This window comes from Hyaena hyaena, unplaced genomic scaffold (assembly GCF_003009895.1).
Source record: "Hyaena hyaena isolate Hyena2069 unplaced genomic scaffold, ASM300989v1 scaffold_180, whole genome shotgun sequence".
NCBI lineage: Eukaryota > Metazoa > Chordata > Mammalia > Carnivora > Hyaenidae > Hyaena > Hyaena hyaena.
In genome coordinates, this window is record NW_024080811.1 from 262,043 (window position 1) to 378,873 (window position 116,831).

At 40.5% G+C, this 116,831-nt stretch overlaps 2 protein-coding genes across 12 annotated transcripts; one reads left to right on the forward strand and one right to left on the reverse strand.

Moving 5' to 3' along the window:
• Positions 1 to 6,845: 6,845 nt before the first annotated feature.
• PIKFYVE (phosphoinositide kinase, FYVE-type zinc finger containing) lies at positions 6,846 to 87,417 on the reverse strand. Of its 11 annotated transcripts, none has more exons than XM_039240612.1 (43): positions 87,392 to 87,417; positions 83,495 to 83,675; positions 81,021 to 81,173; positions 80,726 to 80,761; positions 77,262 to 77,380; positions 76,393 to 76,564; positions 70,771 to 70,978; positions 68,321 to 68,410; positions 65,736 to 65,880; positions 63,716 to 63,873; positions 62,421 to 62,532; positions 61,348 to 61,495; positions 60,637 to 60,804; positions 54,851 to 54,910; positions 53,106 to 53,235; positions 52,516 to 52,696; positions 51,789 to 51,863; positions 49,736 to 49,843; positions 45,135 to 45,275; positions 44,390 to 44,516; positions 42,956 to 44,115; positions 39,927 to 40,027; positions 38,898 to 38,969; positions 37,992 to 38,163; positions 35,372 to 35,550; positions 33,142 to 33,255; positions 32,659 to 32,767; positions 32,395 to 32,549; positions 30,942 to 31,032; positions 27,185 to 27,245; positions 26,027 to 26,170; positions 24,900 to 25,020; positions 22,864 to 22,959; positions 20,691 to 20,774; positions 19,711 to 19,808; positions 17,269 to 17,433; positions 15,938 to 15,997; positions 15,123 to 15,299; positions 14,071 to 14,174; positions 13,179 to 13,307; positions 11,846 to 12,107; positions 11,368 to 11,442; positions 6,846 to 10,094 (listed from the first exon to the last, which is right to left on the reverse strand). In XM_039240612.1, the coding sequence occupies exons 2-43, from the start codon at positions 83,664 to 83,666 to the stop codon at positions 9,979 to 9,981; spliced, it is 6,348 nt and encodes a 2,115-aa protein (XP_039096543.1). In that variant the 5' UTR covers positions 83,667 to 83,675; positions 87,392 to 87,417; the 3' UTR covers positions 6,846 to 9,978. The 11 variants fall into 11 exon arrangements, with proteins under 11 accessions (XP_039096543.1, XP_039096546.1, XP_039096545.1 ...); XM_039240615.1 differs by lacking the exon at positions 87,392 to 87,417 and adding an exon at positions 87,254 to 87,369 and having other exon boundaries at positions 26,033 to 26,170; positions 65,742 to 65,880; XM_039240614.1 differs by lacking the exon at positions 87,392 to 87,417 and adding an exon at positions 87,254 to 87,369 and having other exon boundaries at positions 65,742 to 65,880.
• Positions 87,418 to 93,816: 6,399 nt separating this feature from the next.
• Positions 93,817 to 112,112, forward strand: IDH1 (isocitrate dehydrogenase (NADP(+)) 1). Its single transcript, XM_039240650.1, has 10 exons — positions 93,817 to 93,967; positions 95,017 to 95,082; positions 97,981 to 98,118; positions 100,672 to 100,963; positions 103,287 to 103,392; positions 104,580 to 104,757; positions 106,076 to 106,227; positions 108,146 to 108,286; positions 109,380 to 109,542; positions 111,169 to 112,112. Exons 3-10 carry the CDS (start codon positions 97,997 to 97,999, stop codon positions 111,257 to 111,259), a joined length of 1,245 nt encoding a protein of 414 aa, XP_039096581.1. The 5' UTR covers positions 93,817 to 93,967; positions 95,017 to 95,082; positions 97,981 to 97,996; the 3' UTR covers positions 111,260 to 112,112.
• The last annotated feature ends 4,719 nt before the right edge of the window (positions 112,113 to 116,831 follow it).

Genomic DNA, 116,831 nt, shown 5'->3' on the forward strand with positions numbered 1-116,831 from the left:
CCCCCATGGACTTCTGTTAAGTCTCTCAATATCCACATGACTGAAAACATTTGAGATAGGATCCTTGAGAGGCGAGGAACAAACTAGGTTGAGCCCAGTTTGTCCCAGATTACGCTCAAAATGCTTTAAGGTCAAAGCAGAGGGACGGGCAACTGAGGAGGATCCTCTTCTAGTCCTGGGGGAAGACCCAAGGCAGCTGAGTTCACGGGGCAGAGTACTGGAGAGGAGAGGGCCTCGCAGCAAGAGCTCCAGAGATCTGCAGACGATAGGTGCCCAGCACAGCACTGCTCTTACCTACATCTGCCCACAGCAAGATGGTGGGAAGAAGCCATCAGAAATGGAAGTGTATTCTCTTCTCACTTGCCTATATCCTTCTAAAGAACAGTTGGTCCTTTGAATTGTGGAAGGAAGTATTTTAATAGGATGATAGCAATAAAGGACAAAAAGATACATCCTCCCATTTAATTTCATTAAGATCACATCTCTAAAGTGAGGCTATTCCTATCTACAAAATCATCACTCATTTGTTTTGGATTTGTTGTTGGTTTTTTGCTTCAGAAAAAAAGTTACAAAGATAGTATAGACAGGCTCCATACACCCAGCTTCCCCTATTATTCATCTCTTACATTTAGTAAGGTGCAATTGTCACAATGAACCAAATACTAATACATTCGTATTAATTAAAGTTCATATTGTGAGATTTTCCTAATGTCCTTTTTCTGAGGGTCACTCGTTGTGCTTAATGACTCTATTTCTGTGGTGTATGGACAGCATATCTGTCAAATATGTGCTCTTTCAAATGAAAAGCTTTTAATGCCACCTTCATTCGAAAAAAAGAATTGTAATTCTGAGTAGAAAATATTAACTAGTTCTAACTTATACCTCCACCTGAAAAGCACATATTCTAAGATATAACAGACTCTCGTCAAAAAGTAGCTTGGAAGGCACTTAGGACTTGGGTAAAGATTTGGGGGACTTGGGTGTCCCTGTCCCAGGGGTTTACTATTGCTCTAAAGAGGTAATTCAGAAATCTTAGAACCAAGTACTTCAGAGCCCTCTACTGGCCTTTCCTCACCATTGCAACCTCAGTAGGGTTCATTCCTAACCCTAGGCAACTCCCTGAAAATACCTTCCTCCCTCAGCCATAAAAGCGGGGGCAGATTTTATGATACCTTGCTAAGAGCCACATAAGTGCAATCAATGTCTTAAAGGTGAGTATTTATAAAGTTAAAAGTTTCCTCAGCCCTGTTAAGCATATTCTGACAAACTTGAAAATTTTAAATGTAATAATCAGCAAACAATAACCAAACAGGGCCAATTTCTACACAGCTAACCCCACGGATGCATTAAAGGACATTTGTTACAGTAAACTCATCATCTTGTTTTCAGTTTTAAAAATCAGGAATAGAGGTTTTAAAAAAGGAAAAGAAACTTCTTTCAATAGGCCAAGACATTGGGGAAAATTCGTAGGGTAACAACGGGTAATTTAGTCACTGTCTCACTCCATGACATTCAATTTCAAAGCACTTCCTTTGGATACCTATCTTTTCTTTTGTTTTAGCCTAAGACATCAGAATACATGTTCTAGAATACAAGTTCTCTTTTGGGCACAAATTGCTAAGAAGATTGGAATCATACCAAGTATCCTTATCAACCACAACGGAATAAAACAACATCAACAGCAGTAGGAAAACTGAAATATTTGTAAATATGTGAAATTAAACAGCACGCACTTGAACAACCACAAGTTCAAGGAAGAAATCACAAGAGAGATTAGAAATATCTTGATGGGGCACCTGAGTGGCTTAGTCGGTTAAGCGTCCGACTTTGGCTCAGGTCATGATCTCACGGTTTCGTGGGTTCGAGCCCCACAGTGGGCTGACAGCTCAGAGGCTGGAGCCTGTTTCAGATTCTGTGTCTCCCTCTCTCTCTGCCCCTCCCCAGCTTGTGCTCTGTCTCTCTCTCTGTCTCAAAAATAAATGTTAAAAAAAATTTTTTTTAACTTTAAAAAAAAAAAGAAAATATCTTGAGACAAATCAACAGGCAGACACAACACACCAAAACTTATGTGATGTATTAAAAGCAGAACAAAGAGGGAAGTTCACAGGTATAAACACGTACATCGAAAAAGATTTCACATCAACAACATAGCTTTACATCTCAACGAACTAGAAAAAGAACAAACAACTAAACCCAAAGTTGGCAGATGGAAGGAAATAATCATAATTACAACAGAGATAAAGTAGGGAATAGATAAAACCCAACAGGGGCACCTGGGTGGCTCAGTCATTAAATGTCTGACTTCGGCTGGGGTCATGATCTCACAGTTTGTGAGTCTGAGTCCCACGTCAGGCTCGCTGTCTTCTGCTGACAGCGAGAACCTGGAGCCTGCTTTGAATTTTGTGTCTCCCTCTCTCTCAGCTCCTCCCCTGCTCTCTCTCTCTCTCTTAAAAATAAACATTTAAAACAAAATTTTTTTAAAGAAAAAAACCCAACAAAAGAGTTGGTTGGGTTTTTGGAAAGATCAATAAAATTGACAATCCCTTAGCTGAATTAAGAAAACAAGATAAAAGACTCAGATATTTAAAATCACAAATGAACAAGGGACATTACAACTAATGCCACAGAAATAAAAAGAATCATAAGAGAATACTATGAACAATTACAGGCCAAAAAATTGGATAATCTACAAGAAATGGTAATTTCCTAGAAATATATAAACTACCAAGACTGAATCAAAGCAAGAGAAAGTCTGAACAGACCTGTAACTAATAAAGAGATTGAATCAATAATCCAAAACCTCCCAGCAAAGAAAATCTAGGACCAGATGTCTTCACTGGTGAATTCTGCCAACGATTTAAAGAAGTTATGAATGCCAATCCTTCACAAACACTTCCTAAAAGTTGAAGAAGTAAAAATACTCCCAAACTGATTTCATAAGGCCAGCATTACGCTGATGTCAAAGCCTAAGAAAGACATTACAAGAAAAGAAAACTATAGGCTACTATCCTCGATGAATACAAATGCAAAAATCCACAACAAAATACTAGCAAACTGAATTTAACAGTACATTAAAAGGATCAGACACCAGGACCAAATGGAATTTACCCTCAGGAGACAAGGAGGCTTCAATTAATACAAAAATCAATCAATGTACTATACCACATTAACAGAATGAATAAAAACCACTTAGCCATTTCAATCGATGCAGAAAACGCATCTGACAAAAAAGCATCTGACTGAACACACTTTCATGATAAAAACACTCAATTAAAAACAGAGAACTACCTCAACATAATAAAGGTCATATATAAAGAGTCCACAGCTAGCAACTCAGAAAGCTTTTCCTCTAAGGTCAGAAACCAGGTAAGGACGCCTACACTCAGCATTTACAACCAAAATAGTATTAAAGCCCTGGCCAGAGCAATTAGGCAAGAAAGCAAAATAAAAGCCATGTTAATTAAAAAGGAGGAAATAAAAAGATCTATTTGCAAATGATATCATCTTACATGCAAAAAAAGACTTAAGAGTATACATACACACACACACAAAAAGTGTTAAAATGGTATCAGGAAAATTGCAGGATATGAAATCAACACACTAAAATCAGTTGTGCTTCTACTCACTAACAATGAACAACCTGAAAAGGCAATTAAGAAAACAAGTCCATTTATAACAACATCAAAAAGAATAAAATACTAAGAAAAAACCTAACCAAAAGGTGACAGACTTGTACTCTGAAAACTACAAAACACTGGTGAAAGAAATTAAAGGCAGCAAAAAAGTGGAAAGACACCCGATGCTCATAGGTTGGAAGATTTAATATAGTTATACGTCCAGGGGCACCTGAGTGGCTCGGTTGGTTAAGCACCCAATTCTTGATTTTGGCTCAGGTCATGAGCTCACGGTTCAGGAGATCAAGCTCTGCGTCGGGCTCTGTGCTCACAACCTGGAGTCTGCTTGGGATTCTCTCTCTCTCTCTCTGCCCTTCCCCACTTATTCCGCCTGTACCCTCTCTCTCTCAAAATAAATATTTTAAAAAAAAAGATGTCCATATTACTCAAAGTAATCTACATATTCAACACAATCCCTATTAAAATGACAATGGCATTTTTTTATGTAAAAATAGGAAAAATTCAACCTAATACACATGTGGAATCTCAAGGGACCTCAAATAGCCAGAACAATTTTGAAAAAGAAAAATCAAGTTGGAGATCTCACACTTCCTTACTTCAAAATATATTGCAAAGCCACATGAATCAAATAGTGTGGAACTGGCCTAGAGGCTGATACATAAATAAATGGGATACAATAAAGAGTTCAGAAATAAACCCTTGCTTATACAGCCAAGTGATCTTCGATAAGGGTGCCAAAATCACTTAATGGGGAAAAGACAATCCTTTGAACAAATGGTATTAGGAAACTGGATTTCCACACTCAAAAGAGAAGTTGAACCCTTATTTTACACCAAATAAAAAAGTTAGCTCAAAAGGGTTGATAAAGACCTAAACGTTAAGATCTAAAACCGTAAAACTAGAAGAAAACAGGGGGAAAGCTTCAAGACATAGAATTTGGCAAAGATTTATTGGTTATGACACCAAAATTACAAGCAAAAGGAGATAAATGGGACTATATCAAACTTCAAAACCTTTTGCACATCAAAGGACACAGTCAACAGAATGATATGGCAGCCTACGGGATGAGAGAAAATACTAACAAATCATATGTCTGATAAGGGGTTAACATCCACAACATGTAAGAACTCCTACAACCCAACAACAACAAAAATCAAGGAGCCCAATTTAAAAATGGCCCAAGGACTTGAATAGACATTTCTTCAAAGATAATGTACAAATGACCCACAAGTATATGAAAACATGCTCAACATTACTCATCACGAAAGGAATGCAAATCAAAACCACAATGAGGGGCACCTGGGTGGCTCAGTCGGTTAAGCGTCTGACTTCCTCAGGTCATGATCTCACAGTTCATGAATTCGAGTCCTGCACCAGGGCTCTACACTGACGGTACGGAGCCTGCCTGGGATTCTCTCTCTCTCTCCCTCTCTGCCCCTCCCCAACTCACAAGTGCACATACTCTCTCATTCGCTCTCTCTCTCAAAAATAAATAGAGTAAAAACAAACCAAAAAAACCCCTTAGAGGGGTACCTGAGTAACTCCATTGGTTAAGCATCCAAGTTCGGCTCAGGTCATGATCTCGCGGTTGGTGGCTTCGAGACCCCCATCGGGCTTTGTGCTGACAGCTCAGAGCCTGGAGCCTGCTTCAGATTCTGTGTTTCCCTCTCTCTCTGTCCCTCCCCTGCTCATGCTCTGTCTCTCAAAAATAATAAAAATAAACACTAAAAAAGAAAAAAACTTAGAAACCACAATGAGAATATTACATCACACTCTCTAGGATGGCTACCATCAAAATAAGTAACTGTTAGAAAGGATGTGAAGAAATTGGTACCCTTGTATAGAGTGGGTGGGATTGTAAAATAGTACAGCTGCTAGCGGAAACAGTGTGGAGGTTCCTCAAAACATTAAAAAAAAAAAAATAGAACTGCCGTGTGATCCAGCGATCCCACTTCTCCATTCTTCTCTAAAAGAAATTTTTAAAAGAATCTTGCATATACACTTGCATTTCCATGTTCACGGTAGCATTATTCATAGCAGCCAAGAGGCGGAAGCAATTCAAATGTCCGCTGATGATGAAAAAGAAAATGTGGCGCCTACATACAATGGAATGTCATTCAACCTGGAATAGCATTTAACTTAAAAGAGGGAGGAAACAGCATTTAACTTAAAAGAGGGAGGAAACGCTCCAACATGAACGAGAATCTTGAGGAGAGGACACAGCAACATAAGCCAGCCACAAACAGACAAATCCTGGCCAATTTCGCTTACAATAAAGAACCTGAAGTTGTCAGATTAATGGGAACAGAAAACAGAATGGTTATTAGAGACTAGGGTGAGGAGGAAGAGCTAGTAAATGGATATAGCTGCAGGTCTGCAAGATGAAAAAGTTCTGGGGGTGAGTATAGTTAACACCACTAAAGTATATACTTAAAAACGGTTAAGATGATAAATTCGGGATTATTTTCAGCACAATTTTTAAATGTAGTTTTAAAATCTTAGCCTTGTTAAGCACTGACCCAGGAATTGTACAAGAAATGACTTTCCAACACAAGACACTTTCAGGTCAGTGGTAACAGAGAACTGCCTGCACACCTACCTTTACCTGCAGGGCAGAGGCGGTGCCGCGATGTCACAGCAGCTGACCGGCCTGGCCGGCTCCGGTGTTCTCTGGTGTTCCAGGGGGAGCCCAGGCGCGGGGAAGGGGAGGGTCGCGGTGAAAGGGAGAGGTGCGGTGTTCCCTGTGGGGGTGGGGGGGAGCCCAGGCACCGTGAAGGGGAGAGGCGCATCCACAGCTACACGCTTGCAGCACAACGGATCCACTGCAGGGAGACTCTTCTGAACAAGTCTGCCAGCAACCAAGAGCTGAGAGAGCCTTCCAGAGAGAATCTGGCCCTCCCTGGCTTCCCTTAGTGTCCTGCCAGGAAAGCGGAAACACGTGGAGACCGGGAGTAGGACGGAAGAGGCGAGGCCATCGGTGGTAGAAGCAAACGCACAGATTTAAGACCCCTCCCCCCCCTTTCTGAGACTTAGAAGGAAGGGCTATTTACTAGTGAAAGACATAAATAAATTCTCCGGGGAGGGGGCGGGTAGATGATGAGGAAGAGAATGAACAGAAAGCAATGCTTTGAGGCCTGGGGCAAGGGAAGAGGCTTGGGCTCCAAACTCCATCTCCCCTTGTTCATTTCCTGAAGCCGATTCAAAACGAAATGAAGTTGATTCTCAGTTTATTGTTAAGTCTTCTTTATTTACAGTATAAGTGTCCAAAAGGTCAAGGCAGTTTTCTCTCTTAAATAACATGTCATATAAAACAGCTAGAACCAAAGTAGAGAAATATATACAATATAATACATTAAGTATTTTCAATATTGTTAATTGAATTTTTCATATTAAATTAAAAGGATATTATGATTTACAATGTCATTTCTCTAGTTAAAATTAAACCTGTCAAAAGACATAATGTACATTTTTTTACAAAACCAGCACAGCAGCATTAATAAAACTGCTCATGATTGTAATCTTTATTTTTCTATAATACACTGCACCCGTGTTACAAAAACAAACAAACAAAAAGGCATTGCACTAGATGGTCTGAATACTGCAGAAGTCAGTATGTTAACACTTGAGGACTAATGAATGGCCTGACTTGTTCCCCTCCAGGCTCATTCACAGGAGTTTCACTCCAGTAGCTAAGCAAACTTTCTACAGGTAGATTACTTTTCCTTGGCAGCTTTATACAAGCCTACTGCTAACAGGTAAAATGCCAAGGAAACACTGATGCCACCAAAACCAATACGACCCTATTTACAAGACCCCATAGAAGCCGAAGCTAGAAAACCACTCACGACTGGATCAAGGAAAGAATTATCAGCAGCATATTTTGTAGGAAAGTTCGAAGGTCTACAAATTTAAATTATTCAACAGACTACAAAAGGGCTTGCAATTGCTGATTCCCCTTATTTTTCTCAGGCTTAGGTAAGAAAAAAGGAAATCTTTTTTTATTGTTCCATAAAGTTTTGATGGCATCAACAACCTTCACATTTATAAGTAAGATTTTTATACAATGCAACACATTCACACAGTTATCTTGTGCTACTATCAGTCGTTCTCAGGGTTCATGTTTTAGTCTAAGGAAGAAAAGTATTCAGATTTCTTCCTCAGTCTTCACTTTTCAACATTAATATCCTCCAAGCCTCAAAAGGGAATTCAAGAGAGGCGAGCAGTCATTCAATGCTTACCACTGAAGAGCACGCGATTTGAAACACCTTATATATATACGGTAGTGGCCTCAAGAAAGCAGCAGGGGCTGAGGGCATATTGTTCTACCACTCACAACAAATTAATTTCCCTTTCATTAAGACAGTTTTAAAAGGACAGGTTACCCTTGCAAGGCAGCAAGCGTTGCTTCAAGATTATATTATCCTGGAATTTTTTCAGCCACAAAATTATCTAAGAGGCAGAGTGCTTTACAAAATAATTCTACAAGTCATGAGAAAGACAAACAAAAATCAACATGACACACTGCTGCAGGAGTTATTCCAGGGAGGATTCAAGCTGCACATACACAGAATGTTGAGACTAAAACTGAGAAACCACCTAATTACAGCAGAGGGAAGATACCTTCTGGTGAGTCCGGGACTGAAATGGACAAGAGAAACACTCCTAAGTATCCTGACAGAAAAAAAGGAACAGAGACAAAACGTGTTTACATTCAGAAAGAGAGGCACCATCCATTGTTCCTGGACTCACAAGAAGTTAAGAATGTTCCACCATCTCTCCTGTGAGTCAGTCCTTTCCTCTAAAACTAAAACCACCCCTGTTCTGTATGTTTTCAAAAGGCACACCCATGGGTTGTTGTTGTTGTTGTTGTTGTTTAAAGTGCTTATCATCAGTTCTAAGTCCTTGGGCAACTTGTTTCTACTTCAAAACAAACCGCATTTCCAATAAGCACCAAACACCAAACTAATGCTTTCCTTCTCTAAAGCAAATTTTCCAAAACGTTCCTATTTCACATACGTTTAAGTCTCTGTAACTGGAATGTACCCAGATTCCTTTTTCTTGTTTTGTGACAGTTACAACAGAAATGTGCTGTCACAGGAAAGCTGGAAAGGAAGAGAACTTTATATAAAACTTTATAAACCCCCAAAGTATCCTTATTAATAAGGGAAAGAAGCCACAAGGAAATATTTGGCATTCTGTTATTTGCTTAAAGACAGTTAGTTTAGTACTCTATCTGCTCATTTTTTAAACAAAAACTCTGCTAAACAAGTTCCTTACTGTAAATACTTTATCTCTTAACATTTCTCAATAATCAGAACTGGCCTAGAAACTGGCACAGAAAGTAAAGAAACAGGTGTGTCCACCCTAGAAACCTGTTAGTTTTATAGATGCCACTTAAACTATTTGCATTGAAAAAGACACTTTACCTTTACAAAAAACAAGCAAGTGTCTACGTCTACCTCTCACCCAATTTCTTGGATAAGGTCTAATTCATTTTTTACATTAAAAACATCCTTAGTAATCCTCCCTTTGGGAATTTAGTCACTACAGACTCATTTACTATCTCCCTGAAAGTGGAGGAAAACCTAGAAGATGAGCAGGTGCAGATAAGGGTACGTGAACATATTAACTGCAAAAAAGTTATAAACAAGTTTTTAAAAAAGCTCCAAAAGAAGGCTTCGACGTAATAACTACGGTCTCACCCAGAGAGAAGAGAGAACCGAAACGACATGGAGCACGCTCAAAACCAGAGCAAGATAAGAACACACAACAGGATTCCCAAGTTAAGTCAAACTCCTCAATAAAACAAGAACAGATTGTGTCAATCTGTTGGACTGGCCATTAATAGTATAATTTGGAATTTTTTTAAAGATTTCCGAAATTCTGATAATACATAACATAATACACAGTTACATAAGAAACACAAAACAAAGTCACCAGCTCTACAAATGCTTTCTAAGTAAAGAATGTGTCCAAAGTGGTGCCAGGAAAGTCACCATCTAGGAGATATTATTTTCTTAACAGCATTGTTAACAAGTCTGACAACACATTTTTTTACCTCGTCTCATCTCTGACCACACATTTGTCTTTAGCCCTTTGAAATGGGTCTATATTTTCACTTAAGTGGAAAAATGTTCATGGAACCTCCTGGCCTAAGGACGGCTAATTGGTAGGTATCAAAAGCAAAGTGCAAATCCATGGAGTTGGAACCCCTTAGTTACACAGAGCCCACACAACCACAGAACGGAAAGGCCTTGGCATACAGTGGTGAATAATGAAGAAATAAAACGTGTAGCTTATTTTTGGTCCTTTGTTCCAGGCCCCTTTACATTCACGGTCCATTTCAGCAGTTGAGACCTAAGCCTGTCCAGTGGTCTGGTACCATCAGAAAATACTTGTCCATTGCTTCGCAAAATCTAGTCCTGTACAGCTCTGGGGAGACCACAGTGGGCATTTTACCTAAGATTATGAAAGAGCACAGAGAAAAAGGTGTTACATAGTTGATCAGCAACTGATGTGAACAACGACGTTCTTTCATGAAACCTGCCATGAAGACACACACACCACAGCAGTCTCAGAAAGGAGAGAGGGGTGTTCACTGTGCCACATGACATGGGACAGGTCTTTCCTGCTAGGGGCTTCCATTTTTAAAAACTACCTCTTGCCTAGAGATGTATGAAAGCACAAATGGAGCTAGCAGTGCTCAGAGAACTTCGAAGATTCAAGCATTAATTAAAGACAGCCTCTTATTCAGAATCTCTGGCCTTTTTTGGGTAACTTCTCAACTTGAGAACCCCTGGCACGTTAACACAAATTTAAAGCCAATCATTTCCCCACCTATGTAATTCCTTTTATTATTTGATGATATGGGAAATGAGAAAATCAGAGATAACCACTTACTTTCTTAGAATTTAAGAAAGTAACCATTTTTTATCTTTAGGTTTATTTTTAAATTTTTTTTATTTTAGAGAAAGATTGAGCATGAGCAAGGAGAAGAGCAGGGGCGGGGTGGGGGGAGGGAGAGAGGGAGAGAGAGAGGGGTAGAGCGAGAGAACCTTAAAAAAGCTCCATGCTCAGCACAAAGCCTGACACAGAACTTAATCCCACAACCCTGGGATCATGGCCTGAGCTGAAATCAAGAGTCAGATAGATGCTTGAGGCGCCTGGGTGGCTCAGTCGGTTGAGCATCTGACTTTGGCTCAGGTCATGAGCTCATGGTTTGGCAGCTGAAGCCTCGTGTCAGGCTCTGTGCTGACAGCTCAGAGCCTGGGCTGCTTCCGATTCTGTGCTTCCCTCTCTCTCTGCCCTTCCCTGCTCGTGCTCTACCTCTCAAAAATAAATAAATGTTAGGGGCGCCTGGGTGGCTTAGTCGGTTAAGTGTCCGACTTTCGCTCAGGTCATGATCTCGCGGTTCGTGGGTTCGAGCCCCGCGTCGGGCTCTGTGCTGACTGCCAGCTCAGAGCCTGGAGCCTGTTTCAGTCTGTGACTCCCTCTCTCTCTGAACCTCCCCTGCTCACGCTGTCTCTCTCTCTCTCTCCTAGAAATAAATAAAAATATTTAAAAAATAAATAAATAAATAAATAAATAAATAAATGTTAGAAAATTAAAAAAAAAAAAAGTCAGAGGCTCAACTGAGCCATCCAGGTGCCCCAAAAAAGTATCTATTTTTTAAACGTTAACTGATAAGGAAGACAGAAGAATAGTTTAAAGACTAAACAAAACTTCTGCTCACCTTGTCCTCCTAAAATTCCTGTTGATTTCACAACCATTTCAAGCTTTTTGTCCCATGTAAACGTTCGAATATAATCTGTTACAGGAGGCAATATTGGCAGTAAAGTACGTTAGTAAGTATAAGAAAATAACAACAGTAATTACTATTACTTCTAACATGTTTACTCAGTGCTAATGATACTGCCAGGTGCTGTCCCCAAGGTCTGTCTCTGTATATTAATTCACTCAATCCTCATAACAACTTCAAAGGGCTTCATTTCAAAGTAACTTTTTCAATAGATTATTTTTGGTAAAGATAAGTGAAAATGAAACTGAGGACACAGAATAAAGGTAATTAGAATTTAAACGCTAGTGGTTTTGAATTTTCAAATGATAGTTTGTGAAAATGTCTAATAAGCTATTACTAGACTGGGCTGAGTATAATCTTCATATATACTCTGGCTTCAGTCATGAACCAGAAGGTATGCTTTCCGACTTACCTATAATTCCGACTACCAGCTCATTGCTAGTATCATCTCGTCCAACCAGCAGAGAGTAATCTATAATAAGGTGGCTAGAAAGGAAGTGGGAGTCACTGCGGATCGAGGCCCTCAGCACAGCTTTGGAATGAGAACGGATATACAGGGGGTTGTCTCGAACCATCTTTAAGAGATTTTCATCCAGCAGGACCACATCACAGCTCTCTTTCCCAGTATCAGTTTTTACATTCCTATTCCTAAGTGAACCCTTCAAATCAAAAACCTAGCAGAAAGAAAACTTTCTGTTATTTATGCATGAGTTGTGCAATTAATTAATTAAATTGGAAATGCAGAAAGATTCCTTATAGCCCATACCATTATATACACTGTTAAATTTAATTTTAAAACTTAATCATAACTTATGTAAGTCATTAAATGCATACATTATAATGGCTCAATACATAAAATAAGTGGTGATATGATTCATCATTGAAAATTAATACCTATGTAGTCAGTTACTCAAACACTTCAGAAACACACCAACCCACTTAATCAACTTTAAGAAACATTAACAACTCTAAAAATATATCATTGGATCATAAAGCAGTTAAAATACAGATGCAAACAGTCTTAGGAAACTTACAGCTTTGATACCAAAACCCCAGGCAATACTTACGGCAATGTAGAAGCAACTGCATGTCTCTAGAAATTTGGGGGCAGTTAAAGGCCACACTCACAGGTCAAGGGACTTACGTCCTAGATCAGTGCAACATGAAGTGTATTCTACAGACTAATGCTAGTCAATTGTCACTGGCTCATGACAACATAAGGAGCTAGTGCTAGAATGTAAAACTGCTGCACCATCAAGTACACTGTTAGTTCAGCACAGCAAGGCACTCTCAACGAAGAAAGCAGTACACTGAATTAAATTCTAGTACAAGCCCCTTACCTCACCACAGACTAGGAACAGTTCAAAAGGACCCATGTTCTTGAAAGGTACTATTCTAGACTCTAAAACAACCTGAGTTGTGGTAATATCTGTGTGACTGTCATAAACTTAATTTTTCTGAGTCTTAGTTTCATCTTTAAAACTGAGATCATAGAAACAAATCTGCCTTTTAATTCTACAATTCTGTGTTTCTAGGACATTGGAGAGGTTTAATTTTACGACCAGTCTACAATATTCCTGTTTATTCTTTCCTTCAGGGTTCAACAATTCCAAAGTTAAAATTGGCCTAGCAACAAAGGCTTCATACTATTAAACAAGATGTCATTCTCTAACTCATAAAATCAGGAACTAGAAGTACAAAAGCTTCCAGTAGCTAAATGGTTTGTCATCGTTCAATAACCTTACCTGTGCCATCTTTCTCCCATAGAAAAGATTTTCCATGACAAGGAGATCTAACTTCTTCTCAGTATTGTTCTGAGAATTCTTATAACCAATTCTGTAAACTCCAAGGATTTTGGCCAATGCAGTGGGCCTCTAATCAGAAAAAAAAAAAAAAAATGAAAGTAAACTCTTACCAAAAATGATTATTTGTAATGTAACACTCATATCTGTATTATCCATGTAATATCCAAACTAATGTTCTATTAATAGGACCAGAGGGCCTTGAAAGAAAGTTAAAACCCTTGGAACTCAGAAGCAAGTGAAAAGTAAAACATCAATGCCAATAAAAACATCAGATCTTTAACACCTGACCAAAAGATAAGGCTTTACAGTTTCTCAAAATCACAAATTTTATTATGACATATAATTTCCCCTAAAATATGCAATAAACCATAAATGAAAAACAATCTATGTGACTCTCTGATACACTTACTGGGAAGATCATGGCTAAATGTCAGGTGGGCAAACCTTGAGCCACTGGCTTCCTCTTTTTCTACCTATGGATCCAAACACTCATGTCTCAACAAATATTTCCAATTTCTGTCTTAACAAAACTACTAATTATAATATGCAGGTATTATCATTTAATCTTAATGATTCTACACACACACACTCTCTCTCTCTCTCTCTCTCTCTCTCTAAATGCAATCTGCTCCAGATCTTTTGGTTCCTGGCTGGCAAAGGTAGGAAAGAGAGTTTGAAATGACTACATTCTCTCACACTTCTATAACATAACAGAGATCCAGTCATGCCCTGTCCCTATCTTAGCATGGAAAAGACTGCCATTGGGACAAATTCTCAGGATGGGAAAAAGCCCATAAAACTCTAATTACAGACCAAGGTTTGGGATTTCTACCTTTTGTTGAACAGCGTTTGTAATATAATTGAAGTAGTGCGGTGCAAAGTCGAGGAAAGACTGGACTTCCAAACGAGGCATCTGCTTCAAAATGAATCTATCATCTAAAAAGCAGAAGCATCATATGTAGTTTATTCAGTCAAAGTATTTCCTGAGGTAATCTACAATAAATTGTTCCATAGACCCCAAATGATTTGTTTGCTTCATGGCTTTAAGGGATATTTTCTAATGTCAAGAGAAAATTTTAATCAGAATATAGTTCTCAACAGGGCTCCTGGGTGACTCAGTCGGTTAAGCATCCAACTTCAGCTCAGGTCATGATCTCACGATTTGTGAGTTTGAGCCTCACATCAGGCTCTCAGCTGTCAGCACAGAGCCTGCTTCAGGTCCTCTGTATCTCAGTCTCTCAAAAATAAAAATAAACATTAAAAAAAAAAAAAAAAGAATACAGTTCTCAAGTAATTGAGGGCTCCTTAAGTTCCTAAGGATTTACATAGTCAAGTAGCCTACTTTTGACAGAACCACACCTAAATTCATAACTAGATAGTCCACTTTTTAAAACTACTAAGTAAAATTTTATAAACTCCTTTGTTAACAGTGGAGTGTTATGAAAGCTTTTACCAAGGAACATCCCTCCTGCTGCATGTTCTCAAATAATTTTGCTTTTAGGGTATGGAGAATGGAGCTTAAAGTACAGACGGTCATCACCTTCTGCAAACCTCTGCAGGTTAAGAACTGGGCCTTCCTATTTTCAGGTTAAGTATTTGTATTTTTATCTTTCTCTCAACAGCTCTGAGGTACCCTTCTGACTCTTCTAGAAATTCTGTTACTATTACACTTGAAGACGTCAGGACCAGAGTTTAGTAAGGATCAGACAGACATTGTACACATGTACAGTCTTAAAACTGGTTATTGCAGCCTCTCAAACATCAAAACAGGAAACCTTGCTTGACAAATGGCAGTATCATACGACTTCAATTTAAGTGACTCATAAATTATCTGAAGGCAAAAGACAGCTACTACTCAGTCAGTGAAAGATGAAAAAGACTGACCTTCAGTGGCATAGAAGGCAGCTCCTGATTTGCCCCCACGGGCCTGCCAGGGTGACGAGTGGGAAAGAGAACGAATGAAATCTTCCTCACTGCTGCCCAGAATCACCTCACGCATCTTATGAAACTCTCCCGCATAGTACAGGCGACAGTAAAACTTGGCATTCGCATCAGAAAATTCTATAAACAGAAGGGGGGTAAGGGGCTTTTATGCACCAAAAACCTCTCTTCCTTCTTGCTCACTCCCCACCACCAACAAATGCGACCATTTAATTTTTTTCACGATAGCATTTCTCATGTTACATCTACATCCCTGTTTGTAACAGTTCTGTTAAAATGACCCTCAGGGAAGATTAAAAAGAACCTTCTGACCTTACATAAAAATCAAACATAAAATAAGACCCGTTTCTAATTTTATACGTTACTGTATTTTCATCATCATACTTTTTACATCTTAAATTTTACTACATATTCTGGATGATACATTATTGGCACCCCTCTCCCCTCACCCCCCCCCCCACACAATGCTAGATACCTGGTCACGGCTATAGCTCTAGAGTACACAATAATTACTTAAACATTGAAAATTAGATCATTACAAATTAAATTATAATTTAAACTAAATTTCTTTATAAACTAAATAATGTTGACTTTATAAACTAAATCTAGATTAAATAAAGCTCATGTCAGGAAAGAGACCTAACATTTACTCCAAGAAAACAGGATATTTATCTAGTATAAAACCAGAAGCCTTAAATAACAGTTTTCTCAATCACAGTCCCCGTCCCCACACCAACAGCATTTTATCTCATACTTACGAAGCTCCACATGAGGATTTATGAGTTGTTTCTTTTGTGTATCTCCTCCATCTACCTCATCTAAAAGGTTTGATATCGTTAGTAAAACCAAAGTTTTAAATGGGTTATCAGTTCATTTTGTCTTTTTTATCCCCTGACAGAATTATAAAAACTAACAAGTCCACCCCCTGTTATCCTGGCCAAGTCATTCTCAAGCAAGCATTCTGTGTACAATGAAGCTTGTGTAGACTATTACAAAAATACAGGTGCCTTTTGAAAGATTAATCTTCAGATGAAAAATAGAGAAATTTAGGTTGAAGAATAATTTTTCTTATATTTGATTCCTCTGAGGTCATACACTAACTCTGCTCTGACATCAAGTTTCCATTACGTATCAGTTATGACCGTTTTCTCCATGTGTGGAATAATGCTTCTCCAATAGCTTGAGATGCTTTCTTTGTCATATACTAAGATACATATACAATACACAAAATACACTAGTGTCTAGCTCAGAGGTAATTTTTACATTTGATTTGTGTGTCTAGATCCACTCTATTATAAATTTGGGACATACTTTAGTAGCTAGAAGAAATAATCCTCTATGTCTCACATTTCAAAATTATTTTTTTAAGCACCAATGTCTTCCAGGATTACAGCCCAAGAGAAGCCTAGAGAATACTAAACAGATATGTTAATTACTAACGCAAATTTACTATGCTATCTTGTAGACTACTAATTCATGACCTAACCCAAGGGTTGCCAAACTATTTCTGTAAAGGCCAGATGGTAAGTATTTTATTCAGTCACAACTGTTCAACTTGTCAATACAACATGAAAGCCAGACACTAAGTAAATGAATGGCTGTATTTATGTTCCAATACAAAAACAGGTGAGTGTAGTTTGCCTTTGCCTGGTCTAACCTCATATTCAAACATAATCAGGTAGCTATATTTTCAAACATCAAAATGAAGGCAGATATCAATGCCCTCAACCCTATAGAGACTGGAAAAGAAATGTGTAAGGGAGTAGTGGAGTGAAAACATTTGAATATATACTGTGAATTACATGTTTTACATGTTTAATGTCACTCAGTCCTCAGTAAGCCTCAGAAGACATTGCTTTTGCCACTTTACAGGTATGGAAACAAAGGACTTCTGATTCTACCACACGGTAACTGACAGCAGTAACATCTGCAGCCAGCTGGCCTCTACAAGCGCCATGCTTTTCCCACTCTGCCATGCTGAGGCATGAGAAGAGAGCTAACGTCTGAGTTTCAGCGTAAGAATCATCTACTTACGGCTGGAAAGAACACAAGCAGCTAAAGTAAGCTCATCTGGTTCCCTTTAACATACCTTGAGACTCGGTGCCTTGATTCTCCGTCCCCTCTTTGCCCGTCTGCCCAACCTGGTAGTAAGCACTATCTGCTCCACGTAAGGTCTCTCTCTTCTGGGAAGAGAGATCTGGGCTTTTCCCTGCTGTTCCTCGGAAGAAGGACAGCATTCCAGAAGTCTTTTTGGCTGAAAATAAAAGGTAACATATTAAATACAGGTCACTACAGGTGGAAAAAAAAAAAGATTTTCAACTCATTCCTTGTTAGCAGGAACCATTACACAAAGGTAATACACATTATTCTACATGCTCTATGGGGCTTAGGGGGGTGGTGGCAGTTAGTCAAGCACTTTTATTATCAGAAACATAAAAGAGCAATGCCAGGTAGCTATATATCAAAATCAGAAATTCTACAGAAAATCTCTTAAAAATATATTTATAAGGCAACAAAATTCAGGGCTAAATTCTTACATTATTTCAACAATTAAGTAAATACAAAACAATATTACAATTTACAAGAATTCAAAGTTAAAGGTAATAGCTCTGTATCATTTGTATTCTTACATTTTAACCCAGCAAAATACGGGGCGCCGGGGCGGCTCAGTTGGTTAAGCATCCGACTTGGGCTCAGGTCATGATCTCACAGTTCGTGGGTTCCGGCCCTGCATCGGGTTCTATGCTGACAGCTCAGAGCCTGGAGCCTGCTTCGGATTCTGTGTCTCCCTCTCTCTCTGACCCTCCCCTGTTCACGCTCTCTCTCTCTCTCTCTCTCTCAGAAATAAAACATTAAAAAAAATTTAACATTGGGGCGCCTGGGTGGCTTAGTCGGTTAAGCGTCCGACTTTCGCTTAGGTCATGATCTCGCGGTTCGTGGGTTCGAGCCCCGCGTCGGGCTCTGTGCTGACTGCCAGCTCAGAGCCTGGAGCCTATTTCAGTCTGTGACTCCCTCTCTCTCCGACCCTCCCCTGCTCACGCTGTCTCTCTCTCTCTCTCTCCTAGAAATAAATAAAACATTAAAAAAAAAAAAATTTAAAAAAAAAAAATTTAACATAGCAAAATGTAAGATTTTTTCAGCATTTCTCAGAAAATAGCATAAGACAGCCAAAAACATTACCAAAGCTTACATGCTTTTTTAAATGTTTATTTATTTACTTTGGGGGAGGGGGGAGGAGACAGGAAGAGAGAGAGGGAGAGAGAATCCCAAGCAGGATCTACACTATCAGCACAGATCCTGACACGGGGCTCAATCCCACCTACCGTGAGATCATGACCTGAGCCAAAATCAAGAGCTGGACACTCAACCAACTGAGCCACCCAGGAGCCCTAGCTCACTCTATAATTTTATTCCTTGTTTTGAGCTTAGTATATACATATACGTCATGTATGTATCCTCTATGAGCTTTGCATATATGATGCTAATCTTGTACAATTTACCATCTATAAAATCCACATAAAATGTCACTCATCAAGTGCTTATTAGTAAGGGTGGCAGACCCCATTATGGCCTCCCTAATATCCAAGCCCACCTTGTTCCTTGCCGAAAGAACTGCAATTCTGATGAGGGCAAGCAATGTGGAGAACCCCAGAAAGCAAATCACGATTTGTATAAGCAACTGGGACAGCACTACAATCTCAGTCTCCCTTCCAGGACGGGTGGTCACGAGCCTCTGCTGTAGTAAGACTGAAAGTGACGCCCCTGCATTCCTCACTACAGGAAACAGCCACGCTTACACCTACTTCCTTTCTTTCTGCCCCAAATGGAGACATGAACTGGAACATTTTGACCATGAGGAAAATTTAAGAGAATCATAAGGAAACGACCCCTCTACTGTCATGACGATGCTGACTAGCTGAACCAACGCCAGCAAATGCCTGCCTCCGGATGTTGCTTTTTTAGAAAAATAAAATGTTATTTGTTTAAGCCCCAAGAGTCACTTTAGTCTTCTGCTCTCTGTAGTGAACAGGTTCCTGACAAGGTCAAAGAGATCCATGCTCAAATCCCGGCCTCTGGCTACCTTTGCAATCCTGAGCAAATCACTTAGCTTTCTAAAACATGGGGATATATCCAATAAGTCTTAGTGCTTATTATGGGGATTAAAGGACATGACGCATGAAACGTTCTTTTCACAATGCCAACAATACTGTGAAAACTTTCTTCAGTTTCAAAAAACAAAAGTTTAAGTTTTTTAAGGTCACTCTTATCTTAGCTTGTATACTTTAAACTGAAAACTCCACAAAGGCAGATTCTGCGTCTTTTTGCAGAGACCTATGAGTTTCTAGAAGTTTCAAATCCAATAATAAGGTGAAGATCAAACAAAAGCAAAATATGTATAAAAGAGAGCACACAAAATGTATTAATGCATATCATACTGTAACGATCAGATGCAATAAATTCTTGCCAGATGGTATTTCTATTTATTGCTTTCTTCTCCAAACCATAACTACTGCTCTAGGTATACTCTTACTTGGCTGCGGTTCTGCTTCTGCTGTACGGTTCGTCTGTCCTCCACTGACCTCAGGTAATCTAATAGGGCTGCTGCTCTTTGGGCGGCTGTCCAAAGTGCTAGACAAACAAACAAGGAAAAGTTAGTTTCTACTATTCACACTGAAAATGATTCCTATGTTAATGGACTCCCCACCCAACCCCACCTAACCCCACCCACAGTATCCAAAATCCAATTCCTAAGTCATCTGAACATAGGTTACAACACAGAAGGAAAAGTCTTGAGATGCCTATGGCACTTTAGATCTTCTTCTTCAGCAAAATGTTGTAACTATGAAAGTGTACGGAAAACATCTGAAAACAGAGCCTTTTATAATACTTTCCCCAAGTCCATGAGAGCTGTGTTGGCCTCTATAGGTCAAACACTTACAGAAAATACCAATTTCGTAGTTTTCAGTCTAGTTACCATGATAATAAATAAATTAGATCAAATTTTGTCACATTCATGAAAGTCAAAAACTTATTTCAGTAAGAAAATAATGAGCCTACAACAATCTCTGTCTAAATGTCTAAAATACTGAACATACTAAAAGAACTGGTTAGAATTTTGTTTTATTTTTAAACTATTGGAATCTTTAATTACCATGGAAAATTTACAAATACTTTAAATTACAAAGTAAAGCATGGGGTTACTAATTTCACAAGTTACTATTATGTAAATAAAAACCATAAGAATTTAAAACACTGAAACTTTAAGTCTGCAATAGACGCTGGACTTCTATGGCAATGATCAGAAAACTGTATCCAAAGGCACCTGTGTAAGGCCTTCTGCTACACTTGAATTTTGTTCTGTCAATTGTTGGGCTAAAGTTTGAGTGCCACTGTCAGTATCCTAGCAACTTTCATATTAATAAGATACCATAATAAAATCAAAGTATGAGCGTTTAAAAAATGATGACATAGCCAAATTAAATAAATTCTACCCAGTCAATCACAGATCACCTATTTGTTGGAAGCCCTTCTTCGGCACTGTTCCGCTGAGTCGCTTTGGACAATTCCTCTAAGGCATTTCGGTATTCTTTACAACTTAGGGTAGAAATAAGTTGAAACATGTTAAACGTTAAGCTTCTCTTCAAAATAAATCATATACTTTAGAATAAGCTCTGCATTACAGGAATACAAGCTTGTTATGTGTCCATAATTAAACATGTGTGAGTCAACTAACAAAAGTTATCAAGTAGAAGCTTCATGAAGGTCACCTTCACAGATGATACTGCAAAATACACCCCAACACACCAACCAGTATCAATATCCTAAACAGTGATTGTGAAAGCCTTCATATTAATATTTAGATCAAATATCTTCAGGAATAGAACAGGTAGTTAAAGTATAAAACTTCAGACTTAAATATTACAGTGTGTAAAAGGTCATGAGAATGCTTTTCTACTTAAGGTACTGAACTTTAAGGAAAAAAACCTCCACTCTTAAGACTAGCAGTCTGGGAGTCCTGATTTAGACAGATGTCAGGGAACAAGATAAGCATGTATTATTTTTCCAAGACATTAGACAAAAGTGACTTCTACTAGAATACTCCATTCCTAACAGCACAAGAGGAATTTTTTATTTGCTGGCTTTCTTACTTTTCTATCTATTAATGTAGTAAGACTAAACAATGAAGTAAGAAGTAAATACTAACTTCATATAGATCTATCTTGTTTACTCTTATATATATAATACCTACTATACCACATCTTGTAGACATTCAAGTATCTGTTGAATAAGCAGCCTCCTTGTAATCAATATAAAGAGAAAATTTTAAATTTCAATGCCTTCCAACAGAAAAAAAGATTTTACTAGGGGCGCCTGGGTGGCTTAGTCGGTTAAGCGTCCGACTTTCGCTTAGGTCATGATCTCGCGGTTCATGTGTTCGAGCCCCGCGTCGGGCTCTGTGCTGACTGCCAGCTCAGAGCCTGGAGCCTGTTTCAGTCTGTGACTCCCTCTCTCTCTGACCCTCCCCTGCTCAAGCTGTCTCTCTCTCTCTCTCCTAGAAATAAATTTAAAAAACAAAAACAAAGCATTTAAAAAAAAAAAAAAAAAGATTTTACTAAACATCTTAGATTATACTAAACTAAGTTCTATCACTACCAAGATATTGTTGGTGCTGTCTTTTTAGGGGTGTCTGAGTGACTCAGTCGGTTAAGATTCCGACTTCAGCTCAGGTCATAATCTCACAGCTCTGTGCTGACAGCCCAGAGCCTGGAGCCTGCTTTGGATTCTTTCTCTCTCTCTCTCTCTTTCTCTCTCTCTCTCTCTCCTTCTCTATCTCCCCCCCTCCCTCTCTCCTTCCCTCTCTGAGATAGATAAACATTAACCAATTTATAAATAAATAAATAAATAGTGCTGTCTTTTTAGACATAAGATATAAATAAATTTATAGAAGGATGCTTGTTTAAAACACATGATAACTGGGGCACGTGGGTGGCTCGGTTAAGCATCCGACTTCAGCTTACATCATGATCTCACAGTTTGTGGGTTCGAGCCCCGCGTCGGTCTCTGTGCTGACTGCCAGCTCAGAGCCTGTAGCCTTGGTTTCAGATTCTGTATCTCCCTCTCTCTCTGACCCTCCCATGTTCATGCTCCCACCCTCTCTCTCTCTCTCTTTCTCAGAAATAAATAAAACATAAAATTTTTTTTAATTTAAAAAATAAATAATATAAAATAAAACACATAACTGTGGGAATGTACGTGGGTTAAGGCATAGGAGCATTAGCATAGAGCATTACTCTAGTAAGAAAATGAAATGCTACATGTGGCAAACAGGAAGGAAATGAAGAGCACAAAAAGGAACTCAGTTGATATAAGACGTTCTGTTATATGGATCAGTAAATGTAAGGAAGGGATACACAGTATAACCCAGAGAATGTTTAGAGGATATAAAGTAACCTGCCTACTCAATTAAGTAGAAGCTTGCTTAAGAAGCATCTTGTTATTATTGGGGTAAAGAATACATTTTCAGATACAAAGAGAACATGCTATCCTGCCCAAGTTATATATTTCTGCTTATATTTAATCATTCTGCCCTACTCTCTATAAAAGATCTCAACAATCAGGTGATTAGTAAATACACATAAAATATAAAGATCTAATCATAGGTGAAAAGTCCCAAGAATAATACCTGAGAGCAAAAGCAATGATGGAGCTCGGCTCCTTCTCACAAACCGCAATGGGTACCCGTTCGTGTTCATACATTAAGTAGTGTTTATCTGGATCACTGTTCAAAATTTTTAAATAAATAAGAACAAAATTAGCAGAAAATCATACGTAGGAACCACTAACACATTATAAGTAAATCTCAAGACAATTTTAAGTTAGCTAAATACGGCACAATTATAAGAATATAATTAAATAAGCCAAAACATATGTAGAATTTAAACCAAACAGCCAAGGAAAATGTTATTAACAGGAAATTTTTAAAGGTAATTGAAAATTGTCAGAATCAGTGTTCAAATCAGAGGGTTCCAGAATAGTTACTCCATAAAACACTTTCCACGTTTTCAAGAAGAAATAATGTAGCACAGTTTCTACAAGACTTTTCGTTCAGGTTTATAGTAGAACAAAATCTTTCACACTTCCGCTGTTCACTGTAAATACTTTTTGAGATGAACATGGCTCCAAGTCTAGTATTAGTCCAACAAGAAATAATATACCACAGCTGTTCTCCTATTTATCATATGGAAACTCAGTGGTGTGACTCCATTTTAACACAAATTTTAATCCCTTGACCTCCACCCTAGAGCCCCTGGGGAGGCATTCATTCATTTGTGCAACAGCTATTTGCTGTGCTAGAAATACAATATTAAGAAAAACTATTACTGAGGCGCCTGGGTGGCTCAGTTGGATAAGCGTCTGACTTCAATCAACTCTGGTCATAATCTCATGGTTCATGAGTTCGAGCCCCAAGTTAGGCTCTGTGCTGACAGCTCAGAGCCTGGAGCCTGCATCAGAATTTGTGACTCCCTCTCTCTCCACCCCTCTCGCACTCATGCTGTTTCTCTCTCTCTGACAAAGATAAATAAATGTTAAAAAAAAAAGGGGGGGGAACCCCACTATTACTAAGCATGTAACATGAGCAAGATGTGAATAATACAGTGGTACAAACCAGTAAGCATGATAGAGTTTACAGTACAGGGAGGTAAAGAATCAAATAATCCTGCCAATAAATACAATCACCGTCTGTGATAAGTGCCCCGAGGGAATCATGCGAGCATGTAACACAGAGACCTAATCTGGCCGGGGCAGAGAGCTAACGGGGAGAGTCTAAAGTTTTCCTGAAAAACAATTCACAGTAATGACTAAAGAAGAAAGTGAGCGCATGGGCAAAGGTCATAACAACACAAGAGACAATAACCCAGTTAAGAACCAAGACATTCAAGTCTGAAGCACAGAACACAGGGACCTTCTCAAACTATAGTGTAAATCTCTACTTGTCTCCTCCCTGAGACCGTGAGCTCCGAAGAGCAGCAATTTCCTTATTAATCTTGTTCTACATCCTGAGGCACTAGAGCTGGCACTCAGTACATTTCAACATAGACTGAATAAATCAATATGTGAGTCAGTTAAAAACAAAGGTCTTATGAACGGATGTCCACCTCTTAGACACACTTGCACCAGCCTACAGGAGCAGCATCTGATGGCTACACAGAGCAACCAGTGGAAAACAAACAATCTCTCCCAGCCAGCCTGTTTTCTTTCCTACTCAGTGAGCCCAGAACAAACAAGATCACATGAAAACTTGTACGGGTCATTGTAATGCATCACCAAGGACAGAAAAGCACCATGTCCCAGAAAGTTATTAGGTCAGTAATGTCATCTTTATACAACCAGCAATATGTTTTGATGATTGTGGGATCAACAGATGTAGCAGTATGTCTTTTATATATATATATATATATATATATATATATATATATATATATATATAAAAGCATTAGTTAATGCTTTTTTCATCCATTCATCTACTATATGATGATGGTTACGATATAATACTACCATAAATTACATCATACCGAAGATACTTCTTTTACTATCATGACGTATAATTTGAGAAGTACATACAATGTTAAATAAAGAATAAATATTTGGAGTGAGGCTTTTGAAATTAAGTGAAAACAAAACCACCCAACAACAGCCACTGACTTTTGTAATACTTACAAAGGAAATGGAATAGGGTTATAGCTATTTCCTGGAAGCAAATTTGCAAAGATGGCTTTCATGGTTGATTTTTCCTTCACCTGGCTGTCTGTGGATCCCAGCAAATGCCCATCAAACACATCTAGGATAAAAAATATTCTACTTATATGTTAATATTCAGGACAAGTAAAAAAAAAAAAAAGTATGAAGTATCAACATTATTTCTTGCCATGTTTGGAATACAGACATATATGCATACCATAATTACCAACTGTGGTACAAAATTTGTGATCTAGGAATAAGGACTCTTTTGGGATGAAAGAGGAAGCTATAGGGAAGCATACATAGTACTGAGTCCAAGGATCACACGGTTTTACATTTCACCCTCTCTGAAATGGGAGCCACCCATAACCGATGGTTTACCATTGAAGGAACCAGGCAGCAGTCATGATGCAATTCCTGAGTGAGCATGCGTGAGCATAGTCACAGCTCTTCTTGTTACATCAGAGTTTAATTGCAATTTAAAAGTTATTTTGGGGACTCTTGGGTGGCTTAGTCAGTTAATCGTCCTACTCTTGATTTCAGCTCAAGTCATTATCTCACGGTTCATGGGCTCAAGCCCCAAATTGGGCTGACAGCATGAAACCTGCTTGGGATTCTCTCCTCTCTCTCCCTCTGCTCCTCCCCCACTTGCACACGTGTGTTCTCTCTCTCCAAAAATAAATGAACCTTAAAAAAATTAAAACCTAAAAGCTATTTTTAAAGTTTACATTACTTAAGTAGTTACTGCTTGAACAGAAAACAAGGAAAGAGAACAGCGAGGCATAAGTTTGCCATTAGTGAAATAAACAGTTGGAGAAATGGCTGCAATTTCTCTTATTTTCTTACAAGGCCAAAACCATGTGCTTTATGGGACTCAAGAAAGTAATATGCCCAGAAAACAGATGAAACAGAATAATATTCTGTTCCTGAGATATTCCTATGTCAAGGAGCGCCAACCAAAGAAGTGATATGGTAAAAAAGCTCAAGCTAAAATAGCACTTCCAGGAAGGATAAAATGTACAAACTCTAAGAGGCAAGAAAGCATCTAAGAGGTGTCACAGCATTCACAGTGCTCTCTTTCAGAAGTACAGTCAAAGTGACTTCACCTGTACCTTCGGAACTGCTGGCTGTATCGAGCTCAGGGGGCGCCCCCCCCAGTTGCTCAGGCAGGGCCTCCGGGGGGGTAGGCAGCTGCAGGTGCGCGGAGCCCGCGGGGCTCTGGCTGCACAGCGAGGTCAGGAAGCGGTCCTCTAAAGAAAATCAAACTTCAATGAGTCATTCAAAAATGGGCCCATTTCTACCTATTAGGAATGTTTTTTAAATGCCAACTCATATTTCTCCTTCCTAAACCAAAGAATTTTAGCTTCCTAAAGATTATTTAGGCTATTTTAACACACATTTTAGAAATCGATACAGGGGCGCCTGGGTAGCTCAGGCATGATCCCGTGGGTCTGTGGGTTCAAGCCCCACATTGGGCTCTGTGCTGACAATGCAGAGCCTGTTTGGGATTCTCTCCCCCTTTCTCTGCCCATCCCCTGTTCATGCTGTCTTAAAATAAACTTTAAATAAATTTTTTAAAATAGAAATAGATACAAATATCCAAACAGGTTATAGGACTTCACCACAGTCAGCTTAGCGATAGCACTGTGACTGGCCACCCAAGTCTGATTCCCAATATTCTTTTCTACTAGACCATAACTGGCTACTGAAATACCAGCTCATTCAATTTAATAGGGAATAAAATCAGGACACCATTAGGAAAAAAATCACGTGCTCATTCTCAGGGGGAAAGTTTACTTCATCATAATAGAAAAATGTCAAGAATTTGTGAGCCCGTGTTCCACAAAAACAGTCTAAGTAAATGTCCCTACAAATTTTCCAGGATGGCACCAAGCTATTCAATGAAATACTGTGAAAGACAGCTTAGGTCTAGAAAAAGATTTTAGTGACATGAGCACATATATTACACTTTCTAGTATTTCTGCAGTGAAACCTGCTGACTTGGGAACAAGCAAAACAAAATTCAATTTCCTTCTTTTCTTTGCCCTTCCCCTAATAGACTGTGTTATTTCTACATCCTAGCTGATCTTCTTGCAATATAATATACTTCAGGATAAACTGACAGTGATACAATACAGGAAGGGTAAAAAATGTCTGTAACGACTGCATCAGAAAATCTTCTCAAAATTAGCCATGGAAACATCTTCTAGACTAAGAAATCTCTTTAAATCCAATGGCAAGTGATCACAGCCTCCAGGACCCACCTTTTTCTCCATTTTGAAGTCCTGGAGAAATAGTTCGTGGAGCTGCATCCATTGCACTTATCTGCAGAGAAGTAAACACCTTGTTCTTAAGGAAACATTAAAATCACATTTTTTAAATTTTCTAACCTGAAGCCTCTTTTTTGGTTAATTTTTTTTTTTAAGTTTCTTTATTTATTTCAAGAGAGAAATAGAGAGCACAGAGGAGGGGGCAGAGAGAGAGAGGAAGAGAACGCTAAGCATGTTCCATGCCATCAGCACAGAGCCCGACTCAGGGCTCAAACCCACAAGTCCTGAGATTGTCACCTGAGCCAAAACCAAGAGTCGGATCCTTACTTACAAGAGTCAGATGCTTAACCAACTGGGTCACCCAGGTACCCCTTACCTTATTAAGCCTCTTAAGAATTAAGACACACACACACACACACAAAGAATTAAGACGCTCAGCTTTTGTTTATGTGAGTTATAGCTTTTGATTTTTACCTTACTAGAAATTAAAAGTGGGACACCTGGGTGACTCAGTTGATTAAGCATCTAACTCTTGACTTCAGCTTTCAGCTCAGGTCATAATCTCACAGTTCGTGAGTTCAAGCCCCACATAAGGCTCTGTGCTGACAGTGAAATCTACATTGAATTCTCTCTCTCCCTCTCTCTCTACCCCCCTCTCTCTCTCAAAATAAATAAATAAATAAAACTTTTTTAAAAAATGAAAACTGAGAGTTTTAGAATATACATTAATTCATTTTAAAAATAATTAACCCCCACATGTTAATGTAAACATGTTTTTAATTTAAAAATATAAAATAAAAGCAAAAGTGGCATTGTTTTACACTTTCACAAACACTTCAATGTCTAGCAGACAGCTAAGTATATCTCTGTCTTCTGCACTTAATCTATTGAGCTATGTTACTATGACTGGACAATAAGAAAATCTAGGGGCATCTGGGTGGGTCAGTCGGTTAAGTGTCCGACTTTGGCTCAGGTCACGATCTCACGGTTCGTGGGTTCGAGCCCCGCGTTGGGCTCTGTGCTGACAGCTCGGAGCCTGGAGCCTGTTTCAGATTCTGTGTCTCCCTCTCTCTTTGACCCTCCCCTGCTCTCTCTCTCTCAGAAATAAATAAAACATTTAAAAAAAAAAAAATCTAGCCTCACACAGATATGTAATTGAAAAAGAGAAATCTTGCAGAGCCCTTGAAAGGAACTTACACCCCCAGGGGTCCTTTAGCTACACTTTGAGAACAGTGCTCTAAACAGTGGCTCACTTAATAGCATTAAAGAATCTAAGAACTACTTATGATTACCCATTAAACTTGGTAATCTTTTATTTTCCACTGGACTTATTCAAGTCCCATTATCCATAGGTAAGATATATTTAGAATCACTATAAACCCTGAGTACAATTTGATTACAAAGCCATTTCTTAGATGTCTATTTAGAACATTCTTAGATTTGCTCACCATTCCAGAGAGACCCCCGGCCACCCTATATAAAATAACCCACCACCATCCACTCCCTTAGCAATAACCCACCACCATCCACTCCCTTAGCAATACTCTCCTTCTCCCTTATTTTTTCCCAGGTTTTAAAAAAGCTTATTATCGTCAGGCAGAGAAGGACAAATATCCTATGTTTGCACGTATAGGAGGATTAGGAGGAACTTAACTGAGGAACAAGGGGGAGAAGAAGGGGAGAAATGGTGGGGGAAAGGGAGAGAGGCAAACCATGAGAGACTCTTGAATGCTGAGAAACAAACTGAGGACTGATGGATGTGGGGGGGAAGAGGGAGATGGGCATGGAGGAGGGCACTTGTGGGGATGAGCACTGGGTGTTATATGGAAACCAATTTGACAATAAACTATTTGTAAAAAAAAAATAATAAAAAAAATAATAAAACATAGTCACTTGCCAAAAAAAAAAAAAAAAAGCTTATTATCCACTGGTTTATTGTCAGTCTCCTCCACATTAGACAAGTGAATGTTCCACAAAGATAGCGACTATGACCTTTGTTCACGACTATGCCTTGAACCTAGAATAGTACCTAAAGTACTCAAAAACTAGTTATCAAATGAAAATACAGGCAGTGCTATAGATTTTCAAATCAACTTTCAAGTCTTCAAAAAGATGATCATTTGGGGGCACCTGGGTGGCTCAGTGGGTTGAATGTCCGACTTCGGCTCAGGTCATGATCTCACGGTTCATGGTTTCAACCCCCATGTCGGGCTCTGTGCTGACAGCTCAGAACCTGGAGCCTGCTTCGGATTCCGTGTCTCCCTCTCTCTCCCTGACCCTTCCCTGCTCACAATGTCTCTCTCAGAAATAAAACATTAAAAAAAAAATTTTTTTTTAAAGATGATCATCTGCTAAATAATTTTGTATTTTTAATTCTGCACATATTATAATTAAAAGTCTTACACCACTAGCTTTGCAGTTTCTTCTATGGGCAAATGGGAAGGCCATTAATAGTCTGTGTTAGCCATTACCAGCCCTAGATTACCTGGCAAGTACCAATGCACAAATCACCTTCGGTAACCCTTACTCTTACTTAACTTTAGGAAAAGTGATTCCTACAGTTATGAGACAAAAAGGGAGAATTCACTTATATATGTCTAAACAATAAAGATCTAAGGCACTTGAATTTATCATTCCATGAAAAATTCTCTATAGACATTACATACTTGTACAAAAAAAATCCTTTCAAACCCCTCTGACATTAATAATTTATCTGAAAGTATTGTTAGTATGATAAGCAGAACTCTAAGACGGCCCCCAAGAATCCTGCTCCCCTGGTATACACAGGCCCCATCCCCAGCTATTCAGTCAAACACTAATCTAAATACTGCTGTGAAGGGATTCTGCAGATGTATTCAAGGTCCCAAATCCATTAACCTTAAAATGAGGAGAGATTATCCAAGCAGTGATCTGATCACACAAGTCCTTTAAATCTGTGTCTAGAGGTCAGTGAAGAGGAGCTAAGAAATCTGAAGCATGAGAAGGATTCGATCCACTACTGTAAGCCCTGAAGATGAAAGGGGGCTCACGGCAAGGAATGCAGACAGCCTCTAGGAGTTGAGAATGGGCTCTGGTCAACTGCCAGCAACAAAAGTGGGACCTCAGTCCTAAAACCACTAGGAACTAAACTCTACCAACAGCCTGATGATCCTGGAAGATGACCCTGGCCTCAGGTAAGATAACGGCCCGGCCCAAATCTTGTCTGGAGCTATGGGAGACTGAGCAGAGATCCCACACCGTGCCAGACTCCTGAGCCCTGTAAAGATGAACTTGTGCTTTAGGCCACAAAGTCTGTGGTCATTTGTTATGGAATAAGAGAAAACTAATAGACTTAGAAAAGCCAATTAAATCAATGTGCAGAAGTAACCCTCAAGGAAAACTTCTCACTTAAGCAGAGATAAAAAACACACAAAACTACATAGTAAAATAAAGTAGGGCTCCCTTATCCACTCTGAACACCCAAACTTCTCCCTTAGAGACCTGCTGTAACCATGATGCTCTCCCCAGTGATGCCCACAGACAGCAGCTTCTGATGAATGTTTGAAATGAACGAATGGGAACAATTTTATTTCGAGCAAGATAAAAAATTAACACAGGGCATGTCTCTCTAAAACCTCACAACTGCAAAATGGAAAACAACTTAGTATTACTAAATCTACGTATCAAATTACTACGTAGTAGTAACTGTGTCTTAACTGAAATGAACTATAGTATTTATATCAATGAAAGACCAAAGACTATATTTCATTACCTTACTCTCTTCCCCCTGTCTCAGTCTTCCAGGGCTTGGAGGAACTGAAGGTCGCTTTCTACCCTTTTCTTGCTGGAAAAGGTCCTGCAATCTATAATTAAAGGGGTTGGGGAGAAGAGAATAGTTTGTTTCTAGTATCCTGAATAACATTTACAAATTTTCTCTTTATTCATTGTGATATCACAACAATTAGATTTCCTGTTTTGATTGCAAAAGATATTAAAATTATATATAACTGAGTTATATATAACTTATTTTATTTCCAGTCAACTAATCAAGGGCTGTTAGTTATAAAAGAACCTAGGACTATAGTTATAAAAGAACAGCAAGTTATTATAAGAGACAGTATCATGTAACCCAAACACACTAGCTTGAGTGACCAACAGACCTGAGCTCAAAACCAGCTCTGATAATTAGTAACTACACAACTTGGGTAAATGCCATGGTTTGTTAGAGATACTGCTTCCTCCTACACTGTAGCCTTCGTAAGACCAAATAAAAGACTAAATGTCCACCTAGTGCCTTACTTATTGTTTAGCATAACGCAAGTGCTCAATAAAGAAATGCTATAATAATCTAACCCTACTTCTAAATAAGCATTAAAGGAAAATATTTCCCCAAATAAACATTTAAATAAAGGTCTAAATTATAACATACTTGAGGGAAGCCTGAGTGGCTCAGTCTTAGGTTAAGTGTCTGACTTCAGTTCAGGTCATGATCTCACAGTCCGTGGGTTTGAGCCCCGCATCAGGCTCTGTGCTGACAGCTCAGAGCCTGGAGCCTGCTTCAGATTCTGTATCTCCCCCTCTCTCTGCCCCTCCCCTCTTTGTGCTCTCTCTCTCAAAAATAAATAAATAAACAAACAAACATTAAGAAAATAATAACACACTTGAAAGTCCTGGCCTAAAAACCGATAATCACTCCACAGAACACTAATTCAGTTATATCACATGCAATAAGCACACACACTCTTCAGGATTTGAAACCGCACTGAAAGCTCTTCTCATCTTTGTTTTTTTTTTAATTTTTACAAAAGATCTAAAGATTAGCATACATATTTAAAATTTTTTTTAACATTTATTCATTTTTGAGAGACAGAGAGAGACAGAGCATGAGCAGAGGAGGGGCAGAGAGAAAGACAGAATCCAAAGCAGGCTCCAGGCTCCAAGCTGTCAGCACAGAACCTGACAAGAGCAGTTCTTGAACCCATGAACTGAGAGACCATAACCTGAGTCAAAGTCGGTCACTTAACCGGCTGAGTCACCTAGATGCCCCATGACTAGCATATATATTTTAAATAGTGAAGGGGGGGTGGTGGCAGAAAAATTAAAACTTCTACAACGTGAGAGCAAAATGTAACATCCATTATTAATAAAGTCCTTTACATTAAAAACATGATGGCAGAGCGAATCTTGTCCAAACACTAAAGAAGCCCCAGGCACCTAAGCCACACCTGTTGTTCCAAGCTTGTAGCACTTCACAGAGACTCTGCTTCTTGGCAATGAGGGACTCGAAGACAGACTGCAGCTGTTGGGGGGCGTCTGCCGAGGAGGACATGAGCCTGGCTTGCATCTTCTCCACCCAGTTCTTGAACTCACCTTCCTCCATCTACACGACAGAAACAATCCAGGCAGATATGAGACACACCCTGCCTGCCAAAGAAACTTCTGATAAGTTAACAGTTAACTTTTGAATTTCTGTCAGAGACATTAATTACCTCTTTTTGTGCAAAGATATCTTCCATTTTTTCCTCTCTTGTTTTGCTAAATGTATCGGTTTTCAAAGATGCAAGTCTTTCATCAACAGCAAGATACACCTGTGAAACTCTAATAAAAACATGATTGTTAAACACTTTAGAAAAGTTGGAATTAAATTTTCAAAACTCTCATCAAAAGAAAAATAACACACACAAAATTTTAACTGTATTTTACCTAATTAAGAATCATACACAATTTTGTAAAACAAAAAAGACCTAAAGGGATATACATCAAAATTTTAACAGCTGTTATGTCTATGACAGTTTGATTTCTTTTTTGTACTTTTATGCAGTCTTAACTTTTTTTGTAACAGGCATTTGCAACATATATTTAGAAAAATATTTATTTTCAAAAAAAGCTACATGAACAAACCTGACATTTTAAAATATTTAAGATTTTTTAAAAATCTTTAAAAAAAGATGATCAAAAAAACTAAAACTCACTTTTGAAAGAAGTCCTTTAGATCCTGAAGCAGGGACACTTTTAATGGGGCTTGACGTTTAATGAATATCTTGGGGAGTGGAACACATACTTCAAGGAGCCGAATGGCAGAATAACTGAGAGAAAAAATACAAGTAGTAGTAGAAAAGTAAAAAATACTGTAATATCTTGAGTAGAGGTAAGCATAAATCCCATGAGGCATAAAAAAAAGTTTCTGTAAAACAGCATTTTAAAACAATTAAAATACTGAAGACAACTTCAACCATTAGAAGTACCTCTCCAACTCTAGATGGGTTTTTGTCTTGTTTACTTCTTCACTGTACTGTGATGTTATCATTTATCGCCTGAGGCTACCTCATGTGCTTATTAAGTAACGGTGACTGAGATAAACCTTATGAATGAGAGGGACCCCTTTCTACAATTAGCTTAGAAGCAAGTCAGTGTCCCAGCTCCTGCGGATTCCTCACAAGTCTTTACTCTTATCAGTCCCTCGTGAGCCTTTCCACCCAAGAGTTTATGTTGTCCAATAAATGCTATAACCTACCTACACAGTAGGTTCATGGTTAAAGCTCTTGCTCCCAAAGGAAATAAGCTCTAATTATAAGTATTCCCTGAAAGCCTGTATTGGGTCAGATGTTATTTTAGGTACTGAGGGCACAGCAATAAACAAGAGTCAAAATTACTGCCCTCATGATTCAGAAATAAGAAAACTCGGGAATAAGCAACATAAATACTTAAAATATACACTATATCAAACAGTAAGTGCTACAGAGAAAACTAAAGCAAGACAGGGAAACGGAGTGCTGGGGTGAGGAAGCAGGGCAGGTACAATGTGAACAAAGCCCCAGGAAGCAAGGAAAAGCAGGCAGGTATCTGGGCAGTGGGCGTTCAGAGAGGGAAGGGCAATCACCAGGCTCCAGGCAGGATCCTCCCAGATACGACTGAGGCTGCAGTGAGGGGACAGGAGGAGGAGGTGAGAACAGAGGAGGTACCGAGCAGCCAGAGCATGAGCAGAGTAGGACTGGGCTCCGGCTTTCACTCTCACTGAAACAGACACCCAGTAAGGTCTACAGCAGAGAAGTGGCCTAAGCAGATATTCATTTAAGGAAATCACTCTGATTCTTGTTGAGATCGAACTGCAGGGGGCAAGGCCAGAGGGAAACTGGTTGAGGCCACTGCAATAATCCAGTGAAAGGCAACAGAGGCTCAGTCCAGAGTGGGAGTGGTGGAGATGGTAAGTGTTCAGTTTCCGGATATATCTAGAAGGCAGAGCCTGAAGGGTTTCTCAGATCACTTAGTATCACAATGTACCCATTCTTTGAACTAGTGATTTTAGCTCTGTCTGGAATATCCAATTAACCTTACGCTAGTTAATGTCTTAGCAAAAATCCTGACAATACTTAAAGCAGTGGTTCTGCTAGGAATTTACCCAAGGGATACAGGAGTGCTGATGCATAGGAGCACATGTACCCCAATGTTCATAGCAGCACTCTCAACAATAGCTAAAACATGGAAAGAGCCTAAGTGTCCATCAACAGATGAATGGATCAAGAAGATGTCGTTCATCTATACAATGGAATACTACATGGCAATGAGAAAGAATGAAATCTGGCCATTTGTAGCAATGTGGATGGAACTTGAGGGTGGTATGCTGAGCGAAGTCAGACAGAGAAAGACAGATACCATATGCTTCCACTTATAGGAGGACTAGGAAAAACTTAACAGAGGACCATGGGGGAGAAGAAGGGGAAAAATAGTTGGGGAGAGGGAGGGAGGCAAACCATGAGAGACTCTTGAATACTGAGAACAAACTGAGGGCTAATGGCGGGGGAGAGGAGAAGGGAGGTGGTGGGCATGGAGGAGGGCACTTGTTGGGATGAGCACTGGGTATCATATGGAATCTAACTTGATAATAAACCATGAAAGAAAAAAAATACTTAAAGCAGTGGTTAAGATGAACATGTACAGCAGCAAATCTACTAGTTCATATCACGACTTCATCCCTTGCTAGCTCTCTAAGTGACCTGTAAGCTCAAAAGTGAGGGAAATAATAATACCTATTTCTTAAAATAAGGATTAAATAAAATGACCACACTGAAAGCTCTTAGCAGAGGATGACCCTCTGCACTGGCAAGGGTGGGGGTGGGGGACAACACATACCACAAAGTAACTCAAGTTAGTGACAGAATCCTTCTAGGGACTAGGTGACTATGTATAAGGTCACTTTCTTACCTGAAAGATGCCACCATCTGATTATAGGAGAAATACTGGTGATAATCATGGTGGATGGAGTGACCACACGGCTCAGCATTGGCTCTGCGAGTGTACTGGTGCCCATAAAACCTAAGTTCAAGGTATTTTGCAAATGACATGGACCAGGACTCGTTGGAAAGAGCAACAACTGGCGTTACCTGAAATTCATATAAATCGCTTGTTATGTAAACACATACTGAGAATCTCTTTTTTAAAAAATAGTTTTTCCTTTCCAGTGCATATCTAATATATTCTGACTGCAGAAAACTGGAAAAGAAATGTTTACAAGTGGGGAGAGTTAGGGATACCTGGGGATGCTGTATCACTGATGACCCACCACTATCCATATACTGCTATTTTTACTTCCCATGAATGAGTACATATATTTATGTACATGATACACATACAGATATACATAAATGAATCCATAGACAGTACCCAGCCAGCATACTTGTAAATAAAAAGTCTTTCCTATAATTAGTTTCAAAACCTTGTATTATTTTTACTTAACAATGCATCATAAATACTTTCCCACATAAAATGTCTTATACAACTTGATTTTAATGGCCATAGAATATCCATTATATGGACACTTTAAACCCATCTCTATTGAGGTACATAATAAGACATTACAAGATTTTCTTTACTCTGATGATGCTCCAACGAACTATCTTGTATGACAGTTCGTGTGTAATATATACTTACAAATATCCATAATTATTTCCCTGGAATAAATTAAGAAAAGTGGGAACTGGTAGGTCAAATGGCATGAATATTTATGTGGTCTTGGAGACTTTTTGCCACACTGTCTTGTAAAACTGGTGTACCGGCTTACACAATCTCCCAACAGTGTCTGAGTGTACCAAGTTCCCCACATGTTTACCAATCTCAGGAATTATAAATCTCTGAAATGTGATTTCTTAAAAACAAAACAAAATAAAATTGCACTTCACTGGTTTTATTTACATTTCTCTGCTAACAAGTCAAATGTATGTGCATGCGTCTCCCCGCCATTTGTATGCAACTGGCCTTTTTTCATTATCATGCCTTACAGGAATTTAACATGAAGTATATTACTGTTTGGTCATATCATAACTTTTGTGACACATGGAGATTTTTCATTTTTGTGTAACAAAACTGTTTACCTTTTCCTTTCTAACATAACCCCAAAGGCAGAAGTTTCTGTTTTAAAAGAAACTATACACAAGAAAGCATGTAAGATATAAAAATATAATTTATCATTTAATTCACTGTTCAATCCATACAAGTTCACATATCCCACAGCAAAGTATCACCAGCTGGATACTAACAGGAACCATACTGATTCCTTTAAGACAAGTATAAAAGCTAAGACAGATCATTGCAAGAAATGATTTCATGGTTACATGTTTGTTACTGTAGAAGGAACAGACTTTGATTTTGCCTTCCTCACTATGGAGGCTGACATAGGTCACACTATTATTTTATCTATAATTCTCATATGTGCCTTCCAAAAGCACACTCCAAAAATAAGCCAATGAGGTTAAACTTGGCATATGCTTGCTGCAAATAATTTGGATGAAAAGTAAATACTGAAAGCATAATTGTCACCCATTATTTCCTCCAGAGTTAAATAACAAAAGAAGAAATAGAACACATGGTCCTTTTCTCAAAAATGGTCCTTTTACGGGGCACCTGGGTGGCTTAGTCGGTTAAGCGTCCGACTTTCGCTTAGGTCATGATCTCGCGGTTCGTGGGTTCGAGCCCCGCATCGGGCTCTGTGCTGACTGCCAGCTCAGAGCCTGGAGCCTGTTTCAGTCTGTGACTCCCTCTCTCTCTGACCCTCCCCTGCTCACGCGGTCTCTCTCTCTCTCCTAGAAATAAATAAAACATTAAATAAATAAATAAATAAAATGAAATATCCTGGAAGAACAGGTGTAGGGAAGAAGGGGAACACCTAACCTAGAACTTCATGAACTTCACACAGCAAAAACAAACTTAGGACCTGTGAAGGAAAGGGGCACATCTTTTANTCTGTGACTCCCTCTCTCTCTGACCCTCCCCTGCTCATGCTGTCTCTCTCTCTCTCTTAGAAATAAATAAAAAAATATTTAAAAAAAAAAAAAAAGGTCCTTTTCACATGGCACATGAAAACTAGTAGAGATCAATTTAAACATGGTCTCAGCTGATCTCTTAAAATAGAAATATTGGTATAGGCTTAAATAGACACAAACACCCTGGGGTACTGTAATTACTGTTACAAGCCTTTCTCCTCCCCCAGAGGACAGGAGTCATACCACGCCCTTACACAGTCCCTGGCACATAGAGGATGCTAAATAAGTGCCGAATTAATACGCATAATTGAGAACTATCAAAATATAATCTCCATAATTTTGCTGAACAAGGTATTTATATTTTATACTAATGACATAAATTCTAAAACGGAACCTTCAATAAACAAACATTAAATGGAATACACAGCACTGGAAATTAAAATAAATAAGAGCCCGATGACAAATAACAAATCCAAAGTAGTATAGACCACCCCCTCCAAAAAAAGTTATGCAAATAAAGCAATAAATAATGCTGTATGAAATTTATAGTAACAGGGCACGTTTACCTGTTTGCAGATTCTGCACCAGGAATAGGTAAGAATTGTATGTTGATATCCAGGTACTGGAGAGTCCAACTCCTTCAGGATTATCTGCACACAGCCTTGGCCATGGACAAAGCGCCGAATATGATGCACCATGGGGGTATCACAGAACATGCTAGGACACTGATAAGAAGGCCTTTGACAAAGAGAAAGTCCTCACATTAACCATGAAACCAAAGAGCAATGTAGAATGAACACTGGCTAATCAGGCCCTGTCTCCAGAAAGAGCAGTATCCCCTCTCGAGTCATGCTGCCCATGGATGATCTGCACAGGGACCACTCACACTGCCGGGTGGACCGTCTGCACCGGGGACCACTCACACTGCCGGGTGGACCGTCTGCGCCGGGGACCACTCACATCGCTCAGAGCCTGCAGCTGAGCCTCCTGTCTTCAGCTACAGCTCAGTGACAGTTTCTAGGCATTGAGCACCTTGTATTTGCTCAGTATTTTTAAAACATCAACTCATTTTTTTGCCTAGTTAAGTCCATGACACCCCTAGAGCTTGTTCTTCCCTGCAAAGAGGACTGGTAAAACTCCTCTGCTCTTTATCATGTAAGTGGCAGGTGACAGCACTAAGACTTAAACCCAGGTCTCGCTGTCCTCATGTTTCTCCTGCCTCTCATTTCAATCATTCTAAAGATAAACATCCTAAAATAAAGTCTTAGGAATGGCAGCGTAATCAAAGACTGAGGAATGAACTGGTAAGATATCCTGGGGTTGGATGTGAAACAAATTACTTCTCTGTAAGGTATACTGATGTGTGGTATCACAGTGAAGGCCACACAATACTCCAACTCATGTTCACGTTTTGGACTGAAATCCGGGACATCTGAAAAGCATACATGAAACATAAGGAAATTTGTTCTTACCTGAAACAGTATCTCTCTAAAAAGATTCCTAATGTCAGATCATTCTTTCCATAAAACTCCATTGTTACAATCCTAGAAGAAGACAACATTTCTTTGGAACGTATCGTAAGAATTGCCACACAGCAAAGATACTTCATGAGACTACAAACTGATTACTTGTTAGATGTGCCTAGAATGCAGTATTAGAGTAGGTAATATTCTGGTCTTCTAGAACAGGTTTGACCTCAGCTGATAAACTGGTTTGGACTAGCTCCTTATCCACCCCCAGTCCATTAGCATCTTATCAACCTGAATCAGGATGCAGAAACAGTAATATTAAATGAGTAAAACGGACATGAGCCAGGAAGAGACGAAAGTCTCCACAAAGCCCTTCTGCTCCATCCCCAGAAAACAGGACTCCTGCCTCTTGCTCTCTGGTCCTCACACCTTTACTGAGCAAGAAGGACAGCAGCTCAGACTCTTCCGGGAGAGCCAATCCCTGACGTTACGCCTAACTTCTGAATGCCCACAAATAAGAGACTTTGGTTACAGCCCTGTTGTAACCCAGACCTTATTCAAGCCTTGACCTAAGGAGTCCGTAAACCCCCGGAGAAAATTTCTGTGGGGTCCCCAGCCCCAAGTCAGTCTGCTAGTGCTGTACACTAGAGCTCTGGAAGGACCCTTCACCCCACTGGGGGACATGAGTGCTTCTGGCGACCAAAATTAAATGCAGAACACATTCTGTCACAGAAACGGTGCTCCACAAACATGCAGCTACGTTCCACAGCACTTTTAAAACTAAACTATGCAGTAACTAGCCTTTTGTGACTATCATATCATTTGAAACAAATAATTCATGACATTATAAAATGTTTTTCTATCAATCTACTCAGAATTCAGTTTTAAATTAAGTTTAAAAGTTCTATCAATTCCATATAACTAGCACCATGCTGTGTACCTAAAACCAGATCCTAATAGCTGATTTTTCTTTTGAAGTTGCTGGAATTCTGTTCTTAAATACAGCGCAATAGTGCAAGAGGCAAATCCTACCAGGGGCTGACACAGGCACTGGGGGCGTTGCTGGACTGGGCAGAAGAGCTGCTGAAGAGCACACACAGTCTCTGGTGGTTCGCAGGGTTCAGACAGTCCACCTGGAAGACAAGGACCGGGTGAGCACCCCCAAGTGGCTCCACACTCCAACCCCGAAGCGGGCTTCTAACATCCACCACATTCCTTTTTGGGCATCACTGGAAGGACTCCAGGGGACGCTGAAAACTACCAGAAACTAAATATAAGGAAGAAGAGCAGTTCATTTTTGAGACAAAATGATGCAAAAACCTTAAGTTAACTTTAAAATACAAACAGATGTCTAGCTTGTTTTCTTAAATACTCTTTATTATAAAAGTGCATTAAGTCATTTTGGAAGTAAACAGTCGACTAAATAGTCCATATGATACAGTGTGAACTGGGGCGGCGCAGTCAGTTGAACATCCAGCCCTTGATTTCATCTCAGGTCACGATCCCAGACTCACAAGAGCGGGCCTGGGGCAGGTCCGCACTGAAGCATGGAGACTGACTGGGACTCCCCCTTTCTCTCTCTCTCTCTCTCTCTCTCTCTCTCTCTCTCTCTGCCCCTGCTTGTGTGCAAGCACATGTATTCTCTCTCTTGCTCTCTCTTCTCAAAATAGATAAACATTAAAAAAAAAAGTCTGAACTGATGGCTGAGAAATCAAAATTCCCAGGTATTTACTTATACTCTATACCTGTTCTTGATCATTACAGAGGCAACATCTGCTCTCTGTTGAAAATCAAATAGTACAGAGGGAAGTGAAGAAATTCATGAAGTACCTATAGCCTCACCTCCTCTGAAGCCACCCACCTCCCAAAGTGATCACTTTGCCTATATGGTTAAAAACATGCACACTTTTTGCTAGCTCACACACATGTACACACAAAAACATCCACATACGAATGCACAGGTAATTTTGTTTTTATAAAAATGGGAGGACTCTACATAGAACACTTGCTTTTTAACACTTCAACACAGTAAACAATAGGTGTTGACAAGGATGTGGAAAAGGGAACCCTCTCACACTGCTCGTGGGAATACAAACTGGTGCAGCCACTCTAGTGTCTACAGTGCGGAGGTTTCTCAGAAAGTTAAAAACAGAACAACCCTATGACCCAGCAATTGCACTACTAGATAGTGTTACCCAAAAGATAACAAAAATACAGATTCAAAAGGGCATGTGCACCTCAGTGTTTAGAGCAGTGCTATTAACAACAGCCAAACTATGGAGAAAGCCCAAATGTCCATCAAATGACAAATGGATAAAGATATGGTGTGTATATATACACATGTGTGTGTATACATATATATACGTATTTATATATATTATATACATATTTATATATATTATATACATTTATATATATATATAAAACGGAATGTTAGTCAACCATCAAAAAGAATGAAATCTTGCCATTTACAACAACATGGAAGAGCCAGAGTGTATTATGCTAAGCAAAATGGGTCAGAGAAAGACAAAGACCATATGAGTTTACTCATATGTGGAATTTAAAAAAAAAAAAAAAAGATGAACACATGGGAAATGGGGGATGGGGGATAAAAAGAGTGAGGGAAATAAACCATAAGAGACTCCTAACAACAGAGAACAAAAACTAGGGTTTGATGGAGGGGAGGTGGGTAGGATGGGGTTAGATGGGCTAGATGGGTGATGGGTATTAAGGAGGGCACTTGTGATGAGCACTGGGTGTTATATGCGATTAATCACTAAATTCTCCTCCTGAAGCCAATATTACACTATATGTTAACCAACTAGAATTTAAATAAAAATGTGATAAATAAATATAAATTAAAATTAAAAAAAGATTGGGGTGCCTGGGTGGCTAAGTCGGTTAAGCATCCAACTTCAGCTTGGGTCATGATCTCACGGTTTGTGGGTTCGAGCCCCGCATCAGGCTGGGTGCTGACAGCTCAGAGCCTGGAGCCTGCTTCAGATTCTGTGTCTCCCTCTCTGTCTGACCCTCCCCTGCTCACATGTCTCTCTCTCAGAAATAAATAAAACATTAAAAAAAAAAAAAAATTTAAAAAAGATTGGAATCCTGGACCATAGGTGTGTATATGTGCGTCTGTGTATGAAAACTAAAACAGATCTCCCTATCATTTTCTATAAGTTTACATAAACACAAATTTGCATAAAATTTATTATAGGTATTTTTTCACACCATGTTAACCATGGCTCTTATCACTTTCCTTTTTTGCCAATCTCACAAACAATAGTGTACCAAACAGAAAATAATGCATCATTATTATTTAGCACCTCCCTAACTACCAGTGAAATTAGACATCTTTTTATTTATTCTATTAAACAATTTCATATCCTCATTTAGAGATGGGTGTTTTCATTAGCTTTACTACAACCACTATCAATAATATGTCCATAAGCAAATCTTAATTTCCCCTCAAATTCTGTTTAAAACGAATAAGGGCGCCATCATAGTTGAATAACGTAAAGTGTTTTATGCTAAATATATACATCTGACATTTTCTAAAAACACATCCATTTTCCACAGTAAGCTGCGGTCTGGCTCTCCCTCACAATCATGAAAAGGATCGTGGATACATCACACCACACCCACGTCCCCCAGCCACAAAGTCTCCATGGCTCCACCCTTCCCCCTACTGCAAAGCTCTTCCTACTTTATTGTGAACTCAGCATGAAACATTCAAAATTCAGTTTCATTATACTGTTTTTTTAAATGTTTATTTGATTAAGAGAGAAAGGGAGAGAGAGAGAACAAGCAGGGGAGGGGCAGAGAGAGTCAGATGCTCAACCAAGTGAGGCACCCAGGTGCCCTATCCTGCTTTATATATTTTAAAGTAATTCATGAGCCAACAGACTCGGGGGGGAAAAAAAAAACCTATAAGAAGAAATATTTAATAAATAAATCTGCAGGCAATGTGTCATACTTGTGGGGGTTTTTCCTAACCCTGCCACAGCAAGTTCTTCAGCACTTTCTAAACCCACACAAGCACCCAAAGCGGTCCGCCTCACCTTTGTCGACCACACTGCATCACTCGGAATCAACCCTTTCTCCTCGTCACCATCAGTTTTGCTTCCTGATCTGCCACTTGAAGTACCAGGTACATCCTTTGAATGAGCAAAAGGGTCTGCACTTTTCTGCTGAATTCTTCCTCCTCTGGCCCGATAATCAGCCAGCATCCTACCCAGGCTCTGGCTATCCCCAAGATGCTCAGCAATTCTGGTGCTCACTAGCTCATGCGAGGGCAACACTTGAATAGACTTGGCCTGAACACTTCCGTTCATGCCTTGCAGGCCAGAGAGATCCCTAAGCAGCTGCTTCTTCCGCCTGCTTTCCATTTCTTTGAACTCTTTATTGAGGAGAGGAGACCAGTAAACCTGCTCTGCGAAATAATCTCGGGTGGAGCACCTCATCCCTTTTTCAGTTAAAAGGAAGGGCTCCCGGAATGTGATTACTGGGGAGATACAGAGGATCACGTCTTTCAATTCCTGTTTAAAAGCCAAAGAATAAGTCTTTCGTTTATCTTCAGAAGACGTAACCTCCTCAGTAACATACAATCCAGTGTCATCCTGTAAAGGGTCTCTAAAGGCTCTCATCTGGCTTTTGGGGTCCCGTAGCTCATCTGTGTGCTGCAAAGCCTCCGGCTGCTCAATGGCCATGGCATCCTGCTGGTCGTCCACATGGAGCGGCAGCAATGATTCAGGGACCGATGGAAATAGAGCACAGGGGATCCCCGCCGGGCAAGCCGTCGGGGCATACTCTTGATGCTTCAGGGATGCCACATCCTGTGGAATGCTTTTATTTTCCTGGTCACCCTTCTCAAACGCAATCCTTGATTCCAGCAAACTGCTCTCATCAGAGGGCAGAAATTCCGGAGGAATGTCAGGCTCCCGGGGGAGGGGACTTCCGCTGAATGGCTCTTGTATGGTCCCTTCATCCTCCCGCCCCTCAATCAGAGAATGGAAGGAAGGGTTTTGTGTTAACGTAGGAGGCATAGCAAATTCATCCATGAGGAAGGAGATTTCCAGTTGAGAATGATAAGCTACACAGATCATAAATATTAGGATCTCCTTAACTCGAGCCAGCTCATAATCAGAGCCTCCTCTAAGCTTGATCGTACAGCCCAGGTGCTGTGGACAGCCTTCAAAAAACATCAGTGTTTTGGTTTGCTCTACAAATAAACATATAAAAAGTTTAAGAAGATGTAGTTGGTATTCCGTAAAGCCCAGACAGAATTAATTATTTTAACCTCTACAAGAGAAAAATTTTCAAGTTAGACCACAGTTGCCAATCCTGCTTTAACCACTGCTAATAGATTTTAGTATTGTAACTAAACATAATTAATGGATTAGAAATTAGGACAAAGTAAACATTGTAGTATGGATGAGTCTACTCATTTCTTCAATTCTCCAATCTCAGGTCCCTCTATGCTAAAGATCACTCACCATTAGGCAACTGAAATATCTGCATATAAAATTTGTGACAGGTGCCCAGGTGGGGTTTTGTAAGCAGCTGGTCCATCGACATTACTAAATCACCTTGGGTCATCCGACTGATTCGTTCTAAAACTTGCTAGAACACAGAAAAGCATTATATTACAAAATTAGAGAAGAATAAAATTCTTAGTAAATTTTATCTGGAAAATAGGAAAAATTTAGATATAAACCTCACAATTAGTTTCTTTAATTTTAATTATATAATAATTTTTTTGATTCTAGGTTAAAGTTGCTCAGTGATCAGTATGTTCCCCCGAAAATAAACCAGACTCATATAATAACAGTATCAAAAAGTATGTAAGCATCATGCCCTGGCCCAGGATACTGGGGGAAAGGAGGGAAATTTCCTAGAAGTCTCCTCTATTCTGAAGAGGAGATAACTTTTCGAGAGAGAGCATTTTTTACTTGTACAATGCCCCAAACACAAGAAAGGCTCAACAAATACTACTTATTACTAAGTATCTATTACACCTTTAGTCTTAACAACTATAACGAGTGCTATATAATTAATTACACTTTCTTCCAGTCTAAGATTCTCCAGTCTTAAATAATGAAGTGACTGTCATACTTACTGTCCTACTTTCAACATATATGGAAGAGTGAACAGATAATCAAAGGTCCCTGCAGATCAATATGATTCATATAAATTTAAAAACTGAGATTTTTTGAATGATAGAAAAATAAGAACACTCACTGATTTTACATTAATGACCAAAGTAATGCCATGTTCTAATAACATGTCTTGGGCAATCCGAGACACTGTTTTCTCAACTAAAACCAACGTGGGTCGAACATCAACTATTCGCTGAACATAATTCTTCAGGAATTCCCTTTCCTAAGGGAAAAACACATCAAAAATATTATACCTGGTACAATTCAAGACCTACAGATATTAAAATATCAGGAGAGTTTGACTAATTCTCTTCATCTACAAATAAGTCCATAAGCAAGTTACTTCAAACACAACCAAGAATGTTATTCATAATTCTGAACTGTTGGTTATGCTAATAAAAAAGAGTTTCAGGAGAAATCCCATTTTCTGACTCGCCAATTTTACTTTGAAGGATTTTCAGTTCTTAATAACTAATATCATGAAGGCCAAGAATCCAATTAGCTCACTCTCAGAGGTTCAAAAAAACAAATAAAACCTAACCTCCCAACTCCCCAATGAAAGCAATCTCTAATTCTTGAAATACAGATTCCCTGTACTACACTCTGAAATTAACCAGAGTAGCTCTTCTCTTCTTTGGGTATAGGAATAAATAATTCTCTAACAGATGCTACTTCAGCTTCTTCCTCATTTCAATCTCCCAGTAGATCATCTTCTACTGAGAACATACCACTTAATACAATTAATAATACCACTTAATACAATTTCTTTTTTTTTTGTTTGTTTGTTTTGTGTGTTTTTTATTTTTTTAAATTTATTATTATTATTATTATTATTTTTTTTACAAATAGTTTATTGTCAAGATGGTTTCCACGCTTAATATAATTTCTTGACGAAGGCTTATTTTCAAAGCAAATGAACTGCAAATAACGACCAGAGTTAAAACAATACAAATCACTGGATGTTTCATAAAATTTATGGGCTCCAGGCAGGAGACACCTGAATGTGTGTCCATGTCTGTCACTTCTGCTCCACATGCCCAAAGTGTGTTCTGAACCAAGTCTGTATTTATGATCAGTGCCACCAACAACGGATGGGCCTATTCCCTGTAATGGACCCACCGTTACGGAGTATATTTCTACCTTGCTCTGTTTACTGACAGAAATCGTACATTTTCAAAATCTCCTGTTATTAACGAAAGATTTTTTTTCCCTTGAAACATGTTAATTTCCTACTCTACTTACTAAATGGTCATTTAACGGCATTTTCAATGGTTTTATTTGTGCAGCTTCAAACGTATAACTAGAATAAGTTGATATTTTACATTTCTGGCCTTTGGCACAGGGATGGCAAATACATTTCCTCTCAGTCCCAACTACAATCAGCTATCATGACTGCACGTGAAGCACCATGTTAAAAGGAGGCCTGGGCCAGGCCCAGCAAGGACAGGATATGAGGAAGCGGGCCGTGAGCATGGAATGGAGCAGCAGCAGACCAACAGACCTAGTAGTGATGAGGGAAACAAAGGCAAAAGAAACATAACTTAAATTTCCTAACAGCTTACAGTTCACTGCTACCTGAAACATGCACACTCTGACCTTCCTCAAGGAACTCGGGGCTGCCTTAGTGCCTTAATGTTTATGTTTTATTAAGACTAAATGTAATCTTACCTTAACAGCAGCTAGTCCCTCAAGGTCCAGAAAGGCTTGCTTCCAAATTCCTTGAAGTCTTATGCTATCCCTAACCCTCATTAATTAAACGAGTATAGAATCAATAAGTCACTCCTCACTATTCCAGTGCAGCTCCTTCTTCTCAGTTACATTTCATTTGTTTCCCTCTTTCTCCCCATGCTGTAACAAAACCACCTCTTTGTACCAAAAATGTCTCAAGAATTCTTTCTTAGCCATTTGTTCTCAAACCCAAAACTTCCAAATTTCATGATTTCAAAAGCAGTGCCAGCTTTGTGAAGACACGGTAAAGCCACAGGGCAATCACCTGCCTGCCCTTTGTCACTCATCCTCCTTCTGATTATAGGCATGCCCTGTTTATTATGCTTTGCATTACTGTGCTTTGCAGGTATTTTTTTTTACAGATCAAAGGTCTGTGGCGACCCTGAGTCAAACAAGTCTATTGGCACCATCTTCCCAACAGGAGTTGCTCATTTCATATCTGTGTCACATTTTGGAAATTCTCACAGTATTTTCCACTTTTTCATTATTATATCTGTTATGGTATTCTGCAATCAGTGATTTTGAACAACTCACTGAAAAGCTCAGATGATGGTCGGCATTTTTTAGCAATAAAGTGTTTTTAATTCATATATACATTTTGTTAGCTATAATGCTACTTGCACACTTAATAGACTACAGTACAGTGCAAACATAACTTTTATATGCACTGGGAGACCAAACAAGTCACTTAAGTTGCTTTATTGCAATACTGGCTTTACTGCCATGGCCTGGGACCAAACTGGCAGTATCTCTGAGGGAAGCCTGTATCTACTAAAATGTCAGCTTCTTCTCTGCTTATTCCACATGGATTGGACCAAACAAAAAAGGAGGACAAAAAATAAGCTGATAATTTATACCAATTCAAACTAAAAACTTCTATAGGGCAGGTATTAGAGGTATGATAAACTATGTTTTAAAGCACAAACAAGATGTTTTAGTTATGTGAATTAATTCATGTCTCTTAAATACAAGTTTGCCCAGAGCAAACTTCTCGAACACAAAAAGACCTGAGTACGTTAACCTATTTGCAAGAGGGGAGTTAAAATAGAGTGGATAAATTTAAGTATATAGTTTCTGTAAATAATTACCTGTGGATTTCAGGTACCCAATCCATCAATTATAAGACCTATAATTTTATACATTTTAACAAATACAATCAGGATAAGCCTTACAGTCAATGCAGTTGTGATCTGATCCTATAAAAGTCTTTCATGGACCCTTTCGTAGTGATCAAGAAAATTCCCAGCATCAAAGAATCCGAGCTTCCACAATAATTGTGTTTCCCCTAATTCCTTATTTCAGGTCACCACTGAGAAGGCACAGAACATCAGACAGTAGGGATGGTATGATCTAGGCAGAACCCCTGATTTTCACATATACATAGCTGAATTCTAAAGAGGAAACAGCCCCATGTAACAGAGTTCATTAAGCAATAGAGGACAGTTCCATACACCACAACTCGGTTTCTTCTCTTGGTGCCTATGAACTCTGTACATAAGTGACTGCTCTTCCCACACTTGGAAACATGTGCCTGTCACCCATGAATTTTCAGGTAATGCTTTCCCTAAATGTTTCTGGAACTGAATGTGTTTCTACTATAGTATTATAGACACATTCCTGAAAACCTCCCATTCTGAAGAATTGTTAATTAAAAATTAATAGTGTTTACGATAGAAAAGGAGCTGGGGCAAAAAACTTTATAAACCGATGTAACTTCATATCCAGTGCACTAACAAAAATAATCAGTACCTTGAGAGAGAACGTGGACAGCCCCGATGGGCAGCTCAGCACAGCTGGAGGCTGCCTCAAGGAAAACTTAAAACGTACAAAAGCAACTGCAACGGTACAACCAGAAATGGAGCTCTGAGCGGGGGAGCCATTAAGAAATGTCCGGGGCTAGGGGAGCTTCCCTCCAGGGGGAGAGCCCTTCTAGCAGGAGAGCACTTTGAATTTCTTAAAATAGAGCCAAAAGGGTTCCTGCCTGGTAGAAGCTGAGCTGAGGCAGAGTCTTCTTTCCAGTTGAGGGTTATGAGGCTTATGATCCTACTGCAGCCATGCTGGGTCCCCTTAGTTAAGAAAAGTCACACAGAAACCAACACAACTTCCACCTGATGCTACTCCCCTTTACCAGGTAACTGGTGTTCCAGAAACAAGTGTTTAGTAGAACAGGCTATATGAAAAACCAGCTATTGCCCCTGGGAATCTCGTAAGTTAGAAAAATACTTTAAGTAAATCAATAACCCAAGTGGAAACAGAGGCTGGAGTTTAGATTTTCACTTTTCTCCCACATATTCCCAGAAAGCTGTAGGTTCCCCTTAACACTTTGAAACTCTAAAAATAAGGAGTGACAGGTGCCTCAGTGTCTCAGTTGGTTAAGTGTCTGACTCTTGATTTCAGCTCAAGTCATGATCTCATGTTCACTCATGAGATCATGCCTAGTGTGATCTCTCTCCTATCTCTCTGCCCCATCCCCTGCTTGCAAGTGCCCGTGCTCTCTCTCTCTCAAAATAAACATTTAAAAAAATAATAAATATAAATAAAAATAAAGAGTGACAGAGGTTTTGGTAAGCTTCCAAAGTAATACATAAAAATGTCTTTTATAACACTTTAATACGTTTTTTCAATTTTTTAAAAGTTTATTTATTTATGGGGGGGGAGGGAGCACAAGCGGGGAGGGACAGAGAGAATCGCAAGCAGGTTCCACACTGTCAGTGCACACTCATACAAGGGGTTTGAGCCCATGACCGTGAGATCATGACCCGAGGCAGGATCAAGAATCGGATGCTATCACCAACTGAGCCACCCAGGTGCCCCTATAATAAATTTTTTTGATGAAACAAATCCACTCAAGTTTCTTTGCCCATCCAATTTAATCAGCTGGATAAAATTCTAAGACTTTGCACACGCTACGGTGCACAAACGTCCCCCTGGATCATTGTTTCAGTAAGTTCTTACCTGAAGCACAATAGGATCAATGCAAGTAAATTTAGTTTCTTCTCTGTAGAGATACTCGATGGAACATTTCAACAGAAGAATTTTGGGATTTTTAATACAAGAATTCATCTACAAAACATGAAGTTTGTTAAAAGTTTTTAAAGTCTGTTTTATCCTGGCCCTCTTAATCATACCTCTACACTCATACTATTTGTAATTCCTCCTAAACAGATTATTTCCTTATATTTGTAATGAAATACTCTCATTTAGTTCTCTTGTGCAATTCTCTTATATATCTTTTCAAAACAAATAATTAGCTCAGAGCAATGCAGACTTCCTTAAATATTGGCTCCATACTCTCTTAAAAGGTTTTTGTTGTTTTGTGTTTTTTGTAAGTATTGCAAGAAAAGGTATCAAGCCCTGGGTATGGAGGAGAGGGGATTAAAGACAGGCTATTTTACAAACTCAAAGAGATCAGCGACTTTGAAAGCCTCATTTAACCTTTCTAAAATTCAAGGAAATGCTCCCTGAATAGATTCCAAACAACTATTAAATCGGCAAGCCAAAGTGGGTAAAAAGTTTAAAAAGGAAATCCTTAAAGCATATCCAGAAGGACAGACTCAAACAATACACCCTACCCATGTAACTACAGCCACAGGCATGGGAGCCCGGGCCCTGCAATGGAGAGGCAGATTGACCATGCCTATAGACTCCAAACTGGCAAATGATCTTCAAACAGTGACTCATCAGGTGGGGAACTACACTTAGGGATTTTTTACCAACTACAAATTAAAGACTATCCCTAAATATGGTCAATGGAGCAAGACGGTCATTCATGCATATGTTTCTACCACACCCACATACAATTCTCAATTCTGGAGATAAGCTCAACATACATAGCTTTTAATTCAACAAAGATAATTTCATTTGGCTTAAATTACTACTCTGATGGGTAATATGCCTGTTTTAATAAGCCTCTATGTACAAATGCTGACAATAGTTCAAATCCAAGTGTACTTTATCTATGGTCACAAACAATTTTCAGGGGGCTTAATGCCTTTACAAAAAATGAGTTAGTCTCTGCCTAGAAAAGAATGAAAATAGGACTGCAGTTCACTCATCTAGTTGCTCAGGCTAGAAATGTGCCCAAACTTTCACTGGAGCCAAATCAGCTTCCCCAGGGGTGGGGGGTCAGGCTATCTCTGTTTGCAGTAAGCTCCGGTAGTGATTCAGAAGCAAGCAAGTTTGAGAGCACTGCTAGACTGATGGCTTCTCAAAACATAAGGACAGTTGAATGACACTGAAAACATCTGGAAGGCCTACTTTAAAAGCAGCCCCACCTTTCCCATCCCCCCCTCACACTCCCTTAAACTGAATGAGAATTTCTAGGGGTTGCGCTTAGGAATCTGCATATTTAACTAGGTTCATAGATGACCCTGATGTCCTATGCACTTTGAGAATTAGTGGCCTTCAGAATATAGTTAAGACCTTTACTGGGATACAAAGTCCGTGCCTTCTTCCTCCAACCTCATTTCCTTTCTCATCCTGCACCTTAGGAACCTCGGAGATTCCTTAACATATCAGGTTATTTCACCCCGCTTCTCTGTGTTAGTGCTAGAATGGGGCCTCAGGCCTGAAGGCAGAGATAGAAGGTGAGAAAGATAACAGAATGCCAGTTATAATTCTGCAAATCAGCCCTAAAAGAGCAGTTTCAAAATCCTAGGCCTCAGGAAGGACTCCAGGCTATTAGAGAAACCCTGTCTCCCTAAGATGCGGCAGGGTCAATGGAGAAATGATACCAATATCCTATCATTCTGCTGGTCTGGAAGCCCGACTCCCCCTCCTCCTACCTTCGTTTTTCCAATGAGTTCCTATTATCCAAATCCTAATCAGAAGCAGCTCTAGGAGACCTAACCTGAAACTCCAAAATTTCACCCCTATAGCAGACACTGCTAAACTACTCCATGATAGCCATTCTCCTTCTCTTCTATGATTAGAAGTTAGTACTCCAACTTGCTGGCTTGATACACAATCATAGTTTGCTGACCTTCCCTGTTGGAAAAGATCACATTACCTTTTTATGTGCAATATTTTTGGTACAAACAAATCCATTGACAACCACAGAATCAAACTTCTTTCCACCTGGGATCTAAGGAAACAAGAAAACAAAACTCGATGATATATCCTTAGAATCCAGTCAGGTGGATGTCATTATTTAGTTCCATTTTTAATTTTAACTCCTACGTAATCAAATCAGAACAGAAAATTCCAGAATATAGCTCTTCCTTTCAACCAATAATTAATGGCATGTAGCATGACTGTCTATTTACCCATTTCCCACTCTCTACAGTATTAGCTGGTATTCTAAAATAACAACTTGACCAAACAAATTGGCAATTAAAACCATTACTAAGTCAAATGTCATAGGCAAAAAATACATACAAGACTCCATTACTATCTAAATAAAGCAATTACCCACTGCTTTTCCTCAGAACAGTGACAGTAACCTGTGGGAAGAGGTCTTCTCATAGATAACATGTCAAGAAAAAGGAAGCAAGAAAGGAAGAAATCATATTTGTTTGGTTTCCCAATTCACTCCATGCCCAGCTCACCCCTTCCATTCACCTCTCACTTCCTACGAGTGGTTTCCATGACCCTTAAATTAACTGCTAACAAACAGATCAGGCAGAAAAACCTTCCCCTCCTCACCAAGAACCCCTTTCAGATTACCATGAAGAGACAAACTACTACCAGGCCCACCCCATCAGCACCTAGCATTAGAAAAGCATTAGCGTGCTAACTTTTTTAATATGGACAAACTGACGGATATCCATGTCATCATCCCGGTTCTTGACATCGGGTCGGACTGTCTGAACAACCTGGCAGACCAGTGATACGATGATGTCCCTCCAAGATGGTGACAATGACTCATTATGAAGCAACTGTTGGAGTAGTGCCATCATGTGGTTATGATTAGCTGAACTACAAAAATGTCACAAGAAAGAAGTTGGCATAGTTAATACCGGCAGAGACATGAATTCCGAATCGACAGGGATTCTACAAAGAAATAAGCATATGAATGATGGCTTAAAGATCTCCTTGAGTCAATCTTATTTTATCTGCACCTTAATGATTTTGCACATGAATGAAATCTGTGAGTATTTCAATTAAGTTAACTCTTTTAATTCAATGAAATTTTAACACATAAATTACAGTGGGCACAGACAATCACAGTTGAGGACTCTTACAAGAAAGTTCATCAGAATAGGCTTTATTTCCTAAGTAACGTTAGTTTTTTGACTTTCTGAGGAAGAAAAACTATGCATATACCCACCAAGTCATTGAAAATTATAAAAATGGAAAATTAAAATCAAAAAGCTCACTGCCTTACAGCAACCTCTCCATGGCTTGTTTTTCTCCATTCTCCTCTCTCAGCAGCTCCAGGTTGTTATGATGCCAACCCAAAGGTGTGAAAGGCAGTTCTTTGGATTTTTCCTCAACTCGACGATTAAATAAGGATTCTAAGTATAAAAGAAGACACTGTGTTTCACTGTTGCATTTTATACCATACTTACAGATTTAGAAAGTGCCAATTTATCTTTTTAAATTTTTAAAGTCGGTCCATTCAAACTATTGGTATAAAAAGGCATGGACATGTGTCAATACACAAATAAAAAAATTAAGTCTGACTTAGATCATCAACTCAAAACAGCCAAAATCAGAGACAGAACACCGAAAAGCAAATTTACATAAATGGCAAGGCCTCTTAAGCCAAGAATTTTAAATATGTCTTCTGAGGAACAAATGAGACTTTTTATAGTCTTTTTATTTAGCTGGGGACGTTAAAAAAGAATGGGGCCAGCTCTCCTTATAAGAACACAAACTAAAAACTGCATTCAGCACAACTCTAAAGGCCGGCGGAACATGTGATGGTGTGGGGGCTGAACTTGAAAGAGAAAAGCTCAGCTCTGATATGTCTGAACCAGCACTTGACAGTGTAAGTCTATCCCGACAATTCTTAATAGTGTTTCTTTCTCAACATAAAAAACAAAGGCCTTTTTTTAACCAAACTTTTATAAGTCAGACCCAAAAATGAACTATATAGGAATAATAAAACATGATAACAATCTATGTAAAAATCTGTAAAATCTTTACATTTCTAAAAAGAATTAAAGTGGATCTAAACAAAAAATAGGTAATATTAAAAAGTTTTGCCAAAAAATGCTCACTATAGAAGTACTGAAAAATGTGACTGAATAAATGGAAAGAGGTGGGAAATGCTTACAAAAATTCTCTCATCCTTCCCCCCTCTTAAAGCAAACCGACAAACAAAAAAGCTTTCAACAGAGTAGTCCAGCACTAAAAGGAAAGAACGTGTCCACATGCGAGAAACAAAAACTGTGCATTTTAATTATGTAAACAGCGGGCCTATAAACTTCTGGTTGAACCAGGTGTTCAGAGGTGAGTATAGAAACCCTTCTAAATTTTGAAATGGGCCGCGAGTGGCCTCCGGTGCACCAGCTTGTCCCACCTTCTCTCTTTTATGTCAAGCCCTCCCATTTTCTGAGGTCTAAGCTGTGGAGTGGTAAGAACTAACGAAGCCTGTCAGCACTCCACAGTAAGCTAAGTGGGGAAGGTGTAAGAGAAGCCTGTACTCTTCTGTACGGCCTTTTGTCCCCGAGAAATGGACCAGCAGAATCAGTTCTGTATCTCCTGTGCCCACTTCTCTTCCCAGTTCCACAGGGCAGGCAGTGTGTTCAATTGGAGGAGATCTCTTTGGGGGCTTTCTGACAGGTTTGAGAATCCTTGATGATATGTATATCAATACTTAATACTATATTCATGATTTGGAAAGCAGAAGCTATGTATAACTTTAAAAGAAAAAAATTCAAATTCTATTTAAAAGCTTTTAAACAATTACCCTTCAGATCAGCTATTCTGTCTCAAACCAAGTCCAAGTTTATATTCTTCATTCCCAACCGTTTCAGAGTCACCATACGTATTAAAAACTGTGTTCCCATCATACTAAAACAATCACATTTATTTTCGGTACCTACTCTGTGCCAATCAGTGTGCTGGGCCCTAAGCACATCCTCACAAACAAGACAATAACAAACAAGCTTTCGGTAAAATTACCTTTGATGAAGGCGTCACTTATTGAGAGTTGCTGTCCTCCGTTGTCAGATATCAAATACTCTGCATACCGGGGAGAGAGCAGAGAGAGGAGGAAGAAAAGCAGACTTATGACTGTAACACGCCAGCCTAATTATACAGAGAACACACCTACACACGAACTACTACTCCTACTAAACCCAACACTGCCCAGCTCAAGAGAGCTTTAGGCTAAAAAAGCATCTTCAGACTTCTTCCACACGCTTCATACTAAACTTCACAGACGTGAATAACTCAACAGAACCCTGAAGCAGTAAAGTCAGATACCCTTTAACTGATTGCTTTTCCCTTATCAAAGCTGAACCAGTTTATGAAATTTGAGATCTTCAGGAATTTACGCATGACAGGCCAAAAAAGTGACACCATTTTTCTCATGAACAGCTGTATTTCACAAATAATGACTCTGTAGTCACACAAAGTAGTTCAGTGGTAGAGAAGCCACCTGAAAAAACATATAAGGTGTTTTGTTTTGTTTTTAATTTCAGACTACAAGCTACAAAGCAAATTAATACACAAGTGACACTGGAATAGAGACAACTCATCGGGATTTCTAGGAGTTTCGGAATTAAGAGTTTCAGTTTTTCAAAATTCTAACCAAACTCTGCCAAATAGTTGCCAGAAGATAAGTGAACACATGCTGTGTTCTTTTACAACTTTCAGAATATTAAATACTTCCCTTACAAGTGAAACTTATTCTTTACTTCCCCTGGAACTTTTCTAGGTTCTTTCTACTATGCAAACTAAACCACAACCTATTTTAAGCCTTTTAAAATAAAGATTCTCCACAAAACTCTTTCCAAATAGATTTCACTTATAACAAAAAACCTTCAGAAGTCACTACGTTTATAAGTCAGTGTTGATCATCTTCTGAACAAGAAAGCGGAGAAAAAGTTTTATGTAGAAAATTCATGTGTACCAAGCCAAATACAATCAATCAAGTATGTGGACAAATAAAAATAGATGTTATACTTTATTTCTACAGCCCCTGCACAGAAATGAATAATGCCAACCTGTCTGCTCAACTCATGTACTGGCTTTGCAAGCTTTACTTTTCATACTAAAGATTGAATACATGTATATATTTCCAACCCCCCAGGAGAGATCATTTCCAAACATTCAGAAAATCCTGTATACCCTTCACCCAGATTCATCATTTGTCAACTTACCACATCTGATTTCTTCCTACATATATGTGTATGCTCTTCCCCAACCATTTGAAACTACACACATCATGACACTGGACCGCTAATACTTCAGCATGCATCTCTTAAAAATAAGGGCATTCTCGGGGGAGCCTGGGTGGCTCGGTTGAGCATCTGACTTCAGCTCAGATCGTGATCTTACGGTTCATGGGTTCACACTGGGCTTTGAGCTAATAGTATGATGAAGTCTGCTTCGGATTCTGTCTCCTCTCTCTCTGCCCCTCCCCTGCTCGCTCTCCCTCTCTCCTTCTCAAAAAATAAACACTAAAAAATTTTTTAAATAAGGACATTCTTCTCTACAGCCACAATGCCATTTACATAGTCAAGAAAACTGACAATGTCTTAATATCATCAAGTTAGTGTGCACTTATTCTTTCCATATTTTAATGATTTGTGAATCTGGAAAACACTAAAAGTACTGACCAAAAAAAAAAAAAAAAGCTTGTTGAGCAAGAACTGAATACAGATAGACAGCCCAGCCCTATAGCATAACCTATGAGCATCCCTTTCCTGTTGATATCAGGATACTCTCCCAGTATCTGGCACAACCATTAAAGTACAAATCAATGTGTTATATTAATAGTGACACCACTAGGTTCCTATATTTACCAAACCACTAATCTCTTTCTGTGTGTTTTTTGCATACAGACTCATAGAGACTTGGGTCTGTACTTTTAACAGATAAATATGACTACCGTCTATAACTACCTCTTTAACATACTTCAAGTGCAAAACTAACCTCAAGTTATTGAGATCATTAAATGTCTTATTAACATCAAAGACAACAGGATCTACCACAGTCTCCAGAGCTAACAATCTCCTACTACTGTAAAAGAAGGAATTGGGGTTGTTTTGAAAAGACTTACTGTAATAAATCAACACTGGTGCCCACTCACCACTAATCCTCTTTCTAAATACAACAGTACATTCTTTTCATTAAATTTTTCTACAATTTTGCCAACTTCCGATGTCAAAACAAGAACCGACCTTTTCAAAAGTTTATTGCCTCTCTGGCTACAATCATCCAACCCTCTCTCCTTTTCTCCACAATTCTAAGATAACAAACTCTGGCCCCCCATGATCACAGCTCTAAATTACCTTAATAGCTTTTGACCGAACCTGACAAAAGACTTGAAAATAACCAGGCATTCTTGGGGTGCCTGGGTGGCTCAGTCAGTTCAGCTCAGGTCATGATCTCACAGTTCGTGGGATGGAGTCCCATGATGGTTCCGGGACTCTCTCACTCTCTGCCTCTCCCTTGCTCATGCTTGCTCCCTCTATCTCAAAGTAAATAAACTTTAAATACAATTTTTTAAAAACCAGGCATTCCCTATCATCTCATTATCTTGGACTTCACTTTCCTTTTAACCATGTTAGTTCTTTCCTGATAAGATCTCAGTGGGGGCAAGAGGAAAAAGCTTAAATTAATATTATATAATTTTGTCATATCATTGGCCTAATTTTCCTTTCTTTACACCATAATTAAAAAAAATCTCTTCTCAGGGGCACCTGGGTGGCTCAGTCAGTTGAGCATCCAACTTCAGCTTAGGTCATGATCTCACTCTATCAGTTTGAGCCCCACATCCAACTCTCTGCTGTCAGCTCACTTTGGATCCTCTGTCCCCCTTGCTCTCTGCCCCTCCCCCACTCTCTCTCACACGTGTGCTCTCTCAAAAATAAAAAATAAGCATTAAAAAAATATATTTTCTGAGATATTCTTGGCATTTGGTCCACCCATCAGTGCCATTTGGACTTCTATCATCCTGTCTTTTTTTTTTTTTTTTTTAAGTGCTAGCCCCTCCTTTCAGATTCATCCTCAAAAAAAGGTTTTTTCTCTCACAACTTTTATAGACCATCTTTTTAAAAGGTTGAGAGCAGAGAGGTTGCAGAAGATTCATGGTGCTTTTTTCAACTGCAGATGCTTCCCCTTTAAATTTCCTTTGGGATACAACTGGAGGATGAACTGTAAAAGTATCACTTTCAAAGCTTCCTACTTCATTCCTCTCCCAACATTATGAAGTCAGGCGTCCTAAAGCAAACTGTCTAACTACTCAGCAGTCCACCTTTTGCTATAATGAAACCTATGATGACAGGTCACTTTCTTCATGGTTTTCATAATTTAACTTTCTAAGACGTGAAATCAACATCAAGTAAAAAATGAATTTCACATTCTACTTTCAGCAAAACAAAATTGCATTGCCAACACACCCGTCCAGAGAATAGCTATCCTTCACAACACATGCCACCTCTGACTCACATCCGTCATTTTCATTACAAAGCATCACCCAGCTGTGCTCCAGGGGACCAGACTACAGTTCATGTCACCTGAGTGTCGACTGTCGTGTCTAGTGCACTGTCCTTTCCTATTTGCCCAAATGTTCTCCACTGTTTTTACCATTTTTGATGATTCCCATAAAGACATGGATCTTACTCATATACAATGCTAGTCAAGTCTCCTCTTTTACCGCATCCTCTCTAAACTTCTATTTTTGAATAAGATACACATTTTTATTAGTATAATTTTTTGTTGTTCTGTTTCAAGTTTTTATTTAAATTCTAGTTAACTAGCTACCCTAGTTTCAGGGGTAGAATTTAGTGACCCATCACTTACATACAAAACCGAATACTCATCCCAACAAGTGCCCTACTTAACGCCCATCACCCTGCAGCCCACCCCCTACCCACTGGCCTCCACCAACCCTCAGCTTGTTCTCTATTGTTAAGAATCTCTTTTGGCTTGCTTCCCTCCTTTTCCCCTACTACTATAACTCTCAAAAGCTATTTTACCACACCTTGAGGATAATGGTTAATATTGATAACCATGCGGGGCACATGGGAAGCTCATTCAGTTAAGCGTTCAACTCTTGATATCAGCTTAGGTCATTATCTCAGTGAGGTCAAGCCCCACGTTAGGCTCTGCACTGACAGCATGGAGCCTGCTTGCACTCTCTCTCTTTCTCTCTAACTAAGTAAACAAACTTAAAAAAAGATATTGACAATCATGAGAAATTTGTTGTAGAAATGGGAGTTTGTTTCCAATTATTTGACCATAGATGTTTAGGTTCAAAAGTTTCTCTTTTCTGACCATATTTTTACACTCAAAATAAGAAGTAGCAAGGAATTGAAAAGCATTTCCAATCTAAGGAAACAATTCAACTTCAGAGAGCTAAATGTTAAAAATCCAAACTCCAGATGAAATCATGGAATAAAGCGTTTCTTCTTTATAATAATGATTTAGTTACTACAACATAATACAATCTCACAATTATATACTTACATATTTTTTACTTTTACCTAATTTATTTACTTGTACATAGTGCCTGTTTAGGGCTAAAATTTAATTTGGCTTTAAAAAAATTTTTTTAATGTTTATTTATTTGTGAGAGAGAGAGGGACAGAGCATGAGCGGGGAAGGGGCAGAGAGAGCCGGAGATGCAGAATCCAAAGCAGGCTCCAGGCTCTGAGCTGTCAGCACAGAGCCCAATGTGGGGCTCGAACCAAGGAACTGCAAGATCATGACCTGAGTTGAGGTCAGATGCTTAACTGACTGAGCCACTCGGGTGCCTCAAATTTGGCTTTTAATTATATCCAAAAGAGCAAACATCAACTTTAAAAAAGCATTTCATTTCTTAGGTACTGGTACTAATGGATTTTAGCAATGATTTATCTTACTTTTCCTTTTATACCAAATGTCTTTTGGATATGCCCATTAATATTTTTGAGTCAGTAGAATAAATCCTCAAACAAGACAACTAAAAATAATGCAATCATTTCGTTCACTCAGAGAAGAAAACCTTTTTATAAATATGGCATATACATCACAAGCATTTTGTTTTGAGGTGGACACAAGAATGATATTTTATTTACTAACGAAGGAAAATAATAATAACCACGATATAAGGTGGCCTTGAAGTACACGTGAGAGTATGATCAACACAATCCTTCCCTGCAAACAAATATCTGTGAGAAGCTTCATCACAGTTAGAAACCATGGAAAAAATACAACGATATCAGGAAAGAAATTTGAATCTTCGGTCTGTTCTTTCCGTAATAAGCGTTTTAAAATCCAGTAGGAAGATGTTTCAGAATGTGTGAAAGATTTCCCCCCAATATAGTTCAAGTACCTGAAAAGGTTTAGTGAAATGCTACGTTACTGGTTAATAGCATAAGCAAATAGGCTTTAATACGTTAAATGAGGAAAGAGAAATGAATAGAGCAGAACGTCCATGTTATAAATGCCAAGAAATGCCACCTTGGAAGTTGCACATTATGCCAAAGGGAAGAGCAGTCAGATGTAGTTCCTTTAAGAGACTACAAGCTTTCAACTGTGTGTGGTGGTACTGAGGGAGAAAAGGAGAAATAAAAGGAACCAATCAAAAAAAAGTGTGGGGAGAGGGTGTGGGGAAAATGAGAAAGGGTGGAACAAAACCCACACCAAGTCCCCTCCGCCGTGTGGGACCGACGAGGCCAGAAGGACAGGCTGGCGTGAGATCCTACGGCCCCGCTCTCCAGCCTGTGCTTGGATTCCGGACGGTGACCACCTCCTACCTTTTTGGTCGGCAGGGTGAGGGGGCACATGTGGGTACTTGGAGGGCTTCTTGATATGGAAGTTCACGTTGTCCAGCTCCACGTTCAGGCTGATGGAAGCGGCTGAGTCACTGTCCACTGTGGACTGGAAGCTGCTGACTGATGTGCGCTTGCTAGGACTGGCAGAAGCTTTTAGTGTCGGGGGGAGGGAAAAGAAATATAGGGAGAGGAGGGGAGTAAAAACGGGTTTCATCAGGGTATTGGAGGAAAGGAGAAAAATGTTTTTTTAATATACAAGCCCAATGTGCAATACCAAAATGGATACAGTATTTTCACGTACTTCTGGGTAGCCTTAATAAAATTTGAACACATTAAATATAAAATGAGTTTTTTAATGGAGAAATATATTGGAGGTTCTGCAGAGAGAAAGTCTGATATCATAGTGAAGAGGTGAGAAAGTGGTCTGCTGCGGTATTATTAGCTCAGAGTTATTTTTAAGCTGCTGCAAACTAGAGACTATGGCAAAATCTGAAAACGCCAGTAGCCTAACAAGTTGGTTTCTTAAGAAAATACTGTATCTAGAACAAGGATTGCGATCAGATGTTTATGTTTAGTTGGAGCCAAAAAAACTTAAAGTAGGATTGTTTCAACTAAACAGACAAGACATTCGCTTTATCATACACAAGCAGTAATGAGTCACAGAAATTAAAATGTTAGAAAGTTTAAACTCACTAGTCAAATTATCGTCACCTTCTTCAGCTATCTGTTCTGTGTCACTGTCATCAAACTTTATGTCTTTAAACCACGATGGCTCAGAGTGTCCTTCCACAGAATTCACGGAGTCACTGTCTGGAGAAGGGGTCTCGGAAAATTCCGTGCTCTGGGAAGATCAAGACAAGAGCCAAGTAATTCCCCTTCAATGGCAACACTGCGAGACTGTCACACTACAAATAAACACTAGCCCGATACTTCTACAAAGCTAACCGCTGAATAAATTTACATAAAATTAAGCTAATAGAAACTAAGTTGCAAACCAACATTATGCTGACAATTCCACTCCTAAAATTAAAATTCTCATTAATCAGTAGATTTAGGCAGCACATTATGAGCAGAACATAACATACAGACTTTACAGTGTTTCATTTCATCCTTTTAAGTCCTGAGAGTGAACATGGCTTAGAATTTATTCGAATCCTGTGCCGACCCTAGGACACATTCTAGAAAGCAACTGTTAAATTTAAACAAATAACATCATACCATTGTCTTTTCTAAACTTTGAGTTTCCAATTTTAGTTCACAAAGGTACTACTAAACATGATATTCGACAAATTAACAGAAACCAACAGTGAAAGCTTATCTTTAAGAAGTTAAAAGATCAATTTTAAATAATCTCCACCTCCCTAATCAAAATAAAAAGATATAGACACATCCACCATTTTACCATTGCTACACAATATAGCTAATGTGTCGAAATCTACCGCATTGGTGATACTAAATTTTTTCAACCATTTAGTTATATATACTCTCTTTTAGTCCTAAAACCACAGACATCATAAAACCGAAATCCATTCAAGGCAAATGACAAGCAACTGTAATACAAGGCCAAGCTTAAGTAAGTAAAGCCATACCGACTGAAAAGTGTCTGATTCCAACTGGTTTTTCATACCACTACTACCAAGTAAACAACAGAGAAAACGTGTTAAGAAAATGTATCTCTGGGTATTTCAACTACTTTTTATTCCCAATGATGAATAAAGACTTCACAAGCGAGCTATCATCTGGTTGGCGGGGACATGGGAAACTACCTGCAATGGTCTGTACAGTGCATACTCGTCCCTGAAGAGCTGGTCATGATGACTGACACAGTCCAGCCACCGTCCATCGACCATGGCTTGTCCGATTGCTATAGCCTGTGCCCTGAATTAAGACCAACAAAAATAAAACTTTTAAAAATCAGACTAATTTCACAGGTACAAGATGAGACACAAACTGAATTTTTTTCCATTCTCATCAGTTGAAATTTCAAATGGTCCATGGATAGGTGAAGGGTAAAAGAAGCATGACCTGGAGCTAAATTAAAAGATTTTTGCAGGTACCAGAGTAAAGGAGAAACTGCTGGTAAGGCAGTCCTACCAAAAACTAATTTTAATTACAACAAACACGTCCCAAGTGCTCAGTGCATGCATACCTTCTTATTACTAGAGTAAAAACAAAGGGGAAAAAAAGAGAGAATAGGAAAATAGCATGGGTCCTGCCCTCAAGGAACTTACAGTCTTGGCAAGACTAGGATACCACATATTACAGATATATCTATGAAATATATACACACACATACATGAAATAGACACAACACATTGTATTTACATGGCATTTCACAATTTATGAAGCTCGTTAGCCCATATTATGAAATAATATCCTCAGGGCTTCTTCACAGAACCATATATTTTCCTCACATTGGAACTGAGAGGTCCAAGTCTCAAAGAGATTAAATAACCTGAGTAAAAGCACAAAACTAAAAGAAATATAGGCAAAACTGGAACCCAGAGTTCACTGCTAACCCTCTGACTCTCTTCCGACATACTTGTCTCTTCCCAGGAAAGGAGCAGCAGCTAATCTAATCATGTAGAATAGCTTAGGGATGTGATACCCTGAAAGGCAACAGGACTGTCTCTTTTTCACAAATGTTTATGAGGTGACCTAGGCCACTACAGGCATGACTTACAGGCTCCATTCCCAAGATAGGTTGCAATGTCCAGATTCAGGAACAGTAGCAGGAGAATCCACTGTGTTCTTAATATCTAGCTACATTCCCCAATCCTGCTTAATCAGAGAGCTCTGTGTTTTGGGAATTACTACACACTTCTGCTTTTAATAAATAAGATAAATTGTGACCCCATTTGGCTCCTTGCATCTGTTTGCTACTAGCTAAAAGCTGGAAGAGAGAAGGGGTGACTAATTAGCACCCTAAGCTCCAAATGCAGGAAACAAATAGCACCCTAATCACAAACCTTGCTCCCCTTACTTAATATCTCAATGCTATGGCCTCATTAAAAATAAATAAATAAATTATATCAAAAACTCTTTCTTAAGATCACATTACCTTGTAGCAATGTGCCCATTTCGGATTAACCAGTTGACTAATTCTTTTCCCACAATGCAGTTGGGATGCGTTCTCAGCCAGTACCGGTGATCCTGAAACTCCATTCCACTACTGTGATGGCAGATTTTCTTCCACAGATCCTTTAACTGAACACTGTCCTGAAATCACATTATCAGCAAATAATTACTCCTGAGAAGGATATGACACATCTTTTCAAATTCTCTCCTGTGATTTTTAGACTCATAAAAGGAAATTCAACTTAGATTTCTTTGTGCTCACGATTTAATAAAAATGACATGTGCATGGAAACAACTTGAACTCAGCTCATCTAATTTCAAACATACCATTTTCTCTTAAAAACCACCATCCCTAATAAATCTTTTCAGTCAATGGCACGTATGACCTATCTCCTAGTTATCTAAGTACAAAACAGCATATCGTCACTGGAAACAAGGCAAGGAAGAAGACACATCATCAGTCACACCACTCTGTTTCCTGTGGTGTGACAGTGTCACATCACTCTGCCAGCTTCTCACCATTCTCACCTATACCTAACTGCCTGCTGCACTTTCCTAAAGAAAGGCCTTCAATGCATTCCTCCCTGCTCAAAATCACTTCCAAAGTTGCTCAGCACCTACAGATTCAAACTAAACTTGTAAAGGTTGAATTCATTATGTTCTACTGGGTAGCCTCAAGTAACTTCCATTCTCACGGCCCATAGGTTCCAACTTAATCTCTCCCCCAACCTCTCTCAACTAATAAATTCTACTTTGGTCCATGGAAAATGTCATGGTTGTTTTCACCTCTATACTCTGTCACAGCTTTAAATAAGATTTGTTTTGGGGCACCTGGGTGGCTCAGTCAGTTGGGCATCTGACTTCGGCTCAGGTCATGATCTCACGGTTCGTGGGTTCCAGCCTCGCGTCGGGCTTTGTGCTGACAGCTGGCTCAGAGCCTGGAGACTGTTTCAGATTCTGTGTCTCCCTCTCTGTCTCTGACCCTCCCTTGCTCACGCTGTCTCTGTCTCTGTCTCTCTCTCTCTCAGAAATAAATAAAACATTTTAAAAAATAAATAAATAAATAGGATTTGTTTTCCTCACTGCCTACCCAAATCCATTCCATCCTTCAAGGTCCAGGTCAAGCCCTTCAGTGTACAGCCTTTTCTGACTCCCTCACTACTAGTGATCTTTCTATTTCTTATTATTAAAGTATTACTTGTTTTACTATTTAGGACCTGCCCATCAGCCTCATTTCTACGTTCTGAATTGTAAGCTTGAGAACCAAAGCCATTTTCATTTCTTTGACTCATTCCCAGTATTAAACACAGTTATCTTATACACAGATAAGTTCACTAAACAACTGATTATTATCTCACATAAACATACAGCAGTAAATGTACGCAAAGCATTTCACGTGTATACAAAGCATCTTCTAAAGTTTAAAACCAATCTGGGACCTAAACAAAAGTTGAGCTCCTATGACGTAGGCACCTGAATTCTGATCTTACCAGATGAATGGGGTAAAGCAAATATTAATGCAAATATACAAGCATGGAATGCCTGACCACTTTATTTCGTCTATTAACTTATATGCTGACTATTTGCAGGTTTCTTAGAAAGAAAACTCAGTGAGATAAACAATCTTTATGCTCAAACTAGCAACAGGTCAAAGATACTGGACCAGGGACGCCTGGGTGGCTTAGTCGGTTAAGCGTCCGACTTTCGCTTAGGTCATGATCTCGCGGTTCGTGGGTTCGAGCCCCGCGTCGGGCTCTGTGCTGACTGCCAGCTCAGAGCCTGGAGCCTGTTTCAGTCTGTGACTCCCTCNTCCGACTTTCGCTTAGGTCATGATCTCGCGGTTCGTGGGTTCGGGCCCCGCGTCAGGCTCTGTGCTGACTGCCAGCTCAGAGCCTGGAGCCTGTTTCAGTCTGTGACTCCCTCTCTCTCTGACCCTCCCCTGCTCACGCTGTCTCTCTCTCTCTCCTAGAAATAAAACATTTTAAAAAAAAAAGATACTGGACCAGTACCAGAAGAATTTTGCGTTCATCCTCAGTGGTCTCTGTCCTAATATACGTTCGGTTAGCCTGGGGACTGACAGATGTCTCATATGAAGACACCATGGGAGAACCAGATCGATCCAGTGACAGGTTAGTAATGCTGGCTGACCTGGAAATAAATACAAAAGGCGAAAACACAGTTGTAAATTCTTCATCAATAAATTAGTGAAAATTCTTTTTTTTTTTTTAAATAAATGCTTAGTTGCCAACATTAAGGGTACTTTTAAATGTACTTATGATGGCTATGTATGGTATTATCATTAGAAGCTGAGAGACAAGTTATCTAAAAATTCTCCCTACTGTGTCTCCAACTTCTATGTTAGTTTAAAACTATTTCAGAGTAAGTTCAAAGGAAAGTCACTATAGAAAGATTACAGGAGAGCAATGGCAAATGTAGTTCATATATTAGTAATATTTCAAAGGAAACAAATACAAATTCTAGTTAAAATGATGAAAATTCGTGAGTGGGTTTTTTGTTTTGTTTGCTTTTTGATTTTTAGCTGACATATAAAAGAATCACAGACTAAATGCAGAAATAATCTTGCAGATCAGAGATAGGAAACTATGGCCTACAGGCCAAATAGTTTTTGTATAGCTGATAAACTAAGAGTATTCTTAGATGAACATCTATAATGTTCTGATAAGAGAAATTACTATGAACCCCACTAAGCAAATGTTATCCCCCAAAAATAATTCCTTTCTTATTAGTAGACCTGCATTGTTATCTTCAATTATATTTTGAATTTGATCAATTAAAAAATGAGTGAAAATCTGTTTCCTCTTATTATATTATTATTTACATAATATACTTCATTTTGTCTCTTGGGAAAGTGACTTGTAAGTAGAATATCAATAGCATCAAGCAAGCTTTTATTTATTAAAAAACTATAGCTAGAAATTTAGCTAGCTTCTACTCAGAAAAATTGAAACAAAATTTTTAGCTTCTATGTAAAGGATAGAAAGGAAGGAGCATCTACAAGAAGTCAGGCACTATGTAACTCATTTAATCTGCACGACACACTATGAAGTAGGTACTACTAAATCCATTCTGCAGATCAAGAAATCAAGAACCAGAGATTAAGTGATTTATCTAAGGGAACTCAGCTAATAACAAGGCTGCCGTTCAAAACCGGTGTCAACTGAAAAACTGCTCTCCCCAGGACAAAGATAAAGACACTTTTAAAATAACTTAAGGGGTGGTGCACCTGGGTGGCTCAGGCGGTTAAGCCTCCCAGCTTTGGCTCAGGTCAAGCTCTCGTAATTCATGGATTGAGCTTCAGATCCTCTGTCTCCTCTGTCTACCCTTCCCCCGCTATGCTCTCTCTCTCCCTCTCTCAAAAACAAACAAACATTAAAAAAGATTTTTTTCCTCAGTTTTTTAAAACCTCAAACTCTCCAGTAGCTTCACATTTCACCCAGAGTAAATGACAAAGTCCTTACGCTTCACGGCAGAGACACTCTACTCCGGGTACACAGGGCCTTTTGTTACTCTTTGCCAGGTGTGCTCCTTCTGGGAATTTGCTGTTTCCGGTTTTCACGGTACATTCTTCTACAAAATGTGGACATGGCTCATTCCCTCACATCCTCAGGTTTTTGCTCAAATGTCACCTTCTCAGTGAGGTCTTCCCTGACCTCACTATTTAATATCCCAATCTCTACCCCTATGCCTTACTGCTTTTTTGTGCTTTCAGTTCTTGTCTGTTTGACTCTCTGCTGTATTGCACATACCTAGTTTGTAGGTAATTAATGATACTTGTTGAAAGAACAAATTAAAAGTACATTAAACCATGGTCATTCAGATGTCTAGTTCTCCAGGTTTATAACTACTTAGTCAACACTTACCCTTGTAAAAAAGAAAGCATTTTCAGTGAAGAGGTGTGAACATTAATAAGATCTAGTAAGATGAAAAATGAGGAGGAAGTGTGCAGGTATAGAATGACTACGGCAACTATTTAAGGACTTGGGCTAAGAAGAAAAGAAACAATTAAGAATATAGGTACTAGAGATGAACCATAAAGGAGAAATTTTTGTTTGTTTTTAAAAGGTGACCTGAGTTTGTTTAAATGCTAACAGTAAGAAGTCAGCAAACTGACTATTGATGTACAAACATCAATAGGATAATTAATAAACAATGAGCAGGGATGGGATCCAGAATACAAATGGAGAATTAGCTTGGTCAAGAGGTAGAAAAAAAAAAAAAGAGCTCTAAATGTAATCAAGTTGGTAAGTGGTTGTAAGAGTTAAGGAAGTGTCCATCTGTTCTCTCCTCTCTTCACTATATAATAGAAAATAAGGCCATCTGCTAAGCTAGAAGGAAGAGGATGCTGTGGATTCCAAGATCTGAAGCCAGCGGGAATACTAGAGAAGAGACACTGAAGAGAATGCAAGCCAGAGCTAACTAGCAAAAGGGAAAACAACAGTTTAATTCAGCTTTTAGAGCTAAGAAAGTATTACAATCGATCTCACCCGTTTTCATCTGTTTGTTCTCATGACTGTGAAAGAACGAAAAATTCAAACACACAATACAGAGCTTTCATTTGGCAGCTTACCTATTTCGAGCAGGAGATTTCCCAGCATCTTCTTGAACAGATACAAGCCTTGTTGAAAGAGGAGTATTTGAGGAGTCTGGATGAATCAAACTATCAAGAAAGTAGAAAAATATGGAGAGGATTTGGGACAGTAACAAGCAAATCCAACTTCAATGAAGTGCTTTAACGTTTATTTTTTTTTTTTAATATTTTTATTTATTTCTAGGAGAGAGAGAGACAGCGTGAGCAGGGGAGGGTCAGAGAGAGAGGGAGATACAGACTCTGAAATAGGCTCCAGGCTCTGAACTGGCAGTCAGCACAGAGCCCGACGCGGGGCTCGAACCCACGAACCGCAAGATCATGATCTAAGCGAAAGTCGGACGCTTAACCGACTAAGCCACCCAGGCGCCCCAATGCTTTAACATTTAAAAGCTAATTGTGTGATGCCTGGGTGGCTCAATAGGTTGGGCGTCCCACTTCGGCTCAGGTCATGATCTTGTGGTCCATGCATTGAGCCCCGCGTCAGACTCTGTGCTGACAGCTCAGAGCCTGGGCCTGCTTTGGATTCTGTCTGTCTGTCTGTCCGTCTCTCTCTCTCTCTCTCTCTCTCTCTCTCTCTCTCTCACTGCCCCTCCCCCACTCACGCTGTCTCCTTTTCTCTCAAAAATAAAGTTTTGAATAAAAGCTGATTGTTTTCCTCTGCAATGATGAGATTATGAGTCAGTTTTCTTTTCTTCTTTTAATTAAGATAGAAACTGTTTTTTACATTAAGTACATCAAATGCCAAAAGATTGGTAGTTTATTAAGCATATAGTACGCCCTTAAAATAATACATTGGTTGGATAGGCACTTCCAGCACTCCTTCATCCATCATATACACAAAACTGAAGTGACTTTGGGAGGAAATCCTGAATTCAAGTATTTTGAATTCAGTCACCATAACCCGCTGGAATAGCACTGCAGAACTGGACAAACCTAGGTCCAATTGCAGGCTCTCCATCTGACTAGCTGTATGACCTTGGGTCCATCACTCAATCTCTCTGACCCTCAGCTTCTACATCTGTCAAAAGGAGAAAGTAATGCCTATCTCAGAGATACGAAAACTAAAAGAGAATGAACTTCAAACAATTAGCACAGAACTAAAATTATTCTACCTTTGACATCAATCCTACATCTCTCAGGAAGCTTTCAAAATCTAGCTTACTAGATAATACTTGCCAATTCTGGGCTCACACAATAGGGCCAGGTACAACTAAAAGGCATTACTAGCTAAAGTAATCAAGAGCTGAGAATTCCTATACTTTTTAATTTATTTTATACCTTTTATTTCCTATACTTTTTCTATTAAATGTAGAATCAATCTTTAAAATTTATAAAATACATGTAACGTATAAAGAATCATGATGCCACAAATAACAACGCACCATTAGCACTGACTCTGAAATGCTTATATTTCCCCTACCCAATCCCTCTGGGCTCTCAAAGAAACTATGGTTTTAAATTTTGTATTTATCATTCTCTTCCTTTTCTTTAAGTTTACCTCGTTTGGATACCTAGACAGTGTGGTTTTGTATATTCCTGAACTTCATAAATAATCACTGTTAAATCCGGGCCCTTCTTTTCTACTACACATTAAGTCCCTGAGATTCACACATGTAGAATGTAGCTATAACGTAGTCATTCTTGACTTCTGTTTAACTTCTTTGGTTATATATTACCTTTGAGGGATGACTGATAAAATAACTTATAAATAAGAAAGAACCTAATTAAAACTCTAAGCTACTTGACATGGCCAGGTTTAGCGTTATACATAAGAATATGACTTAGCTAACAAAAAAAATCAGAAACTAATGAATCTAGGATTCATGGAAAAACATGAAATGTTCTTAAGGGAAGAAGAAAATCTAATTTAATTTACAAATATTATGAATAAAAATCTTAAGAGCATTCTCTTTCTCTAAGAAAGCTACATTAGAAATTAATCTCGGGGCACATCTGTCTGGGTGGTTGATTAAGCATCTGATTTCTGATCTCAGCTCAGGTCATGATCTCACAGTTCGGGACAATGCAGAGCCTACTTGGGAGTCTCTCTCTCTCTCCCCCTCTCAAAATAAATAAACAAACCTAAAAAAAAAAAAAAAGAAATTATTAATCCCAATAACTTCTGTTGCCTATTCAAGAAATATTAGCAAGATCATATATACGCCATACACTATTCTCAGTGCCAGCAGATAGAAGAGTGAGCAAGAATGATATAAAGTCTCTCCTCTGGCAGAGCTTACGTTCTAATTAGGCAGTATCATCACTATCCATAAACATTCCATGATCCTTCTGAAGAAAGCCAAAGAAAAAGGTGTAGGAATTTGTAGGAAACAATTCAAAGAAGATAAATATTAACTGAAGGCACTCATAGGTCACAAGACCATCTGTAGCTCTCAAATATAAATAAAATTATAGTTAAGTGATGGTACCTTTGCCAGGCAAAATCATCCTCTAAAAATATGTTGCGGCTGGCTTTTCTACTTCCAACAGGCGTTCGAGGTTCACTTGGATCAAGTACAGACACAGAAGAAGCTGAATCTGAAAGAGCATTCAAGTCTTCCCCAATGGAATTACTGTCTGTGGAATGAGCATAACTTAAGGCTATTTTTCTACAGTATGTGCAAGCTCGGAGGTCCCCTACGAGGGAAAACAAAACAAGAAAATTAACTTAAAAGATAACAACAACAGGTACTTAACAGAAGACATTAAATTCTTGGGTTAACAGTTACAAGTGACAGGAAAACACCTTCAAGTAAAGACTATCAAAAAAGAGGTTTTAAACGATGCTCAGCATCCCTCCTCATCAGGGAAATACAAATCAAAACCACACTGAGATACCACCTCACGCCAGTCAGAGTGGCTAAAATGAGCAAATCAGAGAACTCTAGATGCTGGCGAGGATGTGGAGAAACGGGCACCCTCCTACACTGTTGGTGGGAATGTAAACTGGTACAGCCCCTCTGGAAAACAGTGTGGAGGTTCCTCAGGAAACTAACAATAGAACTCCCCTATGACCCAGCAATAGCACTGCTAGGAATTTACCCAAGGGATACAGAAATGCTGAGGCATAGGAGCACATGTACCCCAATGTTCATAGCAGCACTCTCCACAATAGCTAAAACATGGAAAGAGCCTAAGTGTCCATCAACAGATGAATGGATCAAGAAGATGTGGTTTATCTATACCATGGAATACTACATGGCAATGAGAAACAATGAAATCTGGCCATGTGTAGCAACATGGATGGACCTTGAGGGTGTTATGCTGAGCGAAATAAGTCAGGCAGAGAAGGACAAATATCATATGTTTGCACGTATAGGAGGATTAGGAGGAACTTGACGGAGGAACAAGGGGGAGAAGAAGGGCGGAAATGGTGGGGGAAAGGGAGAGAGGCAAACCATGAGAGACTCTTGAATGCTGACAAAAACTGAGGACTGACGGATGTGGGGGGGGGGATGGGCATGGAGGAGGACACTTGTGGGGATGAGCACTGAGTGTTATGTGGAAACTAATTTGACAATAAACTATTTGTAAAAAGAAATAAAATAAAATAAAATAAAATAAAAAGATGGTACAAAAAAATAAATAAAATAAAATAAAATAAAAGAGTATTTTTCAAAAAAATAAAAATAAAAGTTATTTTCCAAGATTCTAAAAGCGAAGTAAGGGGCAGTAGGTTCAAGGAAAAAAATTTTTCAAATAGAGTAAATAAACCAATACAAATGGAAACAACAGATTTTCCCTGGGCAAGAAAGGAGGAAAACGTTACAATGGTCTCCATTGTGAAGTCCTAAGAGTGGCCTCCACAAGAGGGCACCATTTTAAAAACAAACATAGAAAATGGGCTTACAAGCAGTATGGAATACATAGGGGAAACTATTACAGAAATTCTTATAGAGAATGTAGGATGGAAATGAAATATTCTTCAGAGGACAAATAACAAGGTTATTTAGTACTCTCATACACTGTAAGTTTTTTTAGAACACAGCCCTGCCCAAATAATTTTAAGTTTTCATTTCTACCCTATTTTTCTGTAACAATTATTCATATGATTCTGTAACAGTTTAGTGTACTAAGAAAAAGTCAGATAACTAAACTTCACAAATAACATGTTATTGAACAATTCTACCTAATTTTTTTTTATAGGAAACTGAAGTGGAAAACTAAAGTGAAAAAAAATTTTCTTAAAAGCAATTATACTGTTTTTACCATAATTACTACCAAGTATAATGAATGGCATTTTAGAGGCGCCTGGGTGGTTCAGTCCATTAAGCGGCCGACTTCAGCTCAGGTCATGATCTCATGGTTTGTGAGTTTGAGCCCCGCATCAGGCTCTGTGCTGACAGCTCGGAGCCTGGAGCCTGCTTCAAATTCTGTGTCTCCCCTCCCTGTCCCCTCCCCTGCACGTGAGTGTGCTCGCTCGCTCTCTCTCTCTCTCTCTCAAAAATAAACATTAATAAATGGTATTTATATTTTTTTCAAGACTACAACTATGTAATGCTTAGTTTTGTTAAGTTATGCATATATTTTAAGCAAAATTAAATACCACTTATTGTATTAAAACTAAAGAAAAATATATCCACTGCAATCAGGACTCAAAAAAGTGACCTCCAGTCTGGGATAAATGAGAGTGTGAGGACATACCACCATCAGCTGACCAAAGTAGAAATGCAGTAAGGAAGTGAAATCACATCCTTGCAGAAAGGTCTTTAAGTTCCCACAACAAGGGCTGGTTTGTTTCTTACTCTAAGGAGAGTTCCCTTAACCAGTCAGCTATCAGAATAAAAATGATCAGACCAACACAGCCAAGCCTGAACATGAAAGTTTTCATTGCCTAAAGAATCTTTATCAGCAAGTGCCCATGAACACATGCCTGCGGTATATGATGGGATACCAAGATGGATGAGACACAGCTCTGCCGCCAAAGAACTCAGTCCACTGAGGTGAAAGACACACATACAATGAAAAAGTTACATGACAGATACAGACATATTACTGCTACTACCACCAATAACTGCTTGATATGCATTCATCCCTTCCCATGTGCCATTCATTCTTCTAGGTACTTTACGTTTATTCACAACTACAACATACAATTGCGTCCAGCATGTATTATCTCATTTGCAATGGGTTAATTTTATGTGTCAACTTGGAGAGTTGTTTGGTCAAAGAGTAGTCTAGCTGTTGCTGTTAAGGGTTTTTTTAGATATGATTAACAGACACAATCTGTTGACATTAAGAAGATTACCCTCTATAAAGTGGGTAGGCCTCCTATCTTAGAAGACTTTTGTCAAATCAGCAGGTATAATGAGACAGGCTGGTTGCTCTTAACTGTACTAGACAAAGTGGGGAGATGGGTAAGGAAGAAGGATCATCTCAAGAATTCAAATTTCCAGGTCAAGAACCGTACAAATTACCTGGAAGTTCCTATGTCTTCCCTGAAAGAAATCATTACCTCCTATAGCAACAGAGTTGAAAATCAAACTAAGAGTTTCATCCTGCAAGTGGCTAAATTACAACACACACCAAATTATTAATCTTGTAGTATGACTGCTATTAAAATAAGGGCACTGATTAGGAAGGAATGGAATCCTGTAAGGTAGAATGGGGATATACAGAAAGATCCTGAGGACGCTGCGGACACTAAACCCCAAAATTCTTCTTTCAGAAGTCTCCTTTCTTAGCCTTTACACTCTGTCAGAGATTAACCCTGCTTTGCCTGAGAAATCCAAAATGGACTGAGTTTGCTACCTTACCAGACACTGCTTGCTCTCCTCAGGACCCATTCCCACTATCCACTTTGCTTCTAGAGTTATAACAAGACTCAAGTCCCCACAAGCCCTAAAATGTAAGGCATAGTGTGACCCATGAGAAGGTGCACTACATTCTGAAAGAACTATATGATTTTTCTAACTTACAGAGACCAAAACCCAGGGAACAGGTGTGGGAACAGGTATCAAAGATACAGAATAGTGGAAAGAACATCTACTAGGACCGAGCTGATTTTGATACGAGCCCACTAAGCAAAGATTCTGGATTGAATATCATAGCTAGAGGGGAAAAAAAAAAAAAGGGGGGGGGAGACTCTAACAGTCTGGTTGATTGGTTGGCTGGCTGAAACATGGACCAAAAGTGGCCTATACTAAAGGAAGCTGAAAGGCCACAACTCCCCTGGTATATGATGAAGGAAGGGATCCAAAGAAATAGGAAGATGATAATGTTTAGAGAGGATTTGCCAAGTAAGACCTGCTCACTCACCCAGGAGGATCTGGAGCATATGCCTTTCATGACCATGAGAAATAAATTTGTGAGGGGGGGGGGGGCCAGCATCTCTGCAGAGCTCTGTGGTTGCTCTTCTCTGTGGGTCAGAAATTGCAGTGGTAAAACTGCTGCCACTGAATTGGAAAACCTGGATGCAATGGAACCCATTAGATCCCAGGGGGGTGGGGGCCAAGTGTTGGCACTCAATTGCCAATGACAAGGTGGGCATGGATACTATAATAGACTGTAGAGTCAAAGCAGCAATCAGAATAGTCTGACTTGTAATGACCTATGGCATTGACCACGGTGTTCCTAGAAGTGAATTCAATGGGCAGTCCACTAAATTCTTACTTGATTCGTAGAAGAACTCTAGATCAAGTGGACAATAGTCTAACTTGAATTAAAAAGTCATGGCCCCTCAATTCTCAGACTTGAGTCATTTATAGACCTGGAATTCCATGAATGAAGCAGGAAACCTGGGTCCCCTTGAAGAAGAACCCTGCTCCACCACCAAAAACATATGCGGCCTTCCCCAAAGGGGCCTACAGCCTTTTACCAGGGTACTGTGCACTGAGAAAAAAGTAACAGTCAAACTTTGGGGGAGTTACTGGACTTTGGCTCTGAGGTGACAATGATTCCAAGAGACCCAAAATTTTATTGTACTCTGCCAGTCAGAGTAGGGGCTTACAGAGGTCAGCGGATCAATAGAATTTTAGCTCAAATCCCTCTTATCGTGGGTTCAGTGGTTATTCTCCCTCTTATAGTGGGTTATTCTGTGGTTATTTCTCAGTTCTAAAATACCTAATTGGAACAAACATACTCAGCAAATGACAGAATCTCTACGTTAGTTCTCTGACTCACGGAGTAAGAGCCACTAGGTAGTTCTGGCCTCCAGAACTGTGAGAAAATAAATTTCTGTTGTTGTAAGCTCCTCAGTTTGTAGTATTTTGTTATGGCAGCCCTGGGAAACTGACATACCGACCATATTAACAAGACGGGATTTTATCTTAAGGGAAATGGTCATTCTGAAAGGTTTTAGGCAGAGGAATAACCTGACATGATCAAATTAGCATTTAACAAAGGATGACCAGAGTGTGGAAAAGGAATTAGACAAAGCAAAAAACTAAAGGTAAAAAAAAAAAAAATCTTTTAAAGGCTACAGGCATAATCCTGGATGAAAGATAACTGAATTCTGAACTCTGCAGCAGTCCAGTGAGGGGGAAAAAAATATGAGTAAGGGTAAGAGGAAGACCGGCATGTTAACAAAAATAATTTGAGAGATGCTAAGAGTGTTTCTCTTTTTGGGAACTTCTGCCCACCTTCTACTCCCAAATCACTGTATAAATCCACATATCATTATTTTTTTCTGCTTCAGAAAATAATTTAAAATTCCCATATTGCTAAAATTTATGAGAAAACATGAATAAGATGCAATTGTCTACAACACAGTGTCATATATATAACTCAGGGAAGATCTGCATTTTGCAAAATGAAAACTCTCATAGTAATATACATTAGTGATCTTCCCTAACCACCTTGTTTAATAAATATTAACACTCCTGTGGTTCTCTGCACTACCTTTTACCCTAGTTATTTATGAGCATGTCCATCTACTTTATCATTCGACTACGTACAGCCCTTTACAACAAAGCTGCATCTCCCTCACTTGTGTCCCCCATGTCTCACACATGAAGTCCCAAATAAAAACTGGCTTCACATTGGTCCTGTATTTTAAGTGCTTATAGTTATGAACTTTGAAAACTGTAAAACTTTCAATAAAATGCATTTACCTGTATAGCCCATAAATTTTCCAGGGATTTCTTGATTACAGCAACGACTGCAAAAAATCTGCCCACACAGGCGGCAATGGTGTCTGCGCCTAAAGGTCGTAAATTTCTCACTACAGTCATAGCACTCTTTACATTGGCTATCTGGCATCCAATACTGCTTCAGGTCGCTGTCCTACAACAAGAAATATATGTGAAATTGAAAATGTGAAAAGATGCAATGACAAATATAATGCTAGTCAATACCCTACAAGGTTTCTTTTGCAGAAATTGACAAACTATTTTGAGAATTCATGTGGGAATGGAAATGGCCAAAATGACCAAGGCAATCTTAAACAAGACCAAGTTGAAGAACTTACATTACCAGTCATCAAAATGTATTCTGAAACTACAATAATTTTAGACAGAAAATCAGTTTAAGGATAGGAGAAAACGGAGCTATAGAACAGAAAAGACAGCCCTGGGTCACCCACACATGTATGTAGACTCACAACAAGATTTATAATACAATCAGTGAAGAACAGCCTTTCCAAAACAAAATTGGTTCTGGGTCCATCTAGACATCCATGAGAAAAAAAATAAAGCTTGATCCCAAAACTTCACATGAATAATGAAGAAACTATGGAGGACTATTCACTGACCATGGGCTAAATAAATACCTCTTAAACAGAAAAGCACTACCTTAAAACAAAAAGCACTAAACATAAAGGAGAAAAAAAATTGTAAAATTAAGAATTTATATGCAAAAGTACATATTCATAGCCGAAGGAAGTACTAACTGAACATTCTTTCAAGCAGCATTATGCCATTTTTAGTGAGTATACATGAGGCCCGTAGAGGTATTTGATAAGTCATCTCCTCAAGTACTTTACCTGGCTTTTCCCTTCCATGATTTCCTTGAGGCGTTTTAATACTGTGCTGAGGCTTCGAAGCTGAACAGCTGTACGAGGGTCATGACCTCCAAAGGCAGGCTCTGCTTTCCTTCTTGTGTCTGAGTCAGATTTACCACAAAAAACAAACAAACAAAAAAAAACACCACCACCAACCTTGTTATTAGTCCTTACTATCTATGCAAAAACAGGGCATATATGAAGGTATATATGTGATGTACAATGCCTTTTACTATTAACATAAATTCATGTCCTCCCAGCCAGCGATATGGATTGAGAGTTAAAACTAGGTGGCTCAGTCGGTTAGGCGTCAGACTTTGGTCTCAAAGTTAGTGAGTTTGAGCCCCATGTCAGGCTGCTGACAGCCTAGAGCCTAGAGCCTGCTTCGGATTCTGTGTCTCTATCTCTCTCAAAAATAAACATTAAAAAAAAAAAAAAAAAAAAACTAGTCTTTATAAAGGGAAGAGGCTGTGGGAAGTGTTTCTTATTACCATGTAAAACACTGCTTCACAGGCCAGAAACCGCTGCCTAAGACAAGCACTGTCTCAGACCACTGATAGCTTTGAGGCCTCAGCCAGATGCACTGCTTAAATGGCCCCCAAATTCATTAATGATTTACTGGGCTCTTTGGTCCCAAGTCATAATCAATACCCGCTAGAAATTGAGCAGGAGAAAAGGCAATCCCCGTGAGTTAACCTAGCTCAGCCTCTAGAGTCAAACAGTAAGCAACAGTCCGGTTCAGTCTACATGCAAAGTACCTAAAGCCTCACTGAGCTGACGATCAGACTTTAATAACCCGGCCCCTAGAGACTCTGTGGGGGCTCAGAACATCCAGGGTGGTAATCTACCCACAAAGTCCCTTCACTAAGTCTCAGAGAATTAAAAATTCCAAAGAAGTGCTGGAACTCCAACCCCACCCTTCCCCACCACCTCCTCAGCCCTGCACCTCCGAACTGGAAGGGAGCGAAGGGAGCGCTTACACTTAAATAGCAATACTGAAGCCAGTCCCATCAACGGCAAAACAAACCCAAATTCAGTTCTGCGGCCAAAATGGGTGTGCCCACCAAAGCTGTCAGTTATTTCTTTACTTTAGAGCAAGATTACCACTGAAGCTCCCGCCTATTCCCGGCTCTGCCAGTTACAAAACCTAAGGTTGAAAGGGTGGCTTGACAGAAAGACTGAACATCTCTGTTGGTTTAAACTCGTTAACCTACAGCAGATCACAGGAGAGAAAACACACCACCTTAAATCTTCTCAAACTCACTTATTTGCTAGATCTGCCTTAAGGGTTCTTTGTTTGGGTTGAGTGGGACAGAAAGGATTACCAAGAAATGAGAGGTTGGCCTCTAAACTGACAACTTCCCAAGGCAACTGAATCACAGAATTGAGGACTGAAACTGCACCTGTTAGAAAACTTTCTTTCTACAAACAGTAATACCCTAATTTCAGCAGGTAATTCTGAGGTGTTGAGACTAAAATAAAATGTGCAAGTATTAGAATGTCTGAATTTTTAAATATCACAATATAATATAAAGCAACTCTCCATAATTTGAGTTGAAAAAAGAGGCAGATGAAGCTGTTAGAATTCCAACAGCTGTGCTCCCAGGCAGGGACAACAAGTAATAGTGCAGTCCCTTCTAGCAGCACAGGAGTAGAACAGAGTACTAACTGCATCATTCACTGGAAAAGGAAGAGCAAGACCGTTCCTGGAACCAAGAGAATCACAGATCTCCGGGAGGAAATCTGGTCTAGCACTCTGCCCTAAATAACCTTAGTTGTTTCTCTTGTAAAATGGACATTACATAATTAAATGACTTTTCTAAAGTCACAGAGCTAGTAAACTGTGGAATTACAGCCTTTTATTAGAAAAAGGAACTTGAGGGGCACCTGGGTGGCTCAGTCGGTTGAGTGTCCGGCTTCGGCTCAGGTCATGATCTCACAGTTCGTGGGTTCGAGCCCCATGTAGAGCTCTGTGCTGACAGCTCAGAGCCTGGGGCCTGTCTTTGGATTCTGTGTCTCCCTCTCTCTCTGACCCTCCCCTGCTCACACTGTCTGTCTCTCTCTCTCTCTCTCAAAATAAATAAAAACATTTTTAAAAATTAAAAAAAAAAAGAAACAAAAAGGAACTTGAGGAGCACCTGGGTGGCTCAGTGGGTGAGGCATCCGACTTTGGCTCACGTCATGATCTCTTGGTTCGTTGAGTTCAAGCCCCACGTGCGGTTCTCTGCTGTCAGTGCAGAGCCCTGCTTCAGATTCTCTGGCCCTCTCTCTGCCCCTCCCCCACTCATGCACATAAGTGCATGCACGCACGTGCACTCTCTCTCCCTCTCTCAAAACTAAACATTAAAAAAAAAAATGAACTTGATTGGTCAAACAGTCTCAGGCTTCTGAACCTTAAATGCCTCTAGCAACTAAGGTAGAACCAAAGAATCAAACAGACTTGATAAAAGAAAGTAAGGAGTCGTGGGGATTGCAGCAAACTAGACTTTACAAGCTCCACCTTGTGATATTTAAATTCAAGTTTATCAAAACACTACGGCAAGGTGTGGTCGGGTGTCAGTTTGTAACCCTTAAAAGATGAGATTCTAGTCCAACTCCTCAATTTGACAAATAAAGAAATTCTATGCTTAATTCAGCATAGAATTTAGTCAGACCCCTCCACAAAAACAGCAGTGTTGCCAGAGGTCAAGTTCAAAAGCAAAGGAGCTTACTGAGCTTCAAGACTAAAGTGGGGATGGCCTCTTCCTTCCATCCATTCTCAGTAGAAGAAGAGCTCCTTTCTCTCTCCCCCACTTCCCACCTTCTGATTCTTCCTTCCAAATGGCTGAGGTAACCCAGGCTGAGGCTCACTGCCCCGGGAGTCTTGCAGCGCTGACACAGCCCGCCCGCTTCCGTCCTCAGGAGGTTGCGAACCGAGTCTCAACCAGCTAGATCTCTCTCATCAACCACCATTACCTGTGCCTGCCTATTTTTCACTCAAGGATCTCCTGGGGAAGACTGGCCAGACAAGACAGGATCTGGTGTTCAGGGACACTGGACTTCCAGTGCTACCCCCTCCTCCTCTGTTATGTCACCTCTCTCTGCCTTTCTCCTATCACCTTGAGCTGGCCAAGCCACTGTGCTGAGTTTAATAATCTAACAGAAATAAAACACAGAACAACTGACTTTGTCTTCTCTCATTCAGACACCGATGCCCAGCCTACACTCATCAGAAAAGCGTGAAAATGAAGGAGGTGACTACAGTGGACCAGGACACAGAACAGACAAGCAAGAGCTCAGCGTATCCAGCCACAATGACAGCCTGCATCCCAACAAGGACAGAAGGACAAGAGCAAGGGGCAGCCCACATGGCGCTGAGAGAGTTCCGCAGCCAGAGGCATGCATACCACGTCACACTAGCCATCCCAGGAACAGATGCAGAAGTAATTCACAAAGTTGAAACTAACCTGTGTTCTCCTGGGGATGCTGCAAACTGTTCTCTTCTGAAACCCAAGCAAGTCATTAATAAAAACATAGTCAAGAGATCTGCGCTTGACCGAACTTAAAATTTAACAAAATGCTTAAGAATTTTTTTTAGGTATCAACAAATTCTTTCACTATCTAGGTAACAGTTTCATAAATCCTGAAGAGCACCTGACTATTCCAAACAGCAGAAAAGTTAAGTCACGAAATAGCCTGGGAAACACGATGACTGGAAAACTCTAACACACAGAGAGGAGTGACAGAAGAACACGGTCTCACCTAATACCGCTGAAGATCGCCGCTGGAGTTCCTCATGAAGCTGTTTTTTATAAGGTATAGGTGACCTCACAGACTGCGTTCTTGAAGGGAGCTGAGGGCTGGTCCAACTGCCACTTAGAGAGGGCTGCTCCCCCTGGCCCCCTTCTGCTCGCTCTGTAGCAAAAGAAAGCTTGGCATTATTTGCAAAACTAAGACTCAGAGTTCGGCAAAGAGAAGGAATAGATAAAACTGTCCCAAAAACTAATGTATATATGTAATGCATGCATAACTAAAAATGAGTTAAAAAAAAAAAAAAAAAGAAATTCAAAGAAAATGGCAAAATTACGGGCCAATATTTCTTCCTTGGCATGTGATCTTCGGTTTGTTTTACTTTTCATTAGAAATACCTGGAGCATATTAAAGGAAACAGAAAGTAAGCTTCACATGAAGGCAGAGATTTTATTTTTTATCTGTTTTGTTTATGGGATAGATCCCATGCACTATTAACAGAGCGTGATCCTGGATAATAGGTACTCAATAAACATCTGCTGAATAAATAAAATTATTGTCTTATGATGACTAAATATAATGTGGTATCCCACATGAGATCCTAGAACAGGAAAAGGAGTTTACATAGAAACTGAAGAATGAATAAAACACATATTTTAGTTTGTAACACTGTATCAATAGCGGTTCATTAATTGTAATAAGTGCACTATACTACTGTAAGATGTTACTAATAGGGAAAACTGGGTGGGGGAGTATATGAGAATCCTGTATCCTGTATGATCGTCCCAATTTTTCTGTAAATCTAAAAGTAAACAATAAAATTCTTCTAAAAATTCATTACCTTAAAAATGGACTAACAGGAAGAGATTTCATAGAGCTTTAAATTGACTACTAATAAAAGTCAGTTAATACTGGGGATCCTGGGTTGGCTCAGTCAGTTTCGACTCTTGATCTCAGCTCAGGTCATGATCTCACCGTTCATGGGATCAAGTCCCCCATAGGGCTGTGTGCTGGCAGCGCTGAGCTGCTTGGGATTCTCTCTCTCCTTCTCTCTCTGCCCCTCTCCTGCACTCTCTCTCTCTCTCTCTCACTCAAAATAATAAATAACCTTAAAAAAAAAAAGTCAGTTAATACTACTAAAATTTCTCCAGAACTAATTAAGCTATTAACCCTCAAATTCCTTACAAGAGGGATTACTTTCTAATGCATTTCAAATAATACAGCGAAATATAAAGCAGAGAAAAGAGACCGTATATATATATATTTTTTTAAACAATTACTTATTTATTTTGAGAAACAGAGAGAGAAAGAACATGCCAGCAGGAGTGGAGCAGAGAGCGTGAGAATCCCAAGCCAGCTCCGTGCTGTCAGCACAGAGCCCAACACGGGGCTCCAACTATTGAACCGTGAGATCATGACCTACGCCGAAGTCAAGAGTCAGATGATTAACTGACTGAGCCACCCAGGCACCCATAGGCCATATTTTTCAAAAGTTTTCTTCCAGGTAAAAGATATATTACTTAAAAAGAATTCACTTAGAAAGTACTTTTTCACTTCCAGTTAGAGAATGAACAAGTCATGGAGATAAAGATACAGTCAATGGTACTGCAATAACGCTGTATGGTGACAGATGGCAGCTGCGTTTGTGGGGAGCACAGCATAATGTAGAGACTTGTCCAATCACTATGCTGGACACCTTAAACTAGTGTAACATTGGGTGTCAGCTATATGTCAGTTGAAAAAACAAAAATGAAAAAATAAAAATACAGAAGATCCCAATTAAGGGACATTCTGTGAAATATTTGGCTGTTCTCTACAAAAATGTCCATCTCACAAAAGACAGAGAACAGGAAACGAAAGACAGATGAAAACTACATGCGGTATGTGATGCTGGACCTGATCCTGGAATGGAAGTTTTCTTTTGAGGGCAACGCATTTGTTTGGAATTCGGACTGTTGATTAAAAAAAAGTACTGCATCGATGTTAAATTTCCTTAAATAAGTGAGTAAAAAGTAACTTTACATTTGCTATTACTACATTGACACCTCAATCTGACAGGTTTAAGTCAAGAGGCATGCTGACAGTTTCAATTTTGGAAAAATAGGAACCTTTCCTCCCAGGTGCTGATCTAGTTTTATGGCTTTAATTAAAATCTTTTGGCTATTAACCCCTATGAGAACAAAGTCCATTCTGTGAACTTAGGAAAGCTGAAACATATTACGAAAGGGGAACAAAGGCTAACTTCAAAGAGGGACCTCCTTTTAACATTATTTTTCAATTCAGATCTTCAGTTACCAATAACTAGTAAGATGGCAGGGAAAATTCCAGCTTTGTCCTCGTAAGCGGCAAACCCCAACGACCTATGATTAAAGCTATCTCCTTGTTGATCTTTCACATTCTTACAAAGACACAGCATGAAAAGCTGAACGAGAGAATTTCAGAAAATCAAAATTACAGGTTCTCTGATCCTTAAGAGCAAGACTTACCTTTGTTAAATCGAAAGAGATTTACAAAAGAACTATACGCTGATTTAAAAGGAGGTTCGTCCTGATCAGGAGTCAAAGGTTTAAAGTGTGTGAGATGAGAAGGACTAGTAGGAGATCGAGGCAAATCATTAGCGGACTCCAATGTCGGGGACGTCTTATCATCTGTGGCCATTTCATGAGTCTACAAAACAAAAGACAGGAGTCCTGAAGGAAGCCCAAGACTTGATTCCAAACAGCATCCCTAAATACCTGGACACCTGACTCTGAAAACTCAGATCTCCAAAACCAAAGAGGAAATAAATCTAGTTCAGCATACATTGCAAATTAAGGCTTAAAAACACTGCAGTCCAGATCATAAGGGTCTCACACGACTGAAACTATGATTACGCAGTCAATCTAATTTTCCACATTGTCGTTCAATCCACAGAAAATATAAAATGATTAATAGTGGAGGTAAGGTACAAATGTGAGCTGGGAAAAAGTAACAGCATTTTCACATAATTTGTATCTTTTCCATTTTAAGATTTTTTTTGGAAAAAGAGATCATAGCTTTTTCGAGTTATGGGGGAAACTGGTTTTACACAAGCATACTAACTCCTCAAAAAATTTTAATTTATTTCCCTTTTTCTTTTAAAAACATAAAACATAAATATTTCCAAGAAAAGAAAATGAAACAGTCATCCCTTAATGACACTTCTAGATAGCCTCAAAGATGACCTCGAGCTGTGCCTCATCCCCTCAAGAACTATTCAAATCAACACGCTGTTCCTATCATCTCTCCTTCTAGGCACATGAACTTGGTTTTTCTCCCTTTAAGCATAACTTCATATAGACATTAAAATGAAGATCTTAAAGGGCTTTTTTTTTTTAAATAACAAAAATGGTAATTCAACCAAAGTAATAAGCATAAGCACATCACCAGATGGAGGGTAGAGAAAAACACTGATCTATTTTCTGCTATATTAACCCTTCAAATTAATGAGAACCATGAACCTTACAGAACTACAGTCATTAAAGTACTATAGATGACTTTTGATTTTTGTCATCTACTCTGCATTTTACAAAGAGGACATCACACACTCCCATAAAATGCTTTTCAGTTTCAAAATTGTATTTACCATCTCATTTTAATTTTATAAAACTCCTGGAGAGCACACAGAGCTGGCCTTCTTACACTTTGCCTGTGAGGCAACCAATGCACACTGAACCTTAAATTACTTTCTTGAGGGTCACACAGCTATTCAGTCAGTGGTAGAAGTGTAATTAGGCCCCAAGTTTTATCCCAGAATTCCTCTCTAGATTGAAATTATTATTGTAGCTCTTCACAGACTTCCAATCCCAACCTATCTAAATGCCTGATTAATAATTTAATTGATTAATTAAAGCAGACATGAAACCATGGACTTGAACATGATTTGGCAATAAATGTTCATTGGTATGGCGACGGGGAGGGTGGGGGAGGAGTAAAGGAGAAAGGAAAAGAGGAAGGAGTGTTGAGGAAAAGGAGGAGGGAGAGAGATGGAAGAGAGAGAGGAAGGTGGGGGGAGAAGGGAGAGGATGGGAAGAGTGAGGGAGGCAGACGGAAAGGAAGAGAGGGAGGGAGAGAGAAGTTCTCTAATATCACCTTCTTTTGGGGAGAATAGTCAACAATCCTTCTAAGTTATCATGACGGGGCGCCTGGGTGGCTCAGTCGGTTAAGCATCCGACTTCGGCTCAGGTCATGATCTCACAGTTCGTGGGTTCAAGCCCCGTGTCAGGCTCTATGCTGAACACTCGCTCAGAGCCTGGAGCCTGCTTCGGATTCTGTTGTCTCCTTCTCTCTCTGCCCCAACCCCGCTCACACTCTGTCTCACTCTGTCTCTCAAAAATAAATAAATGTAAAAAAAATTACAATCCATATTTCAGCATAAAGGAATCAGAAGCAAGCTGCTAAATAAATTAGTGTCAACTCAAAAAGAGGGGGAAAGTGGGAGAAAAAAAGGAAGAAAAAAGAGTACTAAAGAGAAAGGATTATGTGATTGCAAACACCCCTCAGGCCTGGGAAAACAGTCCACATTCTACTCTGACATAAGTAACATCTGAGGCAGAGTCAGCAATCAGCATGAAGAATTTTAGCATTACTGCTGAGGGTCACCCATATGCAAAACTACTTAATAAACTTTGGAGATGTAAAGATAAAAATTACCAAGAAAACACTCAGCAAGTACAATCTCTGAAACATAAACACAATCACTTAGCTAACCTTAAAAAATTCATCATTACACCAGGATCTTGAAATAACTGCCTTACACCTCTTATTCTCTGGCAGCTTAATTACTGTCTATGACATAAAACTAGGATTCCTCACTAAGTGACAGGGAATTAGAACTATTAACCTGCCCTTTCAAATGCCAGCACTTTGCCTCTTATTTGAAAGCTATCCATATATACAGCCCCACCACACACTATCTCATTGAGTAAGCCAATATGAAGGCTAATCAGGTATTAAATGTAGAAAATAAGCCAGATTAGCCAATTTCGAAATTGTACAGCAGATGAGAAAACCCAAGTATCAGCTGAATAATTTCTGAATACAGGTTTTAAAAATACTCGAAACATATCCAATGCAGGCTAGCTGAATACTAGAGTTGTCAACAAAGATTCTGTTGTTCAATTTTTGACCAATGTGCCAACAGAAACCCTAAAGGAAGACCATAATGTGACCCACATTACTCTTCCCAGAAGCAGAAAATGGGCGCACACAGGAAAAGAAAAAGGGAAAATAGTTTTGCTCCACAGAACAACCTGCCCAATCTTTGTCAAAAGCCCAAACCCAATAAAACAAAAAACAAAACACAACAACAACAACCCACAGGTTATTTTTGGATCCTGACAGAGTGAGAGTTTTGAAGTGGCAGAAAAGGAGATTCAAATAAATTAAAAATAAGAGAGTGCAATACAGCAAGCCACTACCTCCATTGTCAGTGTGGTATTTGTCTTAAAAGAGGATGCACTGAATCAATAAATGATCATCTAACATATACCTACACACCTCAGATAAACTTAATTTGCTTTATACAGAATTCTAGCACTTCTCACATTTCTTGAATACCTTAAAAATAATAACCCCTCTATTGGACGTATCTTAACTCCCTAAAAACATCCATCGCATACTTCCTCACCCTCTTGCTGGAAACATTATAAGCAAAGGTAAAATAAATGGGAAATCAAGCCTCCTCCTGAAGAGACTTTGAAACACAGGTAGTAATGGGATGGACTCAAATAGCAGAAGAAAACATTTAAAGGGGTATGTTCATATTTGAAAAACCGACCATTGGTGTCGTCTTCTGTAGCTTAGGAACTTTCTTTTTCAGTCTACGGATGCACCTCTGACACAGACTAGGAGCCGATCCATCAGAGAGGGAAGAGGAACGGGACCGTGCACCTCCGAAACAAGCTGAGCGACATGGGACAAGAGACGGGCAAGGGAACTTGAGACGTTTCCAAGGAAACCTCTTCAAGAACAGCCGCACCCGGCTCCCTTCCCCGCTGGCCAGACCGGGGCAACCGGGGCATCGCGGAGCCGGGTTGCTGCGGGTATAGGTTCTCTGCCCTTCCTTGCCCAGCCTCGGCCACAGTCCGGCCTCCAGCCACGGTCGTGAAGCTCAGCTCTCGTCTTCACTCTAGCCTTCCCCTCCGCTCTGGCCCCGGAGCTCCCCAAACCGGCCTTCTTCCCCACTCTCAGCGCTTGCCGGCCGCGCGCCAGGCCCCCTCTCTTACCTGCGCCTCCCGCCCCGGTCCCGCCGGCCACCCTCCACCCCGGTCGCCGCTTCACCCCGTCCAAGAAGCCAGCTCCGGAGGGCAGCGACGGGGGTATTCGGGCCGCCGGCGGTTGCGGCAGGAAGCAAAGCCACTTACATGGTTGATGCGGCTTCCAGCTTCCCCCAAAGGCTCCGCCCTCTGTCCCTCCTCCTCTCCAATCCGCAATTCTCCCGGCCGCCGGCTCCGCCCCCTTCGTCCCGTCCGCGCCACGTTTGGATCAGACGCTCAGGCAAAATGAGTCGAGTTCGGATAGAGTCGTCCTCGACAGTTTGGCTGGTTCGGCCGCCTCAGCCTTCCCAGAGGAAGCCAGGGAGACTGCGCGCGTGAGCATCACGCGTGTCGGGTCACCGGACGGGTGCAGGCTGGGCCACCGCGGTTACCGTATGTGTTCGATGATATGGGCTCTCGTGCTATGTCACCGCGCTCATCGTTCCTGGGGACTGACATTCAGGAGAGCGAAGACTGTTGTCACACTTAGGTGACTAACCGCCCAGGTGACCTTAAGCAAATTACCAACTTCTTTAGGCCCCTGCCCTCTTAACTGTAAAATGGGGCTAATAACAATACCCACTTCACACACAGTTTTTGAAGATTAAGTAAAACATTGCACGTAAAGCATTTGGCACAGGGCCTTACGCAGAGTTAAGTGATGTGAGCTCTACTGCTAGTATTTTCATTCAAGTTGTGTGTTGCCAGGACTGGGTGCCAAGAAAATTACCAAGCTGGGTCTTGCTCAGCCTGGCTAGCATTAGTCCGTCTTTCTGTCCTGCTGTGGGCGTTGAGCCCTTAGCTGGAGAAACATGCTAAAACCCGCTGACTCCAACTGTGGGACTTGGCAGGGAGCTCAGAAAGGAAATGACCCCCAAAGTGAGATGCTGTTTTAATTAAATTCTTCAGGTCCTTTCCTCAAGACTTTTTTTTTTTAATTTTTAATGTTTTATTTGTTTCTGAGAGAGAGAGACAGTGTGAGCAGGGGAGGGTCAGAGAGAGAGGGAGGCAGAGAATCTGAAACAGGCTCCAGGCTCTGAGCTAGCTGTCAGCACAGAGCCCAACGCGGGGCTTGAACCCACGAACCGTGAGATGATGACCTGAGTCAAAGCCGGACGCTTACCCGACTGAGCCACCCAGGCACCCCCCTCAAGACTTTTGGCAAATCCCTACCCAGTGCTCCTCAAGTTGACCTCCTCAGTGGATGGACAATGGCATCAAAACATGAAGGCTGATACCACTACAGGGAAATCCCGATCCTGGGCCCCTAGGCAGTCATCCTAAGAGTGCCCCCTCTTCCCTCTGTCACTACTGTTCCACATCACACCACTCTCAGCACCCCCATTACCTTCACTATCAATCTCAGCAGAGAATCTCATCTACCTGAGTCAGAGTCAAAGGCAAAGGCTATTATGTATGACCTCTAACGCCCCACATATTTATGATTCTGAGTCTATTATTGTTAAGGTGGCACTATGCTTATATTCCCCTATTACGTATCAGTTCTATTTGTACTGAAAATAGCTTTTCCTTTCTCTTTTTTTATATTGATTCCTAATGCTCAATTCATTAAACAAGGAGGCCATTAGGCCATTAGACTTTTTTTTTTTTCTTTTAGAGAGAGAGAGCATGCCTATGTGTTGGGGAGGGACTGAGGAAGAGAGAGAGAGAGAATCCCAAGCAGGCCCCAGTGCAGAACCGAACTCAGGGCTCAACCCCAGGACCCTGGGATCATGAGTAGAAATCAAGAGTGGGATGTTCAACTGACCTCGAAGGCCCCAGAATGAGATGGTTCTAATGACTTAGTAGCCTATGTAAGCAAATCAAAACCTTAGCCTACAATGCCTCAAGGTTATGCATTTGAAACCTAAAACAACCAATCACCAACAGCCACCCAGGCTTTCCTAAATATGTAACAGCCTAAGATGTAGTCAAATAATTTTCTTGCTTTGCTTCTACCTCTTCTCTACAAGTCTTTCCCCTAGCTGTTGTCCATGGAGTGCTTCCAATCATTTCACATTTGGCAATGTCCATTTCCTGCTCAAATAAACTAAAATTTTTAATATGCCTCAGTTTATCTTTTAACAGTATTAGTACAGACTTGTGGTTTTTTTACAGTATGTTATAACTCATCACTGCCACCACTCTTTTGACAGTCAAGTTGTCCCTGATTTGCCCAATGAGAACTCCTTCGAGCAGCTCCTGTGTACGTATGACATGCCTTCATCACTTCCTTATTTTTTTACACAACAAAATATAGCAAACTCATCTTGAACTATCCTTGCTCTAGACCTAGAATCAGTTCTCTAAGGATCCCTGATTCCCTTTAGTAGGAACACAAAGACGTTTTTAAAAATCATGAAATTCAGGAGCACCTGGGTAGCTCACCGTTTGAGCTTCTGACTTCAGCTCAGGTCATAATCTTGCAGTTCATGAGTTTGAGACCTATGTCGGGCTCTGTGCTGACAGCTCAGAGCCTGGAGCCTGCTTCAGACTCTGTGTCCCCTTCTCTCTCTCTCTCTCCCTCCCTCTCTCTCTGCCCCTCCCCTGCTCGGTCACGCGCTCTCTCTCTCTCACTCAAAAATAAATAAACATTAAAAAATCGTGAAATTCAGTTCTGGCTAGGAACTAATGAAAAGGCACTCTCATATACTGCATGTGAAAACATAAATAGGTATATCCCTTCTAGAAAATGATTTGACAGATCTAACAAGTGCCTTTAAAATGTTCATACTCTTTGATCCAACAATTGCAATTCTATCAGTCGTGCCTAAGGAACTGATTCAAGTGCAAAGTATAGCTTAATATGTTTTTCAGTTATTCAAAACAGTAATATACAAAAAGGAAACAAATTTCCAATGAACACAAATAACATGAAAGTAATACAGTCAAATGATGGACAATTATGCAGTCATTAAAAATTATGCTAAGACTTTCTAGAGCATTCTTCATTTCATGATCAATCTTCTTGAAAAAGTTTTGTCTCCCTTTCCTCTGCTCCCATTCAAACTTCAATCCCCTATAGTATGGTTTCTATCAATCATTCTGATAGATTTATTCTTCTTAGTGCATTCAGGAGGTCCTCCTATTTGCCAAAATCATTTTCGGGCTTTGTCTTCCTTGCCTTCTCTGTAGTACCCCTCCTTTCTGGAAACTTTCCCTTTGGTTCCCACCAGTCTGGGCTGATTTTTCAACCACCTCCTAGATAATCCTTGCCATTGTCTTTTGGGGGCCACTTTTCCTCCACTTGGCTGTTAAAGATATTAAGTATTCCACAGAGACCTCGCTGAGGTAGACTTTCCTTCTTACTGTGTACTTTTAGTTTGTGACCTCATACACTCTATGGCTTCAACTATCAATAGATGCTTATTAGTTTGCTAGGGCTGCCATAACAAAATGCCACAGATTGGATGACTTAAACAAGAGAAATTTATTTCTCACAGTTCTGAAGGCTGGAAGTCCAAGATTAGGGTGCCTGCAGGGTTACTTTCTCCTGAGGCCTCTGTCCTTGGTTGCAAATAAATGGCCACCTTCTTGTAGCCTCTTGACATGTTCATCCTTCTGTGCATGCACATGTGTCCTAATTTCCTCTTCTTATAAAGACAGTAGTCCAGGGGTGCCTGGGTGGCTCAATTGGTTAAGCATCTGACTCTTTGATTTTGGCTCAGGTCATGATCTCATGGTTTGTGGGTTCAAGTCCCACACCGGGTTCCGTGCTGACAGTGCAGAGCCTGCTTGAGATTCTCTCTCTCTCTCAATCTCTCTCTCTATCCCCCCCCCCCTCAAAAATAAATAAACTTTAAAAACAGACACTGGTTAGATTGGATTAGGGTCCACCAATATAACTTCAATTAACCTTAATTACCTCTTTAAAGATCCTCTCTCCAAACACAGTCGCATTCTGAGGTACTAGGGACTAGAGCTACAATATATGAATTTGGGGGAAAGAAGGACACATACCTTAGCCCATAACAATGCTAAACAGTCTCAGATTTCTCTCTCTAGTCCAGATCCATCTCCTGAACTCCAGATGTGGCTAACTGCCTCCTTAGCATCTCTATCTCACTGTCCCACAGGCATCTCAAACTTAACAAATCTTAACTAATTACCTTGACCATCAGATCTGTGACTCTTGTCTATATCCCTTATTTGTTGAAGGGCACCCTGTCACCCAAACCCTGTGCCCATAACTCACCTTCACTGGTCTTTCTCCCATAATCTTCATGGCCAATAAATTTCAATGAAGTGAATTTCCACAAGGTAGAATGAACTGTTTGTTCTACTTCATTTTTTTTAGACCATCAAAATGAAAACATAAATGCCTTAGACTATTTGCGAGAATCCTCTGTTATCTGGATGAGTGTCTCACAACCAAATACAAATTTCATAGCCCAGGTTTCTATCTGTGTTTACAAAACAATATTAAATAGTAAAATACTCAGATTTTCTAAGGGCCAAATGAAAGGTAAATGATGTCAAGGCATGCAATATTAACAAAACAGAGGAAAATGGTGTGCTAAATAAATGAATTTTCAGATTACACCCAGAATAGGCAAGCTAAATTCAAAAGAGCAAGAATGTAAACAAACATCATCTGTTACATTTAGTAACAACTAATATTGTTAATGGGTAGTGTATTATTTTATAGTTTTGTTTTTAGTCATTTTGTTTATAAATTTGTTATTTTTAGTAGTAAAAGAGCTAGCAGCATAAGGAGCATATACCTAGATTTATGCATATACATATATGCAGTAATATAAATCAATTGTAGGGATCTACAAGAAAATACTTTCAATGAAAAAGGAGTCCCTATGTTATTGGCTTAGGAAACGCTGTTTTAGGATGCTGAGACTCCCATTCATAAATGTTACCTTGCCTCTCACCTTGGTTCTGTATAATTTCCTATATATATTCTCTCTTTTCCTCACATATGCTCAATGTATTTTATCGTGCTACATTGTATTTTGAAGGCTGCTCTAAATCCTTTTTGAAACAAGAAAAAATATACTTTTAGTAGTAGGTAAAGGATGATAATGTGATCCTGATATAAAATGAGAGTAAATTTACAATCTCAGGTGACTTTGGATCTCAGATTCTAGATGAAAATACAAGCTTATACAGCTCTATAATCATTTCTACAAGAATATGGAGGTGACTGCTACTTTCCACTAATCCACTTCAAAAATCAACAAGTGCAGGGCACCTGGCTCGCTCAGTGGCATAGCATGTGACTCCTGATCTAGGGGTTGTGAATTTGAGTCCCACTTTTAGTATAGAGATTACTTAAAATAAAATCTTTTTTTATCAACGCCTGGGATGCTGTAGTTTCTTCTTTTCTCTTGGGAAAAATACCAGTGCCCTCTAGTGTTTAAAATGCACCTTGTGTAAAGCCCTTCATGTCGGTTTATCTTCAGAGTAATTATAATCTGATAATAAAGAAAATTTTTGTTTCTTATGTGTTTTTTGATGCTTATTCATTTCTGAGAGAGAGGGGAAGAGAGAACATGAGAGGGGCAGAGAGAGAGGGAAACGCAGAATCTGAAGCAGGCTCCAAGCTCTGAACTGTCTGCACAGAACCCACCGCGGGGCTAGAACCCATGGACCACCACCGGGAGCCGGGAGATCACGATCTGAGCCGAAGTGGGCTGTTTAAACCAACTGCGCCACGCAGGCGCCCCGAGAAAAAAAATTTTAAGTAAGTTTTGGGAAATTGAATCCTGGGCAGCAATATACTAGCATTACAACTACTGTAAGTCACTGTCTAAAATGCCCCTCCTCCATGTTTTCAAGAGTAAGGAATACACAAAAAAGAATTTCCTGTAGGGGACAGAATTTTTTATTCCAGCGTTTTCTAAAGCCTTCACATTTTTATTCCAACGTCACTGGAATCCAGACAATAATCTCCTATCTTTACCTTCGAATGCAAGTAACAACTGGGTTTATTGATAGCATGTGCTTAGTAGTTAGAATCATAGGTACAGAAGTTCTGAAGACGTAGTGGCGGAAATTGTTTACTGCGGCACGCCTACTTGCGTGAGTATTTAATTCTTTGCATTCTAGCTGCGCCTAGAGCTCGCAAAGCGACCCCATGCTGCCTTACCCCCGCCCGCACTCTTCCTTCGGCCAAAGGCTCGTCCGGTTATACCGCACACCCAACTAGCGCCGGAAGTCTTTTCTTCGCCTTCACTGAGAACCTGGAAACTTACTCCGGGGGACCCTAGGCGGCGCGGGTCTTAGACTAGCCCTGGCGCGCTCTGGTCCCAGGCCTGCAGGTGGCATTCATGTCCCTCGCAGCCGGGATCGCGGGCTGAGCCCAGCGAGCCCTGCGGCCCCTTCCCAAGCTGCGAGCGCAGGGAAGGCAGCAGCGGATCTCGCCCCAAAGTTCCGGGACCCGACCCCGCCCCCAGCCCCGCCCACCCCAGAGCGGTCGGCGCGCGGTGATTGGCGGCGGCGTGGGGGCGGGGCTCCGGGAGGTGGGCTGAGGGGGCGGGCCTGGGAGGGGACAAAAGCGTGGCGGTGCCAAAGCCCCGCCCCGTCCGCCGGTTTCTGGGTTCGTGCGGAGGCGGTGTCAGAAGCCGAAACAGCTGGGGCCCAGCTGGCATTGCCAGTGTAGACGCTTGAGAGCTTCAACGTGTGAGTGGCTGTGGCGCCTCTGGCTCATCGCCCGCGTACCTTCCCCTGCAGGTAACTGCAGGCTCCGAGGGGCAGGCCGGGCCCGTGGCTTTTGCGGGGAGGCTCTGAGAGGCCGCCAGTGGTTGGAGTGGGGAAAAAGGAAGCTCAGATCTTGGGTCGGGAGGGAGAAATGTAGCGGCGAGTCCTGGTCGAAAGGAAGCGGGGAAAACCCAGGTTGGGCGTGGGAAAGAGACGTGGGGAGGGAAAAGGTGCTAAATGCTTGAGTGTGGGGAAGAAGGTGCTAGATGCCAGAATGGACAAGGCCAGCTCTTGGGCTCGGAAGGGTGAAATTGGGCGGCAGAAAGTTGCTTGCAGAAGCAACACATAGAAGCCCGAGTCTGCACGCAGAAAGGAAAGTCGAGCGATGGGAGAATGCCAGTATGCGTGGAAGACTGTCTTGGGCTTAAGCGTAAGAAAACGTGCAGCAGTGGGGAGCTGCATGCAAAGAAAGGTGGAAGCTATGGACTTGGGCGTGTGCAGCGAACTCAGGTGGCTGGAATTGGCAGTGCGGCGGGGTGGAAGCGTTCTCTCGGGGGCGTGGAGGGGGTGGAGTGGAGGGGGGGCCTCCGCCCCCACGCGGATCTCCAGTTCTAGGGAAGGGTTCCGCCCGGCGTGCTCCTGGCGCCAGAGGTTTAAAGGGTCCTGCTTAGCAGAGGAAAGGGGGCGGGCATGGAGATCTGCAGAGAGGAGCGGGAGCCAGCTTGGTTGCAACCCTCTTTCACAATGGCCCCAAGGACGCATGCAGGCCTAGAGCCCGCTGGTCACAGCGTCACCTACGGACGTGCAAACCCGAAGACCGGCTAACGGGCGACGAATCCGGGACGCGCCCACTGACGCACCCTCCAGTGTGTGTGCAAGGCAGTGTATTTGTGCGCCCTTAACCTTTAATTGGGAGGTGCCCGCGCACCTAAAACTGGCCTTTGGTCTTCTGGGTACATTCAGCTCTGTACTTTAAAGCAGATAAACCGGGCTGTCTGGCCCGGTGTTAAAAACAGCTAAGTTCTCCTGACAGGCGTGTTTTGAACGTTAAGTCTTTCTGCTCCCCTTTTGTTGTGTTTTAGGAAATAAACTGCACTCATCCGAGTCTGCAAGACTGAAGGGAGTTGGGGTGATTAGAAGTTGTAAGGGTGAGAATTGGCACTGTCTCCCCTTCTGTACTTTTTTTGATGTGGCAATACTGCGTTTAATTAATCTTAATTAATTAATCTTTAATTAATTAATCTTGAGTAGGTGGAGGCACTGCAAGGGATATTTCCAACAACAAACTGCAACTGCTTCCTTGTTTCTTTCAGTGCAGCTCTTCTCCGCGAGAGACTATTTTTGGCCGAGAAGTTATGTAGTTCATGAACTGCAATTTTTAAAGAATGGTGGCTAAGAATTTGGGGTCGGTAAAAGGAAAATTAAGGCCAAGCAACTCTTTCTCCTTAAACTACTCTGAGTCCAGGTTTATCCCATGCAATTACACAAGTGTCTCAGGAGATGGGAATTAGCTGCCTTCAGACTAACTAAACTGGCCTGTTGGAAAAGTCCTTCCTTCCCAAGTCACAGTTTGGGTTGGAGAAAGAGAATCTGAGGGGCAAGGGTTGGAGAAGTGAATCCAGTGGAACCTGAAGTCTACCCCCCATGGAATTTAAATCTAATAGAAATAATGCCTGACCTTGAAAGAAGCAGGGGTCTACAAAAAAACTTTTACTTTTTTTAAGTTTATTTATTTATTTTGAAAGAGACAATCCCAAGTAGGCTCCACATTGTCCGTGCAGAGCCTGATGTGGGGCTGGAACTCACAAACCGTGCGACCATGACATGAGCCGAAATCAAGAGTCAGACGCTTAACAGACTGAGCTACCCAGCCGCCCCAAAAAGACTACGTTTTTAGTTAAGAGGTGGTAAAATTTTAATGGGTAATGTGAGGAAATGTTTCAGGTATGCATTACGAGATAGAGAAAAATTACTGCGGTAAATGTTTGTTTTGACTGAGAAGGAAATGTTTTTAAAAATGCCATTACTCAGTACCAAAATTTCAAGGGTGCCATATGACCTACCAGTTGTACTTGCCATCAAGGAAAAACAGCCAAGTCATAACTCTTATAAAATATTACGTAGGAACGTGGCCATGGAAACGTCTCAAGACTAAGATAAGTTTGTTGCCTCTTGTTTTTGTTTTGCTTTAAATACAAGGACAGATGTGACAGTGGGCTCAGCATGACTGAAGCATATACTGAAAGCTGTACTGTAAATTACACTTGGAATTGTACATCAGGAGTAATTACTCCTCTCCACTTTAGTTGAGTTCCAGATGGCTCCCCAGTAATGCTCTAGGGAATCTCTGAAACACTACTAAGGATTCTAGAAATGCAAATTTAGGAAGTGAAGATGGACTTGGGGATTAGGAATATACCCTGGCTTGTCACAAGGAACTGAGGCTCACAGTTGGCTAATGAGCACTTTTTTGTTATTTAAAGATCATATTACTTTAGGGGTACCTGGGTGGCTCAGTTCTTTAAGCATCTGACTTCAGCTCGGGGCATGATCTCCAGGTGCGTGGGTTTGAGCCCTGGCATCGACTCCGCGCTGACCGTGTGGAATCTGCTTGGGATTTTTCTCTCTCTCTGCCCCTCCCCAACTTGTGCTTTTCTCCCTCAAAAATACATACATAAACTTAAAAAAAGAAAAAAGATCAAATTACTTTAGGTCAACTTTGTCAAGTGATACTATTTATAAGCCTCTTACCTAATAATTGCCAGAATCAGTTCTGACTTTTCCAGTCCTCAGTCTTATTGATAACTTCAGGAGATAAAAGCACTTTACAGTTCTGCAGCCCTGGGGAAACAGTTTCCACTAGAGCATCATGAAGGGGAACAGATGCCTACCGGCAGCGGACTCAGGCCCCCCTCCACATCTCTGGGAACACACCTAGGGCGTGGTTTTCCATTAAGCCTCATAGTTTTACGTGTACCCCTGTTCCTTCTGGGAATCGGGTTAATTTGTATTTGCTACCTTCACATCCCAGGAAGACCTCTCTTCCTGGAACAGTTCTATTTCTCTGTCCCACCCCCTGGCAGCTTACGTTTACCCAGGAACAGACCAGGAGTCAGGATACTGAGGAACAGGACAGGACATGCTTGGGTCCTGGGCAGTAGCCCTTCTGTATACACATTTTTCTAAATTGAGAAATCACTTCTGTATTTAGTGTGACGCCACCAATATCCATTATTGTCTCTAGGAAAATGTAATTCCACCAGAAATTCTTCCTATTTCACTTTTAGTCTTAAACATGGTTTATGAGAACTTGTTGAATCCTTTCAATCATAGTTGTTTGTTTTGGTTGGGTTGTTTTAATGTGTATTTATTTGTTTTGAGAGAAAGAGCATGAGCAGGGGAGGGGCAGAGAGAGAGGGAGAGAGAGAATCCCAAGCAGGTTCTGCACTGTCAACACAGAGCCCAACATGGGTCTCACCCCACAGACTATGAGATCATGACCTGAGCCAAAATCAAGAGTCAGATGCTCAACCAACTGAGCTACCCAATCACCCTGTTTTGTTTTTAAATTATACAGCCTCTTAAAGGAGGGGAAATATGAGCACCTATCAATTTGCTCATTTTGAGGGTACAGTAAAATGAGAAGTTGGGTAGAAGGATTCAAATAAACATGGTGTTGCAGAAATAATCCCATTTTATAAGATGACCCATCAGGAATTATGATGACATTATTAAGGGCATGTTACAGGGTCTGGTTCCCCCACGCTCTAACGGGATGGCCTTGAGAAAGCTATTTTCCTTCTGTCAAAGTAAAATGGGAAAGTAATTTCCAGCTTACAGGGCTGTGAGGGCTTGCTCAAAACCCACACTTGAAGCACCTAACAGTGCTTTTTACAGAGAACATGCTGGGTTCTAATGGTAAATATATTGTTACTAGCTTTTTTACGCAGTTTCATGTTTTGTAGTCCCCAAGTGGTTTGAATTTTGTTTTTACACTAGTGAGATGAATGAGAAGACCTGTGTCCTATCTTTTGTTCTTCTGAAAGGTTTCTTGAAGTCAAAATGTCTCAAAAAATCCGTGGCGGTTCTGTGGTAGAGATGCAAGGAGATGAAATGACACGAATCATTTGGGAGTTGATTAAAGAAAAACTCATTTTTCCCTACGTGGAACTGGACCTGCACAGGTAAATAAATCAGTCTTCCAAGTGGCAACCTCAGAAAGCACAGTCTAAGTGATTTTAGCACGTAACCAGCTATTTCACGAGCTAGAGCTGAATCTTAGGAATAAAGCTTTTGAGGGAGAGATGCCTACATTATAGGTACGTGAACCTTCTGTTTTAATTTTAACATCTTGCTAGAAAAACTGGACTTTTCGTTGTTCCACAGAACAGAATCACTGTGGGAACAAAGATTCTCAGCAATTTCTAAGCCTCTATTTCCCAGGAAGGTTTTATTTCTATAAATCGATGGTTGAGAACAGCACAAGGTATTATCTGTGGAGGGAAAAATAAAGGAGGTACATTCTCTACTGAACAGTAAAGCAGGTGCAGTTAACTCAATTTTATCCTTTCTACCTGTTTGTTATCACTCTACTTAACTAGTCGGTGGACCTCTCCCTCCCCCGTTCATTCCTTGCTTGGCTTTTGCTCTTTTCACACAATTGTGGCACAGAAAGAACCCTTGAACTTATCTAACAGAACCCCCACCTTTCAGTAGACAATCCCTTAAGGATTTGAGCCTTTGCTCTGTCTTTAACTAGTTTGGAAACAGGTATGAAGGTCTCTCTCTCTCTCTCTCCTTTGTTCCCTGTGATTTTCATAACCTTGCTCATGCTCTTTGTGCATTTGAACTAGGCAGACACAGAACTTTCCCAGGGGGCTGCGGCTGCAGCCTGGCGTGGCAAAATGTTGACCACCACAGTTCAGCCGGACTGCTGGCAACTCTAAGTGTGTTTGCATTGACCCAGAATTATTCGTGAGACTGTATCCTGAGCACTTGTTGTTTGATTAGGTGTAGATACTTCATTCACGTGGTGTCACTAGACGCCCTTCTTAATTATTCTAAGCCTAAGCTGTTGTTAAGGTCTATATTGCAACTATGAGAAGAAACAAATACCCGCAGAGGTCCACCAAACATGCAGGAAATGAAGCATAAAAAACATCCGAGTGGATTAAAGAAGCATTTCATGAGCACCCTCCTGTCTCAGAGGTGGGCGACGTGGTAATAAGTGAATTTGCAGAGTTCTTGCCAGTAAGAGCTGCAAAGAAGCTTTAAGCCTTGTTAGCTTTAGAGGCGACAGTACTTTTAAAGGACAGGCATTATGCCTAGAAGGAAAACAGTCACTAGCTACAGAGTAAAGAGTTTTTGGAGGCTCAAACAAGTTTTAAGTTGTTCCAAAATTGCTCTTATCAGTACGTTATCAGTTCTTTTTGAGGGGAGGGGAGTGATTTGTTTTCTGTAGGCTATACAGGGGTCCAGGCCACTTGTTCATTCTTTTCTGTTAGTAATGCTCAAAGAGAAGCAAAAATTCTGGTAATTTGCTGGTAGATGATTCTGTTGAAAAATGGTTCCTACGAGCATGAGAAGTGCTGACTACCGTCCTTAGTTGAGTTAGGATTAGACATTTGTAAACATTCAGCATTCCCTATGCCAGACGATGATAAGATTGAGTCCGTGGATTTGTTAGACTACTGTAAATTCTCCAAGGTCAAAGCAGTTTAGAATAATTTTTATTTGGAAATACATTAAGATTGCTACCTTTGCGTTTACATCATAAGTTGGGATGCTATGGAAAGGAAAACAAAAACTAAGAAGAACTGAAAAGCAAAGTCTTAATGGTTTCACAAATTAAGAAAGCTGAAACTTTTTAAAGCCTTGGAGAACGTCAGGAATTGGTCAGGAATTGTTACGTCACCATTTGTCTCTCCTGTTTTTGACAGGCTGTTTCCTACTTTAGATAAAGCTGTAATCATTCTCTGTGCCTGAGGGACAGTCAGCATTCTTTCCAGTTCTGAGTAGCCTGCAGCCTGGGAGTTGGCGCATATTAAGCTACAACTCTCTGCATCATATTATTACACTGCTGTTGGGTTCCATTACTTACCCTACCGACTGCAGGCTTACTTCCAGAACAAAGAGATTTGCCTGAGAATGAGGGAAAGACTTCTGTTCTGACTGACTGGCATTAGTGAAGAAGTCAGTAGCATTTGCGGCACTTACTGTCACATTTATGGCTCCCAGCACTGGAATACAAAAAATCCTTTGAACCCTCTGAACCCTTTATTTTTACACACAGTATATACCAAGGAAAAAATAAGGTGCTTAGGCTTCCGTTTTTATGCTAATTTTATGGAAGGAAGTCTGCAAAAAACGGCTGCTCCAGTGCTATTATTGCCTCTTTATGGCAAAGAGCACGCAAAGGGGCACAATGGTTTCCATTCAAGTGCCTTCTAGACGGCTTCCCACACCACAGGCAGGTGGGGCCCAGAGTCCAGCCTCTCTTCGTGCTTTGTTTGGTTGGCAACCATCTTCTATGTCCAGGGTGCACTGATCCTAAAGGTTGGCAGATTTGGGTGTGTTTTGAGCCATTGCGTTCTGCGGGGCGGGCTCTGTGTGCCGTCACCATGCATAGAATGGTGCATGGTGATTAAATGGTAGCTAATGAGTCCTCATAGATCATAGTACCTCCATCACTCACCAGTTGGTCTGGAAAGTTACACTTGACGGTTTTTCCCTCCCAGCTATGATTTAGGCATAGAGAATCGCGATGCCACCGGTGACCAGGTCACCAAAGATGCTGCAGAAGCTATAAAGAAGTACAACGTTGGTGTCAAATGTGCTACCATCACCCCCGATGAGAAGAGGGTTGAGGAGTTCAAGCTGAAACAAATGTGGAAGTCACCAAATGGCACCATCCGAAATATTCTGGGTGGCACTGTCTTCAGGGAAGCTATCATCTGCAAAAATATCCCCCGGCTTGTGAGCGGATGGGTAAAACCTATCATCATAGGACGCCATGCTTATGGGGATCAAGTGAGTCTTGTTGACATGGTCTGATTTTCCATGCCCTTTCGTTCATGACCTTTGGCTGCCCAGAAGTTGATGCTTTTCTATGTTTTATTCTTTTGGTGTCTGCTCCCTTTAAGCCAGGTGCAAAATTAAGACATGTATACGTGTATACATAGGTATATTAAGGTAGAAATAAATATAGGTAAACTTACAGATAAGGACTTGTCTCAACACACATGATTTTTTTTCAGAAGGATTTTTTTCCTTCCTGTATCTTTTTTTTTTTTTTAACTCAAACCATAGGATACTGCCATTTTTGTATCATTTCCCATGGTTCATCCAAATTAGTGGTTCTTCACCCTGGCTATCCAGTAAGATCCCTGTATAGATTTTTTTTCCGTTTTCATTTTGTTTTGCCTTTTAAGCAAATGTGTTGTTTTGTTTTACTTCCAGTGTGTGAGTTTTCGCCCTACACCAGCCGAATCTGAATTCTGTGGGCTTCAGGCATTTTAAAACTCCCAGACGATTCCAGCGGCAGGCAGGGTTGAGAACCACCAGAGACTGTCCTGAACATGATCACTTCATGCGTGAAAAGAGAAACTGATTCAGTAGTTGAGATACTCTCTTTAAAATATTCCTACTTGGGGAAAAAAAAGTATAGTTCCTGTACTTTTACACAAGCAGCCTCATTGCCAAGTTCAACAGAAAAGTTGCCAACTGAACACAAGCTCCGTGCTGAAAGCGAGGTTTCAGGCTTTCATCAAAAGCAGCTTATGTCTTGAAAGAGCCTTACAAACAAGAATCTCTAACGCTGAGATCTAGAGGCTTTGATGTAGCCATCCTCAAAAGCATGTGGCCAGGGCCGATCACTCTGTTCCTGGGGACAGGGTCACCGGGTCAGTCCTTGAGGGTCAGTGCACTCTGCCCTGTGGTTCAGACTACCCCTTCATCCTGGCCTAACCTGCCGCAGGTCCGTCCCGGAGGCCCGGGAGAGAAAATGTAGACCACAGCGCCACAAACTCCCCAGTATCCTGGGAATACTGCTCTTAAGTTCTTCTGAGGTCAGCGGTGTCTTTTTCATCTCCCTCACTGCCCCACTCTCCCCGCCTTTTAAAATTATTTTGGTGTCAGTCACTTAAAAGAATGGACATGCTCTGTTAAAGTCCCAATTGAAAATTCCAAACCTCAGGTTGATTCAACCCTAATCATTTAACTGTGCATAAACCTCTACAAAGCATCTGTGGTGGTTTGGTGCCTTGATGTCTGCCTTTTGAGAAATGGGAATAAACGACCACCCATAGCAAAGGACTTTATACAGCAGAAAAGTGCCATGTGTAGAAAAGATTCCAGTCTTCTTAATGTTCGTGGTTACCTGACAGCTCTTCCACCAGCTGTGGTCAGTATTACTCTGTACAAACGTAAGCAAGTAGGTATGGCTGGCAACCGTTAGTACCTGATTGTGAAAATATTCTAGTTTAAATCATCGAAGAGGGTACAGTGCAGTGCAGCAAACGTTTACGGATGTCGAGTGTGGGCTGGGCACGTTTCCACTACAGTCACTCACTCCGGCGAGCAAGATGGCTGTCCTCACAAGGTCCTTTCCTAAGGGCCACCAAACTGTGGCAGCCACTTCCGCTATCACTGCTGCTTTTGGACAAATCCTGGGCTGACGTTGGTAGTGATAACAATCGTGAATTATAGTAGACTGAACCCTGTAGGTCAAAGGACCAGATCCCAAGTCGCTAGACCCTAGATGTGTTATCTACCACATCACAGTTCCTTCCTTGTAAGACCGGTGTAATACTCAAATGAGATAACAAGATGAATGTAGTTAGTCACTTAAAGCACCTGTCATATAGTGAGGACACGGCATTCGCTCTCTTGTCATCACCGTCCATGCTGTAGCTGGTGTGTTGGCATCTCCCTGTGGGAAGACTTCCTGACCTCCAGGTCATGGTCATTTCTCTCCCTCTGTCATCCTGTGGCATTTATTCTCCAAGCCCCCTTTTTGCCATTTGAAAGCTCTTAAGTTGCTTCTCACTTTTGTAGGTCTTTATTGGGTTATAAGCTTCCCAAGAGAAAAGACTTGATGTTCTTCTCCTCTCCTTATCAATGCTCAGAAAACTGCCCTGTACGTGGTAGGCAGCCAGCAAATACTGATTTTCAACATACACTAGGATTAACTTGCTTTGGGAATGCTCTGCACCTCTTTTTTCCCGTCTCTCAAATAAATGAAGGTTGAGCCACACTGGTATCTTCCAGCTCTGTATTCTGTGATTTTTTTTTTCCTTATAATTCTTGGAAGGCTATTTTATTTTTCTTTATACCTTTTGCATCCCCTTCACAGTACAGAGCCACCGATTTTGTTGTTCCTGGGCCTGGAAAAGTAGAGATAGCCTACACATCAAGTGATGGATCCAAAAAAATGACGTACCTGGTACATAACTTTGAAGGTAAGTCCATTGTGAGCTCCCTCTTTTAATTTCTTACAGATCATTTAGACAATATCATTATTGTTTCTTAAAACATAGTTATGTGGCTGCCAGAAATAGAACCTGGAATTAACAACATTTCTATAGGACCCAAAATCCAGCGTAGAGAAGTAATTGACTTCCCATGGGGTGGAATAAAGACACGGGGGAGACTAGCCACTTAATTGGAAACACATGTGGGCAAGACAGGTAGATACTTGCACCTCTCTTGAAACATGGAGGGAAGGTTGGTGGGAATCTGTTGTGCATGAACTGTATGAATCAGACGTTAATAATCCCAGATCACCTGTTCTGTAATCTGCCCTTTGCTCTGGTAGGGTTTGTATTGAAATGGTGGCGTTATATAGATCTGCTGAATTTTCTTCTTGGCTCAAGTATTGATTCTGTTTAGGTGTTTTGTTTTTTGCCTTTGCTTTCCCACCTGCTGCTTCAAAGATCCATTATGGCAAATGCCACCCAAAGTTTGCTGAAAGCACAGAGAACCCTTTCTCCACTCTTGAAGTTGTTGAAAGCACTCACACAAACAAAAGCTCAAAGCTTACCTAGCTGTGTTCTCCCTGCCTCCTCTAAATAATACCAGTTTAATAGGATCTAGTCCTGCGGGGTTTGACCTTACAATTTCGAGGCTAAGTTGGCTCTGGGCAGTGGCGCAGATTCAAATTCTCTCTTTCAGTAATTACAGCGTTTAACCAATAAGAGTCATGAAGCACTAGTTATTACATGTAACATAATTATCTCTGCCAGTGGGGTATGAATCTTCAGTATCCTCCAGGAAGTTGCGAGAATTCTCATTCGATACTTGAAATGCAAATATTTTTGATGGCTGAGGATGGAGCACACACTTAGAATTTAAAACACATGTGAAATTTTTTTTAAATTTTTTTTTTAAATGTGTACTTTTTGAGAGATAGAGACAGAGCATGAACATGGGAGGGCCAGAGAGAAGGGGGGCGGGAGACACAGAATCTGAAGCAGGCTCCAGACTTTCGGAAACCTGGGCCCAGCCCTGGGAGCTGGGGATTGCATACTTGGGTGGTGGTAGGTGGATTGGGACTTGTTTAAACTCTACCCCATTTACCCTTCTCCTTTCTCCTCTCATCGATGTCTTCCCGTTCCCCCTCCTTCCCCCCTTCCCCCCCCCCCCGCAGAGGGTGGTGGTGTTGCCATGGGGATGTACAATCAAGATAAGTCGATTGAAGATTTTGCACACAGTTCCTTCCAGATGGCTCTGTCTAAGAGTTGGCCTTTGTATTTGAGCACCAAGAACACTATTCTGAAGAAATATGACGGCCGTTTTAAAGACATCTTTCAGGAAATCTATGACAAGTAACTATAATTTCTTCTTCCTTTTTCTAAAATGAGCTGGCATTTGTAGTCTAGAATTTGCATCCTTATCCCTTTGATTCTGGGACAAACTGAATGAAACCCATCACTGTCTCCTAAAGTTAAGGGCAAAACTAAGATTTAACAGACGTGGAACAAAAACCACTACTGAGTTGCTTTTATAAGGTAAATATTTTCAAATAAGGGTCCTACAATTTTTTTTTTCAACGCCAGAACTGTTTAATATTTGAGTGCAGGTGCCCTATGACTGATAGAAAGTTCGAATTTTGGAGGGGATCAGGCTGGCTCAGTTGGTGGAGTGTGTGACTCTTGAACTCAGGATTGTGAGTTTTAGCCCTATGTTGGGTGTAGAGGTTACTTAAAAATAAAATCTTTAAAAAGAAAAAAGAAAAGTCTAATTTTTCAAACATCTGCGTTTTTTGTTTTTTTTTTTTTAATTTTTTTTTTTAATGTTTTATTTATTTCTAGGAGAGGGAGACAGCGGGAGCAGGGGAGGGTCAGAGAGAGAGGGAGTCACAGACTGAAACAGGCTCCAGCCTCTGGGCTGGCAGTCAGCACAGAGCCCGACGCGGGGCTCGAACCCACGAACCGCGAGATCATGACCTGAGCGAAAGTCGGACGCTTAACCGACTAAGCCACCCGGGCACCCCAGAAACAAACATCTGCGTTTCTGAGTTGGGCACATTTTTACTCCTTCTGAAGCCAATTGTTGTGATTTAGAACTCTGCTTTGGGGGGGCTATTTGAACTAAAGTCTATTTTTATAACAACCTCAGATTCAACAACACCAGGCGCATGTGTTGACTTTTAAGATGGCATAACTCCCTTTTAGGTGCAAGATTTGAGGCCAGAGCTTGGATTTTAGGACTCTTTCCTAAGACATCTTAATTCCTGTCCCTGCCACCCATCCATACCAACCCCACAAGCTGTCCCAGTTTCCTCAATGATACGGAGTAGTAGAGCAGTCTTCTCTATTCGTTAGTACGTTCTTAAAGTAAGCTATAGCTCAAGAATCTGATTAGTAGTGTACTGAAAACTAGAAACAGTGCTAGGAATATTCTATTGTCTCCCTTATTCTCACATCTCTGCAAAGGGGGCGAAATCACTCTAAAAGGTGGGGGAATTGGGGGGTTCATAGCCAGAAAATGGGCTTGAGCTTAGGTCTGTCAGATTCTCAAATCTGTACTGCTGCCACTAAAAAATACTGCTTCCAGCCCCACCCCCACCCCCTTTGGAGAAGCAGGTGCTGTCCCTAACAAAACCACTTCCTTTTTAATTCCCTTTTCTCTCTTGCTTCTTAGGCAGTACAAATCCCAGTTCGAAGCCCAAAATATTTGGTATGAGCACAGGCTCATTGATGACATGGTGGCCCAAGCTATGAAATCCGAGGGGGGCTTCATCTGGGCCTGTAAAAACTATGATGGCGATGTGCAGTCAGACTCCGTGGCCCAAGGTAAGGAGCTGAAGGAGCAAGTCGAGGTGGAGTTCAGTCTGCAGCACATAAGTCATTCTGCAATAGTTCTTTAATTCACGGCCCTTTTTTTGTAAAATCATGAAGCGTCAGCAGTGCAGGCCCTCTTCTTTCATCTTCTCAGCTGACACAAGGAAATGAGCAAAGAAGCCCCGGGCTGTTCACAGAAATTCCAAGAACCAGGGCCTCTGTGCCAGAGGTGAGGGCCAGATCAGCAAAAACTCTGTCCCAATTGCTTCATCACCAAGTTGCCCTTCAATTTCAGTTACCCATGGCGGCTATGCAAGCTCGAGTCCTCCCTGATAAATGTGTGTGTTAACTTCAGCTATGTTTGCTTTCCCCCAGGAAGTGCTCCTTTTTCTTTTCTCTTATGAAAAGTTAAGTATCTCCTACCAGTTTGAAAAATCAGTAGATGAACCCAGGTAAAAGAAGTTTGATGCCTGGTAAACGACAGACATTCTCTTTACTCTCCTTCTGTTTCTCCAAATCCTCCTAATCCTTTGTGCTGAGTACAAAGAGGAAGGAGTAGTGCTTTGCGATGCTTCCATGGTAGATGAGGGAAACTGTTCCTTGTAAGCAGATTTCCTGGAAAGGGACCCAGATCATTCCACTGTTTCTAAATGTCTTTGTAGCAGCAAAGAGAGTCTCTGCAGAGATATTGTCACGATATGTCACAGGACTTTGAAATAGGACTTCTGAAGTGCATTGTCCATTACCTCACTGATAAGATATCTGGAACAGAGCCTATAGATAAATGTGACCTCGGTGCAATTGAACAGTCAAAAGGCAGCAGAGCCGTCCTCATGTCCATTCTCTTCTAGATGAACTACTTTGGCCTCACACCCTTCATGTACTCCGTTTTGACAGTGGTACCAACAAGTGTCTCCTAATATTAAAGATAGACAAACTCACTGTGATATGGTCCTGAACTCCTCCAACCAGTAAGCATTTGAGAGTCTACTAAAGCCCCAGACCAACACAGTGATATGAAAGGAGCTGCGAATCCCTTGCAGAAGTTTCTGATGATACTCAAAGATGAGTTAAAAAAAAAAAAATCAGTTTATTTATGTACTGTCAAACCAGAAAACAAAAGTAGCAGCCTGCGATACATTTGCATTATTAACTTCACAGGGGCTCTTGGGAGGTAGCAGAAGTGGAGAAAGATATTCTTTGAATTCAAGTGTAAAAAAGTGAATGAAAGATGGAAAATCAATTGTCTGGACTTCAAAGCGGCCAAGTCATTCCCTGACAGAATAGGGCTGTTTGTGGTGCGGTTACAGGCAGCGAGGGCAAGAGGGATGCTCTTGGATCACCTCTCCCTGTTTGCAACCTGCTGTACTTTCCAGTCTCCGTGAATCTGAGCAGCTTGATGGCAGGACACAGCTCCTATTAATCTTTATTTTCCCAGAATGGCCCTGCATCTGCACATGAGAATAGCAGCGATATACTGAGAGCTTGTACTTGTGGCAGGTACTGTTCTAAGGAATATTAGTATATATTCTTTTCACGTAGATTCACAAGTCTGCATATATTCATCTAATTCTCACAACAACCTAATCAAAGAGTTGCTTTTATTATTCCCATTTTACAGATAGGAAAATCAAGCCACAGTAGCGAGGAAGTCCCAGCACTAGGGTGCAATGTAAGCAGGCAGATCCTGAGTTCTCCGTCATGGGGCAGGTGCCTCTGAGATAGAGGAGTGAGGAAGAAATGCAGCCCCTCCAGGCTCTGATCCTGGGGCCTGGAGCAGGGACCGTCTTTCAGAAGGGCAGAAGAATCATTGACAACTGGGCATGCTCATGTTTATCGTGTTTGCTGACACCTTTCATCTCCGAGAGACCCAGTGTTCTTCCTGCACCTGTACCCCTGTGCCCAGTACTTCATGCTCTGCCGCTTACAGGTTATGGCTCCCTTGGCATGATGACCAGCGTGCTGGTTTGTCCAGACGGCAAGACAGTGGAAGCAGAGGCGGCCCATGGGACTGTGACACGTCACTACCGCATGTATCAGAAAGGACAAGAGACGTCCACCAATCCCATTGGTAAGATAGTGTTTTCTGTTACGTTGATTTCCAGCTGGAGAGTGGAGATTTCCAAAGGAAATCAGACACGTTCCTTTGGCTTCCCAATGCTTTGTGTATAAAGTCATCACCAAGTAGCAGATCTGTTCTACTAATAAGAGCTGTTTGAATGTACTAATTTTTTTAAGCTTATTTATTTATTTTGAGAGAGAGAGGGAGAGAGAATCCCTAGTGGATCTGTACTGTCAGGACAGAGCCTGATGTGGGGCTCAATCTCACAAACCTGACCTGAGCCAAGATCAAGAGCTGACCGACTGAGCCACCCAAGTGCCCATGAATGTGCTTCTTGAAACGTACACATTCTACCATTTTTTGGCAGAATGTACATTACAGAGAATGTTGTCAGTGAGCATCTTCCTTTTCCTCTGGTACGACAAAACATCAGAGATGGCTAGGAATCTAAAAGCCACACAGATCCTTCTAACTGGGTTTCAAGGGCAGCACTTTAAAAAGAGATTATAGGTTGGAAAGAGGAAGAGAGGCCAACATAGACATGAGAGAGAAGAGATTGTGACCTATTCCAAATTAGTAAATCCCTTAAGCTTCGAGTGCTACAAGCACACCGTGAAAATGTACTTTCTTCAGGCCCTAACAAAACCCAAGACCTCTGCTCTACAAAAAGACAGCCATTTTTTAAAGTTTCTATTCAGTAAAATATTTCCAGTTCTTTTTTTTTTTTTTTTAATGTTTATTTTTGATAGAGACTGAACACGAGCAGGGGAGGAGCAGAGAGAGAGGGAGACACAGAACCTGAAGCAGGCTCGAGGCTCTGAGCTGTCAGCACAGAGCCCAGCGCAGGGCTCAAAATCATGAACCACGAGATCATGACCTGAGCTGAAGTAGGATGCTTAACCAACTGAGCCACCCAGGCGCCCCAAAATATTTCCAGTTCTTTATAAAACTTACAGCCTATGTGGATAGCATCTAATGGAATCCGTCACCTAAACAACAACAACAACAAAAATTGTTCCATTTTTGGGGACTGTGAAACATTTGGAAACCCCTCTTGGTCTGATCTAAGTGTTGTTTGCTTTGTTTTGCTTTGTGTTTTTAGCTTCCATTTTTGCTTGGACCAGAGGATTGGCGCACAGAGCGAAGCTGGATGACAATAAAGAGCTCAGCTTCTTTGCAAAGGCTTTGGAGGAAGTCTGTATTGAGACCATTGAGGCTGGTTTCATGACCAAGGACTTGGCTGCTTGTATTAAAGGTTTGCCTAAGTAAGTACGAGATGCCCTGAGCTCCATGCCCAAACTACCACTTATCTTTACTGGGCTCGAAACATCAGTGCTTTTCGGAAATACGTGAATTGTTATTTATCACCTAGTTCAGAGGTCAACAGAAACTATCTGCAAATTGTCTACAGTAAGCATTTTGCACTTCGCGGAACATAACCGCCTTTTCAGAACTATACGGCTATTGAACTTTGCCACTGTGGAAGGAAAACAGTCTCCGATGACACAGAAGCTAATGGATGTGGCAGTGTTCCAATTAAATTATGTACAAAACCAGGCTGTAGCCTGAATTGAGTCCGTGGGCCAAACTGCAGTTTGCTGACCTCTGATCTAGTTGACAGTCATTGGATGACAAGGTTCTGTTTTTATTTAACAAGAGAGTTTAGACAGTTGAAAGAAAGGGACCTCCAAGGCTATTGTTTTCTATCCCTTTATTTTCTTCAATTTACAGGTAAGAAAAGTAACAGCACATGTATGAGATGCCCACTGGTCATAGTCCCTTTCGTAATTCTCAATAACCAATAGTCAGATATCAAGGCTTATGTATTGCCCAGGATTTTTCTGAGAACATGGTAGCCCATATCCCCACTGGATTGGTTGCTAATCAGAGACTTCTCCCTCAGGTGAGGTGGTCACTATGACTCACCTCCAGAAACTCTACTAAAATTTAGCACCAATTTCCTGTCCCAGCCATGCATGCTCAGAGATCTCAATTAAGGTCAACATACCTCAGTGATGTAGATATACTCAGCCACTACTTCTTTCTTAAATTTCCAGCAAGAAGATAGTGTTTGAAATGTTCTTATCAATATGTTACCTTTGTAGCCTATTTGATAAAAAATATTTTTTAATCTTTATTCTTGAGAGAGGTACAGAGAGAGTGCGAGCAGGAGAGGAACAGAGAGAGGGTGAGGGAGACACAGAATCCAAAGCAGACTCTAGGCTCTAAGCTGTCAGCACAGAGCCCAACACAGGGCTCAAACTAACAAACCACGAGTTCATGACCTGAGCCAAAGTCAGGCACTTAGCCAACTGAGCCACCCAGGTGCCACACCTTTGTAACCTATTCGAATAGGTACCTATCAGGATTATATTCGCCAGTCCCTTATATCTTTTTTTTATTTTTTTAAGTAAGACAGTGATAAAAAGAAGGGCATTTAAACCTTTTTTCAGGACATGTGACAATTTGTGGGAATGTAGATAAAAGCATGGCTGTACCCTGAATAGGTTTTATTCATTTTAAGGAGGCCAGTGCCTTATCCGTTAAGTGACTGGGGCCGGCAGTTTTGTTATTTTTAAGGAGGAATGAGAAGTGGGATGATTTCAGTCTCCCAAGCATTAGTCTGAGCTGAACTTCTCTGATAGTTTTGCCCTCAAAGACTCAGGGCAAGGGACATTGTATAAAGGTGCGAGTGGCCCTGGAGCCTGGGCTGGCCCCTTCCTCCCTGGGCATGGTCATCAGCCATACAGTCACGGTTTATTAATTCTAATTGGTTTTCTTCTAGATGTAAATAAATGCTACCTATGTAACATTTCTAGGACTTTTCCTTTACCTGCTACCAGATCAGAGACCAACTAATTTCTTTCTTTTTCTTTTTCCTCCTTTAATAGCGTGCAACGTTCTGACTACTTGAATACATTTGAGTTCATGGACAAACTCGGAGAAAACTTGAATATAAAACTAGCTCAGGCCAAACTCTAAGGCCATCCCTGACCTAAGGGGGATACATGGTTTTTTTGGTAACTAGGTCCACCGGTTTACATTTTCCTATATAACACTCAAAGGTAAAGGTAAAATCAATTTTGTAATTTGTTTAGAAGCCAGAGTGTATCTTTTCTATAAGTTTACAGCCTTTTTCTTACACGTACAGTTAGGCCACCCTTGTGAACGTGGCAGGGGACTTTTTAAAATTTTTTTTTTTCTACTAGTAGCCTAGGAATTACTTTAGTGCTCATTTGTACTCATTGTCACTTTTTCTCACGTTCCCTTACAAATGACCAAAATGAAGAGCACTTGAAAGGGTACACTCTAGTCACAGTATTGTTCCCTAAAATATATGTGAAGTAAAAATTCACTCCCTTCACCACTCTCCACGGCCCGGGGCGCTGGGTGCTCTTGGTGTACCAGATGTCCGGTTATGGGAGATAGCGTCGTGCGTTAAGCTTGCCTACAATTTGGGCTGAAGAGCCGAGGTATGACTAAAACGTGATGGAGACACCGCAGTCACTTTTGTAACAAGCTCTTCTTGAATGTTTTGAAAAAGCTAAATATTTTTGAGGCAACCGGAGAGTTTGGAATCCAAAATAAATACTACCTGGGGGTTTGCCCCCTGTGTTTGTCACATCCTCCGGCCTTGTGTGGTCCGAGTATTATGCTACCCTGAGCAGCATATTTCAGCCAAGTGCAATAATACAAGCTGTACCTTTTTTGGACTTCTGTTGACCTGTTTTAGTTCCCTTATATAACTGTGATTTTTCAGAAGTTGATTTTAAACACTATTCTAGTCTGTTCTTCATCTGAACTCTTAATTTTAATTAAAATTCAGTGCTAATGACTAGTCTTCCTGGGCTTTTATTTACCAAGTGTACTTCAGGCACCATGCTAGGTCCTAGGCACAGGACTTCGATTTTAAAAAGTCTCTGCCCTGAAGGAGTTTACTGTGGGGATAATGGGTAAGTAAACAGTAAGACGTGGATCCTACCGTGAAGGGGGAAGAAGACCAAAGACAAAATAGAGGGGTAACTGGTATATTAGGGAATCAACTCTAGGCACATGTGGAGGAGTACGGGTATGATCATGTAAGTTAAAAGGAAGCCAGTGAAGACTTAAAAATATGACATGATCATATTTTAATTTAAAAAATGGCACAGCTTTTACGAAGAATGGATAGAAGTGGAGGAGGGAGTGGTGGGCACAATCAAGGAAGCAAGTCTAGTCGTAAGGCTATTGTAATGCCTCAGGTGGGAAATGATGACGACCTGAACTGGGGCGATGGCGCTGGGGATGAAAGGAGCAGGGTGGGTCTCCAAGAAGAGAAAAGAATGGATGGGGATTGGGGCGCCTGGGTGGCTTAGTCGGTTAAGCATCCGACTTTCGCTTAGGTCATGATCTCGCGGTTCGTGGGTTCGGGCCCCGCGTCAGGCTCTGTGCTGACTGCCAGCTCAGAGCCTGGAGCCTGTTTCAGTCTGTGACTCCCTCTCTCTCTGACCCTCCCCTGCTCACGCTGTCTCTCTCTCTCCTAGAAATAAATAAAACATTAAAAAAAATTAAAAAAAAAAAAAAAAGAATGGATGGGGATTGGCAGGTCCCAGAGGACAAGGGGAAAGAAGTTTCCCACCTGGAGAAAGGCTGGTCAGCATCCCAGCATTATCCAGGAACTATGGGGAAGGAAACTGAGGCCTTGAGAAGCACTTTGATGAGGCTTACACAGTACATCAGTGGCCATTTTGGCCTGGAAGCCAGGAATCCTCATAGCAAAGCTCGGGCTCTTTCTGCTAGACGTGCCCTTTTGCACATTCGGATGGAAGAAGAAAGCATCACATGGGACAGAGTGATGACATTGGATTGCATGACCTTAACGAGTCCCTCCAGCACTCACAGACATCCTGGAGTTGATCAGATGAGTGATCCGTGGCTGCAAAGCCCCACCCCCGTGTCTATCAGCATCTGTATTTGGCCATGAGCCAGGTAATGTTCTAAAGCAATCAGCAAACGAACAGATGTTGACCAAGTACATCCAGAGGATGATGGTTTATTTTGTAACAACATCAGGATCAGAATTGTTGACCTGGAAAATGACTGTTGCTTTGCAGAATGCTGAAGGCGGCAGGACCCAGGGACAGAAGGCAGGAGCTCCAGACTTTGAAACTCTCTAAATTGCAAGTTCTGTTTCTTAAGTAGAATTTTAACTAAAAATACTTTTTTTTTTTTTTTTAATTTTTATTTATTTCTAGGAGAGAGAGAGAGAGAGACAGCGCGAACAGGGGTGGGTCAGAGAGAGAGAGGGAGACACAGACTCCGAAACAGGCTCCAGGCTCCGAGCTGGCAGTCAGCACAGAGCCCGACGCGGGGCTCGAACCCACGAACCGCGAGATCATGAGCTAAGCGAAAGTCGGACGCTTAACCGACTAAGCCACCCAGGCGCCCCTAACTGAAAATACTTAAAAGTTAATGTTCACAGTTAGAATCACAGCTCCCCTGTGTCTCCTGGATACATAACAATCCTAAAACACCCCTGACTAGTGATTTCCCATCCTCCACTTGAATATTTCTATCATGAAGAGCTCTTGCAAATTAAGAGTCTTTTCTGTTCCTGTTCAGGAGATAAGATAGGAAACTAATATAAAAAATATTAAGATTTTGAGTGTTTATACAAATACCGATAAAACTTTTATACTTTTATTACCTGTCTACTGTCAGAAGTTTTATTTCATAGTCCCTGTTCTTAATGTTAGGGAGACACCATCCAAACTGCTAATTCCTCTGGACCAAGAAACTTGAATAACTCTGGATGGTATGTCAGACCCAATATATGCAGACAGCATAGCATTACAACTTTCCATTTTGATAGTATTTCAGACTTAAAAAAAAGTAGTATGAAGAAGTCCCATAATCTCTTGCCTATTTTTTACTTTTGCACCATTTATTATTCCCTCTCTCATCTTCCTCCCAACACACACACACACACACACACACACACACACACACAATTTTTCCTGAACCATTTCAGAAGGATTTGAAGGCGTGACCCTTTACCATTAGATAATCCAGTGTGTATTTCCTAAAAACAAGGATATTCTCTTATGTAACCACAGTATGATTATCAAAGTCCACAAATTTAGCACTGATCTAATACAGTACAGTCTCTATTCAGATCTCAGCAACTGCTCCAGTAATCTTCACAGGTTTCCCTCGAAGCTCCAATCCAAGATCATACGTTGCACTTAATTGTCGTATCTCTTAAGTCTCCTTTTGCCTATAACAGACTCTAAGCCATTCTTTGTCTTTCTAGACGACATTTTTGAGGAGTACATCCTAGTTATTTTGTAGAATGTCCCTCAGTTTCGGTTTATCTGATATTTCCTTGTAATTAGATTTGAGTTTTGCATTTCTGGGAGAAATACCCCTGAAGTGATACAGTGGTGGGAAAAAGGGAGAAGGACATATGATATTGGTTTGTCCCAGTACTGGTAAGCTGGCTTTGCTCATTGGGTTAAGGTAGTTGTCTGCCTTGCTTCTCCACTGTGAGTTTACTGTTTCCCCTTCATGAACAGAAGTAGCATGTAGGGAGATGCTATGTAAGTATACTGCTCATCCTCAAACTTTGCCCATAGTTTTAACATCCACTGATTATTTTATAACTCCATCATGCCTTCTATGATTGTCATATATATTATAAATATTACATTCTACAATAAAGAGCAATGTTCCCTTCTTCCCATCTATTTTTTTAAGTTTGTTTATTGTGAGAGAGACTGAGCATGCATGCAAGCAGGGCAGGGGCAGAGAGAGAGAATCCCCAGGAGGCTCTGTGCTGTCGGTGCAGAACCTGACGCAGGGCTTGATCTCAAAAACCTGAGCTGAGATCTAGAGTTGGGCGCTTAGCCAACTGAGCCACCCAGCACCCCTCCCCCAATTTACTTTTTCATTCGGACATATCAGTATGAACTCATTTTATTCAAAGGGTTATACTCTAACACCATCTTAATATATTTTGATACTTAAAATTTTCAAATGTTTTTTTTTATTTATTTCTGAGAGAAAGAGACAGCGTGAGCAGGGGAGGCTCAGAGAGAGAGGGAGACACAGAATCTGAAGCAGGCTCCAGGCTCTGAGCTAGCTGTCAGCACAGAGCCCGACACGGAGTTTGAACCCACGAACCGTGAAATCATGACCTGAGCCGAAGTTGGACACAACTGACTGCGCCACCCAGGCACCCCATATTTTGATACTTAAATTGCCTCAGATCTGGCCTTTGCGAATCTCATGAAACCAGGTCCTGTTGGCATTGTAATAAGAACATTCTGCGAGCAATTCACTTGAGTAGAGAAAGATGCTGTCTGGTATAGCTGGCCACAGAGTATCGAGACTTTCTGTGAGACCTCTGAGATGGGCCTTTACGTGCTATCTTCCTTTTCTACCAAGAGAATATACTGGTCCTTTCCTTCCTTTCCAGACCTTACTCCCCACCCTGTGGCATCCTGCCCCCACTGACTCAAGAGAATGTTGGAAGACGGTTATTCTCAAAGTGGATCTCTGGACACTAGACACCTACTTAACAATTGAATGCTAACATTAGCGGGCGGGTGTGGGTTAGAAGCAAATGAAGGCAACAGAGTGCAAGGGTCACTAATTCCTGGATCCTCTGGGGCGATGGGTATATTTTTAAATTGTATTATCAAGGCTAAAGTATAAAGTGTGTGGGATGCACATTTGGGTCATCCTTAACGGGGACAAAGGCAGAGTATGATTGTGACGGGCACTCAGAGAGCTTTAAGGTTCTTACAGTGTTCTGTTTCTTGACATGGGTGATAATTACACAAGTACCTAGTAATAATTTATCAAACTACTTGCTTTATGTGGTTTACTCTATCAACTTTATTTCACAATACAAAGGTTAACAGACATTAGGAAACCTGTTCTGAATCTCGGACTAACTGCACAGGGCCACATTCTCCTGGAGCAGATCAAGGCCTTTTTCTCCAGTGTCCACTTACCCTCCTTTCAAAGCCTCTGGTTTGCCTCTGAGTGACCTGTGCCAGTCACACTGTCTCTAACCTTTTCAAACATAAGCCATGAGGGGTCTCCCTATGAAGGTGCTCCTTCCCTGTAATTTCGCCTGGATCACTCACTAAGAATTAAGAGTAGAGATGCGTCAGGGTCCTTAGTTGGCTTTTTGGACCTTCTGTCAGCTTGATGAATCCACGACACTCTCTTAGGAGTTTTTGGGTGTAAAGCACTCATTTGATCTCTGCATAAGAGTTTCCCTCTTCCTAGGGGCGCCTGGGTGGCTCAGTCTGTTAAGCGTCCCACTTCGACTCAGGTATTGATCTCACAGTTCGGGATCGAGCCCTGCGTCGGGCTCTGTGCTGACAGCTCAGAGCCCAAAGCCTACTTTGGTTTCTGTGTCTCCCCCTCTCTCTCTGCCCCTCCCCTGCTCATATGCTTTCTCTCTCTCTTTTGAAAATAAGCATTAAAAAATTAAAATATATAAATATAAATGTTAAAAAAGTTTTTTAAAGAATTCCCCTCTTCCTGGTTGGCCTTGCTCTGT

Bases quoted from the DNA above. Each gene is read 5' to 3' on its own strand.
- PIKFYVE (XM_039240612.1), bottom strand. From the start codon at position 83,666: ATGGCCACAGATGATAAGACGTCCCCGACATTGGAGTCCGCTAATGAT. The intron at 44,116-44,389 runs GTGAGTGATCTT...GTTTATTTGTAG, and splicing joins GATATTTCAGTTGCCTAATG to AGCAAACCAAAACACTGATG. The intron at 20,775-22,863 runs GTATTATTCTTG...TTCTACCCTAAG, and splicing joins ATCATTGCTTTTGCTCTCAG to TTGTAAAGAATACCGAAATG.
- IDH1 (XM_039240650.1), top strand. From the start codon at position 97,997: ATGTCTCAAAAAATCCGTGGCGGTTCTGTGGTAGAGATGCAAGGAGAT. The intron at 104,758-106,075 runs GTAACTATAATT...CTTGCTTCTTAG, and splicing joins TTTCAGGAAATCTATGACAA to GCAGTACAAATCCCAGTTCG. The intron at 106,228-108,145 runs GTAAGGAGCTGA...TGCCGCTTACAG, and splicing joins GTCAGACTCCGTGGCCCAAG to GTTATGGCTCCCTTGGCATG.